A 113,784-nucleotide genomic window follows, 5' to 3' on the forward strand; every position below is an offset into this window, starting at 1 on the left:
AAGTCAATACTCTTACACAAGTTTTGTTCATAGATATATGTAATAGAAAGGGTATTCAATACTTCATTAAAAAAAAAAAACACACTTCATTGTAGCTTACGGTAGCTACAACCTATTTATTTGAGTAATTGCTAGAGCATGCAAATTATCTGAAACAATGCAGAGTGCTTTGGCCACGAAATACTCAGGCATCAAGGTTAATTTAACAGCAGTACTGGCCAGTATTCAGCAACTGAATGAAATGCAGTGAACACTCATTAATTTGTTAAAACAGACAAAGTTGTGTGCCAAACATTTACTTTAAAACACATGCAAGTTTTAATTGCAATTTAAATCTGTAAAGAAAAGCTGAAGGATTCCAAAGTGCAACACAAATGAAGAAAGGTAACTTAGGTTTACAAGTGTTGATCTGATGTTTATGTGGTTTATGATGTAGCCATTAATGTTTCTTTAGTAAAAACCATGTCAATGCCCTTCAAGAATAATGGACCAAATCCATGGGACTAGATTGGTATCTTCTATAGGAGAGGGGCAAAGAAAAGGGTTCGTGCCTTTTTCTGGCACGAACTTCTTTGGAGAGAGGCTTTCTGTGGGCAAAGGCAAGCATTTCAAAGGCAGCACACTCTTCTAACTCTGCCTATCTTGAAGGAGGATGAGAAAAGAAACCCATTCCCTGTGGCTCAAGGGCCATACTGCAGAGATAGCTACTGTTCCAATGGCCTGTCTCTCCTTGGGAATGCAGTTCCTGAACTGACAGTGGCCTAGAGCTGCTTAACATAAGCAGCAGAAAGGACATAGGACGAACCACTACAGCTTCAAGTTATATTATTTCTTGACCATCTTTTCACATGGAAATCCAGAAGCAGAGCCTGACCTCTGTTGCTCGACCCCACAACAAAATAGTGAAGCCCTGCAGGTGCTATTCATGGAAATTCACCAGATCAGAGAAAGGCACAGAATAGTGCCACAGAAGCAGCACTGCCCCACTGCCTCTTTCGCACACAGTGAACTCCAAAAAATTATCTAGGCCACTTTTTTAAAACTAAAACACGGAAGTCCAGACACTGCTTCCAATGAAGCCTGTGTGAATTTTTTCATTGACCTCAGTGGAATGAGGAGTGATAATTTCCTGGAAACATGAAAAGAGTATTAGTGAAGTAACGCAGAGATGTATGCTCCCGATTAATAAAGCGTACTACCTAATTATGCTTGAAATTTGAACTCTGAAGTAGTAAGGTCTATGGTAACCTGCCACCATTCGTGGTATCACAAAAAGAAAATGTCAATAGAATGTCTGAGTGGATGCGTAGACAATTGAGACAATTTACCAGGAAAAAAATAAGCAGATAAAACAGTATCTAGTTTATTACGTATAGAAAGATTTCCAGAATTTACAAACACCCACATTTTTCATTCCAGGAAGAGTTTTGATTTGAAGACTTCACCCATGGTTCTTTTTTTCCTTTTTTCTTCTAACAATATATACAATGGAAGACTTTGATTTCTTTTTTCTGCTTTTTATAAGTTTCTGTGCAATAGATGAGTTCAAGTTGACACTTGTAAATACCATCTACAGTAAGTTTATCTTCATTTGAGTTAATACAGCCTATTTTACAAGAGGAGTACAAAATTATTATTTTTTCTTTTGGAAAGAATTTAGCTCAACATCAGGGTTATCTTACAACTGATAGTATCAGTAAATATGACTGTACAATCAAGGCCCAGGGGCCAATGATTCATATTATATTATTTTCTGAATTACAATCTTAAAACAAGAATAGTACCCTACTCTATTCTTATTAGCCTTGTTTTAAGCAGGTTCCCCACTCTGTTTACAACAGAATATAGTATACCTCAGTTCCACATCAAAAAAGATGTGCTGTAGGAAAAGTTACATTTTAATTAAAAAAAAACGTACATGTATAAATCAAAACCTATGTTAAATATTTAATACTCTTCAACCAACATTAACAGTTTTGTATGTAATAATTTACAATGATGATTTGTCATACAGGTTTTCAGCAGCAAATGAAATGTAATGTATCATGTAAATGTGCTAGTACAATACCCATTCTCACCATGACATAGTGGTGGGCACATCAGTTCATAGTGTCCAGCTAAGTCCTTATGGTAGAGGATGAAGTAATAGAGACTCATTGTCCAGGTGTCACAGTGCTTTTGCTTGGCACAACATAGAATGTGCAGTTCAGTCAACTAACTCCTGAGGTTTGTGTAAAGTAAACAAACTGAACTGGATGCATCGTACCCATCTATGGACGAGGAGGAGGATGTGAGGTCCTAGTTGTGATTCATGTAACATTTATAGTCTGGATACCCATGAGTTAAAAGAAGGATTTGCTGAGGTTGTATAGGTCATCATTCTGAAATTGAAAGAGAAAGAAAATAACCATCTTAGGCTGGTAAACACACTGCTTATAATTACTGCTTTGAACAACAAAAATGACATGTGCCATTCAAACTTCAGTCTTTAGAACCTTAGAAAAGAACAACGTACATAAACTGTACTAAAACATGTAATAATTACTGAAGTATCAAAGATGTTGAAAACCAGGAATATATTTTAAACATATTTGAGAGATTCACATGTGGAAAAAAGAAAACAATTAAAAGTGTTTATATTGATTAGATTCCTTGACACCAATTTCTACATCAAAGAAAAAAGTCCAGACCATTATACTTCTGGGGTGTTTTGTACTCTCTGCAAGGAAGATTTTGGTTAGATTTCTGACCCTACTTTCCTGCCTACCTAGGTGCACAATTTCTTGTATAAGAAGGTGCCATGCATCACTCAACATGCCCACCACTGACCATTAGTAAGTTATGAAAAACTATAAAAATGCAAATTTTGAACATTCCCATGGAGCCAGAAGTCAGGACATATTGGTGATATCCACTGACATCTTTTTAAAAATATAGTTCATATCACTGACAGAAGACTGATGCCTCATCCACACGGTGTTATTCTGTACTAGTAGGGTATAAATTCTGGTATAACCCAGCATGTCACGCATCAACTAGCCCAAGTTGACCCTGGTGGCATGCACTAGAAGCTCCCTAGCGCACCAGGACTACTAGACTAGAATTTACATCCCACTGATGCAGACTAATGCATCATATAGACAATCTCTGACTCCTCACAGGATGTTGCAGCCATAATTCTGCTTCTGAGCCTACTCTCAGTAGGGAGGTTATCACATCATTAAAACTAAGACTTTGACAAAGTGACCCACACACCAGCGAAAAATATTCCATAACACCACTACTTTCTGCTTAGAATTTATAAGCTAAAGATTCAGATTTTATTAAATGTGTATATTTTTCATAACATATACTAACTATGTCCTAAAAAATAGAGTAACACTATATTTCCACCCTGCAAATAAAGACTTCCCATAGGGACGCTGAAGTAAAAACTGAAAAGGCCTCCTCTGTCCTATACTCTCTCATTTCCCAAGAAACAGAATTTACTTTGTGTGGTCCTTCAAATGAAAGGAAAATCTATCCTTGCAAATGATGCGTGGTATGCTGTGAAAACTCCCTGGAGAATTATCTCACAGATCTCTCATTTACTTTCAACTTTCTCCTGAACTCATATTGCAATCTACTGGAATGTTCCTACCAGAATATCTATATACAGCTTAACATAGCTTCACAGCTTTCAACTATGTTGGACCTAAAAATAGACAGTAATGCCATACTTTATTAAAGGACGAGTGACAAAGAAAGAAATTGCCTAATTTAAACTGAGAAGTAGTGAAATGTGCATGATTTGCTTTTCATTTCATATCATATCTGGCTCTAATCCAGCATAGCTGAATGAATTTAGTGCAAGAACAAACTGTACTCAGTAGTATGGTCACATGCTCCAACCTGCACAGTGGAAGAAACGGGGAGGGAAATGTATAGTTTTTCTACTTATGTCAAGCTTGTTGTTTTGAGATATTTTCAATAAATAAAAACAATTTACAGTGTCAAAGCAATATATCATATCTATTATCTAATGTTTCTGTAATCTACCTCAACTCCCAAATCTGTCATGCATTACTTATAAAAATCCTCTCTTGCTTCCCCCAACACAACCAATACCATCAAGACTCTTTTGTAAAGAAACCTGGTGCAATCTCTGGGTGTTACTCCCCAGTCTTCTGTACACAGAAACTAATACAAGAGAAAAAGCATTTACTGGAGACAGGGAAATATTATCTAGCGAAATCATTCAGAAACTTCAACAGTTCTGAAGAAAATAGTAATTATGGAAGACTAGGTGCATAAGCTACCAAACCCTTTGGGAAAGTGAAACAGGGTGAAGGCTGGAGTAGGTTGTATATCTAGGAATTTCTGTGACTCAGGATGACTGGCCAAAAATATATGGAGCAGTAACTGTAGTACACTTTCAAAGCATGTAAGCTGGCTCTCAGTAGTTCCTTAGAAAAGCACCATGAAAAGGATACTTATAGTAGTAACGTGGGTCAGTTTCAGATCTATTACCACACCTTCTACATCTGCAGGGTTACAACAGGATAGGATACTCTTGTAAAGATTTCCTGAAAATTATCTTGACACACTACTGTGAAGCCATATAAGCAACTTCAGTTTCCTTGTAAAATAGTTTGGAGCAAAGACACCACCATTTTAACTGGAGAATCTTTCAAGAATCTTTCAAGATCTCAGAACTCTGTCCATTTGAATTAAGCTTTTGAGTGTATCAGTTGTTTTTGAAACAGGAATGAAGAGATGCTCTATAACACATCCTTTGAAACACTTTTACATAGATCTATAAAAACAGTTATCCCCTATAAGTAAAGTGATTCTACTTCTGAAGAATTTGTATTGTTCATTTAGGCAAACAGCCCATATTATTTTGGTCTCAGTCTTCAAAATTTCTTTATAAAAACAAAAACAAAACAAACTATACAAGTTCCAAGGATTCTAAAAGTAGGTATCTGAAACCTGTTACACACGTCCTACATTACAAAAACATAACACACACAAAAGTGACAAAAAACATTTAGAAACATTTGATTCTCTGCTAAGGAAAGTTTCAGCCTAGAAAGTTGATTTTAAAATGACCTACTTATCAACTCCTTATCCCCTTCTGCCCCAAAAAGATGTATAAAAGACTGTATGAAAGATGTATGAAAGACTGATAACCCATACTATAACTGCATAACTGTGGTGTGTGGTCTGATTGATTCCACACACAACAACAAAAAAAGATAACATCCATACTGAAAGCAGACCTGCTTCCTCAAGGTCACTGTAATATCGCCATAACTATATAACATAAATAGGGCCTTAGATCTGTGGGGTCTCTCTCTCTCTCTGTGTGTGCGCGCACACACATAAATTAGAACGTATGAAGTGCTTCACCACTAGGACTTAAAAACTTTAGAGTATTTCTTGACTTCTGTGACACAGTAACTGAATTTATTGTGGGAATGATTCCCATCTTGTGAGGATGACCTTGTCTGAATTAAATGGACAATACTGGGTCTCATCAGAAAGAGCTCCCAACATCATAGACACCCCTGGTAAAAGGTAGTAGCTATTGAGAAGACTATTTTGATAGACAGGAAATATAACAATACTTCTCATAGGAGTTCAATCAAGTTAGCGCCATAAGAACCAGAATGCTGTTTGAGAATTGTGCTCTACAACCTTGTAGGGTGAAATCAGAGTAGCTTTCGTAGAGAGTCACTTAACATTGGGATGTGCAGAAAACCTCCTTTTACTTAACATAAGAACATAATGAAGCGAACAGACCGTTTAACTTGGACACTTGTGTGTCCCATTTAAAAGGTCCCCCTGGATGAACTACAGGCTTCCTCTAACCGACTTTAACATCACATTTAGCCCCTAGACTTTTCATTAGCAAGTAAAGTAAGTTCATTTTATAGACTTCTTTCTAGGGGCTATTACTGTTGATAACCTGTGTCAATTTTTGTTTATGTCACCTATTTCAAAACACAAGACTGTTAGGATGAGCTTGTCTGGCCCTGGATGGAGGACTAGCCCTTGGGATAGATCTCTGAGTCAGTGGCATCAGGAGATTACGTTAGGTTGATTTTTTTTTTTTTTTTTTTTTTAAATAGGATTTCCAGTGTTCCTCAGTTGAGGGAGCAAACAAAACCATGGGACCTTCACCTCAGCCAATAGAAATATTGACGGGATAAACAGGAATTAATGATCTCTCTCACATGAGTTCTTGTCAGGGAAGCTTATCTGTGCATGAAATTAGTATTCCCAATAGGCTTCAATAGGGACTGGACTTTTGTTAAGGCACAACTTGCTTTTTCGTCATGGGTGCCTTCATTTTTGTTTAACATTCCTCCAAGACAAGACTTTGTACCTTATATACCTAATATATCCTAAGATGCTTCAGAAACTATCATTCTGTATCTGATTTCTCTAAACACAGAGCCCTGATTAGCAGAACTGTCCATGCAGTGATATGAGATCATTTCCTGTTTCTTTATTCATTATTATGACTACCATGATCCTGGAGCACTTTGCCAGACCAAACACTAATGATCAGAGTGGAAAAAGCTGGCATCCATGTGCCAAGTAGGATTATTAGCTGTAAGATCATACAATGAGAATATGAAGACAAGTCTCCTTCTGGAAGACAGAAAAGCTCTCTGTAGATAGTTGTCAGGTAGACTTGAGAACATCCCATCTTGAACATAGGCTCCTGTAGACACTTATTCAAGATGCCCATTCTCTGTCCCCAATTCTCTCAGGCTAGAAATATAGTAGGATGAGGAACTGCCCCTGAGTTCCCTCTACCAGGGAATGGGTTGTATTACTCCAATCTGTAATAAATGATGGAGGGTTGCCTTCATGTCCTGCCATTTCCATAGTTGGCTTGAGACAAAACTGTGCATTTGATTCTTTCACAGCTCAGAATCCCCCCCCCCCCCCCCCAGATAATGTTTAGGAACTTAATTTTGACCAATGGTGAATACCTATTCGTTCCCAAATTTAAAGAGCCTGGCACCAATCGGGGGAGATGGGGAGTTACTTGGGGGTGGAGAGGTCTACTCAAGACACAGCTGGCAGAGAGTTATGAAGATTGCTCTGAAAATATCCATCATCACTTTAACTCCTTTCATCCAAACTTGTTCCAACCACCAATGCAAAATGGTATTTTCTCCTGTTGTACTTCAGGGGCTCCTTCAACTTGCCATATGTTCTGTATTCCTTTGCATTGTGTTTGGCAGGTGCCCGGATTATAACTTGACTTTTCTGATGACTCCATGACCACCTTGTCTCTTGCCTTCCATAACATTTTCCACTGATAACAAGAAAGGAGGAAGCCAATTTGTATAGGAATTCACTCTCAATGACCAAAGACACTCATGCTTACAAGAAACAGAGTTGTATCCCACTATTCTGAGTAAGAGATTTATGGCATACCTAATGTGAGCACAGAGAAAGTGGCTGTCAAAAGACATTTTCCAGAGAGAAGCTCTTAGGCTGTGAAATCTTTAGTTTTGAGAGGCACTACTACTATGCAGTACTATCGAATGTTAGCACTGCTCATGCAAGGCATATGGGGATTGCAGAGGTCCTTAGATTGTCAGACAATCCCACGTAAGTCCTCCTGAGTGAGAAGCCCACTCTTTCAGGTAAAAATAATCTTCAGCTGGAAATGCTGAGTCTTTAGCCACCAGGAAAGATAGCCTTGTCCATCTTCTGTAGTGTCACCAGGTAGGATTTAGACTGCTACATGCAAACAAACTGTATGCTTTAAAATGAAGGCAAGCGGACTGGAAAGAAGTAAATGGTGGGACAAGAGGCCTCTTGACATTTGTTGTTCTGCATCCTGGGCTACTCTCATCCTTCCACATGCAGCTTCGGGGGGAATGCGATGTAGAAGGTGGTGGGGTATGATGATTAAGGCTACGTTTTAGTCATGGGTATTTTTAGTAAAAGTCATGGACAGGTCATGGGCAGTAAACAAAGATTCACAGCCCATGACCTGTCCATGACTTTGTTATATACCCATAAGTAAAACGTAGGCCAGGGAGTTGCAGGGTGGTTGCCTCAGACCCCTGCTGTTGTTGGGGGGGCAGGAGGTGGTGGTGCGGCTTGGGACCCCCGCTGGTGTTGGGTGTGGGGACAGGGAGCGGCCTCTCAGGCTCCCTACTGGGCTCCGCACAGCTCCCTGGAAGTGGCCAGCATGTCCCTGCAGCTCTTAGGGGGAGGAAAGGCCAGATAGGCTCTGCGTGCTGTCCTGCCATGAGCTCCAGCTCCCATTGGCCAGGTATTGCAGCCAATGGGAGCTGCAGGCGGTGCCTCCGGGCAGGAGAGGCACACACAGCCCTCTGGCCCCTCCATCTCAGAGCTGCAGGGACATGCCAGCCGCTTCCGGAGAGGGTCCGCTCCCGCACCCCAACTGCCAGCCCTCAGGCTCCCTCAAACACCCGGACTGGCCCAGGGACTGCCTGATCTGCTCTGGCAGCCCCACAGCCAGCCGCACCAGAAGTCACAGAGGTCACAGAATCTGTGACTTCCGTGACAGACACGGAGCCTTAATGATGATCCACAATGGCAGCTGAGCATTACAGCCTGGTTGGAATGGCAGAGTGACTTGCAGCAGCAGCTAGGTACAATAGCCCAGATGGAGGACCATGGTGACACAGCAAAGGACATTAACCTCATATTTTCTTAGTCTTCGGGATGGTTAGAAAATCCTATTAGTTTCTTATGATATCTCCCCACAGAGCATGAGAAGGGATATAAATATTTATCTAGAGAGCCACAGATCTTGGCCACAGTATCAAAATTCTCTCTTTTGTTTTGTTTTATTATGGATTTTTTTGTTTTGTTATTTTTGATCCTCTCACTCTGATTCAGACAGTGATTCTTCCTCCCCGAGGAGGAATTTTTATTAATAAAATAATATTTCCTTCCCTTGTGGTGTTTAGTTCTGTGCTCCTGATTGAAAGGGTGAAGTGAAATTGGGCTCAGGGATTACCCTAGAAATATTTCAGGTGATTAGGACCCTCAAAGAAGTTGTGTTTATTGTCTACTCTGCGGCTTGTTTCAAGGCCTCTGGCATTATGACTCACAAAAAGATAGCGAAAGAGACACCTGTCACTGGAGTCAGCTTTATCAGTCCTGCTTGAAGTTTTTTTGCTAGGAGGTGACCCTGCCCAGATTGGAATGTGAGGGAGAAACTGCATTCTGTGCACAGAGAAAGCTAAATTGCCCCATAGGACACTTGAGCGAGGGCACTGTCTAAACATGAGATGCAGACCTTTCCTTGTGCCTCTGGCTTTCTGTATGAAACCTGCCACTTCAGAGCCTCGGTTGCAGAAGCAGAGTCATGGAGAAAGAGTCCCCAAAAGGCAAGTACAGCCAGGGGGCCGAATTGATATTAAGATGGCCAAATTATTGAGCCAAATTGTTACCCAGCAATTTGAAATAAAATTTTGGAGTTTTCCTCAGAAAATCTCTAACAGTGGATCCTAATCTGTGAAAGATGAAAATACAACCAAAACAGAATATAGTTAGGGACAGTTTATTACAAAATGATCTACAGATTATCCCAGCAGGCTGAACATTAAGAGGTTTTATTTGTACATTAAATTACTATAGTCCAGTCGTACTCAGTGTTGAAATACAAAAACTTAACAGCTATTTACTACCTTTTCTTGAACAGGCTGTTTATTATTCCCTAGTTTTCACTTTTGTCAAATAAAAATCCAGTCCTTCCTCAATTTTGGGACAAAAATTAAATTTTGACTTCATTGTTTTGTCCAGTAATTTAAACTGCAAAATAGATTTCTGAATAAACCTCTCAAGTTAATGAGTACCAGAGCATTAGGAATATATGATCTCACTAATGCGCCATACTGAGATTTAACACAATGCTTCAGGTTCAAATGCAGAAAACCAAAAAGGAGAGGGAATTTTTCATTAAAGTTATGATTTAGATACACAGTTCCATATTTAGTTGTGCCATGTATATCATTTTATACATATATATTTTACACGAGGTTCCTGAATTAAACCGTAAATTAAGTAATGCCCAATTATATTACCTATCCTAACAAAGATAAACCTGCTTCACTAATTTGCATGTGTTAGACTGTGCAACCCGGACTCACATTGGCGAACGTTACATGACAAGTAGTATGCTTTTCAATGGCAAAAGTTGTGGTGTCTCCTTCAAAATTATTCAATGGCAAATGCAGAAATTATTCTTTTATTATGGTGTTTTTGCATCATGTTCTAATTTTAGGTACTGAACTTGCTGTCCAGAGTTTATGCCACATATTTTATTTGAAATTTTCCACAACTGTGAAACAGCAGGGATAATACACTATAATTCTAGTAGCACATGTTCAACACCTGATTTACAGACCCGAAACAGCCTAAACAGAACATAACAAATTTTAGTTTGTAATCCATTGGTAGTATATTTAAAAATACATGTTTCATATTTTCTAAAATTCTACTAAATGAAAAAGGACTCAAAATGTTTCTTTTAAGTAAATATTTAAAGTTTTTCTCTCAAACAGTAAGAGCATTTTATTTGTCCTCTCCCCAATGTACTATTAAATTGTTTCAATGGGGAAAGCGCCTGATATAGATTTAAGTCATCATCTGGGTATCCTATTGTTTCTTATCAACAAGCATCAGTGTTTCCTTAACAACATACAAAACAGCACACACAAGACAAATGTTTTAATAGATGGTGCTAGGACTAGAGCGAGCTGAGGTAAGGATCATTAACATTACTGACATCATTGTTGGCAGCTTAACAAAAGGGAAAACCTGTGTTTAATCTATTTCCTACTCACCACAGGCTGTAGTGGAGTCCCCAGTAATATGGTTTGTGGTTAACTTTATGGAAGAAGTTGGTAATGCAAGAAAAATGCACTGAAACAAACAAGCATCTTTAAAAGTTACTACATGGTATGTTTGACAAGTGATCTCTGCTCATCATCTGTTAAAAGATACAGTTAACACTAATGTATGATCCAGTTGGCAGAACTTTCTTTTCACTGGGTTTTTAAGCCAGACTGGATACAAGACAGCTCAACTGTAGTTCCCAATACTATTAAAGCCTATTTTAAGATTTCATATTAGCAACATATGATTTACTTCTCCTGAAGAAAGCAACTGAAGACTTTCTGAAGTTCACTTATTTCCCTTTAGGGGTAAATAAAAAAAAAAGGGAGGGGCATTTAAGACTAACTATCCTAAAACAGTAAATAGTCTAGACAAAAAGAATTTTTTTTCCTGAAGTCAACTGAAACCTCATGCATACAAGGGAAGTGTGCTTAAAAAGTATTCAATTTATCAGCCTCATTCTTTCCTCCCCAAGCAATTCTTGTTGAAAAACACAAGACTAAAATATCTCCAAGCTATGAAAATGAAAAATAGGGCTGTTAAAGCAAAAGAAGCATTCCAGCCTCCCATTTAAATTTCTTATTCTGATTTATTGGGTGCCAACACTGTGTTTGGTGCTGTACCAGGCATATGTAAAACAGTCCCATGCAAACTACATGATTATCATGTTTAAAAGAAGAAATGCAAGTACACCTCTACCCCGATATAACGCTGTCCTCAGGAGCCAAAAAAAAAAAAAATCTTACTGCATTATAGGTGAAACTGCGTTATATCGAATTTGCTTTGATCCACCTGAGTGTGCAGCCCCGCCCCCCCCAGAGCACTGCTTTACCACATTAGATCCGAATTCGTGTTATATCAGGTCGTGTTATATCGGGGTAGAGGTGTATGCACTTTTCTTCACAATAATTTGACTCAGCTGAAATTGTTCTCAGTTCAGCAAATAGAGGCAACTAGTTTACTACTGCTTAACATGCCTGTCAAATAGGGCAAAATGCATCTCCAGTAATACTGGATCTACTTGGTATACTGTGACATTACATTGTAATTTCAACCGAATGTCAATACAATAAAAAAGCACAGACAGAAATGGGGGAACAACTAGAAGAGCACAGACAGAAATGGGGGACAACAGCTAGAAGGTGATTAAGGTAGGGATGTCTCTCCCCTCCTCCACAAAGGTAGCAACAGGGAAATTAAAAACAAACAAACAAAAAAAGTTTAACAACTGCTGTTTTTTGGGGGGGAGGGGAGGAGGAGAAAAGAGCAGGTCACCATACGTGAAAATATTCCTGGATAGACTGAAAAACTGTCAATTATGGGATGGTGATAGAATACTCAATACTGTAACAATATACTGGGCTACCATTCTATCTTCCTGTATTGTAGGCAGGAAAAAAAAAAAAACCCACACATACTTTGGATGAGCTTTAGTCTAAGCAAAATAGTGCCTGTCTAATGTACAGCCTGGATTTTTCAGACTGCTGTCAGTTTTTCGCTACCCCTAATTCAGAATCCTGCTCTGCAAGACTTGGACAGATGAATCTCTGCTGAACAGGGCAGTCTGCTCTGCAATTGCTAAGCTCTTGGTCAGGCAGCTACCTTGGAGGTTTGGGAAATGGAAAGCACTCAAGACCCCTATTCAATACAGATAGTGTTTATAATATAATATATGGAGATAAAACTATCTCATAGAACTGGAAGGGACTCTGAAAGATCACTGAGTCCAGCCCCCTGCCTTCACTAGCAGGACCAAGTACTGATTTTGCCCCAGATCCCTAAACGGCCCCCTCAAGGATTGAGCTCACAACCCTGGGTTTAGCAAGCCAATGCTCAAACCACTGAGCTATCACTCCCCCCCAAAAGTATGTGGAGATATACCTATCTCAGAGCTGGAAGGGACAACCTTGAAAGGTCATTGAGTCCAGCCCCCTGCCTTCACTAGCAGGACCAAATACTTATTTTGTCCCAGATCCCTAAGTGGCCCCCTCACGGACTGAACTCACAACCCTGGGTTTAACAAACCAATGCTCAAACCACTGAGCTATCAAACTGGGAACTATGTAAAGAGGTTCACTTTATTTCAAACCCCACATTTTTCCTTGTCCTCTCCCCATCCCTACAACAGATATGCAGAAATCAAGCTCTTCCCAACTTCAAAACTCTGTTTTCATTTGGTGGGAAGAATCTTTCTCCAGACTTTTACAGACAAGGCAGGACTAATTATGGGGGGAGAAGGAATTTAATTTTTTAAAATTTCTTCCCCATCCCTTGTTTTTCCTCTCTCTATTCTTCCTATCTCCCCTTGTGGGTCCGGAGACAGAATAGGCCCACTGCTCCTCCATGCATGTCATAAGAGGTGACTAAAAGGGGGCTGCCTGGAGAGGGATGGGCTCCGCCAGATTAGAAATTTGCCCAAGACACACCATATGATGAGCAAGTCAACCATGTCCATAACGGATTGGTTGCAGCCTGGGTTAATAATGACCGCACCATCCGTCTTCCACCAGGGCGGATGCAACGAGTACACTACTGGTGTAACCCCAACAAAGAGGATCCGTGAAACAGATAACATTACCATAGCCACATGGAATGTAAGGACATTGAGACAAATAGGGAGGTTAAAAGAACTCACGTACAAAATGAAACAATACACCTGGCACCTCCTAGTAATCTCTGAGGTCAAATGGAAGAATTTTGGAGAGGCACTAACAGAAGAAGGGTATGTACTCTATTACAGTGGAGAGGACAAACATGTAAACGACGTAGGATTTCTTGTGCATAAAGATGAAGAATTCAGTATTAGGATGCCGCCCAATGTCCAGCAGGCTTATTTCCCTCTGTCTAAAGGCAGTACAATTTAATATGACAGTGGTACAAGTCTAAGCTCCTACAACAAACTATGACGATGAGCAAATGGAAGATTTTTACAATCAGCTCCAAGACATCATCAATAAGGTACACAAGAAATATATCCTGATTGTAGAGGGAGATTGGAATGCTAAAGTGGGTACTGATGCACAGGCAGATTGTCGAGATTATTGTGGCCTGTTCTGCAACGCGGTAATGAATGAGAGAGGATTGAGACTTTTGGAGTTTGCTAGCCATAACAATCTGGTTTTTGCAAACACATTAGGAGCACATAGAGCATCCAGACGATCAACATGGCATACACCTGATGGTCTACATCACAGCCAGATCGACTACATCATGGTGCAAAACCAATTTCGTTCTGGGATTAACAGAGCTAAAACAAGGAGCTTTCTCCAATGTTGATATTGGAAGTGATCACGACCTTGTGACGTTAAACTTTTGGCTGTGGCTAAGGAAAATTGTTAGGCCAAAGTTCACCAGAACCAAGTTTGACTTAGAAAGACTCAGAGCGAAACGTTGCAGAGTCATTCCAAGCAATGATTGGCGGAAAATTTGCCCCACTGCTTGCTCTAAAGGAAGATGTAGAAACAATGACCAACAATTTCAACACTGTAATGAATGAGGCAGCAATGGACATCTTTGGGAAACATCGTAGGAAGACAAAACCATAGGTCACAAATGAAATACTACATGTGTGTGACATTAGAAGAGAATTTAAGAGAGATAACTGTAGTGAAGGAGCTGATAAATACAGAGTGATTAGCAGAAAGATCAAGAAAGGAATGAAGGTGGCCAAGGAGATATGGATTGAAAAACAATGCTCTAAAATTGAAGAGTGTATCAATAATAAAAATAGCAAATGAGCCTTCCAGGTTGTAAAAAGATCTGATGAAGGAAAGATGGACCAAAGCTAATCCAATTCAAGAAAAAGAAGGGAACAGTCTTACAGAAGAAAGGGATGTCATCAATAGGTGAACAAACTACTGCTCTGATCTATACAACCACCAGACAAATGGAGATCCTAGTGTCCTACACAGCCCAGATTCAACACAGGAGGATGACTTTGCATTACTGCACGAAGAAGTGGAGACAGTTGTGAAATCATTCAAGAATGGAAAGGCTACAGGTATTGACAACTTCCCAGCTGAACTGATGAAATTTGGAGGAGAAATAGTTACAGATGTACTCACCAAGATCTGCAACAAGATATAGTCAACCAGTGAGTGGCCCTCCACGTGGACACAGTCATTAATCATCACTCTGCCAAAGAAAGGCAACATGAAATTCTGTCAAAATTACCAGACCATAAGCTTAATTAGCCATCCCAGCAGTGATGTTGAAAGTCATATTGAACAGATTGAAGCCACAAGCAGAGAATATCATCACTACAGAACAGGCTGGCTTTTGTACTGGAAGAAGTACCACAGAACAGATTTTCAACCTTCCTGTTCTATGCGAGAAGAAGTACTTACAACATCAGCAGGACATCTACCACGTCTTTGTTGATTTCAAGAAAGCGTTTGACGGAGTATAACACGAAGCTCTCTGGGCAGTGAAGTATAATGTTGGTTATAAGCTTATTCTTACCATTAAACAACTGTATGCCAAGGCCAGCAGTGCAGTTCTCATCAATGGCACAACAGGAGAGTGGTTTCCCACCACTGTTGGAGTCTGGCAAGGCTGCCTTCTTTTGCACACACTGTTCAACATCTACTTGGAGTGCATAATGACTGATGCCCTAGAAGATCACATATGCAGAGTCAGCATTGGGGTGGGGGGGAGTGAACAATCTCAAATCTTCGGTACGCTGATGACATTCATGGCCTGGCAGGCAGCAAAGATGAACTTGCCAACCTTGTGAAACGATTGGATGAAACCTCCGCAGAATACGGCATGGAAATCAGTACAGAGAAAACCAAGCTGATGACAAACAAATGTGACAGGATCAGCTCACATATCACTGTCAATGGACAAGAGCTGGAGACAGTGAAACAGTTCAAGTATTTGGGGGCAACCATCATTGATGAAGGATCAACGGCAGAAATACTGGCAAGAACTGTGCAAACAGCAGCAGCAGCAGCGGCAAAGCTAAAGCCAATTGGAGAAATAAGAACATCTCCCTGGAATCCAAACAAACTGCTGCATGCATTGGTCATCTGCATTTTTCTGTATGCGTGAGAGACATGGATCCTTTGGCCGAATTTGAATGGAAAATACAGATAGAAGAGAGGAGATACTTCAGTAAAATCCTGGGCCTCTCCTACTTCGACCATGTCACTAATGAAGAGGTCCGCAACATCATCACCCAATGCGTGGGTCATATGAAGACCTCCCGATGACCGTGAAAAAGCGCAAACTGAAGTGGTACGGCCATGTAACAAGATCATCGGGTCTATCCAAGATCATCCTCCAAGGGACAGGGGAAGAGAAGAAGAGGTAGACAGAAGAAGAGATGGATTGGCAATATAAAAGAGTGAACAAGAATGGATTTTGCAGAGACTCAAGCACTGACACACAATCGTCAGGGGTGGATACAATTGGTTGATTGCTCATCAGTTATGTTGCCCCAGTGACCAATGCAGTTATGGGAGTGGTGATAGTGGTGATGATGACGACGATGACATATAGTATTCTTCCCCCTCCTACTATTTCACTCCTTTAGTGAAATTCCCCCATTTCACCTCACATGCAGTTTCTTCATTCTGCCAGTGGGAAATGCAGGACTCTCTCTACCCTATCTGCTGGAAGCCTGATCTTTACCTTCTGCACTAACAAATCAGAAGGTATTCTGCTGAGCAGTTTTCAAGTAGATGTTGCCTGGCAGACCTTGTCTTCAGAAGTTCAAAAAAGCTGTGTACTTAACTTGAGTTACTTAAAGACTATGACTTTACTTTGACCATGTGAGAGCTACAAGCTAGCTTGTCATCACTAAGATTTTTACCTCAAGTTTGCTAACTCGAGTTAAGAACAGACCTTTCTTCCTAGTGAAGACAGATGCAGAGAATGGTCTTACCGAAAATGAGAGCTATCGTTTTAGCCATTTCAGGAGAAGGGAAATGGTGCAGAAGACAAGATGAAAAGGGTTGTGGGGGAGGAGGGGGGAATTTAAGGAGTGCAAGATGTAGAACTGAAGGCAAAGGATGGGGTGTGAAATGGAGTAGCAGATGGCTACATGAAAGAGAAGATAAATGGGGGAGTGGGGCTTGTGACAGAGTGGAATATATCTGGATCCAACTGTGAACTCCTTTTTTTTTCTATGATCTCCATTTTGTATTATGTGCTGATCACGTCTCAACTTGCTCAAGAAAAACAAGGTGGGTAAGGCAACATTTTTTTTGGATCAACTTCTGTTGGTGAAAAAGACAAGACCTGAAAAAGAACTCCGCATAGCTCAAAAGCTTGTCTTTATCACCAACAGAAGTTGATCCAATAAATGGACCACCTCACCCACTTCGTTTCTCCAATACCCTAGGACCAACACAGCTAGGACACCACTGCAAACTTGTGCAAGTCAAGCCTATTAAGTTACATTACAGATAGCCATCCTGCCCATGAAAAGGGCTTGACATCCCACTGAAGGATCACCATCAATCAAGGCATCAGTGTGGTGCTATCAACTTTGAATGTCTCAATTACTGGCACAATCCTTTTTTTCTACACAGGTGAGGCAAGACTGACTGGGGAGGGGGCTGGAGCCTTGCAGTTGAGCACATACAGGGGCTGCTCTAGCTGTAAGCAAACTATGCAGTTGTTTATAGTGGTAGATTTAGCCCAGTCACCCTCCATGAGTGGCACTGCATCCCACGTACCAGGTCACAATGTCACTCCCCCACCTCCCATCATGTCAGAGGGCTGGCAGCTGGCTGCCACCCTAGGCTTATGGGGGTGGAGGGACCGTATATTGAAGTTTCAGCTAGGGCTGCAGATTGTCTTGTGCAGCTTCTGAGTGTATGGCATAAGGAGACAGACTTTACCTAAGAAGGGGAGCTGCTCTGAAGCAGGATGCCAACCATTGCCATATGTAAGCAGAACATGCAGGAGAGAGGGCAGGAGGGACTGCCAAGCATAAGTGCTGATTAACTTCAGCCTTACAGATGGGGTTGAGACCTAACATGGAAAGGGTGCATCTCAGGACTTTGGTTATTTTTCAAGTTTCAGAGTGGTAGCCATGTTAGTCTGTATCATCAAAAAGAACGGGGAGTACTTGTGGCACCTTAGAGACTAACAAATTTATTTGGGCATAAGTTTTTGTGGGCTAAAACCCACTTCATCAGATGCATGCAGTGGAAAATACAGTAGGAAGATTATATATCACACACACACACACACACCCCATGAAAAAATGGGTGTTGCCATACCAATTCTAACAAGACTAATCAATTAAGGTGGGCTATTATCAGCAGGAGAAAAAAAACCTTTTGTAGTGATAATCAGGATGGCCCATTTCAAAGAGTTGACAAGAAGGTGTGAGTAACAGTAGGGGAAAAATTAGCATGGGGAAATAGTTTTTACTTTGTATAATGACCCATCCACTCCCAGTGTTTATTCAAGCCTAATTTAATAGAGTCCAGTTTGCAAATAAATTCCAATTCTGCAATTTCTCATTGGAGTCTGGTTTTGAAGTTTTTTTTGTTGGAGAATTTTGACTTTTAGGTCTGTAATTGAGTGACCAGGGAGGTTGAAGTGTTCTCCGACTGTTTTTTGAATGTTATAATTCTTGACGTCTGATTTGTGTCCATTTATTCTTTTGCATAGAGACTGTCCGTTTTGGCCAATGTACATGGCAGAGGAGCATTGCTGGCACATGATGGTACATATCACATTGGTAGATGTGCAGGTGAATGAGCCTCTGATGGTGTGGCTGATGTGATTGGGTCCTATGATGGTGTCCCTTGAATAAATATGTGGACTAGAGGGATTTAACTAGAAGCCCAGAGTGCCCACAGCATTGATGAAATTCTGATGGAGTATAAGCAAATGGAGGGGCTCAGGGAGGTCTGAGGTACTGGTTCCAGGGCCAGAGCATTCAGACTGCAAAGTCCTACATCCCAAGGAGCAGACATCAGGTAAGAGATCTGAAGCCTAGGAGTCTGCCCTATAGACCCAGCCCTGATTACAGTTGAAATTCATGGGCAAAATGATTGGGTTCACTTACAAAAAAGACTGTTGACCATACAGAGTGATACCAGGCCAGGTTGTGACAGGGCTAATACCAAAACAAACAAACAAAATCCTCCCATTTTCACCTTCCCAAAAATTATATTCTGTGTCTCAGGAAAAATTATAAACAAGAGATGGGAACTAGCCCAAGTGATACGAGTCACCTTGCATTTATCAAGAATGGACTTTAAAAGATACACCAAAGCTGAGCAGGAGCTGGTCAATCACAAATGGATCCCCGTCCCATTCAGAACTCCAATGGAGGAAAGGGTGACAGCAGACTAGCCACGATTGCCACTGCCTGAGATCAGCATTGAATTAGGGATGGCATGACACGGCTGGGGCTGGGGTCACTCTGGCGCAGCCGGGATTGGGAGTGGGCAGCCTGACGCAGCCAGGGCTGCTCCAACCGGTATGGCTGGGGTCCCTCCAGCTGGCGCAGGGACTCCGGGGTTAATGGTTAAGGTTGGTTAATGGTAAGCCTAATGCTTACTGTTTAACCTTTTACATCCCTACATTGAATACAAGCCGCTCATCAGCGTCACCAAGCTCATCATCAGAAATAAGCTCCCAACAGACCAGGACCCACCAACTCAAAGTGGCACCAGATCCCTCTGTATCAACCAATTCAAAATCTGCAGACATATCTCCACTGTTACAAGGGTCAATACATCTCAGGACACACCTTTCAAGATCCATGGGTCTTACACATGCCTATCACAACATGTGGTATACCTCACTCTGAGCACTAAATGCCCCAACAACAACATGGGTGAAATGAGATAATCACGATGCTTCAAATGAGCTCACATAGAAAAATTATAAGAGACAACACCACCACAAAGACTGTTCACAAAACAATCACTCTGTTATCTGACCTCTAAGTTCTCACATTCAAAGGGAATCTACACAACAACATCTTCAAGAGACAAGCCTGGGAACTTACATTCATAACTTTGCTAGACAATAAAAATCCTGGTCTAAGGCTACGTCTATACTAGTAGAATTTATGTCGCTCAAGGACGTAAATAAACAACCCCCTTGAGCGACATAAAATTACACTGACAAAAGCACTGGTGTGGACAGAGCTTCTGCTGCTCACGGAGGTGGTTTTATTATGCTGATGGGAGAGCTCTCTCCCATTGGCATACAGCATCTTCACCAGATGGGCTGCATCAATGCAGCTGCAGCACTGTACATGTAGATATGTCCTTGATAAAGGCAGTGAATTTATTGCTTATTACAACTGTTTGTAACCCACTAACACCCCCTTTTTTGTCCTTTTCTATTGAGGTGTTAACAAGCCACTTCACCTTGAATAGTCTCTTATAGTACCTGTGAACTACTTACTCTAAACAATCTGTTCGACTTTATATTTAGCTATGACCTTTCCCATACCTAAAGAGCAGCTCTGTGTAGCTCAAAAGCTTGTCTTTCACCAACACAAGTTGGCCCACTAAAAAGGTATTACATCACCAACCTTGTCTCTAATATCATGGGACCAACATGGCTACAGCACTAGTGCAAAGGAACACTTAAGAATTAACCAGTTTTAGAGCCGGTCTACTCAGTGAAAAATCAGCATAAAATCCAAACCAATCAGTTCAGTCAACAAGAGAGGGCTAGGACAGGCTAGCGATAGGAAACTGAGGGGGCAACAGCCAGCAAACATCGATATAGGAGGGAGTGACAATTACAGGTCATATGTGTATGCGTCATCTATAAGGAGCAGAAAACATGTCAGTTTTCTGGGCTGTTGCAGAAAGATGTTAGAAAAAATGCAATTAATCAGGTTGTGAATGGAAAGAGATCCTGCAGGGAACACCTTCTTACTTTATTATGGAAGTTCAACAGACAGAAGATTGAACACAGCTGACTCAGCTCAAAAACTGCATTTCTAGTTTATCATTTTTACCTTTCCAATTTTGAAAAAGAAATTATTGTCCATCAATGGGTTGAGTAACAGGAAAGTGAGTTGCAGCCTGCAGATTGTGGGTTTCTTTTTCTTATAAAATGGCAAACACAGGAGAGACTGTATCCCTGTGGAAAAATGTTACATTTTTAGTGAAGTTCTTGTTGGCTTTTTGCCCCAGTTTAATAAAAACACAATGTGTTTTGGATCCCTTTGCCCTCTCTACAGGCTTTTTTAATAATAATCCAGGCTGAGCATTCAACTAAAGCACCTTTCCAACCAATATGAAGGGAATATTTTTTTTCCACCAGGAAGAAAAGACAAGTAATAAAGGTTCCCATAAAGTCAGAGAATTCAGACTCCGACTAAATTTGGTTCATCCAGCTCACCTAGAAACCTTTTATAATGCTGCTCTAATACTCCTGGCAACTTAGACTTCCTCTGGTGTTCCTTATATAAGAATAGTGATGGTACCCATCCTCTTTTCCTCTCCCCAAAAATCGTAACTTGCAGCATAGAATATAAATATCAGATACCAAATGTGTATCATCATGTTAATAGTTTCAATATTCATTGCACAAAGTGTTTGCTGCTGCTCTAAAACTCTCACAGAAATTGATCAAGTCAGCCAAAGCAGTAACTGGTTATTGTAGAAGTTGCTCTGTTTGCTGAAACTGAAGGACATGAGAGATGCCGGGCATCCTCAGTTCCCACAGAAGATCAAGATATCTACTCTCAAGTTGATAGAAGTTAAGGATGCTGAGTGCCTTCCAGGACTGGGCCCACAATCTAGAGACTCCAAAGTAGTAAACCTGCTAGTAACAATCCCTTTTTACTCTCTTCCTTTTAAACTGAATGTTGAATTTTAACGTTGAAGAGCAAAAATTGGATCAGTGTTTATTTTCATCATCCTACTCAATGTAAACTACTCCTCATCCCAGTCGCCTTTAATTTTTTTTTTTTTAAATTATGATACATTGGGTGGGATTTTCAAAAGCACCAATAAAAATGGTAAAATTGGTAAAAATTGCCATTGACGTAAATGAGAGCAGAGTTAGCCAGATGCTGAGCTTTTCTGAAAAATCCCATCTTTTATTTTTATGCCAAAGGTTTTTAAAAAGCTTAAATGCATTATAAAAATATTTATTTGGGGAACTACTATAAATCTGACCCTATTGTACATCTCCAAACATAGGGAACAAAAAAAATTGTATTGCATTTTTTTTAAAATACACTACCAACTCAACATATTTTGCATCCAGATTTTTTTAATGAAAAAGCCACAAGGATGTCAAAAGTCTTTTCTCAAAAAAAATCATTTTTGATCAATTTTAAAGCTACACAATCTGATGGTTAAAATACTGCAGTTAAGTTTTAAGTGGTCTGTCAAAACAAGTGCCATTTACAGCTGAGAGTGCAAGATTAATAATTGGAAGAAGTTATCTTGCATGGTTCTTCATGACGCAATTCATTTCTCAAAAGGAATTTCTTACAAAAGAATATTGCTTTATTTCTTTTAATGTAGTTAGGAGCAGAACAATCCCACCAATACTACTAACAATTGGAACTGCTACCTCTCCAGGGGGAAAAAGTAGGTAACCTACCTGCCTCTTGATATATTAACACAGCCTCAAAATTGTAGCTAGTTTGAACACACAATTAACCCTTACTGAACTTACAAAGATGCACCGAGGCTTCCTGTATATTGGTATGACCAACATAGCAAAGATAAAAGGTTTTCTAGCATCCAATAGGACTATCACAGAGCTCAATTTTCAATGGTCACTTGTGCCATCTTTCTGCAACCCTGCTAACAATTCATATGCTGTTTACAAAGTGAAGGCATTCTCTTCACTGGTTTAAACAAGAAGAGTGGGACCTATATATAAAACTGATGTCTCAGCACCAGTTTTATTAGTATGAAGCATCTCCAGGGCCAGCGTAAGGGAGAGGCAAAATTCACAGATATCAAAGACAACTTTTATTAAGTAATATTATTGTTTCCTAATATAAAATGAATGCTAGACAACTTAGGAGCAATTTTAAAGCACAAAAAATGTAGTTACGCTTAGCACGTCTTATTTGTCCAAGGATAAGTGAACTGGCAGGCAGTACAGTGAGACACAAATGTTTTCCTGACAGCACCTTAAAGAACTATGTGCCTACAGCCACATCTACAGAAGCCTTGTGGTGACCGTTCTGGATTTTTGTATGTATAACAGTTCATGTATGTCCACCATAAAGCTAAGCCTGCAAAATTCTGCTTAGCTGGGGCCATTTCTATTGATGAACATGTATGAAGAGTGCAGAACGTGACTGTGGTGGAGGGAGACTGGGTATGTCTACATAGCAAAGAAAAACCGACAGCTGGCCCACTGCCACCTGATTTGGGCTAGCACGGCTCAGGCTGCGGGGCTGTTTTATTGCCATTCAGACTTCCGGGATCAGGCTGGAGCCCAGGCTCTAGGACCCTGAGGGGTAGGAGGGTCCCAGGGCTCCAGTCTGAGCCTTGAAGTCTACACAGCAGTGAAACAGTCCCACTGACCAAACCTGAGTCAGCAGGCATGGGTCAGCCATGGGTTTCTCTGCTTTGTGAAAGGAAAATATACAGCAGTCTCTGAAGTGGGTAACCTGGCCACAGGACCACAGCACCATTCTTCCTGGTCCCCCTGATGTTTTGCCTGTCCAAATGAAGTGGTTAGCCTATACAGCACTACTTGAAGTGCTGAACGAACAAGTGCTTTACTGACTGTAGAAGGAACACTTTCTCTAGTGTCCAACAAGAGGACACTAAGGATCAACAATGATAATGAAGGAGCAACTGGGAGGCAGAACAGAAGAATGAACAGACATCCAGGAAAGCAGGGAAAAAAAAAAAAAAAAAAAAAAAAAAAATCGCACAAAATAGATTAGAACCAACCAGAAAAAACACAAAGTTGCCAAAAAATGGGGAGAGGGGGAGAAATTGGGACATGAGAAGTAGACAAAACATCCATTCAGCCAATTACCACATTACGCTGTATATCTAGTACAACACCTTACATTTCTGTTAAAAGAGCTCGCTGTGCCTTACAGCAAGTGGTTCTGCCCACCAGAAAAAATGTAATTCAAGTAAATACAGAATTAAAAGGAGAGAGTGAGAAGGACTGCGTGAAAAAACTGCAACAGAGAGATGAGGTACTAGCTCAGACTAGCCTATAAAAGAAAATAAAGCAGTCATTTGACCATAAGCCACAGTCCTCCTAACAGTGACTCCATTAAAGAGGCGAGTTTAGCTGATTGATTAAAAGATCTTGATGTCAAGAAAACACAGATCACGTGCAAATTATGTATTTGGAACACTTAAAATAAATCTTTGCCACTTAAACCCATAAAATTGTTTTTGATACGAATATTCTTGCTACATTCCTGACATATACTTCCAGTAATCTGCACTTAGTTTGCCCTTCCCTGAAGGCCTAGCAGGACTTAGTACTAGTAATTCTCATGTAGTCAATCATCAAGATCCACATACATTTTGCACAATTTGTACAATAAAAAAATTACAATTTTGCACATGAAAGAATATAGTAACTGATTTTTCACAGGTGATCATTTGTGTAGTCTCCATTTGACACCTGGGACCTGATTCTCAGGTCTGGGCACTCATAACTGCAACTAATCCAATGGAAGTTAGGGAAATTTTGATAAGGCAGTGTGGTCTGGAGGTATAAGCACAGTATTCAAAGTCAGGAGATCCTTAAATCTAATCTTGGGTCTTTTACTGATTGCTTGTTGGTCTTACACATGTCACTTATCCCTTCTGTCTCAGGTTGCCCATCTGTAAAATAGATATTATACTACTTCACATCTACCTTCCAAGGTTGTAGTGAGGTTTATTCAGTCAATGTCTGAACAGTGCTCTGAACATATGAAATATTATAAAAATGCTACATGTTCTGAAAAAAAATCAGGCTTTGGATGTTTCAAGTTAGGACAGTCACTACAGTACCTCTAATTAGCAGAAACTTTTGCAAGTTTTAGCTTTTATTTCCCTATGCCTCGGTTTCTTGCATGTAACAGGAGGACAATAGTCTGCTATCTCACAGGGGAGTTTGACTATAAATTCATTAATACTTGTGAGGTTCAGATACTACAGTGATGAGTGTCATGGAAATGTCTGTGTGGCCATTAATAATTCCATATTCAGTGCAGGCTTTGGATGGTGTGCAATAAGACAGAGGCATAAATTGACCCTTGAGGATAAAAGTGAAAAATTTAATAACTGCTTCATTCCCTGAACACCATCCATCTTGCACACCGGAGTAGGCAGGGATCCTGTGAAAAAATTATGTGACCATGCAGTTAGAGACTATCACAATGTATATGCAAAAAGGGGCAGAATTAAGGTTGTTCAGACAACCTTAAATCTGATTTTCCTAACTTTCGAGTGCTTGACTTTGCAACCTAAATAATGTTCTTTTAACAGTTTTTTTTTTTTTTTTAAGAGAAAATGTACACACACACACACCATCTTCCAAAACCTACTTTTTTAATTATAAAGCATATGGTGGCAGGAAGAGGTAATAACAAATTCCTGAAAAAAAGAATAAACAATTTTTACAGTGCTCTTCAGAGTATCTTTTTCTTAGTAGAGGGAAGTTACTTTGGTCTATACTTAAAACAGGATTTCTAATTAAAAAAAAAGTTCAACAAGTTGACAACAATTACAGCAAACTGAATCTTTACTATAAGTGCAAGAGCTTGGAAGGGCAGATATATGCCACCCCCAGATTTAACTATCAAGATATTTTGGACTTCAATCGGATTAACCTCAAAACAAGCACTGAGCAATTTAATCAGCTCTCAGTGCAAGGGCTAAATTAGCTGGTGAACCTGTTAGATACTGTAATACTTATCTGTATCTGGATTATGCTTTCAAAACAATTGTTGTCATTCTAGTTGTTCTGTGAAGAGGTGTAGTAGGAAAATAAGAGCTAGACAGTGATTGGGAAAAAGAAAAATAGTCAATGCTAGTCCAGAACAATAAGGCAAATAAAGAGTGTGACACTGCACCCCATATTCTTCATACTGATATTATATGATTATAGCATAATATATTTTATGCAAAATAAGTCATGTGAGGTATCATTTGAAAAGTTATAATTTGCTTAATATGATTATCCTATTTGTATGCATGTATCATTTTTGTATCTGAAGTTATTAATATTGACTGTATCTGTATTTCAAATGTAGTTACACCTGGGTAACGCCCACTAGACAAGATGCTTTCAGTCTAGATAGTGGGTGGGGAAAGGCCTATTCAGGGCAATAGGCCATTAGGAAAAACAATAGGCCTTAGGAGAAGCTTCCTGAGAGCCTTCCTGAGAACACTCCAAAGAGCCTGTAAGTAATGGCTGCTATGACTTTACAAGGACATGTGACCAGGCCACATGATTCTGGACTCCATCTTGTGATGTCAGTATTTTTCCACAAACCTGTCTGGGAACCAAGTTTTGAAACAAAGCGCTCCCGCCATATGTTAAAGCTATATAAGGCAGTGAGTGACACCATCTGTGGTTCTTCACTCCCCACACAAGATGACACATGGAAACACCTGAGGAACGAAGACTGAACTGGGGGAAGTGCTGGACCCAGGCTAAAGTGATTTTTAGCCTGTGTATGAAACACCCGAGGATTCCAAGCTGTAAAACAAGTGCAGCTTGGCCCTTAAGGATCAGCCTGCTTGTATCATTTCTCAGGGTGAGAATCTGCTAATTCATATCCAATCTATTTAGTATATTAAGCTTAGTTTGCATGTTTTTGTTTATTTGCTAGGTAATCTGCTTTGATCAGCTTGATATCACTTATAATCACTTAAAATCTATCTTTTGTAGTTAATAAACTTGTTTTTGTTTTAAATCGATATCAGTGAGCATTGACTGGATTGCTTACGGTAAATCTCTGCTTGGTTACCACAAGTGTGCATTGTTCTCTTCACATGCGGGAGAGGTGGACTGGGTATTAAACCCATATACTGGCCAGATTTGACCAGGGCAGGACGGTACTGTTCTGGGGTCCCAGACTGGAAAGCTGGTGGTTAGAGAGCCTGTGTGTAACGGCAGCTGCGTGTGTCCCTACTTGTATGAATGCTGGTGAAAGTGTAGGCTGGAGGGCTTTGCAGCTTGTCACAGCAATACAGTGTGAGAGGAAGCCCAGGGTGGTGGGTCAGGGGGCTCAGAGGTACTCCGATTCCAGGTGGCACCCCACGGGGAATGCTTCACACAGAGTTTGAATTAGGTCAGGAGTTCTCAAATTTCACTGCACCATGACCCCCTTCTGACAACAAAAATTACTACATGACCCAGAGCCGGGGGGGAGCGAGGGGAAAGAGGGTGAAGCCTCTGCACCACCACCCCGAAGCCCACAGGCTTCAGTCCCAGGAGGTGGGGGTCGGTCTTTGGCCGTGGGCCCCAGAAAGTCTAACGCCAGCTCTGGTGACCCCATGGAGTTGTGACCCTCTTTGGGGTCCCGACCCACAGTTTGAGAACCGCTATACTAAGTGGACACAGAAAGAAGCATCAAGCTGATTTGGATACAGCTATGAATAAAATTAAGACTAATTATGAAAGATAGATTAAATAAAAACAACCCTCTGTTTCTGCTTCTTTACAATTTCATTCAGTGAAAATCTGAAAGCCTGAAATACTGCTCTAATTAGGGCCCTACCGAATTCATGGTCCATTTTGGTCAATTTCACTGTTATAGGATTTTAAAAATAGTAAATTCCATGATTTCACCTATTTAAAGCTGAAGTTTCAGGGTGCTAATGGTAGGGGTCCTGACCCAAAAAGTGGGGAGGGGGGGCGGGGAGGGGAGGCGGGGGCGGTTGCAAGGATATGGTAGGGAGGGTTACAGTACTGCTACCCTTACTTCTGCTCTGCTGCTAGTTGGCTGCTGCCTTCAGAGCTGGGTGCCTGGCCAACAGTCGCGGCTCTCTGGCCGCCCAGCTCTGAAGGGAGCACAGAAGGGTGGCAATACCGTGACCCCCCCTAAAATAACCTTGCAACTCCCTTTTGGGTCAGGATCCCCAGTTTGAGAAACACTGGTCTCCCCCGTAAAATCTGCATAGTATAGGGTAAAAGTCGACTAAAGATTTCATGGGGGGAGACCAGATTTCACCGTCTGTGACAAGTTTTTCGTAGCCATGAATTTGGTAGGGCCCTAGCTATAATTTAAAGGCAATAACATAATAAATGGACTTATGTTCACTGAACTAATACTTAAAATCTTAGTTTTAATGCCTCTAACTGAAAAATTGTTGAACAGTTACATTAATAGCCTGTTATTTTAACAAATCTAATGATATGAGAATAATATTTTGTTTGCATAATTGCACCTAAAATAATTGAAGCTGATACTCAAACTGGATTTTGAGAATGAGTAAGATATTTTAATTCAGTAATTAAAATATTTTGTAATATTTATAACTTCTAGTAAGTTAAAGCCATTTGATACACAAAATGGAAATGGCTTACAATAACTTCACTAAATGTGTAACTAAATAACCAATATCATGTTGTAGTAGCCAATTATATAAGAGACTGATCTTTTTGGTCACACTTAACATTAAGGGTATATTAATAGTTTATAGAGGCTTAATAAATGGATTAGTAGAGGTTGTTACAGGCATGCTTATAAATAGGGCCCTACCAAATTCACGGCCATGAAAAACGCGTAACGGACCGTGAAACCTGGTCTTTTGTGTGCGTTTACCCTATACTATACAGATTTCACGGGGGAGACCAGCGTTTCTCAAATAGAGGGTCCTGACCCAAAAGGCAGTTTCAGGGGGATAAGGTTATTTTAAGGGGTCACAGTATTGCCATACTTACTTCTGCACTGCCTTCCCAGCCAGCAGCCACCGCTCTCCAGCTGCCCAGATCTGAAGGCAGCTCCACCGCCAGCAGCAGCGCAGAAGAAAAGGGTAACAGTACCGCAACCTCCTTACAATAACCTTGCGACCCCCCCACAACTCCTTTTTTGGGTCATGACCCCTACAATTACAACACTGTGAAGTTTCAAATTTAAATACCCAAAATAATAAAATTCACAATTTTTAAACCCCCATGACCATGAAATTGACCAAAATGGACCGTTAATTTATGGCCCTACTTATAAAGGTTTATAAGCACATCAGTAGCAAGTGTTACAGATGACTAAGTCATGAATATAAGCAACCCATTTTCTTGTTTGATTCTATACCAATTACACTAGAAGTTCCATAGTGCACTTTGACATACTACAGCAAGTCAGTGCAGTGTAGACGTATACCCTGGCTTGTTACGTACTAAGCAACTCTGTATACAAGCCCTCAGTGATTATAGATATCATTGATGCCATACCTAAGCCTCTCCAGAAAGCAATGCATTTACATTAGTCATTATCCTTGATATATAAATTAACTCAAAATTACTTAAAATAAACATTGTAGCAGAAACAAAGAACCTTTCTGCAATATTTACATTTTTCAATATTTACTTGACTAGCATAAGACTATCAACAGTTTCCCAAAGCAGGGTGACAAAATAATTGGATAAAACTACTAGTAACACACCAGTATTAAAAAAAATAAATACTATTTACAGTTATCACTATGTACTTATAAAAAATAAGGAGGGAGATTTATGGAATTGAGTAGCGTATTAGTTTTTTCCCCCAACTAGATAACAGGTTTTGCAACTCGGATTCACACTTATGAACTTACATGTTACTCATCACAGAAGATGTAGTTTCGTGGCAGCAGACACCAACACCAAGTCAAGATTTCAAGGTAACCACAGATTATTTAAATTCTTTAAAATTCCTTTTTACATAAGAATTTTACCTAGATGCAACAGGAGAGCAGTAGGGACCTGCAAATCATACTGAGGCAATGATGAGAAAGCTAAAATCCAGTCTGAAAAATGGCGAGACCCCAGACTGATTGAGCCAAGCCCCTGAAATCACATTATAAAAAAAAAAAAGGTCTAGATTGATGGGGTTTCATCTATAGTAGTGCACAAAGGGTCAGAGGGGAACACGCTACATTTTAAAACACACACTAATAAACATTTGCCAAAAAGAGCTGCATCAACGAACTGCATACATCTAATACAGAGGGCCAATGCTGACCACACTGAAATGAATGTCTGTACTTTCATTAACTTCAGTAGGAGCAGGATTTTAGTCCATAGAGCAGGGGTCGGCAAACTTTCAGAAGTGGTGTGCCGAGTCTTCATTTATTCACTCTAATTTAAGGTTTCGCGTGCCAGTAATACATTTTAACATTTTCAGAAGGTCTCTTTCTATAAGTCTATAATATATAACTAAACTATTGTAGTATGTAAAGTAAATAGGTTTTTAAAATGTTTAAGAAGCTTCATTTAAAATTAAATTAAAATGTAGCGCCCCCCCAGGCAGTGTGAGTGCCACTGAAAATCAGCTTGTGTGCCGCCTTCGGCACACGTGCCATAGGTTGCCTACCCCTGCCATAGAGTAAGTCAGTGAAGTTGCAGATTGGTTTCTAAATGGGACCATTACAAATTATTAACAGGGAAAAAATGCACTTCCTCACTCCCTCCAAGATGACAGCTTGTGCTCTAGAACAATCAGCCCTGACCTTCCATCTAGATATTTATACCAGGGATGAGCATGGAATCTCACCCTGTGAGAGCCAAGGATTTCTTAAGCCTTATTGTAATAATTAGTTTCATTTTGTTCTAGTCACACACAGCAGTGCAATACTGCATGACTGCTCTCAGAGATACAGCAAGAGACTACCAACTCATTTCTGCAGTTTTGTTGGTAATCCCTGGTTTCCCTATCAGCCATGGATGTGCACTGTTCTATAAGTGACTTCAGTGGAGCCAGGATTTCAATGAGACCATAATTTCACACAATAGAGCTAAATGGAAATTGCACCTATGTTGCATTTTACAACTTCAATACACTGTGTAGACATTAGCTAATTAATCCAAATTACAATCCCATGAAGTACATAGGCATTATCACTAGGCTACCTTCGGTGAAACTGTAGCAGAAATGTGCAGTGACCTGCCCAAAATGACACGTCATCGGCAAGACTGGGATTATAATTTAGGATTTTGTGATTGCCAACTCTACACTCATTCCTCCTTTGATTTCCAATTTTTGGTTGTGTCCCTCTCCCCACCCTAGACAGGTTGGGTGGTCCGCTGCAGTGAGTCAGTGGGTGAAGGTGGCACTCCTTCCCCAAGCCCTTCCAAACAGGACCGCTCGCCTCCCTGAACATTCCCCCACACGTACCCCCGATGAAGAGCTTGCGAACCCACACCCCAGTTCAAAAAACACTGCTCCAGACTATACAATACAATTAGTTCTTTCAAAACGTTTTCAGTCTGGGAGTCTCCTCTATCCTTTTAAAATAATGTTTAATGCAAATGTGTAGTCTTCTGTATATTCCACCTAATAAAAGGTCAATATAGCTCATGTTAATTCCAATCTAAGATACCTGTTCTAACTTTAAACAGAAGTCCATTGCTGTGTTCTGTACACTCTTGCTTCATTACTCTTCTTAATGACTTTCCTGGCATCCCCAAATCCCACCTAGCTCATTGCAGTACTAAGAACACAAAAGTGAGAATGATTTTCAGTACTTTGTGCTAAGATAATGAATTCCCCTACAAATTCCTCCAATGACTTCCTCTCACCAGCTACATTAAACTCAAGTTTCTCATCCTCCTTTTCAAGGCTCTTCACAAACTTTGCCCACACATGTTTCACACGTTTTTCTGTTCTTGCTTACCATAGTCCCTGCTTTACTCTACCTATGAGATGCTCACTCATCTCCAGGTTTCTTTCTCTGTTCCTTCCTTTTATGACGCAACATATGCCTGTGGCATCCTCTCTACCCTTATGTGTCAGGCATACAACGAATTGTTCTTTTAGACTCAGTTTTTCTGAAAGACTTACAAATGCAAACTCATCTTAAAATTCCTCTGTGAGTACATAGACTATGATTAAAGGACCCTAGCGTCAACAAGGCAAGCTGAATTAATATATTATAGCTGGTTGTATGGCTATAGCTAAGGGATCATCTCAACCAAGTAACACGTTAAAATACAACTTACCCTGTCTTTATTAGTATTTTAAAACATTTTAAAAACACAACAAAACAAAGAACTTTTTATCTTAGTCTGGACATACCCTACATTAGCACCATTCTCTGAATCTATCCATCTTGTGCATGTCTGCATTTCAATTATACACTCTTTGGGGCATGGTTTCCTTCATACCCAGGACAAAGCACACAGTTGGATTTTAACAAGCCAAAATACTCTTTAGTTCTCCAACAGCTATGTATGTGCAAACGGTGGGTGGGGGAATATGAGGAGGAGGATAAACACTATTATCTGTTTCTAATATTTAAGGAAACTTTTCTCAAGTCAAACTGTTATAAAATCTTGTTACCTTGTGCTTCAAGAAACCCACATATTATCTAACAATCAAACTTCTGTTTCAGATTTATTTTTTATCTACAATTTAACACCAGTATTAACATTTGTAATATATTTGAAGACTCAAAATTCCTGTTGGCTAATCTACCCCTGAGAGAGTTATTTTCAGAACACATCACTTCCCTCCCTCCCCCCCACCCCGTGTTTGTCAAATGGATTACCCAACTGGCAGCTGACAGTGTATTAGTCAACAGGCAAGGATGGCTGTTGGCACCACAGCAGAACTGCAGTACGCCAGCATTTTTATTTATTTTCTTTTAAAAAATTAGAGTTTATACAGAGCAGAAGGCGCATGGTAGACAAGGGGGAGAGAAGATACACACACTGCTGAATTCAGTAAATCTTAAAGAGTTTTTCACATAAATGATGAAAGTGATTTTTTCTTAATACTTCATACTAGTACTATGCTGCTACTATTACTACTGTGTTACTTCTTTACAAAATTATTAAATTAAATACTGGGTAACATTCTATGGCCTGTGTTATGCTGAAGGTCAGACTAGATGTTCACAATGGCCCATTCCAGACTTAAAAAAAAAAAAAATAAAAAAAAAATCTATGAATCTGTAATATACTTCAAAAGAATGCAAGGAACAAATGGTTCATTGTATGTTTGAGATTGGAGAAGTGGTAGGAGTTGGGGGAACCATGGGACAGATCAGCACCTGCAACGAAACACACAAATGGTGCAGTTTTATATCAGGTCAGCAGTGGCAACAACCAGTTAAACGAAGTGAACAACATTAATAAGACACCTGTGAATCAGCATGTCTCTCAATCCTATTTATTAGGCAGCTAGTTACAAAGCCAAGGCTGAGTTTTACACTCAATGAAATTTTAATGCAAGACATATCCCTTAAGTATCTGAGATTTGATTACATTAGGCCCTCTTCTCTTTATTATTACCCTAGAGCTGTTATTTCATTCTGACAGAAAAGTGGCAAGAACAAATATTTATGACTTTAGGAAAGGGAATAATAAGGAGATTTGGGTTCACCAAAGACTGAATAGAAAAACCAGCCACCACCAATGGTTATGAAACTCAAATAGAGGGCCTATTACACAAAGAAAAATACCATATTAAAAGGCATTTTAAAGTGAATTGAATTTCAAACTGTGTTGTATATTCAAAAAATGCACACACTACTGGGCACTGTCTGTAGGCTACATAATAAGATTCATCACACACACAAAAAAAATCAGAGACTACTTGTGTCATCCCAGCAAAAATCCTATACTTGCTGTCTCAACACCAAAGTCAAGTTTACTGGTTATCCCATAATCAACGAGAGGAACTGTACTACACTGCTGAAAGGCAATACATATTGTTTAAATAGTACTTTTAACTTCCAAAATGTATGTTCCAATTCATGTACCAATTTATGTTTTTTAAGGCCACCAGATTAGCCTTACATTACCTATTTATTATAAACCAACAGTGTCAAATGAACTGACTGCTTCCTGAGATTTTTTTTAATGTTGGTTTTTTTTCCAATGTATTGAATACTTTTCGTTGGTTTGCTCTCCACAGATGCATGCAGGGGGCAGTCCGTGTTCCTCTGGGCGCAGGCATTATGAATGTCCCCCCTAGTCGTTATGGTGGGAGAGGAGGAATGTGAAGGAGGATGGCAGAAAGTACCTTGCACCTCTCCTCCACCTGTACGCTCATGCACGGGGGCCAGGGACACACTGGCTCCAAGTGGCTTCACATAACAATACTGTACTGCTGTTAAGATAGAATCAGCACTTTCATTACAAACCTTCATTTTCTCAAGTTCTTGGAAAACCCCCTTCCCACCACAAAACAACATGCCAAACCCAAGTGTCTCTCAACCCATGTTACTTTGGGGGGAAGAGGGTAGGTTTTCCAAAAATAGGTTGGGATATTTATAAGTCATAAAGCAATGGGGAGTGTGGGGTTGAACATGTAGTTAAATGTGACTGTTTTAATGTGTGAGCATTAATATATTGGTGGGGAAGGGAAAGATCTTGAGATTCAACTATCATATTGAAAATATACATGCCCTCTAGAAAGTTGGGAATTTTTGTTCAGGATGGGCATTGCAGGAAAAGGGTGATAAATACAAGAATCTGCTACTTAGCTGTATAGTATAAATTACGTAAAACATAAGACTATAACAAACTAAAATTTACATACTGCAGAAGTATCCAAGTACCCTCAGATGAACTAATTATGGTAGTCAAAGTAAGCTGCAGTTGCTTGCAAGAGTGTGTCAGTGCTCTTACTACCAACAAACCAGATAGGTTATTCTTTAGTTCAGTTAAGTAACCACGCTACTTTCAGAAACAAAGATCCCCAGATTAATTTCTTATTAAAACAGATTTATCAAAAATATGAATAATCTTGTCATTCTAACTTATTAGGGTTACCAAACTGTACTCTATACATTCAGGTTTGAAAACTGTTAAGTGTTCTAGCATATTAACTGACTTTTTGGAAACACTGTTCCTAGTTTAATCTTTACACAATACTATTCACTATTTACCAGTTAGTAAGAGTGGTGGTTGTTCCTTGGAAAAACATGGTTAGTATCAAACACCATGATGAGGGAAAAAAATTTAAGATCTACAGATAACTCCACTGTGATAAAGAGTTAGAACTTTCTGAACTAATGACCAAGACCAAATTCTACTGCATATGCCCAAGTGACCATTTTCAGTGGTTTAGACCTCTAGCACACTTAGACAGATTTTCACAGGGACAATGTAAAGCAGTACTAAAGTTTGAGAGATCTTCCTGCCAAATTTCAAAGTCCTACTCAAAAACCTTTAAGATACTAGAAATGTTCAAAATATAGTTTGGACAAAAAAATGACATAGTTAAAACTACCCATTTTCCCATTGACCATATCCTTGAAAATGGCTGAATTCTTCTGGATCAAGCTTTCTAATAAACTTCAACATGAGGTAGACACCAAATCATGGAAAATTTCACCGGGCAGGTAAAAATCTGTCAAAGGGAGCCCCAAAATAAAAGGTATGAGGATGGAAGTTAATTAACTCTATAACATACAAAACCCTTCCACTTCTGTTTTCTCATTCAGTCTTAAATTGGCTTGTTGCTCTGATTTCAAAAACTGAAATCCTTGCAAGCACATTTTAATTTCTCTCTCTTTATGGCTGTATTTTGGCTTTCTAAATAAACAGTATATTATAAAATAATTCACACACTATAATAAGTAAACAAGTACCTTGTTACATTAGAGGCCACAGAAGGGCACAAGATTAAAAAGTAACAAAAAACAGCTGCACTTTCCTTTCCAATTGTTTACATTTCTAAGGCATCCACTCTTTAAAATATTCTCTATGCAGATCAAAATACACTGTGCCTGAACGAGAGCTAAACAATGACACTAGTTTTAAAACACAGCACAGTTTATGGTAACTTAAGCTAAATTTAAACTTATGCATACAACCGCTCGACACGGGTATATCTTAAGGATAAAGCAATAATTAAATATATTATCACTGTCTGCAGAAAATATAAAAACCATCATCTTAAAAAGAAATCATTCATGTCATTGGAATGTCCCACATATTCTATCTAGGAAGTAACGTGGGTTTTGTGATTGTAAAAATGACCAAAGAACATCCCACATTCCTATTCTACTGATACAGGTTAGCCTAAAGTACAGAGTTATTTTATTATTTCCTTCAAGTGGCACAAAGCCAATTCTTATTCATGTCAGAATTAACTATAGGGATGTTTGATAATGCACACATTTATTTGCAATCAGATAGAAACTATTACATTTAACTAAAAAAGAGAAACTCCCAAAGCTTAGGCTGACACCTGTCCTTAAAATATGTGTTTGTTTATTTTTGGCTTTAAAAAAAAAAAAAAAAAAAAGCCCAACTGTATCCACTTACAAAAAGAATAAACTGTAGTTTTCAACTTGAATTCTCTGTCTTTATCATATTAGACAAAATATTTTAACACTCAATATTTTTAACATTCTCATCTCTTTTCAAAAAACAAAACAAAACCAACCACACACACATATGATCAACTATAGAACATGTATTACAACAGTGTCCAAAGGATACTGCTTGTGGTCTATAACTAAGCAACAAATCGTTCCATGTGGGCAGACCTCTTTACACACATGCAGAGCCCCACATAGAAAAGTCAGGCTTGGAGCTTGAAACAACCTTTTAAATCCCAAGACACGTATACGATTTTAGCAACATTTATAGAAATGCTAGAAAGCATTGTTTCAGCCACTGAAATACTATCACAAATTTTAATACTGTGAGCAGTATCAACTACATAGAATGTAAATCTAGCAGTATCTATAGAGACTTTAGGGTGGATTTTTCAAAAGTGCCAAGTGCTGGGCTAACTCTGCTCCCATTGCACCCTAAAATGTATGAGTGTATACAACCACAAAATCACAGTTATGCTATTTTGTTACAGGAGAAGTGTTGCTAATGATAGTAGTGCTAGCATTACATTTGTAATAAAATACTTTCTTAGCACACTTCTCTTGATCCCAAATGATTCTTGGGTATTTTTCATTTATTTTCAGTTTGTAGCAAACCGAAGTTTATACAAAAGCTTAATTTGGGGGTGGGGGAGAACTGTAACTAGAATTTTAGTTATTTCATTTTAAACATTACCTGGGAACAAAGTGATTTGTCCTATTTATGAGAGTACCTGTTGCACAACGTTAAAAAGCACTAAGGCACGTTTTATCAAAAAAACATTTATCCTCTTACAGTCATTTTCAAATGTCTTTGATAATTGGTGCCTGTTAGGATTAGCGAATAATTTTAGGAAGTATTTTTGCTACATGGAAGGAGTGGAGTTGGGAGAAGATGGAGGCCACTTAGGAAAAAAAACTACTTTTTTATTCTTTCAAGTACAAGGTATGTTTAAAATAAATTCTAATTCTATTTTCCTCACAGAAAGCTGTTATGCAGGATCTTACTCAAGTTCAGTAAAAAACAAAAAAAATATGACAAATATCCAAGAATCATTTGAGGGCAATAAAACTACTATGGAAGCATTTATTACAAAAGCAAACCTAATATTGCTAGCTGTTAGTGATACCATATCTCAAAATTTTACACATGCTCAATTCCAACACTGTTTATAGAAGTCTCCTTCCTTGAGTATGATGAACTGCAAAGAACATGGTGGAAATGCAGTTAACAGGCTGGGCACGTTTGCTTCAGAACTCTATCCAATGATCCTCCATAGAATAAAATATACTCATATGTATAACAAAGCTTAACATGCTAGGTAAAATAAAAATTAGTGCAAGTGACTTAGTGAAATTTATTTTCTTTAGAACAACTATGTTAGTCCTTCCCCTTTTGTACCTCTCACACCATTTACACCTAAAAAGGAAGCCATAAACATCACATAAGCCATTTATAACTTGGTATAACATTTGTGTATCAGGAGAAACTCGTTACTTGCTTTGACTTTGAAAAGAATTTATCTGTTCCTTGGATAAAGTTACACTGAAGAGGCCCAGCCAGAACCTCCTCATGTTCTGTTGATTTGGCCCCTTGCCAACTTGGGAAACTGATTTACTACACTCCCAACTCCATAACATACAGCACTGCATAATACAACTACTTTATTTTTAAACTGGTGTGTTGGGTGGTGAAAGCCAGAAATATTGAAATGGATTACTGTACAAATTTTTAATTATACTTTAGAATTTGACACTTAATACTGAACAGCAACAGCACAGATTTCTTTAATAGCTACAAAACGTAAAAGCTGCTATAAGCTACAGTACTTGCAGCACATGCAAGTTTTTTTGAGATTTTGAAAGATTCCTTATGTTATCTTTTAACCCGAATACTTTAAAAAAAAAAAAAAAAAAAAAAAAAAAAAGAGCTTTGTAATATATCCAAGAAGATTATACACATTTACGAACATTTAGATATAAGCACTGACATATCAGTCCAAACTACTACCGGTAGGCTTTATACACCATCTGGTAAGTAAAAAGCACAGTGGAATACGGTCTTATCTTTTCAGTATAACCAAGAGTATACTGTCCCTCCTCTGTGCACAATGTCAAAAAACAGTTCCACTATAGGAAACTTGAACATTACTGGAAACAGGAATCAAAGTGTTATTTAATAACAGATAAGGTATCGTTCAATCCGATTTTGACTTAGTTGTCATCAATGGCTCTGCAACACAGGCACAGGTACCATATTCTACATAATGTTACACGATGACTAAGAAAACAAAACCACTGTGCTTGAATTTGACGATTAAGAGGCTCAATGAAAAAAATCCCAATACCTAAACTACATTGTACAACCATTATAGAGATTCATACTACTCTTGAAACTACTTAAATTATTGGTTCTTGCAGCATATTGCCCCCCCCCCAAAAAAGAGAGAGAGAGAAGAAAGCTATATTTTATGCTTGAAATGTATTTTGATGAAGAGAATACAAGCAAATACTTAAAAACAAGGCATTACAAGAAAAGTGACTATAGTATTTCTTCCTTTCTGGGTTTGGTTTTTGTTTTGTTCCTACCTTTTTGTAGGGGGGGGAAATATTGTTAATATGGATCACAAGTACTAAGTCTGAAGTTACAAGTTACACACACACACACACACACACACACACACCTTTTAGCAGTTTGTTAATGGCATCTGAAACATCTACATCTCCTGTATTACTATATAATTTGGTATGCAAGTTCACTGACGATTGTATAAACAGACAACAATTAAGCCAGATTCTTACATGTCTTTCAAAGATATGTAAGAGATTATTAAATGAATAGAAAAATAAGAACACAGAACAATTTTTTTCCAATGTAGTGCACACAACCAATCAGAACTATTTTCTATCACTAAAGGAGAGAGAGAGAGGGTTATAAGTTTGTTTGGAAAACATTTACAGTAACAGGAATACCATAAAAATGGTTACTAATCTTCCGTAACTGTTGTTCGAGATGTGTTGCCACGTCCATTCAAATGTAGGTGTTTTGTCCCAAACACAGTCACTGGAAAGCTTCTCTCAGTGGTATTCATCGGGTTGGCTCTGGTGCCCCCTGGAGTTGCACTCTCATAGCACCAATATAAAGGATCCTGCTGACCTGCCACCCTCTCAGTTCCTTCTAGACTGCTAACTCCGACAGAAGGGTAGGAGGGTGGGTTTTGGGATGGACATGAGCAACGTATCTCAAAGAATAACAGTTACGGAAGGTTAGTAACCATTTTTTCTTAGGCGACTCCCAAGCAGATGTATGCAGAGGGTTCGGAGTTCACTGACAAGACGACTGTAGCACCGCTCTGCCAAACCCAGCATTGTCTATGGCCTGCTGAATTACGGCATAGTGAGATGCAAAAGTGTTGACTGAAGACCACATTGCTGCTCTACAGATGTCCTGAATAGAGACCTGAGCCACGAATTCAGCTGAAGATGCCTGTGCCCAGACAGGTGGAATATGCCGTCAGGGTCAGAGCAGGGACCTTCACCAGGTTGTAGCAAGTGCAGATACAGGAGGTGATCCATAATGAAATTCTCTGGGTTGACTGGAGAACCTTTCATCCTAATCGCAATTGCTACAAACAGTTTGGTAGTTTTCTGAAACGATTTAGTCCTTTCTATGTAGAAAGCCAGAGCATGAGCTAATTCAGTTCAAACTAAATGGAAGAATAAACAAAAATAGATCTGTGACTAGGGTTTTTGATTTCAAAAGGGCTAACTTTAAAATATTAAAGAAATTAGTTAGGGAAATGGATTGGACTGAAGAACTTGTGGATCTAAAGGCAGGAGGAGGCCTGGATTTACTTCAAGTCAAGGTTGCAGAAACTATCAGAAGCCTGCATCCCAAGAAAGGGGAAAAACTCATAGACCAAGCTGGATGAGCAGGCATCAGAGAGGTGATTAAGAAAAAGCAGAAAGCCTACAAGGAGTGGAAGATGGGAGGGATCAGCAAGGAAAGCTACCTTATTGAGGTTAGAACATGTAGGGATAAAGTGAGAAAGGCCGTAAGCCATGTAGAGCTGGACCTTGCAAAGGAAATTAAAACTAATAGTAAAAGGTTCTATAGCCATATAAATAAAAAAAAAAGAAGAAAGAAGAAGTGGGACCGCTAAACACTGAGGCTGGAGTGGAGGTTCTTCACCCCAGGCACTGGCCAGATCCTGCAGTGCAGTCTCCTGGTACACGGCACCAGCCTCAGTACCAGAGCCTGGGTCATGTTCTGGATGTAGTCTGGGTTCCGAAGCTACCGAATATGACCTCCTGGAGTGGGACCCCGGTCGGACTGGAAATGCCCATGGGTTCCAGAAAGGCCACTGCATGTGGAACTGCCACTGCCTGGGTAGCCACGCCACCGATGGCACACCATGGCTCGGGCCTATAGCGGGATAGTGCCTAGACTGGCTCCTCCTTGAGACATAAGACTCTGCCTCAGAGGATCCCTCCGGAGACCAGGGTGGAGCAGTGCCAACCGACGTTGGTGAGCAGCACCGGGAGAGAGGGAGAGGACCAGGACTGTGCCATCATGGCCAGTTTCCCTTTCCAATCTATCTGCGACCTCGAGCCTGCAGCGGTCTTTCCCGTCGGTGCCGCCCTTGACAGTTCCCATACAGCCTGGGATGTCTGCACCGGTAGCGCTAGTAGTCCTTCACTGCCACAAAGGCCTCCATTGTCGACAACACCAGTAGATTTGTGGGGTTCCAGAGCCTCTCTCGCGGCAGAGAGTCTGTCAGCGCCAGACTCAATGGTGCAGCATAGGTTGTCAGTGCCACAGGGTGGCCTGAACTAGGTCACATCCTGGCAGTATCCACTTGTCCTGCCGATCTCAGTGTTGGGGATCAGTTTCTCTTGATCTTAATTTGTTTCTTCCTAGGCACCAGAGATGGTGAACGGTGCTTAGTGTCTCTTGCCAGCATATCTTTCTTTGGCATTGGATCTGATTGACGGTGCCAGCATTCCTTAGAAGAAGCTGAAGCGTCTCGACTCGGTGCTGGAGTCAGGGAACAGCACCAGGGGTCTCAAAGCAAGGCCGGGGACTCCTTACAAAGGCCAAAGTACTCCGTGCTAAGTCTGGGTGGCCCAGTTCCAATGGAGGTCGGAGCGCTGCCTCCATGAGGCTAGAGCGAACTCTAGCATCTCTATCCTTCTTAGTGTGGGGCTTCAATTCCCTACAGATCTTGCACTGCTTCCACAGAGGAGCTTCCTCCAGACACTTAAGGAAGCTGGAATGGGGGTCACTCATAGGCATAGGCTTGTGACAAGATTCACAAGGCTTAAAACCCAGAGACTCAGGCATGCCCCAGTGCTGGAACAGGGTGTGTGTTAAACCACTTAGCGGGCTTGCTAACTGATTAAGCAGCTAATAACTGAAACTTGCTGCTAAACACAAATTATCTGAAACAAGAGTAGAGAAAGTCCATTGAGGAGTACTTGCAGGAGCAAGAATATAACGGGCAGTAAGAAGGAAATGAGTGGGTGGCGGATCAGCAAGACCTTTTATACTTGCGCTAGGAGAGCGCGACTCCAGGGAGCACCAGAGCCAACCCGACGGATACCACTGAGGGAAAAAACTTCCCCGTGGCGGTACTCGGGGCAAGCACACACCTACGTTGGAATGGACACGAGCAAGCACTCGAAGAAGAAAAAGCAAGTATATAAAAGAGTACCATGTGACACTAAAACATGAGAGCATTATTTTATAGTTTTTAGATACTACAAAAATACTGGAACATCTGCATAGACAGAGTTTACAGTACTGCAAAGAACAAACAAAATGATTTAATGTTATTAAGTAGTAATGCATCAAATTAACACTATTTTTATCTGATGAAAATTTGATACCCAGGTCTCAATTTTCTAGATAAACATTACAAATACTTTTTAAGGAAGACTGCTTCTAAATGTGACCCCATGCAGTATAACTTTATTAAATAAAAACAATTACCATTCAAGTTTTATATAATTCACAAATTTCAATTAAACTTTCATTTTATGTTGATTTCACACTGTTCATGAGTTTTAAAATATTCATTAACACTACATTATTTCTATTACAACAGCACAGATGTGTATATCAGGATTGGGGCCCCAACTGCACTGGCTACTGTAAATACACAGGAAGATACAAGGAATGTTTAAGTGTCAATAAAAAAGATCATAGTTAACAATTGTTATGACATCCTACTTACATTTCACAAATAGTTATAGCCATTTAAGAAAAAAGATTCAACATAGGTTTAATAAACAAAGCCTGCATGTGTAACTTGTTTTCAAAAAGACATTCCAGATGGATAGGAATAACGTCAGAGACAGAAAACTTCAACAAGCTTCTGTAAGAGTACAAGTACAGCTGGTTCAGATTTTATTCAGCACATATATATACACTAAACAAAGAATTAATCGCTAAAATGAAAGAAGTCAACAGAATTTCAGAAAATGTACCAGATTAATAAAATTTTCATTGGACAGTGTTTTAAACCAAGTGTTAACAGCAAGACTACCACTGACTTCAGCAAGCCCAAGACTAAAAACTGCTGTTAAATATGAACTCTGTAGTATAACAATCAACTTTAGAAATAAATCAAATACTCATTATCCAGTATCAGTCATTTAAATTGCTTTTAAAAAGTCAAAACCAAGTAACGATGTAGAAAGTTCTCTTTTACAGTTATAAAAAGATCAGTACTCAATATGCATATGTTGAGGAAAATCTTTTAAAGTCATCATAGTGCAACACAATACTGTTATACTACACTTCACCATACAGTTGTAGCTCTGCTGAAATGGACACGTGTAAGAGTTGCTGAGGTTTCCCTCAGTGCTTCAATGAAAACCAATACGTCTAGGTTTCACTGGCTGTTTATGTGAAACTAAAGTTAGAAGCCAAACTGAGCATCAAGAAAAATCAAGACAAATGTGTAAGTATGTACGAATATACTTAGGGAGCTCAATCGTGTGTTAAGTCAGGAAAGATTTCCACTGACGTAAACAGGAGTTCTGCCTGAGTAACGACAACAGGACTGGACCTATAATTTTATGTGGCAAAAAATATCTTCTGAAAATAAAATGACATGCATGTTTATTAGTAATAAACAATGGAATGAAAATAGAAACTTTTTCTGCATTTGCTTGAAAATTTTCTCTCTTCCAGTAAAAGATTCACACATCCTTTACAACTGGACTTTTCACTGCTCCCAGTTTGAGAGGCAGACATATGCTGGTCAGTGACAAGGAAGGTGTCATCCAGTCCCTGAAGACCCAGCCAGTTTGAGGTAGCTTCTAAAAATAAAGTATTTCTATGGCAGCAGCTAACTTTGAAACGAATAACAATGACTTCAGTACTCTTATAATACAGTATGTTACAGCAGAACATCTACTGCAGCCAGGAAGGAATAACCATATACACCAAACTAGCATCTGATCCATGTGACAGCTTGGAGCAAAGACTGAAAAAGTTTCCACATCTAGTTTGTATAACTGTGGTAAAAAGTATGAACAGAAGACCAAGGTTTACATATTTCTTCATCTGAAACAAAGGATCTTTCTGTCCATTTAGTTGCCATTACACTTAAGGAACTAGCTCTAGGGTGAAATCATGGCCCCAGTGAAGTCAACAGCAAGACTACCATTGACTTCAGCAAGCCCAAGATTTCACCCCTAACATGTAAAGGGGGAACAAGTCTCCCAGATTTGTAGGCTACTGCACTTTGTCTACCTACACATATGCGGATAAATATTTGGGGCAGTCCAGGCTATTGCTGATAGACAGGAGAGAGTAAAGGAATCAAGAGTGTCTGAAAGCCTCTGAACAGCCTATGCAGATTTTAAATGCTCTTCTAATTCATAGTGCCCACCACAGATTTCATAATGGGTGCTTGGGATATCACTTGTGATCTGTGGAGCACAGTATTCAATTTGGAAATAAAGGCAAAGTTTGTCCACAGTATTACATTCTCCTTACGAAAAGTACAATAGATTATGCACAGAGTTCAGACAACTCTGATGCTGAAGTTGTAGCAATAAGAAAGGCCTGGAAACAAGAGGCTGAACACAGCAAGCCAGGTGGCTATCAAAGTCTACACTTCTATGTGCACTGACACTGTTTGCTAAAGGAACTCCAGGATATTCTTAGTTTTGGCCTTGACCAGTATGGTGGTGTTGCTGCACCAAAGAGAGTCTTAACCCTGTTTTGGAATATGAGTTATTGGACAACCTTTGGTTGTATGAGCTTAGAATATTTTCCCCCTTCTTTAATTAGTTTATTTAAAATACCATACAGCTAAGCTAACCTTGTCTGGTTCTTGGTGGGATATAGTAGTCTGCATCAGCAGCAGCAGGGAATGGTAACCCTGTTAGCTTTTTCCAGTTGGCTTGGAGCTACATGTCTTCTGCTGGCTTTCCTAGACCTGTGGGGATCCAGCTGCCTGCGAGGCTTTCCCAGATATACTGTAAAGGGAGCTGCTATGGTCAGTTACCTCTTTATTAGGTGTTTCCAGAAACCCATCTTCCAAGATCCCAAAGCTAAATAATAACCCAGTAAAGCTTAGAATCCAACAGTCAAATAATAGGAATTTTTAAAAATCCCTTTTAGGGATTTCAGTTTGGGTTCAATTTCTGCTTTGCAGCAAGGAGGGCCTGAAAAAGCTTGCCTGCAACAGAGGAAGTGGACTAGGTCATTAGGTATTGAACAGTTCTAGTTCTTCCTCCTGAGCTGGGAACAGGCTGAAGATCCATTATACAGAATCTATGGGCCCCCTTGTGCAGAAGAGTTTTATGTAAGCTTTGCAGTAACACAAACCATCGGAAAGGGTTTTGGGTATACTGAATTCATGTGACCTGGTGCAAAGTTTCAGATTTTAAGACGTACTTTCTCAGCAGCAGACTCCAGGCATCATTTTTATGTGCCTGTTTGCTCCTCCTCCCCTAAAATCTCAAATAAAACCAAAATAGTTATACAAAGAAAAATAAAGGTCATGCTTATTATTTATATTTTAAGATTTATTTTTCCATCTCTTTGCTTACTAGAGAGTGAACTTCACACACATGTGGATGGCTATCCCATTATGGTTACATGTTTGTATGGGAACATGGGAGATTACAAGGAAAGCAATTACGCAATGGCACACCTCCTACTGCTACAGAAGATGCCTCCATGTCAGCTCCAAACAAACCAACAAGAGGGAAGCCATGAATCAGGCACGGTGCAAGGCCAAGAGGTCTTTTACACAGAAAAAGTTGTACTAATATGCTACTCAAACAGGAGAGAGGGACTGCAACCACTAATCCAGATCACAGGCTAGAGTAGCAGCTACGGGGGGGACTGCGCTGTACTCTCCTGTTAGGAGACCAGATTTGGGAAAGAATTTATCTCCCAACCTTCCACCCACATAAAGCTGAATTGGTTCACCTGTATAAAGCCTGAATAAATTTCACTCAATAAATGGTCTCCTGATCTGCTACAAGAGTCATCTATTTCCAAAATCAGCCATAAGGGCTTTACCTAGATTAAATTTACCAGTGGGTCACTGCTAAACACCACACTGTCTCTAGTTCTACTACAAAAAAGCTTAGAAAACACTGCAGTATAAACACTTGTGGGAAATCTACACTAGCATTATCACCATTGCTAGTGCCACAGTGGGAGATTTCCCTAAAATTGCCATTGCAGATGTTACTAGAAGGCAGGGTAAGGTAATGCCTATTTTCTTCTTTAGTAAGTGTGTTTTCCACATACTTTACCTCCAGTCACAGGAATCTTACGAGCAGAAATTCTAGGAACATGTGTTTCTAAACCCAGGTTTCCCATGTTACAATGTATTACTCTACCTGTAGTGCATATTTTCCAATAGCTGCCTATAAAGGTATCATTTAATATAATCAGAAAAAGGCTAATTAGAATTTCATGTCTAAATTCTAGGATCTAAATTTAAATTTATTTTAGGTCAAACAAATCAATTGTTTTAATCCCTTTTGTATGTGTTGTTAATTGGTATTTAATAAAAACAAACTCTCTGAAAGATAAGTAATCTTTAGTTGTCTCCTATAGGGAGTGGTTGCTGCTGATAGTGTCAGTCTGATCATTTGCTGACTACAAATCCCGGCCAGGAATCATCACAATTTTCATGCAAGGTGGCAAGTTAACAAAGCATGGCAGAGTGCGGTATAGAAAAACACAGTACTGGTGCTCATTGTCCATATGTTGCCTCAAAGCTTCCCTGATTCTAATAGCCCCCCACTATGCCTCTCTAACAATCCTGGTATGTGGCTGATCAAATTCAGCAGCCAGGTGATCTGCCTGCACACTCCACCCTGGGGGAAACTTCACCATTAGCCTCACAACTATTATGGAGCATGCAACAGGCTGCTAAAATCAGAGGCTTAGTTTTCCTCATGTAGGTCAAACCTACCATAAAGGCAGCACTAGCACGCTTTTAATCTGCCAAAGGCACATTCTACAGTCATTTTACACCTGCTCGGCCTGTTGTTGAAGAACTCCTTGGTACTGTCCAGGTTTCCCATGTAAGGCTTTATGAGCCATGGGAGTAAGGGGTACGCTGGGTCTCCCAGGATCACTATGGGTATTTCAGCATTCCCCACTGGAATCGTCTGGTCTGGAAAGAAAATCCCTGCTTGCAACTTTCTGTATAGGCCAGTGTTCCTGAAGATGAGTGCGTCATGCACCTTCCCGGACCACCCCACATTGATGTTAGTGAAACATCCATGGTGATCCACAAGCACCTTCACTGCCATAGAGAAGAACCCTTTCTATTGATGGGCAAAGAGTCCTGTGGCACCTTATAGACTAACAGACGTATTGGAGCATGAGTTTTCGTGGGTGAATACCCACTTCGTCAGATGCATGTAGTGGAAATTTCCAGAGGCAGGTATAAATATGCAAGCAAGAGTGAGTCAGGCTAGAGATAACGAGGTTAGTTCAAATCAGGGAGGATGAGGCCCTCTTCTAGTAGTTGAGGTATGAACACCAAGGGAGGAGAAACTGCTTTTGTAGTTGGCTAGCCATTCACAGTCTTTGTTTAATCCTGAGCTGATGGTGTCAAATTTGCAGATGAACTGAAGCTCGGCAGTTTCTCTTTGAAGTCTGGTCCTGAAGTTTTTTTGCTGCAGGATGGCTACCTTTAAATCTGCTAGCGTGTGTCAAGGGAGACTGAAGTGTTCTCCTACAGGTTTTTGTATATTGCCATTCCTAATATCTGATTTGTGTCCATTTACCCTTTTACGTAGGGACAGTCCAGTTTGGCCGATGTACATAGCAGAGGGACATTGCTGGCATATGATGGCATATATTACATTGGTGGACATGCAGGTGAATGACGGTGTGGCTGATCTGGTTAGGTTTCTATTGATGTACTCTGTCGCAAGATGGTCTGGGCCAAAATTGGAATATGCGCGCCATCTATTGCCCTGCCGCGGCTAGGGAATCCCATTGCTGCAAAACCATCCACTATTTTATGCACATTGCCAAGAATGAGATTAATAGTCCTACGCATTTGCGTTACTGCAGCCCCAACAGTTGACTTCCCAACTCCAAACTGATTCGCAATCAACCAGTAGCAGTCTGGAGTCACCAGCTTCCACACAGTGATCGCCATGTGCTTCTCCACTGAGAGGGCAGCTCTCATTTTGGTGTCCTTGAGCCACAGTGCTGGGGCAAACCCCACATAGTTCACGGAAGGAGGCTTTTCGAAAGTTCTGCAGCTGCTGCTCGTCATCCCAGACCTGCATAACGATGCAATCCCACCACTCAGTGCTTGTTTCCCAAGCCAGTCCACTGTGTTCAGCTGCTCCGTGAATGCCAAAAGTAATCTGGTGTTATTTCTTTCTATGGCACACAGTAGATCAGGCAACTCTGATTCTTGTTTAGACTTGGAGCTCATGATTAAAGGCTGCGATTTAGTCACGAAGGTCGTGGAAGCTGTGACTTCCAAAGACCTCCGTGACTTCAGCCAACACTGGCTGGGAGCTGTGGGGGGGAGCCCCGCAGCTCCCAGCCACCACAGATGGCAGGGGTGATCCGCTGCTCCCAACCACCAGGGAGGGACCTGGCAGTGGGGGGAATCTATGGCTCTTGCTGAGGTATCCAATATAAACAGGGTAACCAATCCCACAGGCCTTCTTTGTTCTGAATTAATAATTCCACGTCTAATAGACATCTGTCCATACCAGAACTATTCAGTGAAGCAGGTACAAAGGTAAAGTTAGTCTTCTGAACTGCAAGTTTATCGTCTCTAAAGTAGACACCTCATTCTCTGTTAAATAAATTGCTGTGATTTCCTCCACACGTCTCTCATCACATAGTAGGATTTGTTTTTAAAAAGCTCCTGCCAGATCTCTGTACTGAGGTATACAGGAAGCATTAAATGTTTATCCCCTAGTAGTTGACCACGACACAATGTCCTCCTAAGACTGTCCCTTCTATTTGCACTCAAGAATTGTTTTCTTGGTTCTCTCCTCTCCCTCCAATTTAGCAGCAGCACTTTTCTGAGGGAGCTGATAATTGGTTCTGCATTTCCCAGACAGAGGAAAGGACACTCCATGCTCTGAGGAAAGTGAGAGAGACTCCCAGGACAGGATAATTAGGTTGAGAGAATTTGTACAAAAAGCTTAAGTTAAGTAATGAAGTGGTTACCTTCCTAAGAATAGTATAAGATAGCTCCTGTCATGCACTGGGAGCTTGGAAGCAGAGCACTTTGGAGCAGGAAGTCAGTAGGTGGTTCTTTCATCCCAGTACCATAGAATGACAGCTCTAGCTTCCTCCAATCACAGTCATGGAGGAACCTCAACCTAGACCAGATCAACAGACAGTACTTTGAGAGACCTTCAATATAGCCTCTCAAAGTTACTTCTGACCTTGTGACTGGAAACAAAGGATATACTGTTTGTCTCTTAAAAGTAGCTAAAGGTAATTTTTTTTTCAAAATTACACACCCACACTTAACTACAACTTTATAACACTTTTTCTAATAAAACAAGAAAGGTTTGTTTTATCATTTTTAACAAAATCTTTAACGATTAATGATGTAAATGGTTGATCTGTTAGAAAAGCTATTTCCAAATGTTATTCCTTTCATCACAAGAATCCTTTCCAGCCTTGTCCAATTCCAGATGTACTGTTTACTTCGATCACAGAAAACATAAGGCAACCTTAAAACCAACTTCATAAACATTTGAAGAAAACATTAAAATTCCACTACTTGCGTTATATGCTCTCAGCTTTGGTCTTTGTCTTGTGGACACTGAAAGTCTTAAGTGACACTTCATTAGCTGTGTGACCTTTTAGCATGTCTTGTTAAGTTCAGCTCTTGGGAGATTTATATCCTTACACAGGTCTAGTGTTTTTAAAATAGATTCTGTCCACATTCCCCAATGCATATATACAAAGAAAACCTGCTAAATATAGTAAAAAAGTATACAGTTGTGATATTTTATTAGATCTAAACCTGAACTACAAAAAATAAAATTTGATTATTAATATATGTTTTATGCCATAGGTTTGTTTTATCTAATATAGCAAGAGAAAAAAAAGCAACGCCAATAAACAGGAGCAAGGCGTATCAAATTTATCATGGCCGCCATGCATACCTACTTATTTCCTATACTAAAAAGAAATCCAGCCTGCCCAAAAATAAGTCCATAAATAACACCATCTTAAAATCTAATAATGACAGGCAATGACTACATGTCAAATATTACAGCTGAAATTTCCTCTATTTCTCTAATCCTTTCATTAGGTCTACACTTCTGAATGAACTTACCACAGGAAAAAAAAGACAAAAATGCGATATTACCTGTGAGCAAACATGTGACAAAACAATCACTCCATACCTGACCTCTCAGTTCTTGTCCTCAAAGGAAACCTTCAGAACACCTTCGAAAGATGAGCCTGGGAGCTTAAATTCCTAACTTTGTTAGACTTTAAAAATTCATGGATTTATTAAAAACACCGAATTTATGGCTCATTATAACAATCTATACTCACTAGGACTGCAGAGGTGTTAACTGCCACTTCACCTTGAATCATCTCTTGCAACATATTAATTCCAGTCTATTCCACCTTGTATTTAGCTGTGAGTACCTTTCCCAGACCTGAAGAAGAGCTCTTTGTAAGCTTAAAAACTAGTCTCTTTCAACCTCAGAAGTTGGTCCAATAAAAGATATTTCCTCACCCACCTTGTCTCTCTGAATCATAAGTTTATTCCAAAAAAAGTAGTTTAAAAGTCATAGTATTTTGCAGAAGAAAACTTGTAAGGTTACAAGTGAAAACACTTTTAATAAAGTAAAGTATCTTTCAACTGCACATATGATAATCTTGACACTTGCTTTATACCCCATTGCAAGAGTGGAGATTTGCTGGAGGATGAAAGGCATTCTGTTACTTCTAGGGGTATGAACTCTGATGCAAGTGGCAGGGATATATCATTTGAAATTCCCTTCCTCTGGTGGCCAGATTGAGTCGGAGATGCAGCGTAAGACAAAATGCCCCCGTTTATTAACTGCAGTTGACTACTTTTATTTAGGCATATTTTGATTCATGTTTATTCTATTGTGCTTGTTTTAATTATGAATATGAATTGTTTTTGACTAACATTTGGTATATTAAGGTACAGTATTAAATTATTAACACAGACAGTAATGATAGTGGCAGTTTAGCAAACGGAGGATGATTTAGCCAATAAGTTTTTTAAATCTTTTCAAATTGATCTGCCATGTTGATCAACACTATATAGATTGCTAAACGAGAGCAATGGCACCCAACAATTGTCAGCAAGGTCAAAACATACTGCTATGCTTAGCTGCAGTAATAACTGCTTACGATATAAATAGTGATGTTGCTTGTAACTGAAAAAAATATTAGTAAATTCTGGTCAGAAGACAAAAACAAATACCTAAAAAGTTATCTCAGGAAACCTGAAACAAAATTCTTATATTAAAATACTTGAACAGTTGCAATATAAATACAGAACGAGGATGTCTGGCAAACATGCTGAAAGGTGCTTCTGTAACTGAAATAGCACCAAACCTTAGCATACAAGGATGAGTGGCATAACTAGGATGAAAAATTCAAGTGCACAGTGGCATAGATCCTGCAATGAGCTCTGAGTTTCCGCAACTGCCCTGCCCTCTCTGACTCTGACCAACCTAATCGCTTGCTATAGTAAAAATTGTCATGTGACTCATGCAGAAGGAACCTAACAAGAGTTGCTGGTCTAAGGAAAGTAGTATTGAGTAGCAAGACTCAGATGGTGTAGAAAGTTTAATGGCAGCTAGAAAAAGCTTGAGGAAAAAATAAGAAGATACAATTTGAAATAAGTTAAATTATTGGTCATATTACAGAAGAACGTTTGGCATATTTTGCAAAAGAAATACAAATTTTACATTTCACACACTTTTTAAAGAAAAGTTTTTAAAGTGCTTTAAGCATTGAAAGTCCTTGTAAAATGTTCTGTGTTTACTTTTTGGAGAATAAAACCTCTATTTATACAGAAATCAGGTTCTCAATGAACTGAAGTTGAGAAAGTTCCTCCATACTTGCCACAAAAGTTCTTTCTGGAGCCTTCTGAGCTCGCTGATAAGACTACCAAAGTTGCCAGGTGTAGCGGCAGCTTGAAAAGTATGGATATTTGTCTCTTATGGAGGAATTCAAATGCTACTATCATGCACCTTGGTAATTAATAAAACATAGGGCTAGCTCATGCCATGCTATGGCTCTATGTGGGCACTCTTGGGAGTAGGAAAAATAAGGACTCTGGGGAATGCAGGGGTTACATCTGGAACACTCCTCCACCTCAGGTGGGGAGTAAGCATAGCTATGGTTCCAAGGGTGCATGTGCCAGCCAGCTCAGGGAAACAGGTCATTTCCAGTCCCTAAATTAGTGGAATAAAAAAAACCAACACCACCACCACGAATCCCAACATTTTCTGTTTTAGACTTTTCAAGGGTATCAGAGTTAAGGAACCAACTTGTAACAATGCACAAACAGGATGAAATGAAGAGGAAAAAAAAACCTCTATATTCCTTATGTCAAAAGGATAAAACAAAAAGGAACCAGGTGTGAGAGATTTCCTCTCTCTTTTCCCCTATTTCTTTTCTACCTTCTACACAGATACAGGGCAAAAGGCTTTCCTTTTCAATGCAGGTGTTTTGGGCTTGCAAAGGCAGCCAAAGCCTATAATTACTCTCCTATCCACTCCTTACCGCCCTACACTCTTTCAATACCCTCTTCCTTCCACCTAAACAGTGCATGAGGGAGAGATCTTTAACCAGTTCCCAAATGAATATTACCCAGACCCTTTTCTAGTGCAGAAGTTGGGCTATGAAAAGAAAAGTTTTCTCTTTGAAGTCTCATTTTTGCCATTTCTACTGTTTGTTTTACATAGCTCTCCTTCATGCACTCCTGTAGAGAGCATGCTGTGCATTTTCTGGCCTTTGACTCTATAATGCAGATCGCCTGGTGCTGCCTCTGAACGAAGAACCTCCCAATCTGTTTGGTTCATCATTTCTGGGATCATGACAGATTAAAGTTTAGCGGAACTGTGAGTAAAATCAGTCAGATGACCTTTCTATGGCTCAGAAAAGAACATAAAGAGGCATAACGAACTGGAGCTTCCTATGGAGGTTGAGGCTTATTCTTCAGTCCAAATTTGGTTCTGCCAGCTGCCTGCACTGAGAAGGTAGCACATTTATATCAGACATAAAACCACAAGAGAATATTTAATATGTTAAACAATCTGACTCTAAGATGTTGACAACTTGGGGTGTCTCTTGACAATGTCCAGCATGCTGCACACATTACTGTGCTAAGTAACAGGTAATAGGCACCATTATTTGTATTGTAGTATCCCAGTCACCAACTAGAACCTCACAGTGGTAGGCCCTGTACAAACACAGAACCAAAACAAAGCTTACAAGTTAAGTACAAGACAAGACAAGAGGTTACAGACAGGCAGACGGGGGAGCATAAGGAAGCAATGCAACAGTATGCAGTGCTCATCATCATCTCCTATAGGTCTCTGCATGGGGGGCTGGGGAGGAAGAGCTATTGATCTCTATTTGGTGAATGTACAGCCATGTCCACATAATTATTCAAAACCATTTTACAACAATATTAGAGAATATATATGTTCCAAAACAGTGAACTTTCTTGTCCTTAAGGCTGCTAAATATAATTCAAGAGAACACATACCATTACAATACAGAGACTGAAGAAATCACTCACCCACTTTTCCAGGTGAGTACCATCAGCCTCTGCAGAAAAACTTTCCTTTCAAAATATTAAATTTTGAACCTTTGTGATTATGAATACAACCTTCCAAACAGGAACCCAGTGTAAACAATGCAACTATTGGCTGCAGAGACACAGCCACCTCTGTTATGCCAAGATCGTGGCCACAAGACACATCCCTCCCCCGAAAGAGCCTCCACTAGGGTGGTAGGAGTGTCCCTACTCCCTACCCAGAAAACCAACAGCTGAGATGGCAGTAGAACTGTTTGGAAGACAAAATTTTTCTCGCAGAGAATTTTGTGGGGAAAATCCTCTTTTGAAAATTTTCAACCAAAAACATTTGTTTTCAAGAATGTTTGCTTCACATAAAAATGATAAAATTCAAACAAAATGAAAATTAAGTGACATTTTGAAATAAAACTTTCATTTCAAAATGATAAAACAAAATTGTTCTTATTTAGACTTTAAATGTTTCATTCTGTTTTTTAGAAGCCAAAAAATTCCTGTCTTCTGATTTTTGTGGTTTTCCCTTCTACTCCATCTTTTAAAGAAAAGGGGGGGGGGGGGGGGAGAAAGGTTATATAGTGTGTGAAAGCCAGCTGGGGGGAGGAGGAGAGGCTTACTTCTCTATGGTGAGATATTTAATTCCAAAATCCAAGTGAAATTTAAAAATAAACTAAACATAATACATTTTTTGCTCACTTCCTCCAAGCCAATGAGTGACTAAAGGCCCAAACCAAAATATTTATTTACAGTTCCCATTATGAATCAAAAATTAAAGCTTAAACATTCAATTTTGGCTTAACAGGAAAAGGAGGTCTTCTTGCACTTAGCAGTAAAGAGTAAATTACTAATCTACACTTCTACTCTACAGTTCTATACAACGGATCAACCTAAACCTCCCCTCTCCCCAATCAAGATTATCTTTATGGTAGCCATTGAGGCATTCAAACTTTGAATTTTGCATTTTCCATATACTGTAGGCCTGTCAGTAACGCACCAATAATAGAGGAGAACTGTTCGTCCAAGCTCCTCAAACATGAAATCTGATTCACCAGCTAGTTGCTGAAGAAAATTTTGTATCTGAAGATTTTTCAGATTAAGAGGTCTTCCAGCCTAAGCTTTTCCAGCCCCTTTACAGTCAAGAAAGCCAACCAACCAACTAACCTCCTTTAAAAACAGACACACGATAAAATTTAGCTCAGTGGAGTTTCACCAACTTAAATAGGTTTAAGTTTGTCATAATATTTCCACACTGAGCTGGAGATATGAATAACATGCCTTGGTTAATGCTCCTTACATCAAAGTTGGGTGTCGCAGTTGTCACAGTAAATTCTTCAAAGACTTCTTCATGGGATTCATTTCTCGACCAAAACAGTGAAGGACAACGGCTAAATATTCTGTGAACCAGAGGCCCAATTCTGCACTGCCTCACACCTTGTGCAGTTATTTACACCTGAAACCTATGTTAAGCAAACAACAAAGTAAATTAACCAACTCTAGTTAAACTGTTTACAATTGGTGTAATGTTAGGGAATGTTTGTGTCTCCCTTCAAAGATTTAGTTTCATAAAGGTTTGTTTAATCCTGTGGTCTGTCAAATGCAACCCTCAGTTTGATGCCTGGTTTACATATAAACTTGTACTAAAATAACTAAACTGGTTTTAAATCACATCTTTTATTATTGTGGTGCAAGTTTGTACGTACATTAGTCCTTAATTTCATTACAAAATTTCCCCCATACTTAATCAAAGCCTCATGTTTGAAAACACTGACCCATGACCAGGTTACTTTCCAGCCAAAATTAGATTTACAGTTAAGATAAAATTAGGATACCATATATTCAGCAAACAAAAAACTAGCAGAATCTGGGAATTCATGATTGGTATGTTTCAATGAGATTTCTGAATATAGAATAACAGTTTGCTATTTCAAATTAGTGAGTCCCCCTTCTCCAGAAAATATAATCATAGAAATGTAGGGCTGGAAGGAACCTCAAGAGGTTATCTAGTCCAGCCTTCTGTGAAGAGGCAGGGACAAGTAAACCCCTAGACCATCACTGACAGGTGTCTAAGCTGTTCTTAAAAACCTCCAATAACAGGAATTCCATAACCTCCCTTGATAAGTTATTAGAGTCCTTAACTGTACTTAGTGTTAGAACATTTCTCATAATAATTTAACTTAAAATCTCTACCTTCAGTGGACATGTAAATAAGATTGTGACCAATGATTCTCCAACATCCCGTAACATATTTGAGGACTATTATCTGATCAACACTCAGTTTTCTTTTCTCAAGACTAAACACACCCAGTTCTTTTAATCTTTCAGCTCAGGTTCTCTTTTATCATTTTGGGTGCTCTCTTTTGGACTCTCTCAAATTTGTCCACTTTTTTCCTAAAGTGGAGTGCCTGGAACTGGACACAGTACTCCAGCCTTTTTTGCACTGCAGTACATTGTTGACTCATATTTAATTCACAATTTACTATAGCTCCCAGATCCTTTTCAGTAGTACTACCACCTAGGCAGTTATTCCCCATTTTGTAGTTGTGCATTAATTTTTTCATTCCTAAGTGAAGTATTTTGCACATACCTTTATTGAATTTCATCTTGTTGATTTCAGACCAATATTTCCTATTTGTCATTTGAATTCTATTCCTGTCCTTCTAAGTTCTAGCAACTCACCCAGTTTGTCCGTATCTGCAAATTTGATAAGCACACTCTCCTCTCCATCATCCAAGTAATTAATGAAAATGTTGAACAGTACCAGACCCAAGACAGACCACTGACTGATTCCACTAGATACGTTCTCCCAGCCTGACAGAAAGTCGTTTCAACTAATTTTTCCATGCACTTTATAGTAATTTCATCCAGTTGATAAGAGAATTGCTAGTTAAAAAATAAAGCAGTCTGAACTTTAACAGGGGAACAATGCTATCATTTTTTCCAACAAAAAAGAAGTTATGCAGAAGGATTAGTTAACAGACAAAATGCAAACAACTTTTCTTAACATACACAATGGAAAAAGAGAACTTGAAATCAGAAAAAAAAATAATCAAACTACAAATTCGTAGTGGTTCCCAGAGCATCTTGATTCCCCCTAGATTGACTCAAGCCACCACTGGAGTTCCTGAACATTTTCAGAGTGAAGCTGTCTTTTAAAGATGACTTCTGGAATTTGGCCACAGTTTCTTCTACACTAAAATTTAATCCTTGTTCTTCCATTTACATACCACTTGTGTAATTTGCCTTGCGCATTTACACCACCAGATGAGGGTCAATATTCCATAGAATGTAATCTTAATACAAAAACATGTTCAAAGTTTATCTATCACCAACTGATATCTGATCTATCACTATCTTGCCAAGCTGAAAGAAACATGTCTGAGGGATGGAGAGATTGAGTAGCTGAATCAGCTTTGAGATTTTCCATGGTCACTAAGGCCTGGTCTACACTAACCCCCCAATTCGAACTAAGGTACGCAACTTCAGCTACGTGAATAACGTAGCTGAAGTTGACGTACCTTAGTTCGAACTTACCGCGGTCCAGACGCGGCAGGCTCCCCCATCGACTCCACGTACTCCTCGCGGAGAGCAGGATTACCGGAGTCGACGGGGAGCACTTCTGGGTTCGATTTATCACGTCCAGACTAGACGTGATAAATCGAATCCAGAAGTTCGATTTCCAGCCACCGAACCAGCGCGTAAGTATAGACAAGCCCTAAGTCTGACTCAGAAATGGGAATTGGTAGATAGGGGTGCTTTTATTTTTGACCTCACTTCTTAGGTATCTATATGTGGAGATGTAGAAGACACTGTCTAGTCCATTAGATTTGTGCTGTTTTGTATGTGAAAAGGATTTTACAGGCAAAATGTCCGACTTCAAGGATTCTCACAAATGTGAGTTCTGCTCTCCACTAGAAAAGTTACACCAATAAAGTACACCCTCACTATAACTAACCCATTGGGATCCAAGCCATTTGGCAGTTATAGCGAAATAGCCAATCACTGCGGTGGGGCTGGAGATGGGATCCAAGGACCAGATTCATTACAGCCAAAGATTCGTCATTATGAAGGGTGTTATAGCAAGGGTTTACTGTATAACTACAGTAGTTAGGCTAAATAAATAAAAAAATTAAAAAGTACTAGTGTGGATGCAGTTATAAAAGTACAAAGAGGCCTTATACCAGTTTAGCTTATTTTGCTATCTAGAGCAGAATAAATTAAGTCTATACTGGATATTTTGCCACTAAGCACTCTTTTGCCAGTATAAGCTGCATTTACGTTATGAGGGTTGCCAGTATAGCTATACCAACAAACCTTTCCTAGCGTAGAGAGGGCTTAAACTATACTGGTATAAGCACTTTGTACCAGTAGAACTGCGCTCTCACTTGGGGGGGGGGGAGCAGCAAGAGACAGCTGGAAGGTTGTTGCTTTAGCACCACCAGTATAGTTAAAGTGGCAAAATTTCCTAGTGTACACAAGCCCTTAGTAAAGCAAGGAGTTAAGAACTACTAGTTGGAGGGAAAGAGGGAAATCAGCTCTTCAGAGGTACTCTCAGATTGAGGAAACACAGTGCAGATTGAGTTGTGGCCCTAACGATCTGTCTACAAGTGAGTCAAGGGTACCTCTAGCAAAAGGTAAACTCTCCTGGAAACGGAACAGTCAGCTTGATGCTGGGGTGTCTCTGGCGTTGGCAAAAAGAGGCACCCAGATCAGAAGATGAAAGTAATAGTAAGTGGCAGAAAACGTTCCACCTGATCTCAAAGAAGGTATAGTACAAGACGTTCCTTCTTTTAAAGAGTGGTACTTAAATGTTCAGTAAGATACTGACTTAGGAAAACAAACCCATTCAGGACAGCACTTAAATATGTGCTTAAATGTAGGAATTACTCAGTGAAGTTCTACAGCCTATGTTATGCAGAAAATCATAATCCCTTCTGGCCTTAAAATCTATGACATAGCATCCTGAAATGAGATAAATATGCTTAAAATATTTTCCTGAACCAGGATCTGAGACAGCAGTCAGTTACACAAAATTAAACTAAATGATAGAAGTTTCTACCATCCGTAGATTTAAAATAAGATCTATAGACCTGGAAATAGACTCCAGAGCATAAACTCTTCTACTAATGAGCTTGTAAAGGCTTTTTTGGGGGGGAAAAGTCAATGAATCATCAAAAAGAAAAATCTCTGATTGAAAAGCTATTCAAAGCAAAATTATGAGTTCAACACAAAAGCGATTATTTAATTAGTGTTTTAACAGTTACTGCTAAACAATAAGTGTACAGCAATACTACTAATAATCATGTTTTGCTCTTGATTTTTTAAACCTAAATGCAAATGCTAAGATATGACCTGAATCAGTAAAAGGCAATTAGCATCACAAGATCTATCTGCTAGTACTGGAGAATAAAAACCTGATGTGTTACTGTAGCAAGCACAGAAGTAAACAAACTTGCATCAAAACAAAGCAAATATCTTGTCAATCTTCAAGAAAACAGTTTTTTGAAAATATAAAATACCCAAGACTATGAGATAAATTTAACACGGAATCAGATCATTTTGTAACATTAATGATATAGTTGCAATTAAATTCAACTGGGACTTAATATTAATTCAAACAGAATACTTTAGTAATGGCTCACTGAAAGCACATGATGGAAAAACTAAGTTTAAAGGGCCAGATCCTGGGTGGTGAAAGTTGTCCTAGCTCCACTGACTTCAGTTGGACTATGATGAGTCACACAAGTTCAACATCTGGCCCAAGATGAGCTTTTTTTTTTTTTTTTTAATAGCACTAAGTGGCCTATACAGAGAGGAAACTGTTTATGGCTCTCTCCAAAGAAATATTTTCTCAGAAAGGGTAAGATTTAAGGACCACCGGCATTTCTGATTGCGTAACTGCAGTACAGTTTTCTTCTTTAACCATTCTTTACACATTAATTCCTTTCACTACTCTATTTCCTAAAATAATATCTCCACGTACTCCATTTATTTCTACTTTTAATGTTTAATCTAATGTTATGTTTAATCTAAACCATTAATACAATTTGCATCCACTGAAAATAGAAGCTCCTAGGCCCCAAATTCCTCTGCTAACTCCCTGCTTGGATTCCTCTTAACCTGGCTTCTGTCCTTCCCACTCCTGACAAACTGCTCTCACAGTGGTTTCTAACGACCTCTGCCTGGGCAAGTCACGGGGCCCTCTTCTCTATTCTCACCTTTCAGTTTGCCAGCAGCCTTCAACAAGAGCTGATCACTCCTCCTGTACACCATCCTCCCTTGGCTTTCTCAGTCCTGTCCAGTCTTGGTTCCTCTATATTCCCTTCCAACCATTTTTGGAATTTCTCATAGTGGCACCTTCTCATTCCCATTTTCTTTTGCCACTTGGGCCTGTTCTACATTCGGGGGGGAGGGAGGGAGTCGATGTAAGATACACAACTTCCGCTACGGGAATAGCATAGCTGAAGTCAACGTAACTTATTTCAACTTATCTCCCGTCCTCATGGCGCGGGATCGACAGCCGCGGCTCCCCCGTCTACTCCGCTACTGCCGCTTGCCCTGGTGGAGTTCCGGAGTCGATGGGAGCGCATTTGGGGATCGATCTATCGATCTCCGATAGATCGATCGCTACCCGCCGATTCGGCAGGTAGTCTGGATGTACCCTTGGTTTCCATAGAGCTAAGTATTTGACCTGTACCTTTTCACTTTCTTACCTTATCCCTAGATGACTGCATCTAGTTCACATGGATTCAACTATCATCTCTCTGCCAGTGATTCCCAAATCTACTTCTCCATACCTAGCCTGCCCCCTTCAACTCAGCCCACCTTGTACAGAGGATCAGACATATCTGAGATGGACTATGGCCATCTCAAGCTAAGCAGGGACAAAAGACAGTTTCAAATTTTTCCTTTTAAACCTCATCCTCCTCTGGAAGTGACAAACTAACAGAGAAAAGGACTCTTATTCCAGAATAAGAGTGTCTATGCAGGGAGTTATATAGTTATATTGCTATAGCTATACATATTTGGAGAAATTTCTCCATATAGACAAACCCTTAGTTCTGAAGGATTTTTCCTAATAAATAGATCAACTAAAATCCATTTATTGCTGTACCTTAGCTTATAGGGCCCTTAAATGCATGTAATTTCTGAACATCACCAACCAATTAAGTGAGATTGGGTGGCTCAATGTTTTATTGTTGTGTCCTTGATAATACAAAGCTCTAGCCAAAATCTTGCTTATGCAAAACAGGCTTTGAAGGCACAATAACATGCCTCATGATTTTCAAGCCCTGAGGCTAAAGGCAGCAAACAACCATTCATTCTTCCATCTTGAAACATGTTCCTAACTTAGTTCAAAGGCCTGAAAAACAACATGCCCTAGCTACTTGTCTGCACACCTTCTGAAAGGCTTTTCCCTTGTAACAACTTGCTAGGTGATCAAGTTGCATGTTGAAAAATATTTAAGGTGTTTGGAGGTTCTTGGGTTTGTGTAGCTTTTAAAAAAAACAAACAACAAAAAACAGAACTATTAAACTGCTTCAAATTATAATCAAAATGAAATATTATGAATAACTCCAACAGCAATGTTTACCCATTTAAGATTGAAATATTTAAATTATTTACATGTCTAAGTCACAACTTAGTACCGCATATGCTGATTATTACAGAGGATGTGTTCTTAACTTTTGTTCATTAAATCGGGGGGCGGGGAGGATAGGAGGAGCAGCTGTATGAGGAGAACAGAAGGGCTGGCGTATATTTTCATCTCTTCCTCCTCAGTTTTCATTTCATACAAAGTTAATAATTTATTAATTGTCCATTACTTATTTACAAACTTAAACAATGAAAGTTAAAAAAAATACTATTTTTCATAAATATTGACCAATGTTGGAACAAATAGAAACTTTAAAATGTTGCGCATTAAAGTTTTTAACCAGTTGCTTGCTAACGAAGTAGTTTTTTGTATAGCCTTATTCAATTTGCTTTTCTGCTAAGTTTGAATATTGTTGTTAAGTCAGGAAAAAACCCACAAATTTATGAAAAAGAAAATAAGCCTACTCAAAATAACTTTGCAGTTATAAAACAAGACTGCTTAAGACACTTGACTACTAGAGGTGGTAAAAAGTGCTTACTGCTTTTGAGGTTCTTGAACTGTAATAACAGAAGTGATAAAATTTCTATTTGTTAGGAGTCTAGGGGATTTTTAATCTCATTTTTTTCCACAATATGTGCTTTTAAAAGTTGGAAAGTGTCCCCTTACCTATATTTAAATCTTTTTATTGCTTTGATGTATACATATGCTAGCAATTAAATACACACACATCCTATTATTTCTAAGAAGAAAAGCAGATATTCATCAGCCCAGTTTAATTAATAGTGGTAGAATTATAACTCAGCCTTGTTAATTATTCACATCATGAAACAATAAATGGAGCATTCGATAAAATATGTAATAGAGCATACAGGAATACAAGGGAAAGAATTCAACTCTGCCCACACTTCGTAGGGGAAAAGTGAACAAGGCAGAGAGAAAAAGTTCTATTTATATATATCAGAGAAAGAAGATAAAATCCTCATTTCAACAAAGCAGTTCCTAAGCAAAATGAAAATCAAGATACAGAGAATGAAAGTACAAGTGAGTTGTGCCTTTACCAGATGGTTCCATTTCAGAATCTGTGGCTAGGTCTTCACTACAAAAGAAGAGGTGTATTTTTACGTTGTTAGCGATCTTGGTGCAAAAATCTTAGTGGAGACAAGGTTCAGGCAGCGAACCCACTTCCCTCCCCTCCCCTCCCCCCACCCCATCTCAAAGAAAACAAAAACAAAAAACACTCAACTGTAAGATTTTTTTTCTTCTAATGACAAACTGAAGAACACATCTATGCTATTCAACTACTGAAGCAGCTGGGCCAATCACTCTTGGCTACTTCCATAAATTCTGACCACAGCATGAAAGGAAACCCTCAGAGTTAAAATCCAAAACTAAAAACAAATAAAGGATGAAAGAATCAATTTTAGGGTGCTCTGCACTGGTAGAAGCTATAATAGAAAAAGGTTCAGATAAGAAAAGACTTCATTTTTCCTTAAAATGTCACCCTATGAGTCCAAAGGACGTTGCGGTGAAGTAGCAAACAAGTAATCCATACTTTAAAGACTAGACAGACACGTACATGGGAAGGAGAGAATTAAGACAGTACCAAATTATTCCAACCTTGTTTTCATTTTCATTTTTTTTTCAAAACCCTATAATATTCTATAGACATTGCAGCTTGTAATGCAAAAGCCTACATTGAAAGGCATAAATGGACTAGGAGAATGGCCTCTATTTAAGGGGATGGTTGAGGTTTCCCAGACGTGTTGTGTTTATCTTGGAGCAGGGCGAGTTGAATGAAAAGAGTTGCTAAACTATTTCTGCATACCTGAATGGGTAATTTCCAGGACCCACTAACTGGACATCACCTGTGCCTACACATGAATTACTTTTCTTGGCCTCCCTCCGATTGTGCAGCTCTGCACATGCACCTTCTGACATTCAGGCACCTCCTTAAAACCTAAGGAGCTCCCTGTGGCTTATTTCCTGTTGTCTAGAGATGAAAGGAACTAAAATCAGTTGAAGATTATTCTCTCATTGGGCAGGTTTTGATTCCTTTTGCGAGGACAGTAGGCCGGAGACTCGTTGAACAGGCTTCCCTTAGAGCAGGCTCTGGTTTGAGTCATTTAAATAAATAGAATTGATAAGGCTCTTCTCCATAAAGTAGCCTCTTTTAAAGGAAAGGCAACTAAAAAAAAAGCTATAAGATTGGTCTGTTGTATATTGTTTTAGCCATAAGAATCCCCTCTCTGACAAAAATGAGGCACGGCTCTGGATGTAATTTGTATTATTCTAAATGTAGCATCAGAGATGAACAAAAGAGTACACTCCATAAAACAGACCACTGCAGATGGGTCGCAGCCCTCATTCTTGGCTTCTGAAGATCATTTACATTTCTGTAGACACCTACACACAGCACAAGAGGCATGAGTGGAATAAACTGAAGCTTGAACCAACACTCAAATCTCTTCAGGAATGCCTCAACTTCCCTACTGAGAAGTCTTTTTGGTTCTTCCTCCCCTTCTACAAGGATGTTTGTCCTTTCTGCAATTCCTGAGATGGTGCCATCCAGCCTTGAATGCTTCATGACTGTCTCTAGTTCAATAGCTTGTGAAGGAACGTGGGAACCTCGTTAAAAAAAATAATAAATAAATAAACAAACAAACCAACGATTCTGTGAAAAAAGGCCAGAAAAAATTATAATCATCTAATCGGATCTTACATATAAAACAGTCCATGATGTGCGCTGTGTGTTAAAGCGATAGTCTCTCTCCTCCCCCCCCCAACACTGAATTATTTTAATCTATTATAAAAATGTAGTTAGAAAATATATATTTAAACACAAAACAAATTGAAATGTTAATAGGATACCTTAATTTTAAACAAAGTGGATAAAAATCCATCCTTAAATAAAAATCAGATTTTTCTTTTTAAAAATAAAAAAGGTTGAAAAATTAATTTGAAATTGACAATCTACCTTCAAGCCTAACCTTATCATAATCTGTTACAGCCATTAAATAAAACATATTCAAGCAGTGTGTGTTTGCTATCAATATTAGACCAGTAAACTGGTTGAAGTCACTGGCTACACATCTGGATCCAGAGTTTTTTAACTCTGGTTTAAGTCCTAAACCAGCTTTAGACTCTCCCTCCTGCAGGTGCAGAGAGTATTTTCTTTCTTTCACTCTATTCAGCAAGTTCAATTCAATCACCAGTTCATTCAAATATTTGAGAAACTGATTGAGAGCTAAAAAAGCAGGAAAGCTTGTTTTCTGCTTCCAAGCTATGAATAAAAATAAGGAGTTTGAGGATGAGATCTACTAGTACTAAAATCTTGAAAGACATGATAACCAGAAACAATCAGTTCCATTCATTAATTACAAACAATACTTTATTTGTTTAAGGAATCAGTTTTAAAGACAAGCGTGTTTTGATAAATTTACTGTTTATAAGTTCATCCACTATATTTCAGACAAGGTGGGTGAAAAGTAGTTTCATTTACTGGACCAGCTTCTTTTGGTTAGAGAAAGCTTTTGAGCCACAAAGAGCTTCTGCTTCTATTCAGAGACACTGGATTCATGGCTTATTACAACTACCTGTAAGCCACTAACACCCTCTTTTTGTCCTATGACTGCTGAGATGCTATCAGGCCACTCTGCCTTAAATGGTCCTATGCAATATGTGCTAACTACTTACGCTAAGCCATCTGTTCTGCCTTGCATTTTGGTGTGACACTGGAAGTACCTTTCCCAGACGTAAGAAAGAACTCTCTGTCACCAGGGTGGATAAAACTTAATGTTTAAAATAAAATAAAATAAATAAAAATAAAAATGGATTTTTTTTAGTTTAAATTGATTTTTTTTTTTATAAATCTAAAGATAGTTTTAATTAAGATATCTCATCATGGAATAGGGATTATAAAGTCTAATTCGATAGTATGAGACAATATATTCATATAACGTTTAAGAAAAGTTTTGTAAATGAGTTCCAATAGTTCATGGATTAGGGACCCAATCTTATGGGGTTCCAGGGGCTTCTGTATAGATTACCTAGCTTAATCTTTCTATCTACCCAATGGGATTCAGTGCTCAGTCTAGAAGATACCATCAGAGATGCTTAGTTTTGCAGTTCTCAAACTGTGGATTTGTGTCTCCAAAGATAACATGCTTGTTAACAGCAAAAATGTTTTTAAATAAATAATAGAGAGAGGTGAGAAATAACAGACCTCAACCCTATTGTCCCTCTGCACATTTGTGTACACAGTCAATCCCTTACTTCTCTCTAAAAGTGCAAAGTTTCAGAAAGTTAAATGAATAGAAGATTGTTGGGGGTGGAATAGATCTGGACAAGGAGAAGTCTGGAGATAAATGTGAGAAGGAAGGGACAGGCAGTAGAAACAAAAGTGAAACTGTTTGAGCAGCATATTTCAGAAGTCTTGAGGTCTTTCTGAGTGTAGCCTTCATTGATTTGAGATCTATTATACCATTCTCTCACTAGAAAGGAAAACCTATAATTGCAGTAGGCCATAAAAGAGACCCAGTTTGGGAATAAGAACCATTCAAGAAATACATGTTTACTGATGATGTTTTAAAGAAAGTCACACCAGTGAACTGGTGGAAGTCACTTAAGCACTTGGATTCAGAGACTGTTGAAGTGATAATCTCACTTTTAACAGCAGTAGCTTCTTCTGGCAGTGTGGAAAGAATGTTTTCTTCCTTTGGACTAATTCATTCAAAATTGAGAAATCATTTGAGACCTGAAAATGCAGGAAAGCTTGTTTTTCTTTTCCAGATTATGAACAAACAGGAAAATGAAGGGGAAGACGAATGAGTTAGCTGCAGAAGCCAATATTTTACGTTTCTCATATCGACCTGGCTGACATAGTCGATTTAATTTTTGTACTTTTAAAGAAAATATTTCATGTAACTATTTTAGTTTAAAACAATTTTAACAAAAACAAACCTGTTTTTAAAAAACTTGAATGTTTAACTAAATTCAAAAATTCATACGCTTGTTTTGTTAAAATATTATATGTTTGCTGTTGAAGAAAAAAAAAAAAAACACAGAATGCATAATGTTGTTTTAGTTAAATAAAACCATTTAAATGTCTGTCTGATGATGTTCTCCTCCTAATACAGCATGGCAAGAATATCCTCCAAATATTAATGATTAACCTGTTGAATTGGAGATATTTATGAAATCATTGGGAGGTGAACTATCTGTTTCAATTACCTTTGGTAAATGAAATAACTAGACAATCATTCATCTTCTGATATAGCTGCAAAACTAATATGAAAAGTTTTCAAAATAAATCACTTTAAAAATGTATAGTGTGTACCTTCTAAATATGAAACCCACATCTCTGAGTTGTGAAGAATATGTATTAAGGTTATAATAACCAACAAGAATGCACTATTACGTAGAAATCCATGATTAAAGCAAGTCTTCCTGACTAGTGATTTAAATCAAATCCACCCTGTCTGTCGCTAAAAAAGCTTGTGTCTCTCACCAACAGAAGTTTGTCCAATAAAAGATATTACCTCACCCACCTTGTCTCTCTAATACCCTGGGACCGACACAGCTACAACTACCCTGCATCCAGAACATTTAACATTGTTTACTTGTTAAATAAGGTTATTTAAAAATGCTATTTTAGTGCATTTTTAACAATTAAAATTTCCCTCCAAATGCAGCTTGACACAAATCGAAAGTAAAAAGTTATTGTAGTAAGAAATCCATCAGTCACCATTTCTAACATAATAAAAAGGTAAGTCACAAATCTGAATACATAATTTTTAAGCTATATAACTGCTTTAGTGCATATAGATACTGCGTAACCCCCTGGTGAGCAAGTAGTACCAAAATTGGTGCAGAGGTAAATGCTTAGTTGCAAATCATATGTTTTTAATGGTTACCAACCAATGAGAAATCAACCGCCCTTACGGAATATGACAAATACAAATGCAAAACTGATTATTTAAATCAAGGTTCCCTACTTGCTGATTTAAAAAAAAGTGATCAATTCATCCTGATTCTACCACAGTACAAAATCCATCATTTTCTCATATTCTCTAGAGAGAGCTTGACTTGAGAATTATTACTGATGAGTCACCTACTGTACTGTACCCCTTTGAAACAAACAAATCCTAGGTAAGTATTAGGAATACTTAGCCACAACCACTGAGACACTCCCCTATCAGATTTCATTTCTAAGGGGACAGAGGCAGGAGAGAGGGAGAGTACATGCAAAAATCTTTTTCCAAGTGACACCAACTGTCATTAAGGGCACAATCTAGCGTCCATTGACTTCAGTGGAAAGACTCCAAGAGACTTCAGAGCAAGTCAGGTCAGGCCCTAGCAGAACTACAAAAGATAAGGAACCTTTTTACTGAAGAAGGGAAAAAAAAAAAAACAAAAAAAAAACCCAACACCAACTCACCACCACACAGGGTAGAGGGCTATTTCATTCCCTGAATAGAGAAGGTTGTGGAGGTTAAGTTTGCATTGAAACAGACTATGGATCTTAAAAAAAAAAAAAAAAAAAATGTTCAATAGCATGCAGGACTCCTTTTTATTATTGATTAAAAAAGGAGACTCTCCTAAAACGCATGCCATAGATGCTAAAACTGCTGATCTGCAAAGCTGTTTCTAGACATGTCTCTTACAGAGCTAGAAACAAAATACCGTATATATACTTGTTCATATATTTTTGGTAAAAAAGTGACGCATCAAAGAGCGGGGGTTGGCTGATAAACAGGTCTACACCAAAATTTGATGATTTTAAACTCTATGGCATCATTTAATTGAATATCTAATACACTGTCATTTTGTTTACACACTATATATCTGCAAGCACGGAGCCCCTCAGTGCCCTGTGGCCATGGTTCACAGCCAATGGGAGCTGAAGGAAGTGGCGCTCCACTTCCCGCAGCTCCCATTGGCTGGGAACAGCAAACCGTGGACATTGGGAGCCGAGGGGCTCCGTGCCTGTGAACACTCCAGATAAACAAAACGTCCAGGCCCGCTAGAGGCTTACCCTAACGGGCCAGGAGCCAAAGTTTGCCAACCCCTGAAATATAGGGTCGGCTTATGAAAGGGTCATACAGGTTTTGCTATTTTTACCTAACCATCTTGGGGGGTCGGCTTATAAATGAACAGGCTAATGAACAAGTATATACGGTAAGTCTGTCAATAGGATTTTTTTTTTTTTTTAAATCTAAGTTAATAAGAGTATTTCTGATGATGCAGGTGTCTCTCTCAATTCCGTTCCCCATTGCTTTGGGAGAATGGATTGTTAGAACTTCTAATTCCTATCTCATTTTTGGTTCATTTTTTCCCCCTCCCATGCTGCAAGAAGCAGTTGAGTTAAACAAAGCAGCTCTCTTATTGAGTATGTGTGATCAGGCTTCTAACTGGAGTCCAAGAAGATGTCTGAAGTTGAGGGGTAGCTACCTTTTTTCCCTTATTTTCTTGAAATTCATGGTTTCAAAGAAACTGTTGGTGATGCGGATTGCATATTTCAGAATTCCTATGACTTAGAAACATCCACCCACATAGCAATTGAGAAAAAAAAAAAATCTAGATAAAAGCAAACAAGACATAAATCAAATTGGGGGTGCGGTCTTAAGAGCTCACAGATTGCATCTTTCCAGCTTCTGACCTGCGCAGACATTCATGAGGAATAAATTTCTGAAACCAATAGAAATATTTGGAATTTGGTTGCAAAGACAGACATTTCTACAATACTTCTGCAAATGAGATTTGTTTCCATTCTTGTATTAAGCAGATCAATTTTTGCATGCAGAGTTTATGTACTTAATTTCTGAATGAGGGATATTATCTCACCCCCTTGCCTCTCTAATATCCTGGAACCGACACAGCTACAACTACACTGCATACAACAATAGAATTTTAAAGGTAGCTGACAGAATATATACGGGCAAACCTATTATGCATTACTAGCAAGAAGATTTAATCAATTTTACAATTCAGATACTAAAAATATTAGGTTTTTAGTCAATCATATTATGATTAACAGTTCCATATACACACACACACGAACTTTTCACTGTCCTCCCAACCCTGTAGTGTATTATTGTGAAGAATACAGCACTTTCCAATTACTCTAGTTTAAATCTCTAATGACAGTCTTCAAAGAATGTGACCTAGATATATCAAGCATAATCAGAGAGAATACATATCAAGTCATCTTTTAGTTAAGAGTGCCAGGCTTATTTAAATCTCCTTTATCTATTCACACCTCTGTTTTTGTTCAGTTTCCCACCATATTTAAATAGATCAAAAGAGGTATTACACAAGACTCTCCTCTTCACCACTGCTATTTTGTAACATTCAAACTGCTATAATTGTTTATAATCAAAATCATTCATTTACCAAAACATGGAACAATTAAAAACAGAATTAACCCTATTCAGTTTAGTGAAGATGTACACTTTCAGACTATATTTCAGAGACAAAGTTCCAGTTTTCAGCATTCTGACAACCTGGAATTGTAGCCATAGTTATTTGTATTTCAACTCTTGCCATAAAATGTAAGAGACGATTTATTCTAATAGTAAGTCACAATCATTTTGCAATTTGAGCTTTTCTTTTTATGAGCTACCCTTTAAATTAAATAAAATAGTTTAGAGGTGATTTAATTATAAATGCAGGATATGAATAATTAAATTAGCATGTATCAAGATTTTTCATCTAGCAGGTTTATTATAGTAGTCCCAGTAGTAGCACAGTGTAAAGAAAAAAAAAGCTAAAAAGAAAAACTGGAAGAAGAAAAAAAAGAGCAATTTAAAAATCAGTGTGAATATCATTCTCTTTTTACTATGAGAATGTTTACATGACAACAAGATCCTTATTGCTTAAGGAGTTATTCATTCATGCTTATTCTGTACTTAAAGTCCGATGTTAACAAACAGGATTCTGTGTATTATATAATCACAGCATTCAACTGCAATGACAAAGAGCACAGGACAAAAGAGCAAGTGGAAAAATCCTGCTCCCCTCACTCAGGACAATAGGATGCACAACAATGTGAATGGATTCTGTGATAAGTAGGCAGCAGGAACTCTAAGGAAGAGAGCCTATTTTCCAAAATAAGCTATCCTAAGTAATGAAGGAGGAGGAAAGAAAAATATAAATGAATGAATTTACAAAAGTGTAATGATTTCTACTGTGACCATTTTTCAAAATTATCTACGGCATCTAAAGCTTACAGACTGCCAGCTTTTCTATTTTGAGCTCTACTTGATTTTCAAATTCAAATACAAAGATCTGTTCTAGGATGAAACTTGGTACACAACATCTAAGTCCAAAAGCTAATTAGTTTTGGAGAAAAAAATTTTTTTCACCTGAATGTCATGAAAAACAGAACTTTGAATTCAAGACTGTTTCCTTGCGACTTTATTTTTAAAAATAGTTTCTACAATCAATACTGAATTTAGTCTGTTTTCAAAAGTAAAAAATAATTCCCTTCCTTTACATGTGCGCGCGCACATACACACACACACACACACACACACACACACACACACACACACAAAGTCACAGCAACTTTATCAAAAGGATATTCAAACGTGAATTTAATTAGCCTCAGTGCTGGTATTCAAATTTTTGCAAAACCATTATAAACTGTATGTTCCTAATTGAAAATTTCAAATTGAGCTGTTCACCAGGCTACATCCCTTAAGTTATACAAGTAACAGAATACAATGAAGATCTTGGTCAGATTACATTCCAACTCCACAGGTGTTGGTCGCATATGTTCTTTAGGGTTCTACATCCCAGCTGTTAAATGTATAAAACCGATCCAGAATAAATATTTTTACAATCATCAGCTAAAAAAGGAGTGTCATCCTTAACTTTGAATTTCATGTTTGTTTTTCTAATTTAAACATGATCCTAAATATGATTTTAATACTAACTGAATACAAAACCTGTGTATCACAGGATGCTATTTTATTGCCTACTTGATCTCTGATTACATAGCCCCAATTTATAGGGCTCTATAAACCAGAGGAAAAAAATCTTGAAAGCAATTTTCCTAAACTGCCATGTAAGTCAGAAGTCCAGGCTAACAGTTACATGTATCTACAGTATCTACATTAAAGGAATAGGTCTGCAGTTTGAATAATGAAAAAAATATGTAAAGAGTGCAGAATATACTAATAATTTAACAAACTGCAAGCACACAGTGACACACAGGCTAGGTTTTAGCAGATGATTAGTTGAGGGGGGAACAATGTGCACATACACTATGAAACACCCTATTTAGTCTATAATAATACTGCTGTAGCATGTATAACTTGCATATCTTGCTGATGTTCAAGTTACTGCTGCCCCAGAGCTACAGAGGCTTCTGAACCTTTTGTCTTTGGAAGTGCTTCAGTTTTTTTAATTGCATGTAGATAAATGTGTTACATTTTTAAAGTAACTCCTTAAGTCCACAAACTTTTTTAAATTATGAATTAAACTTAGAAGAAAGCTATAAAACTATTTTTAACTGCAAGTTAGAGAAAAAGAGGTATTTGAAATTTTTTCTCAATATATTACACAAGAATTTCAAGATGTACTGAGTCACAAAACATTTGAAGTATGAAGCCATCAACTATCAATTGCTCATCTTCGTACTGTTGCCAACTGTGAGAGGCTCCTCAATACCACACCAGAAGCACAGGAAGAAGTAGTTGCATCAGCTAATTCTGCACAGAGAAATCCCAGGAGAAGACAAGTGAAACTTACAAGTATCTTATCAGTTTCACTATACTAGAGTTTACAGCTACCAGAAGAGGCAGGACACAGAAAAGAGAAAAACTAAGAGTGGTACATACACAAGTAGATTATTGTTCCTTACTAAGAGCACAGAGAGAAAGAGCGAGGAAGAGAAGAGGAAAGACTGGCGGGGGGGGGGGAGGGAATGCAGTTGTCTGGCACAGGTCTTAAAAATTATGTGTCAGCTCACCAAGGTTGCTAGTAAGTGCAACCACACAGCTACAGGCTCCTTCTCTAGAAAGAGGGGGGGTGCGGGGGAGTAGCCAGAGCACTAGAAGTTCTTTCTGAGGAAGGAAGGATTAGAGCAGCTGGAACCACTGTAAAGGAACTCAAAGAACAGGGTGGCATTTAAACTGCTGATCCTTTAACAGGCTGGGAGAGGAGCAAGAAGCAGAGGACCCTGGTATTGAGAAACAGCTAAAAGTTTGAGCCCCCTGTAAACTCAGGAAAGCAGCAGGGCTTGGGACAGCAGCAGCAAAGAGGTATGGGGACAAGAATATGGATGGAGGCAAGGAGGACAGAGAAACAGAACAGATTTGGAAACAAGTGATTTGTTCAGGGGGAAATCTATTAGAGTGGACATAACTGATTTTTGAGGGAGATGCACAATGGAAGATGTTTCAATATAGTTAAATGTGTATAACATGCATGGCTTGGGGGGGGGAGAAAGGGAGGGAGGTTGTGGCAAGGTGGCAAATGTTTATTCACCTGCTAATGAGAAGCTGGAAAATGCTCAGAGTACTGATCTGACAACTTGGGACAACAAAATATTTTGGTCTAGATAAATAAAATCTAGACAAGTAATTTAAACCTTTTGGGGATGATAGCTGTCCTATGAAATATAAATATATATTTTATATAATGCAATCATGTGTATAACTCCTTGCCAATTTTTGGGCTTAAAGAGTTCATCATAATGCATATGAACAAGGGAGCCAAAAAAAGGTTGCATAAGATTGTCTCTACCCTTCTCTGCTCCTACTCACCTCTATCCCCTGCCCTGACTCCTGCCCCTTTCCTCCTCCCTGAGTCACACCCAGGTCATATCTCCTCCAGTCTAGCCCCCACACCTCTTCTCACCCATCTGATCCTCTCTCTGCATTCTGATCAGGTTGCTTCCTCCTTCTCCTTCACAGTGTCTGGGGTACCAGCAAAGAGAGCAATGAAAGCACAGGAGAGAGAGTCTCCCTGCCCTCAATTCTTTTTAGTGCCAGATCAGTGCAGCCCTAGCAGCCTGAAGAAGGAATTTCAGGGGAAGTCCAGCTCAGTTCTAGGATGGAGCATGCTCCCTTGGCTCTGTGGAAATGGTGCATGCACAACCAGATCACCCACAGAATCTGTGTGGGAATGGAGTATGTGCCATGCAGATGGAATCTGCAGAGAAGTCATTTAACTGTCAGCCTCTACAACTCTACTACGTGTGTAGTAAACAGATTTTTCAGGAACCTACAACATAGTCAATGTTGAGCAGATTTTTTCAGGGAAAGCAAAAGGCACACACCCCTTGCCACTGCGGTAATACCCTGGCCAAATTTTAAGTCCTGCCCAAAGGCACGACTAGTCTACATATACTGATGAGATAAAATAAGACTATCTTAATAATAGATTTGCAATTATTACTTATTTGAACAATGTTAAAGTAACAACTATGGGAAAGGGTGTATTGTTTTTCTTCCAGGTATTTGCAATTCACATTTCTACACTAGGCTCACCAGTTCAGGTAAAAGGAAAATCCTACATATGATTGTTAAATGTTCTATCACATCCACTCCGAGTGGTGTTAGTACTTACACCAAGCAAAGCAGCAATAAAAATATTCACTAAGTACAGTTACAGTCAAATAAATAGTATGAATTTGTCCAATTATGTTGTAAATGTTCACTGTACGGTGATTGCTAGGAGTTAAATACATGAAAAACTGCAGAGATCAGGAAGGGTGGTTAACATTTAGATTGGAGTTGTCTATTCATAATAGAGACCTTGGAGCACAACTCAGTTGTATAAAATATCAATATTATACAGCAATACATACTTAGTGGAGAAACTGTTTTATTTAAAAAAAAAAAACACAACACTTTGTATTTCTTCAGTGTATACTCCGTATTCAGTTTCTATTTGGCAGATCCATCACATTGGTTGCAAAAGTATTCCTTGTCCTAGGCACACCTTGTAATGACAGTCTTAATACAACAGGCTGACAAATTTTGCCTAGACTATTTTTAATTTGTTCATTTTTAAACATTTTAAGCTTATAATCACAGAGTCCATTCTACACCATTTGCTTCTTCCGCAGTTTGCAGATACTTATAAAATTGTCCTTTGCTAAATTATATTTAGTATCAATATCAGTCTAAACACAATTTTTTTTTAAAGCACTTTGCAAACATTACCTAATTAACCTCACAGCAACCCTGTGAGGTAGATACACACATTTTACACATGGGCAAAATGAGTTAGAAAGATTAATTCGTTTGCCTGTGGATACAGGAGTCAGAACTGGCCACAACTAAGCTTAGAATTTAGGAGCTTCTGAATCTGATCCCCACTCCCATGTTCAACATAGACCACACCTCTTTCTTTTACATCCTCTCCCCCACACCCTCTCCCTCCACTCACTAGGTCTTTTATTATGTATTCTTAAAGATTAAAAGAGTGAGGTAAAAGTGCAACTAAAAAGCACTTTAGTCTCAGCAACAATATTTAAGCAGATTTCACAGAGTGAACCACGTCACCATAACTGTTCACAAAACAGGACACCCCTGCCCCCGTTGCTTGGACAAGCTTAGTGTGTCAAGTCTGAAAAGCATCCATGACTCAAGAAGGCAGTGTCAAATGATAATTTTGCTTCTGGAAGCAATAGCATATTTAAAATCAAAATGAACCAAAACATTCATTTAACACTTCTGAGATTTAATGTGGCTGTAATATTTTCCAAAACACTTCCCACGTGGAAAAAATATTTTCAGTTCTAAGAACATACCATCTAGCTTACAAAAATCACCACACCAATCTAATTACAGAAACCTCCTCTATAAGAAATAAGCTTCAACGGTTTAATCACCGTTCCAGACTTTATCCAACCTATTTTTGTTATAAGTTAAGTAGGGACCATGCTTAGGTCTATTTTTGGTTTATTTTTCCACCAGACCCTTAATTGTGCAATATTTGAAACGGCAGCTATCAAAAGATTAACTCAGTGAGTGAACCTGGATCTTCTTCCCACGCCTCAACAAGCACTCCACACACTTTAAGGGCTCTATTTGAGAATAGGATGTGAACGTGCAAAGAAACAAGAGAAAAACGCCGTTCCAAGAAAACAAGAGAACAGTACAGACCGCACCTTAAGCTATCCCATTAGGACACAGTTCAGTGGTCTGAACAACCTCCAACACCTAGGTGCCTGATTTTTGCTGGCCTTTTGGGCTCAGTTCTAAGTGGGCGTTTCTACTCGTTTAAACGCCTTTTCCCCCTCCCCCCTTCCTGTGCACTCACCTTCTCTCTGGCTCTGGCTCTTGCCCAGCTATTAGACGTCCTCCCGCCTCTGGAAGCTGATGCTGGCATATGCACTCAAATCGTCGCTAGAGTGGCTACTCCCACAAGGCTGATTAGGGGCTTTGGGCGGCGGCGGCTGCCTCCCCCCCAGCACAGAGGTGCCCTCCTGGGGGTGGTGGGGGTGTTGGCGACGCTGATTAAAATCCTTCACTAAGTCCAGGTCGATGTAGTTGAGTCCGTTCTCAAAGCCACCCCCGGCCCCGAGGGGCGGCTGCTCCCTCCTGGCGGCCGCCCCCAGCTCCCCGGAGGCAGGCCGGAGCCAGACGTTCTCGAAGGAGGCCGAGCTGTGGCGTTTCACCTCCTCGGCGCCCCCCGCCCCGTAGAGCAAGGGCGCGTTGAGGCCGCCGCTGCCCGCCGTGCCGCGGGCGTTGCTGGGGGTGGAGGAGAAGGTCTCGGAGCTGTGCCGCCGGCGGCCCCCCTGCGGGTCGGCGCGGATCACTTTGGCGCTCTGATTGCGGCCGGGGCTGGGGCTGAGGCTGACGCGGGTGAAGGCGCTGTTCACCCCCGGGCCTCCCATCAGGGAGGAGGAGCGCGGTGGCGCCGCTGCCAGCTCGGCCGGCGGCTGCGCCTGGGCGGAGGCAGGGGCAGCAGGGGGGTTCTCCGGGACGGCACGGCCCGTCCGCATGTCGGCGTAGTTGAGCAAGAGCGCGGGGGACGGGGGGTCGGCGCAGCCCGGGCAGGGCCCCCCGACACCGCCCCCCTGTTCCATAGTCACATAGTCCCGGCTGCTGAGGGCAGCAGCTCCTCGGCCTGGCCGGGCCGCAGCTGCCGCCCGGACGGCTGCGAAGCCGGCTTGGCAGGCAGCCCGCGGCGGCCCCAGCTCCATGTTCATGTACTCGGAGCCTTCGTCCCCTCGGGGCCGCGCGGCCGACGGGAAAGCCGGCTTGTCACTGGCCACGAACTCAATGTTCACGTACTCGCCGGGGCTCTTGGGCTCCGGCGGCAGCAGCAGCGGGGGCTGCTCCCGCGCCCGCGGCAGAGTGCTGGCCTTGGGGCCGTCCAGGGACAAGCGGGTGGGTCTGGTCAGGCGGCTCCTGCTCTGCGCGGCCGCCTGACGGGTAGGCTGCTGCGGCGGGGGCTGCGCCTGGTAGGGACCACCGGCGCCCTCTTGGCCCCCGCCTCCCCCGAGGCTGTCGCTGCTGGTGGAAGAAGACGAGTCCTCCGCGGCGTAGAGCAAGCGGCCGGAGCTGAGGGAGATGCGCAGCTGGGGGCCGCTCTCCTCGGCTGCCCGGCGCTGCACGTGTTTGAAGGAGCGCGGCAGGGAGAAGTAGGAGTAGATGGGCTTGTGTGGGGGCTCGGTCGGGCCCTGCGCCGAGGCCTCCTCCGGGCCCGGCGGCTCCGAGGTGGCGAAGTAGCAGTCCGGGGGGGTGCTGGTGGCGGAGCCGCTGGCTGGGGACATGTTGATGTAGTCACTGCCGCTGCAGGGGAGCTTCCCTTCGCTGCTCTCTACCGAGAGCTTTGGGTGGTGGCCAGCCCCATTAGTCCACATTTTGCCGTAGCCGGCAGGACCACCGTCAGGCGAACAGCTGCCGCTAGGGGACATCATCATGTACCCATTGGAGTCCACCATGGCTTGGGCGTGGCGACCCCCCCTGCCAGGGTTGATGATCTGCTGTGGGGCTGACACGCTCTTGGGGCTCATGGGCATATAGTCACCACCTTTGGGTGTGCCACCACTGCTGGGCACAGGGGCCACCCCAGGCGACATTGGCATGTAGCCGTCATCAGTGTGTGGGGTGGAGTTGGTCCGGTGGTGGCTGCCCTCCAAGTGGTGCATCTCCAAATGCTCCTCAGGATAGGAGTGAGTGGGCACAAAGGCAGAGTGCCGGTAGGAGGGCAGCCGGTTGCCACCACAAGGATAGGAAGGCAGCATTTCCGTGTACTCCTCAATAGAGGCCACTGAAGACTGTGAGGGTGTCTTCTGGTGGGAGATGGTGGGTGAGGTGCCTGCAGAGTGAGTCCGCTTCCTGAAGCCCTTCTCCAGGTCAGTTACCTCCTCTCCACCACTCCGGGGGCAGCATGGGGTGCCAGGATAGCGGCACTGCTGATGCTGTGGGTGGCAACTGCGAGGGATGAAGTGGCCATTGGGAGCTGCCAAGCTGCAGGACGAGGCAGCCTTGCCCCCCATACAAATGTAGTTGTTGAGCTCCTCATCCCCCCGTGCTGGCGGGGTGTGACCCAGAGAGTCTGGAGTCACACTGCGAAAAGAGCTGCGGAAATCACAGGGGCTAGAGCCATATTCGTCGGAGGAGATGAAACCACCATCACTGGGGGAGCCTGATACCGAAGCACTGGACCTGCGTGGGAAGAGGCAGTCTGAGGTGGAGCCATGGCCACTGGTGCTGCTAGATGACAGGCTGACTGGACTGGTGGCTGAAGGGGAACAGCGTGAAGAAGGCATTGGGATGGAGCGACTGTGGTTGAGTGGAGGGTGAAGCCTGGAGTTGCCACGGTGCCGATGTGAGTGGGTCCGGTTGGCACTGGGACTTACTGGGCTGCCATCCACAGAGGCAGGCCTGGACATAGTTCCTTCCCCATCACTAGAGGCTCGGACTCGGAAAGAGCTGGGTTTGCCCCCTGTTCCTCCTCCACCACCACCACCCCCAGCAGGGGAGGTAGCAGTCACACTCTCAGTCCTGGACCTGCGACTGAGCCCCACCTGGCTGGGTGGGGGGTTGTTGACATGGTGTCTGCTGCGGAGGGGCACAGAGATGGGATTGGAGCAGTTGGAAGAGGACTGGCTCTTGCTGCGGGGCCGGAATTCCTCACTCATGGCCCGCATGGCTTCCAAGATGGTCTCATGCATGTTCTGTGCCACCACTGAATCATCCACCTGCATCCAGAACTCACCAGGCCCAGTCACCGCTGAACGCCCAACCTCTATGAAAAAGAAGTTCTCTGAGTGGCCACAGCGGCGGATGTTGAGCAGCTGCAGTACCACAGCAGCTGCATCTGAGTTCAGCTTCACAAAGCTGATGGTTTTGTTGGTCAGGCACAGGCGGTAGATGCCGATCAAGTTCTTGGTCTGGCCCAGACCTTTAGGTTTCAGGATCACTTGCCAAACCTCCTTGAAAGCTGGACCAGGCACCACCTCGCCATAGCTATCGTCACCTGTCTCCCCCAGCCCTGCACTGCCACCCCCAAAGGAGACATCACTGTGGTGGTGGTGGTGACGATGATGATGGAGGTGGTGGTGGCCCTTGGCCCGATTGTGCAACTGCAGCAAGGCTTGGTACCAGCTCTCCTGCTCAGGCTCGCTGTCAGCTGCAATGGCAAAGTGCTCGTCCTTGGTATAGAGGGCCACCAGGTGCTTGTTCTTGGAGTCTGCCCGTTTGTTGATGTTGAAGCAGCTCTCCAGTGGGATGGAACGCTTGGGGGCTCCTGACTTATGTCTCCATTTCTTCTCATTCTCATAGTACTCCAGCCGGGCAGGTCCTGACTCGCTGGCTGCCCTCAGCACGAAGAAGCGTTTATGCATGCTCTTGGGTTTGCGCAAGTAACCCACCTTCCTGACATCTGAGAAGAAGCCCTCATTATTATCCGTGGGGCTAGCCATAGTGGAAGGAGAGGTGGTGGTGTTTTTACTGCAGCTATCAGCCCACAGGCCCCCAAAACTGCCAAACAAGGCAGAAAAAAAAACCCACCTCTTAAAATACAATTCATGCAACAACAATCATAATAAAAAAGCAAACTAGCTCGGAATCCCCTCTCCAAAACGGGATGGGGGGAGGGGATACTGGCAGGGTGAGAGCAGCTGTTCAGTGGCAGAGGCAGCTTCCAGCACCACAGCAGCGTTTATATTGCTGTTTATGCCCAAATCACCCTCAGGAGGGTCAATATATCCTTAAAGAGTCCAGTCTCAGTCAGTCCAGATGAAAGTCTAGCTCTCCCAGCAGCCGCCGCCGGGGAGGAAAAGAAACGCATCTTTCAGTCGTATGGGTCGGATTCCTCTGTAGAGAGGAGCAGGAAGGGGGGTCCCCCTTGCTTTGCTCCAAAACACCCTCCCCTTCACAACTTCGCCTCAGCGAGCGCAATCTCTGTAACAGATTAAAGATCCTCTGGGTAGCGGTTTGTTTTGCAAAGTCCGGGGCTTACACCCCAAAACACACGCCTCTTCTCCCCCCCTAAAAACACAGCCCAGCCCAAAAATCAGCGCCGAGGCTGCTGCTTCTGCTTATGCGTGAGGAGGCTGGCGACCCCATTCAGTCCCATCTCGTTAGGAAGAGAAAGTGCCATTTCAACACAAAATGCAACCAGGCAGCAGCAGCAGGGGAAGCAGCCCAAGTGGGGAAGGAACATCCTCTCTTCCTCCTCCTCCTCATTCCAGTCGGGAAAGGCGCCGAGGCCAACAGCAAAGCCCCCTCCCCTGCCCCAGGCTGAAGGCGGGTCTGGGGCTGCCTGGCTGACTTCTCCTCCTCCGGCTGCTTCTCGGAGTTTCGGAGCGCCCCAAACCCAAACAAGCGGCGGTGTCTGTGTTTATGAGTCCGGCCCCCTCCAGCCGCCACCGAGACTCAGTCTCACTCCAAGGAGAGAAACACGTGACGGCGCCAGTGCGTGGACCATCCCAGCAGCAGCCGAGGGAGGCTCCAACCTAGCCTGGTGCCGCGGCATTCCAATCCGCCCCCTCCTCCCCGCCCGCCGCTCCTTTCATTCAGTGCCGCTGCGGCTGCAATTACCTTCGGGCCCTGAGCAGCTCTGCGCCCTGGGGGGCCGCCTGCCTATTGGCAGCGCGGCCTGTCCCTCAACTCCTCCACGGGGGGAGGTGCCCAGGCTAGGTTGAGGAGTGGAGCGTAGTAAAAAGGCGTAGACGCCATTCACTGGCGTGTTATTTATAAACTAGGGGCTTGTGAGTGAATCTCTGCAGTGTGGCAACTTTGATCGAGGCGCTGCTGCTGCGTTGTAACCACGAGGCTCCCTCCTCCCCCCACCTTCACATTCAAGCTGCGTCTAAACTCCAGTGCTGCCTGATCTGCAATATAGACATAAGGGTGCTGAAAATCATCCCCCCCCTGCATCCATCCCAGCTCTCCACCATATTAGTGCAATTGAGACTTCCCTTTCAAAGCGGGTAAAGATCGAAAGAAGTTAATGCAACCGCTGAATTCAAAACAGAAAAGTCCCCCTCTCCCGAACCCCCTCCCTTTCCCCAAACCCTTCCCACTCAAACAAATAAAATCCATCCGCAAACCGTTCACGAATGTCTGTGGCATTGGAGATTTCTGTAACATAATACAGAGTGACCCTCCTGTGCCGAAGTAAGATTGTTGTCCTCTGGGCGGCTCAGAACATTGAGCTGAGACTATCCCCGTGAGCAAAAAATTAAAATAAATAATGCAACTTTATGTTGCATAATGTTTTCCATATAAATCGGATCCCAAAGTTCGGTACCGTTTTAAATAATATAAACTCAAAGAAGACCATAATAGAAAAGGGGTATGAGAAATCAAAAGAAGAGACACGGTTGGGGCTGGGAATTGAAAACAGGATGCATAGTTTTGAGACCGATTTTGACTGCAACATTGACAATATAAGATTTTTGTGTGGTTTTCATTTTTGGGGATGTTTACAGTTCAAACTCAGCAGTGAGTGATTTTATTATTTTTGTTTCCTATTAGCATGGAGCCACAAATCACAGATTTTATCTTTTGTCGACGCAGTTGGGCCCTGAATAAAGACTTTTATTGATGAGTGGAGATTTATCATTGCTGGAAATGCAAAGCTATGCTATCATTGTATTTTACAGAAGAATTGTGTAGTAGAGATTCCCTGTAGAATTTCTCCAATGTGGTGTCAAGCAGTTAAATATATTTCCCGAAATCATTATATGCTAAATTAAACTGAATATTCAACATGATTTGCCGTTTACAGTACTGAAATGTGCTGTATGCGTAACTTTTATTTCACTGTAAGGTGAAAGACGATACGAGAAGTGTTGCAATCCAATTCTAAAAAAATAAATTACTCAATGCTGCCATCTCCAGGACAGTTCATTAAAACATCTTTGAACATCTTTTCTCTTTTCCACTCCAAATATAGAGTGCATATTTATAGGTTCCAGATTGGTTTGGGTTTTTTTAATGGTCTCTATACATTTATTGGAACATGAATTAATCTACATATTCTATACAGTTTAACAGTTCTTTAATATGCATGTTGTTGGCAATATATTTAATGAACAGACTGTTATTGATATGATACGTTTAGTTTGATAATTTATATGAAAAAATGCAATAACAACGTTCGTAACTACTTTCAATATTGAATTACAATGCAGAATTTTAATTTTATTTGCATTTATGTGGGGCCAAACATGGAATAACTAATACAAAATCATTAGGTAATGTTCATCTATTGCAAGGAATATTATCAAATGATCATTAGTTGTAAAATAATTTTAAATATGAATAATCTAAACAAAAAATGAAATGTTCTCATTGAAATATTTGCAGCAAAATTTGAAGAGCTTAGAGATGACAAGACGCATCATTGCAGCCTTAATGTCTATTCCTCTTAGAGTTATTAATCTAGATAAAATGCCAGTTACATAACTATTATATTATTATTTGTATTGTGCAATACATAGGAACAGAGTCAAATTGTTAAGAAGTGGTCAGGAATGCACCTATATGGCTTTCTCTTTCCCATTGTCAGTGCCCTAAATACTCACCCTTTGCAAAATAGTTAAGCAAAGAAACAAGGAGTTATACCAAAAATAAATCAGCTTCATGTACACTGGATTTCAGCACATTATGGACCAAATCTTACCTTATGGTGTGTATGGACAGGGTCGGGAGCTTCCTCACCCCCATCCCCAAACTTCATTGAGCTGCTGCTCGGCAGAATTTCAGCCTTAAATGTCTGTTGAGAACAGTGATTAGCTACCACGCCAGCCAGTCAATGAAGAATTCCAAGGGGTATGGCTTGTTGACCATAGGGCAAGGCCAGACCCCAAAGCCAGCTAGTGTACATCCTGCATACCACAGTCTGTGCTAGTGGGTGGTGCACACTGCTGCTTTTCAAATTGGTGCAGCTGTCTGTGACAGCATGACTTTTGTACCCCTTCTCCCTGCTCCCAGAGGCACATGCATCTGTGTAGACATCCAACGTAGATTTGGCTATTGTTGAATGGATAAGTTTTGAAGATGTGTTATGTTTCTGGTAATAAATAACAATGTATTAAATTTACTGTATACAGTGCTTTTCCTTCCAAATGATCCCAATGTATTTCATAAATAATATTGGGAAATACAACACTGAAATACAGTCACTTTTAGGTGGACAGACATCTGGCATGCAGCATGCTGCACAAGAATGATGGAGAAGAGATTTGGAACAAGAATAATGGAGTAAACTTTTACACTCTAAAAAAAGAGTCATGAGATCATTCATGTCCACATTCAGCAGATAGGATTGTCCACTCATTTATCACCAACAACAAACTTACTTTGCAGATATCAAGATTTTGTATTCTATTTCTGATTTTCAAATTGAGTGTTTCCGTAACTGTCCTCAAACATTTTTATACAGATTTGAGCCCTTCATTTGATACATTATAAAAGGGAACATCTTATACCTTTATCAGACTTTCAAAGCTACAACTTTAGTGGACAGTTTACATCCCAGCAGACACCATCTTGGAGGAGTTTCCTAGCTGTTTTAACTTGGGACTATAGCATATTAAACTCTGAAATATTCAATTTTTTTTATAATCTAACAATATTCAGGTTTGCAGGACAGCACACCAAACAAGCAGGATGTGTCTCTGCCTGTATCCTTTCTATCCTCTTTCTGTGGGGCTAGGTCTGTTTTAGCACACATAGATGATACACAATTCCATTTTGGTGGTTGTGGCAGGATCCTTAAACCAACACAATTATATTTCTCAAACACCTTCACCCTGCACAGAGGTTACACATATTTAAATATGCCAGAACTAACTATTGTTATAGAGACAATAAATTTATTCATTATGGAGAAATGAAGGAAATATAATAATGTACCAGATTCTGGCCCATGCTAAAGTTTCATTGTATCATTCTGTGAGCACAAAGGGTCTACAAAGCTGCCCTAAATAGGTAGCTGAGGATTAATGTGGCATGGGGTGATCTATGCCATCAACTCCTACCATATCCCCACCAAACCCAATATAGTGGGTATGCTGAGGAGAGGGTCATGGGCCAGAGGAACCTAGTGTGTTGGTGGTCCTGGGCTAAAAGAACAACCTATAAGAGGGCCATTGCAAGCCAGCAGAATTTAAAGAAGCTGTAGTGTAAATTACTGTGGGGACTAGTGTGGCCTAAAGCCACCTTTGTGTACACACACACACACACACACACAGTGGTTTGAGCATTGGCCTGCTAAACCCAGGGTTGTGAGTTCAATCCTTGAGGGGGCCACTTAGGGATCTGACACACACACACACACACACACACACACAGCATCAAGCAGAGATCTGACATACATGACTTTCTAGCCTAATATGTTTAATTTTTCCATTTGAAATATTGACAGGTCAGTCAACAATTCAAAGTCTACATATACCCTCAGTGCAGTGAGAGCCCATTACATATTTATCTTTATTTATTTATATTTATTCAGGTGAATTTCAGTCCCTATGTTCCCCGGCTTTCACAAGTTTCTTTTGCTCTCTCTTTTCTCAACTCCCTTTCACTCCCTTGACATTTCTTCTTAAGACTTTGCTCTCTTTTCTACTGACCTTTCCTAAGTGACTGTTCCCTGTTCTCTCCTTGTAAAAAGGGATCCTGCTCCTGTCAATTTTCTAGGGCTGATTCAGACTCACTTACAGGGGCATAAATCAGGAGTAACTTCACTGAAATCAACAGAGTTACACAGTTGTAAACTAGTTTGAGATAAGAATCAGGTCTTCCCTCATCAGCTATCCCAATTCTAAATATAGCAGGATCTTCTGGTCCCAACTGCTATTCACAATTGCAAAGAGACCTTCGGATCCCAACTGTCATGGTAGCTTCTAATTTCACCTGCTATTCCTAACTTTTTCAGGACTGTCCTATACCAGCTGCTTCTCCCAACTCTCTGTCCTGTTTCTCCTGTTGAAGAGACTTACAAAATTCTAGCCCTAAATGACACCACTGGGAAAAAAAAATGTAGATCAGGAAAGCCACGTTTTCTAGGCATTTTTTTCACCTCATGTCCTAATGGCTTGATCCAACCTCCATTGATCATATGATCATATGAACACTGCTACCAATCAGTTCACAAAGTGAGTCATAGCAAATCTGATGGCAAGGGCTGTACAAACTATGAAGTTTCCCATTTAAATAATATTTAACCATGCATTTCTTTTCTTCTTCAGACTTTTCATAATAAACATGGTTTTAAAACTGGAAGCCATAATGTGTTTGCCACTGACATCCCACTTTTTTGGCACAGACTCCAGCTGCATTCTGTGACATTTTAATTCTCGGATGAAGATGTATTTTGCGGAGCATATTTAAGTTGTTTTCCTATTATTATTTTCTAAAAATTAAATTTAAAAAAATATTTTGACAAAATAGTTAAATTTTCAAAAGTACCCAAGTCCAGTTGAAAGTCAATGTTCTTATGCACCTGAACCACTTAAATGTTTTTGAAAATTTTAAAAATGTTATGTACAGTTTTATACTAAGCAGGTTTTACTCTCTTACATTTGTTGTTGGTTTGTGGTGGTAGCACCTTTCACATGGGCACTTTCCCTGGTGTCCTTCAGTTTTCCTCAGTATAAGGCTGTTTAGGAACCCTTTTTCCAATATACCATTCTGGAGCTGGCCTTTCACGTTTGGCAGGGCTAAGCACTGACCATTTTTGATCTGATTGCTGCATCTTCCTCTTTTGCAACTTGTAAGTATTCTTAGCTCCTTTATATTTTCCCCCTAATTTTCCCTTTCTTATTCCTGAGAATTGCAGAGGCTCACACTTACACAGTGTTTGTAAAACAATTTGACCATAAAACCACTACCTGCTAAATATTATTTGATGGCATATGTACCCATTATTATAGTCCTTGTTTCAAAGTTGATTTGATTACATCTTTTATTTGTTCTAAGTTGACTGATAGTATTGACTTTTCCGTGTCCTACAGCATAGATTATACTTGCCTAGCTCCTTCTCCAAGATCAGAATGGTTGCATTCTTGAAGTAGCTTTATTCTACATGATAAATTAGTAATTACTTCTTTAAGCAAACAGGTTGTTTTTCTTATCAGAGGAATGCTACAAATGCAATGTTTATAGCACAAATACAAAACACAGAAAAATTATGCTGGATCCTGCATTCCTTGTACACCCACAACTTCCACTGACATCTCTGAGGCAGAAACATATTGTATAGGAGGAACATGTAGAATGAGTAATGAGACTCTTCAGATCTATTACATCCAAAACAGTAAGCTTTAATGCTTTATCCAGTTGTTAGCAGTTATAGTTCACAGAATCATAGAAATTAGAATTGCAAGAGTCCTAGTAAATTATCTTGTCCATGCCCCTGTTTATTCAGATGGTTTCTCCTGTATATTCTCTTGTGTTTTGTCCAGTTAATTTGTAAAACGATTATGTAACAGTAATCAGTTAATCCATCTTGTCTCTTCAGAACTGTGTGTTAATAACATTGCATAGTTATAGTAATTTTTGTATTTTTCCCATCTCACTCCTACCTCCCTAACTAAAGAGAGAGAGAGAGATGGAGCCCTGCTCCCACTTCTTCCTAGTAAGTAACAAGGAATTTCCAATGATGCACTATGAACCTAAGAGCAAATTAAAGAATATGATGGGATAATTCCCAAATTAGACTGTTCAACCTGGAATCCCTTTAGATTTCTCTGTAATAAGTTAAAAAAAGGCCTCCACACTTCATAGAAACTTTTTCACTTTTAATTCTTGGTGTTTTTTTTCCCCTCTACAAACAATATTCCCAGGAACACTGATTTCCAAAGTGAGATACTGATGGTGCAGTTTTTAATCCAGTTTATAAGTATTTTTATTTCTGTGTTACAAAACGTGACAGTCTTGAGCCGTCCTTGATTGAGGAAGGAATCACATATTTTACAATAAAAGTATGGTGAAATCAATAGGGACATGAAAATCAAAGCAATGCAGATGGTCTTGCCCCAGGGTGGTAGAATATGGGGAAGATATCTTGTCATAGAGTAGGCACCCATAAGGAGGATGGCGTGGACTGCACTCTCAGCAAGTTGCAGATGACACTAAACTGGGAGGAGTGGTAGATACGCTGGAGGGTAAGGATAGGATACAGAGGGACCTAGACAGATTAGAGGATTGGGCCAAAAGAAACCTGATGAGGTTCAACAAGGACAAGTTCAGAGTCCTGCACTTAGGACAGAAGAATCCCATTTACTGTTACAGACTAGGGACCAAATGGCTAGGCAGCAGTTCTGCAGAAAAGGACCTACGGTTTACAGTGGATGAGAAGCTGGATATGAGTCAACAGTGTGCTCTTGTTGTCAAGAAGGCTAACTGCATTTTGGGCTGTATAAGTAGGGGCATTGCCAGCAGATCGAGGGATGTGATCATTCCCCTCTATTCAATATTGGTGAGGCCTCATCTGGAGTACTGTGTCCAGTTTTGGCCCTACACTACAAGAAGGATGTGGAAAAATTGGAAAGAGTCCAGCGGAGGGCAACAAAAATGATTAGGGGGCTGGAGCACATGACTTATGGGGAGAGGCTGAGGGAACTGGGATTGTTTAGTCTGCAGAAGAGAAGAATGAGGGGGGATTTGATAGCTGCTTTCAACTATCTGAAAGGGGTTCCAAAGAGGATGGATCTAGACTGTTCTCAGTGGTACCAGATGACAGAACAAGGAATAATGGTCTCAAGTTGCAGTGGGGAAGGTTTAGGTTGGATATTAGGAAAAACTTTTTCACTAGGAGGGTGGTGAAGCACTGGAATGGGTTATCTAGGGAGGTGGTGGAATCTCCTTCCTTAGAGGTTTTTAAGGTCAGGCTTGATAAAGCCCTGGCTGGGATGATTTAGTTGGGAATTGGTCCTGCTTTGAGCAGGGGGTTGGACAGGATGACCTCTTGAGGTCCCTTCCAACCCTGATACTCTATGATAAGAACCTGAAGGGTATTAATGCCATAAAGAAGAGTATCAGAGGGGTAGCCGTGTTAGTCTGGATCTGTAAAAAGCAACAGAGAGTCCTGTGGCACCTTTAAGGCTAACAGATGTATTGGAGCATAAGCTTTCGTGGGTGAATGCCCACTTCATCGGATGCATCCGACGAAGTGGGCATTCACCCACGAAAGCTTATGCTCCAATACATCTGTTAGCCTTAAAGGTGCCACAGGACTCTCTGTTGCTTTTTACAGATCCAGACTAACACGGCTACCNAACCAGGGCACTGCTACCATAAATCTCTGGCTACGAGCGCAGGGGCGCAATGACACCTAAAGTGGAGCACCCACAGGGGGATACATCTTGAAGAACCTCTGTTATTGCACAAGGTGAGTCACTTTCTCTTTATTTTACCCTATTACTCCTAGCTACATCCCTTTGAACAATACTTAACAACTCCACTCTTCTTTATGAGAGTCCTGTGGCACCTTTAAGTCTAACAGATGTATTGGAGCATAAGCTTTCGTGGGTGAATGCCCACTTCGTCGGATGCATCCGACGAAGTGGGCATTCACCCACGAAAGCTTATGCTCCAATACATCTGTTAGACTTAAAGGTGCCACAGGACTCTCATAAAGAAGAGTGGAGTTGTTAAGTATTGTTCAAAGGGATGTAGCTAGGAGTAATAGGGTAAAATAAAGAGAAAGTGACTCACCTTGTGCAATAACAGAGGTTCTTCAAGATGTATCCCCCTGTGGGTGCTCCACTTTAGGTGTCATTGCGCCCCTGCGCTCGTAGCCAGAGATTTATGGTAGCAGTGCCCTGGTTGGGCCTCACATGCACAGTCTCCATCTTGCGCCACTTCAGGCGGTTAACCAGTGCTGTGCGACCAACTCCCCCATACCCCCCATTCCTTCTCTACTGCAAAGTCTGTATTTGATAGAACTCCAAAGCACAGGGGAGTAGGGAGGGTAGTGGAGCACCCACAGGGGGACACATCTCGAAGAACCTCCATTACTGCACAAGGTGAGTAACTTTCTCTTCTTCAAGTGGTGTCCCTGTGGGTGTTCCACTTTAGGTGACTGCAGAGCAGGTGGAAGGAGGGGGATTTGGAGTTGAAGTCATAGCAGATAAAAGCACCGTGTTACCAAACAGGGCATCAGAAGATGCATGTTGTTGCAACACATATTGTTGTGTAAAAGTGTGCAGTGAGGTCCAGGTTGCGGTCTTACAGATTTCCGCAATAAGGATGTTGTTGAGAAATGCTATGGAGGTTGAGAGACTCCTAGTAGAAGCGTACGGATCCCCATAGGGGGTTGTCGTTCAGGCTGGAGATAACAGGGTTTGATTCAGTCTGATATCCATTTGGATAGGTGTTGTTTGGAAATGGCAGAAAGATTTTGTTCTATCGATAAAAAAAGTGAGAGCCTTGCGGATGTCCCAGGAGTGTAGTCTGGATTGTCTACTATCTATATGTGGTTTCGGAAAAAATGTAGGTAAGTATATAGGTTGGTTAAGGTGGAACGATGAAGCCACCTTAGGCAAAAACTTAGGATGGGGTCTGAGAGATACTTTATCTTTAAAAAAGATCGTATAGGGTGGGTTCATCATGAGAGCAGCTAGTTCTCCCACCCACCTGGCAGATGTAATGGCCACTAGAAATGCAACCTTCATAGCGAAGTGTAGTAATGAGCTTGTAGCTATGGGCTTGAAAGGGGGCCTGGTGAGGGCATGGAGGAGTAGGTTGAGGTCCCATGGTGGGGTGGGATTTCTCACTTCCAGATAGGAGTTGGAGAGACCCTTTAGGAAGCATTTAGTAATGGGATGTGTGGAAACAGAGAATCCGTCAACTTTATGATGAAATGTTGTGATGGCCAACAGGTGTACGTGGATGGAACTCATGGAAAGTACCGTTTGTTTAGGTTCCAGTAGATAGTCTAAAATAAGAGGTAAGGAGGCTGACACAGGTGCAATCTGTTTGGTTGGCACCATGATTCAAATTGTTTCCACTTATGTCCATATGTGTGTCGGATAGTTGCCCTATGGCTGTTTAATAATATGTTCTGAACTTCTGTGGAACATGTCATTTCAGATCCTGAGAGCCATGTAGTAACCAGGCTTTGAGATGAAGTTTTTTGGGATCTGGATGGAGGATGCGCCCTGCATCCTGAGATAGAAGCCAAGGCAGAAGCAGGAACATGCGTGGGGGACAGACCGACGTGTGGAGAAGGTAAGAGTACCACATTTGTCATGTCCATGTGGGGGCTATTAGAATCACTCTGGATCCATCTTGCTTTATCTTGTGGAGTACATGGGCAAGGAGGAGGGTGGAAAGAAGACGTACAGGAGGAGGGTGCTCCAACTTGATGAGGAACGTGTTGCCCAGAGAGTGTCGACCAAGTCCTGCTCAGGAGCAGAACTGGGAGCATTTGGAGTTTTTTGTGGTTGCAAAGAGGTCTATTGTTGAGAACCCCCACATCTGGAAAATGTCTTGGATGACCCATGTGTTCAGCTCCCATTCGTGGTCTTGATAAAACTTTCTGCTCAGGGCATCCATTGTGTTGTTCTGGCGGCCAGGTAGGTACGAAGCTATAACATGGACATTGTGTTTGATGCACCATTGCCAAAGACGCATGGCTTCCGTACATAGGGAGTGTGACCGCTTCGAGGGAGTTGAGGTCCACTCCAATAAATTCCAGGTGTTGGACAGGTGTTAGGGTGGACTTTTGTAAGTTTATTTGAAGTCCTAAGGAGGTAAGGATGTGAATCGTACATTGGGTGGGAATCTATGGCTGCTTGCAGTGTTTGTGCTTTCGGCAGGCAGTTGTCCAAGTACAGGAATATTATTATTCCCTCTCTGCGTAGGTAGGCTGCTAATACGGTGAGTACTTTGGAAAATACCCGTGGTGCAGTGAAAAGGCTGAAGGGTAGAACTTTGTACTGAAAGTGGTCCTGTGCTATTGTGAACCGGAGAAATTTCTGATGCGAGGGATGGATAGATATATGAAAATATGAGTCCTGTAGGTCGAGGGCTGAGAACCAGTCCCCCCCTTCTAATGCTGGGATTATGGTGCCTAGTGTGACCATTTTGAATCTTTGTGTTTTTACAAACTTGTTGAGTTGCCATAGATCAAGAATAGGTCTCCAAACTCCTGTTTTTTTCTGTGTGAGAAAGTAGTGGGAATAGAACCCCTTCCCTCTTACCCGGTCATTACAGGTTCTACTGCTCCCAGGGATATGAGATGGTTCACCTCTTCTAGCAGTAGATGTTCGTGAAAGCGGTCCCTGAAGAGGGATGGGTAAGGGGAGTGGGTAGGGTGTTTGCAGGTAAGGGGGATGGAGTAACCAGTTTTGACGATTTCTAATACCCATCTGTCCGTGGTGAGGGACTGCCAGATGGGGTAGAATGGAAGTAGGCAATCTCCAAAAATGTCGCCAGTGACAGATGGGGCCAGCATTGATAGAGATGGGATTCTCAAGCCCTCGACCAAGGCTTCAAATCTGTTGTCCAGAGGTTGATGGCTAAGAGGTAGTAGTTGAGGAAACGGATTACCTTTTCCTGAAAGTTTTCTGTTTCCGCCCCTGTTAGTCGTAATACCTATTTCCTTGAGTATACGGAGGGGGTTGGAACCATTGAGGAGTTTATTATTGTGATTGTACTTTGCCAGTAGGGCCTCATAGTTGGCAAGTCTCAATTGTAAGGTCACAGCCGAGTATGCTTTACGACCAAATAGGTCGAGCCATTTCCAGTCTTTATCACATGGGGTGTTTCTACAGTATTCTTGTTTATCCCGTTCGTTCACCATGTCGAAATCCAGTGAATTTGGTGTTGGATGAGAAAAGGAATTCAGTACCCTGGGCTGCAATGCAATACTTCTTATCAGATCTTTTACATGTAGGTGGAATCGTTGCTGGGGTTTGCCAAAGCAACTTCATGGGGTCCATAATCGCATCATTCATGGGAAGGGCAATTTTGGATGAAGTGGACGTGTGTAGCTTGTGGTGAGATTCCTGGACCTCTTCCAGAAAGATGTCTAGGGAAGCGGCCACTCTCTTGTAGAGATCCTGAAACTGCTTGAAATTGTTGGCTGTGGTGGGAGTTGGAGGCATTATTATATCATCCGGTGTGGAAGATGAAAATTGAATGTCAGCTGGTTTGTCTGGGTCTGAGAATTGCTCCTGTTCTTCTGCCCCTTGTTCGGAAATGGCAGAAGGTGCCTTTGATGGCAATATGGGTGTTTGAGGTGCCCCAGTTGCAGGCAGAGCAGTGGGTACTCCCTGTTGTTGCTGTTGTGGGTATGGAGCCCATGGCTGCCAGAATGGCCATTGCAGTTGGAAGGGCATTGTGGGCATCCGGGGTTGGCCATACCAGGGTTGGTTTGTAAACTTTACAGGGAAGCCCATTCTTGGTGGGGGCTGTGTGGCAGGAGTAGCCACAGGAGAGGAAAGCTGTGGCGAGTGTCCTTTATCCTCCTCTCAATTGTCCTTCCCACTACAGAATTATGTTGAAAGCTGTGGAGAACTGGACTGGCTAAGTATCGTGTGTATCGTCAGTGCTGAGGAGAGGAGACTATGGTACCGATGAGACAAATAGGTGTGTGTGACATAGGAACTGCCGTGACGTGCCTGGTCTTGGTACCGGTGGGATGGTGGAGCTCAGTATCATGTGCTGGAGTGAGCTTATCAGCGCAGGTGTGTGGCTGGCATGCATAGTACCAGCAGTAGGTGGTAGCATTAGTGCTGGGATGCTCGGTACCGATGGCTTGCTTGTTGTTGTCAGTGCTGCGACATGTGGTTTCACTTTCTCCTTAATGCCTGTGGCAGAGCTCGATTGCTTAGGAGCTCTGGATTTCTTAGTCCTATCGGTACCGGAGGGACCTGGTCTGTCAGCCGTTGATATGGTCTGTGTGGTCAGTACCGGTAGCATTTGGCCATTATCTCAGTGCCTTTTCTTGGCCAACTCCGGAGTTGGGGATTTGGTACCCTGTTTCTTTGCTGTCTTCTTAGCAAGTTGTTCAGGATCTTTTCCCCTGAAAGAGGGGCCTTTGTCCGAGGCAGCAGTCACTGATTTCTGGCCATGAGGGGTTTGTACCTCAGGCTCAGATGCCTGGTGAAGAGATTTCTCCATGAGGAGAAGCTTTAGCTGTAAATCTCTTGCCTTTCTCGTGTGGGCTTTCAAGTTGTGACAGTGCGAGCACTTTTGCGGTATATGTTCTTCACCAAGACTGCGGACACACTGAGAGTGTCCATCTGAGAGGGGTATTGAAAGCCGGCAGGTAGTGCAGCATTGGAAGCCTGGGAAGCCAGGCATGCCCCCAGAGAGCATATTCTCTCAGTGATGTAGAGAGATAGAAGACTATAGTGCCGCTGCGATCAGGGAGACAAACTTACGGTCCTAGGAGGAAATTTATATTTTAAAGGATGGGGATAAGGAAGGAAGGGAAATAATCTATTGTATTCTAAGGGTATGTCTACACTACGAAATTAGGTCGATTTTATAGAAGTCGATTTTTAGAAATCGATTTTATACAGTTGATTGCGTATGTCCACTCTAAGCGCATTAAGTCGGCAGAGTGCATCCTCACTACCGTGGCTAGCATCGACTTACGGAGTGGTGCACTGTGAGTAACTATCCCACAGTTCCCGCAGTCTCCGCTGCCCTTTGGAATTCTGGGTTGAGCTCCCAATGCTTGATGGGGCAAAAACATTGTCGCGGGTGGTTTTGGGTACATGTCGTCAGTCGCCCCTCCCTCTGTGAAAGCAATGGCAGACAATCGTTCCACGCCAGATAGCAGGGCGATTAGAAGAGCACAGGAAGGCGCGCTGTGCAACAAAGAGGCTTTGAAAACCAGTTTCATGACTGGCCAGGCTTCGGTGTGACAGTTGTGTGTGTTTCTCCTTGATGCAAACCCGCACCCTTTGTTGATTTTAATTCCCTGTAAGCCAGCCACCCTCCTCCCTTCGAAATAAAGTAACTATTGTTTTGAAACCATGCATTCTTTCTTTATTAATTAAAAAAAATGAGATAACGGACAAGGTAGCCCGGGTGAGGTGGGGAGGAGGGAAGGACAAGGACACATTGCTTATTGTAGCCACACTAAAAATCAAACTGTTTGAATGACAGCCTTCTGTTGCTTGGGCCATCCTCTGGAATGGAGTGACTGGGTGAGAAAGCTATGGAATGTGGGGAGGAGGGTAGGCGGTTATATAGTGGATGCAGCGGGGGAGGGTCTGTGCTTTTGTTGGCTTTCCTGCACCTTTAACAGATGCTTCATCATGTCCGTTTGCTCCTCCATTAGATCTCAGCATTGCGTCCTGCCTCCGCTCTTTGCGCTCACTTAATTCTTTCCTGGCCTCTGCCACTGAATGCCTCCATGCATTAAGCTGTGCCCTATCAGTGCGGGAGGACTGCATGAGCTTGGAAAACATGTCACTGCGAGTGCGTTTTTTTTCGCCTTCTAATCTGCGATAACCTCAGGGACAGAGATGATAGGGGGAGCATAGAAACATTCTACACTCTACGATTCTGTGGGGACTGCATGGTCACCTGTGCTGCTGAGTTCGCCATGCTGACCAAACAGGAAATAAAATTCAAAAGTTCCCAGGGCTTTTCCTGTGTACCTGGCTAGTACATCGGAGTTCAAAGTGCTGTCCATAGCGGTCACAATGGAGCACTCTGGGATAGGCTCCCAGAGGCCAATACCTTCGATTTGTGTCCGCACTACCCCAAATTCGACCCAGCAAAGTCGATTTTAGCGCTACTCCCCTCGCTGGGGAGGAGTACAAAAGTCAATTTTAAGAACCCTTTAGGTTGACGGAACGGGGTTGGTTGTGTGGACGCATTCATTTTTAAATCAACCTAAGGTGGCTACATTCAACCTAACCCCATAGTGTAGACCAGGCCTAAGAACTACGAACTACTGCTAAAGGGACAGGAAAAAGGATTATTTCTAGCTGCTGAGTTTTCCAACTCGAGCCAACGGCGGTAGAGAAGGAACTGGGGCGGGGGGGTTGGTCGCACAGCGCCAGTTAACCTCCTGAAGCAGCGCAAGATGGGGACTGCGCATGTGCGGCCCAACCAGGGCACTGCTACCATAAATCTCCGGCTACGAGCACAGGAGCACAATGACACCTAAAGTGGAGCACCCACAGGGACACCACTCGAAGAAGTAAAGGATAATTTAATATGAATATCAGGGGATAATTTCTTAACAATGAGATGAACGGAAGACATACCAGTTGAGACAGTTAAAACTAGACTGGACAAAATATATATATAAAAAAATCCTGCATTGGCAGAGGGGTGGGCAGGATGATTTGGACAGATCCTTTCCACCTCAAATTTTTATGGTCTGAGTTCTAATTATCAATTGACCTATTTCTGTTTCTACTGATATAGTTGTAAGACACCTTTCTTAATTTCAGAAAGGCTTTCTCATAGCCAACAACAGCTTTATTTGGGCTGGTTTATGATCATAAACAGTTCCAAAATGCATCCTCAAAGTCCAAGTATTTTAAGGTCTATATAGTCATATTTCCCCACTCTTTGTCAAGCCACTCCCAAGCCTTCCTACCTGGTATTCCCTGCCTTGACAGGTCACTTTTCACCCAACCTAGCTAGCATCTTTTCTCCCCTAGTGTTTCAGGCTCTCCCGCCCGCCACCTTCTAATACTCTACAGTCCTCTTATTCCCACTTCTATGCCTTCCCACCTTGAATCTTTCCACAGGCCTCTTCCTTATCTACCTGTCAAGTATCACAGGTCCCAAACCTAGGCCTATAGGGTTGCTAAGCAAGAGCCTTACCTGCTGCACCATAACACTGCGAGGGCATCTGAGGGAACTGCAGCTAATACCCCGCACCAGAGGTTGGGTCTGGTGGCTAGCAGCAGACTGCTGACTGGGCATAAAGCTTCCTAATCCTATCCCAACCCTTGCCTGAGAAACTAATTGCTAGGTCTGCTGCTGACCAGACTCCTTGAGACCAAGTTCTGGTGCTCCTTGCTCTTGTTACCACACCTTGATCCTTGTTCCTAGTTCCTGCCTCTTTACGTGGTTTCTGCTCATTGCTCCTGTTACTTGCTTCCTTGCCCTAATTCCAGTGATTGTTTCCGGCTTGACTTCTAACTCTGATTCTGGCTTAAGCCTAGGTGTGGCTACTGACTCCAACTCTGGTACTGACCCTTGGTGTGTCCCCTGATTCTGGATTATTCATTGAACTTTGACTTTGATCCTTGGTGTGACTTCTGACTGTGACCCTGACAGTGCCCCCTGGCTCTGACCACTAGGTCAGACTGCCCTGTTACAAGCCCAGGCGCAGGGCCGGCTCCAGGCACCAGCAAAGGAAGCAGGTGCTTGGGGCAGCCAATGCAAAGGGGCAGCACGTCCGGGTCTTCAGCGGCAATTCGGCAGCAGGTCCCTCGATCCCTCTCAGGGCGAAGGACCCGCTGCCGAAGAATGAAGCAGCGCGGTACAACTGCCGCCGAACTGCTGCCGATCATGGCTTTATCTCCCCCCCGACTTCTCCACTTGGGGCAACAAAAAAGCTGGAGCCGGCCCTGCCCAGGCGCTACCCCAGAGGCCTAACTGGGTCCTGTGACCCATTGGTCAAATGACCTTCATTTCCCCCCTCTCCTCTTCAGGGGAGAATTTGCAGTGTCACAGATGGGTCTGAGATCTCCCTCTCATTAAAGGGACCGTCACCCTAGCATTGCATCATTCTGCTTTTTATTTTTCCACTTATCTTTTTCTGTTAATTCCTGCTAGATTTCCTCTTCTTGAATTCCAATATGTGTTCTCACTGTATCGGTCTTCGTTTTTACCTATTGTTCATCACCACTTTATCTGAATGCCTCCCATTGATGCTGTCTGGTTATTCAGGCTTAGTGAAGCACCAAACAGGATCCTGAGGCTCTGCACCATTTGGACAAATGGGGGCAGAATACAGCTTCTTGGTCAGTATCTTGGTCAATACTTTCTTTCTTCCAACATCATTTCCATCTTGCTTGGGTTCAGCATAAGCCAGCTGCTGTTCATTCAAGAGCTGATTTCTTGTATGTATTCTGACATCTTAGTAGTGCTGGTGATTGTATCATTTGTGAATGAGATATACAATTGAGTGTTATCTTCATACTGGTGTCTCACTATCCCTCACAGTTGTCTCCTGTGGATATCGAAGAGGAAGAATAGTATGGATCCCTGTGGAAACTCACAGGTCTTTGGAGAGGAGGAGCAGTTATCCATCGCTACTCTCTGAGTTTTGCGGGAGAGGAATGATTAGAGCCATTGTAGTGCTGTGCTATCTATTCCTGATATGTCATTTATGTGGATTAGTAGTACCTGGAGGTCTACTGTGCCAGAAAGAGATGCAGCAGTATAAACATAGAGATCTTCTCTGTGTCCATGGCTATAAGGAAGCTGTTTTTCAGTGCCACTAGGGTTTGTGCTGAGCATCTCAACCCTGATTGTGCTGACTCCAAGGTGATGGGTGATGAGGAATGCTGTTGGAGCTTGGTGGTTACTACTTTCTCAATTATTTTGCCTAGGAATGGGAAGCTGGAGATAGGATGGTATTTAGAGAGGGCATCAGGCTTGAGTGATGGCTCCTTGAGGAGAGGATGGACTGTTGCATTTTTCAAGTTTGGCAGGTGTGCTTCTCTAAAGCAGGCATGGACTATTTCCATTAGTGGTGGGTATGGCTGTTCTTCAGTGACTCTTATCAGCCAGGAGGAGCACTGACCCATTTCACAGGTTGTGGCTCTAATACACTGCAGGGCTTCTTGTGCTTCAGAATGTGTGATGGGGACAAAATCAATCATGGGTGGCAGGATGGATAGTAGTACAGTCTGGCCAAGAATCAAGTTTTATTTCCAAGTTAGTTCCATATGTATTTGGTTGATCTTATCAACAAAGTACACCGACAACCTTTCACAATGGTCAATGCTTGGGTCCAACATCTGGGTTATGCAGCCTTGGTTGATTAGCCAGTTTACTAGGTGGAATAGCTCTGCCAGTTGTGTTTCTGCTGCCTTGCATGTAGAGGAGTAGAAGGCTTTTTACATTCTTTTACTGCAGTGGTATAGTCTTGTAAGAATTGTTTCTACTGTTGTCTAAACCTGGTGGGGCACATTTTGGGGCTTGAGCATCTAGGGGCAAGATTGGGGTGGTTACAGATGGCCAGGTTTGGGGGATCAGATTTCAGGGGCAAGAGGGAGTGGGGGCAGGTTTGGAGAGGCTGAGGGGCAGGATTGGAGGTAGATTTGGGGGAAGAGGGATTAACTGGGGGGGGCGGATTGGGGGAGTCATTTGCACCCACAATTATTTGCATCAGCTAACTTATGCCCTCAGTTGATTGAGAGTGCAAAATTGAAGGTTGGGTTAAGGTCCCTTTTAAAAATTCAGACAGATATGTAGCTAAATGAAATTCTTATTTACTGGATATTAAATAAGGATTAGTAAACTAAGTGTGTTGTATTCTTTTTAATTACATCATGCCAAACACCTCAGCTTCTGATCACTGGAAAGGACAATCTATTAGCCTTTAGGTTCTAGTCAATATGGACCATAATAAACATGCCAACTTAATACTGAAAATGTAGCAGCTTTAAAATAGTTAATTACAATGTTAAATCATGTGTGACAGCCTATTAATTTTTTGAAATCACATAATCATCTAGATGTGTTTCCTTTGTCTTTGCATTTGGAACTCACATTTTGTTTATTTCATATATTGTTTTATGTATTCTGCTTATTGATTTTACATGTTATAAGATATGCTAATTAGAATCCAACTCAGAAGATTTTGACAAACTAAAGAAAAGTTAAGATTGCAAAATGCAAACTCAGCAATATTGCAGTAATCCTCTAGACACCCTGTAGCATGGCATAAGGCAAGTAGAATCAAATCCAGTCTCTGTAAGCACAGTCTCCAGGGATAAAAGCATAACTAATGATGAAAGAAGTGCAGATGAGGACATCTCCCCCAGTCTTTTAGCAGTTACTGCATGGTTATACACCTAACGCAACCGAACAGAAATGAAAAACAGTTTTCTAGATTCAAGGGAACTCAGACATACATTTAGTAAACAGTAGTATTAATCCCATACAGTTCAAACAGAAAACATGGACAAAGCTGCCAAGAACTTTTTTTTAAATGTCAATGCACTAAAGAATCCAATAAATGCCTTCTAAAAAGAGCCACTGAAAGGGAAATACTTCAAAGCACTAGTTAAGTAATCCATTTAGAGTCCCATACCTCTCCTAAACCCTACTCTCTGAGCAGTTTCTGAGGTGAGGCAGAGTCCTAGAAAATATATTCGCGTTTATTAAGAGGCTGTAGTTTAAGTGTGATCCAGGCAGTATTGGTGTAGCAATTTCACTTCTTTAGAAAAACACCGTTCATGCCAACAAAATCCTCTCTCTTTGTATAATTAATTTCAGTGCAAGAAAATAAAACTTTGCTACTTTCCAACAGTAGACTACCTTTCTGGGATATTCTTAAAATTCATTTGCAGTCATCTTGATTTGACAAAGTAGTTATTAGAATACATCCATTACCTCTATCCACATCTAGGTTCCTGGTAAGCACTTTGAACTCTACTTCTAGGGTCAAGTAGTTCAGCAATAAATTTTCCAATGAAAGCGATGTTCTCAGAAGTTTCTTTTCCCCTGGGTATCCTAAGTGCACAGGTATTCCTGTTCTCCAGTTGATTCTCAAATAGCTGATCATTATCTAGGGGTTGTTTCAGTGAAAATGCTTTTCAAAAATTTTATAACAAGGATATGGTATAACCATGGTTTATCATACTTATTATTGTGTTTAGTCCTCATTTTAGTTCTGTCCATCTGCCAATAAAGGCGACTTAGATGTTTTTGCTAAGGATTTACATTTATCTTCTAGCATTGACAGCTGTTATTGGAATATGCCTGGTTTTGAGTGTAGCACTTCTGTAAATTCATATGGTTTATCATATCTGGAAAGGTAGTGATAGCTACTGGTGTTAAGCTTAAATTTTAACTCCCCTTTTAGCCCCATGCTTCACAACTTTCTCAAGTGCTTTTTGGGCTCAAATTCCATGACTCATCTCAGACAAGAAGCTGGCAAATTATTTTGGGAATGTATAAGCAAAACCTGTGCAACCTGTTCGAGTTCCACATGTGTGAAAAAATAAATGTACACCCCTTTTCATTGGTACCAATGCACAAACTTTTCCCTTCCTTGACTGTTTTGAAGCATCCGACTCACAATCTAGCAGCTTTCCTCCACTCCCCAGTCTACTGTAAAGCTTTAGAATGAAAGATTCTAGATACATTTAAAATCTTACTACAGTAGGTGCTACTTAAATGGGACATACTAAATTGGGACAGTCACTTTACTGGGCACTTCCCCAGAAACTGATTTTTAGCTAAATAATAGTGAATTACAATGACTGCTACTTAACTGGGACAATGTTAACAAAAAATTGTTGTGATAGGGTCAGTTTTAATTAATGCCAAGTAGTTAATACTGACTCTTTCAAAAGTGTCTACCAATCCTGGATGCCTCAAATTTTGTGTATACCACTAGAAAAACTTGGGTGTCTCAAACTGACCTGCCAAATTTAGGAATTTTGACCAAAGTGGTGTTCAACCAGTTGTTAAACTGGTGTGAAATTCTAAACTCTGGTTTTAGTGTTTGAACTACAGAAATGACAAATAAAGGTTAAGGGTTACATTTTCCTGCTTGCCCAGGAGGCCTCAATCAAAGGAGGCTGAGTTCTGTTGGCCTTGGTAAAGGGTAGTTGGGTTCAGGACTTATTCAGTCAAAAAATTCCAAAAAATGTAATTCAGAGGGTCTAATGGCAATTTTTATTCATTAAAAAACTAGCACTAATGCAAACATTTAGTTGAGGAATCCAAGACTCAAAAGTCAAGTAATGCAGAATTAATGTTGAAAGCCCAGCCTTAGGGTACATCTATACTTACCTCCGGGTTCGACGGTAAGCAATTGATCCCGGAAGTGCTCGCCGTCGACGCCGGTACTCCTGCTCTGCGAGAGGAGTACGCCAAGTCGACGGGGGAGCCTGCCTGCCGCATGTGGACCAGCGGTAAGTACCTTGTAGTTCCAACTAAGGTACTTCGACTTCAGCTACGTTATTCACGTAGCTGAAGTTGTGTATCTTAGTTTGAACTGGGGGTTAGTGTGGACCAGCCCTTAGTATAGCCTCCCTTAATATGATCGCCATTTATTTGTGTAGTGCTAGCAGTGTGATAGATGCTTTACAAACAAGAAAGAAAATTAGATGTTTGCTTTTAGAAGCCTAAAATCTCATTATATCTTATAAACAGGACTTCTGTTTTTCAGGGTTTATTAATTTAATTTTTGGGGGGTTATTTTTAGCAAATTTTTATTTTTATATAGATATCCAAAAACTGGAGGGGGGGGAGGGGACTTCTCTTTGTATATACTGTAATGAGTAATCTCTTTATAATGTTCTCTAATGTGTATTAACGTACTAATGTTTCAAACAGTACTATGTGAAAGCACACTATGGAAGCTTTAGTGCAATCCAGTAGGGTCTCTCTGGACCAATTAATGCCCAACACATTAGTGCACTTTAGAAATCAAACCTCCACAGTTCGCATTACTGCTCCATGTAGACAGAGCTTTAGATTGCAAGTAACCATTTCCAGAGTTTATTGGAGAAACATTGATTTCTTTTTTTCTTTTGTATCAGGGTATTTTATCAGTTAAAACCTAAAATCAAAAGCCCTACTTATAAATTATCAGTTAGCTGACAATTCATAAAGGTATTCTGGAATTTCTTAAAATCTTACTACAGGAAGTTACCATAATATACAAAGTCTTCAGACTTTTATCTTTAAATCTCCAGAAGACCGACAAAACAAGCCAAGTTTGAAGAAAATTATTCAGTAATATTAATGTTATGGACATCTAAATTTGAATGTTCCAGAGTTTGAGACACTACTAATTCTGAGGTGATTTCAGACTACCTTCCATCTGAGATAGCACAGAGATTAGCAAGACTCTGAATTTTATGATTTGTGAGTAGGATGATCACCTTTGTTGGATGGAAAAAAGGGACAATCAACTGAAAAATAAGGGACAGTGATTTATTTTAAGGAACATTTTAGGGAAACACCATTTTTCTTAGCATATCATAGATTTTTCTCAGGTATACATTTTGACTGCCCTAAAGTATATAATGCAATTATTATAAGCTTCAGTTTATTGTTCAAACAATACTTAATATCAGTTTTAATACATTTCAATGCACTCTGTTTGTGAGTAATGCCATCAACCTAATTTTATGCCAATAAACTATTTATACTAGGGCTATCAAGTGATTAAAAAAATTAATCATGATGAATCGCATGATGAATCGCACTGTTAAACAATAATAGAATACCGTTTATTTAAATATTTTTGGATGTTTTCCACATTTTCAAATATATTGATTTTAATTATAATACAGAATACAAAGTGAATAGTGCTCACTTTATATTTATTTTTTATTACAAATGTTTGCACTGTACAAAACAATTCACCTAATACAAATACTGTGGTGCAATCTCATTTTCCTGAAAGTTGAACTTACAAATGTAGAATTATGTACAAAAAAATAACTGCATTCAAAAACAAAACAATGTAAAACTTTAGAGCCTACAAATCCACTCAGTCCTATTTCTTGTTCAGCCAATCCCTCAGACAAACAAGTTTATTGACATTTGCAGGAGATAATGCTGCCCACTTCTTGTTCACAATGTCACCGGAAAGTGAGAACAGGTGTTTGCATGGCATTGTTCTAGCCAGCATCGCAAGATATTTACATGCCAGATGCACTAAAGATTCATATATCCCTTCATGCTTCAACCACCATTCCAGAAGACATGCTGCTGATGACGGGTTCTGATTGATTAACAATCCAAAGCAGTGCAGACCAACACATGTTCATTTTCATCATCTGAGTCAAATGCCACCAGCAGAAGGCTGATTTTCTTTTTTGGTGTTTCAGGTTCTGTAGTTTCTACATCGGAGTGTTGCTCTTTTAAGACATCTGAAAGCATACTCTGTACCTCATCCCTCTCAGATTTTGGAAGGCACTTCAGATTCTTAAACTTTGGGTTGAGTGCTATAGCTATCTTTAGAAATCTCACATTTGTACCCTCTTTGTGTTTTGTCAAATCTGCAGTGAAAGTGTTCTTAAAATGAACATGTGGTGAGTCATCATCCGAGACTGCTATAACATGAAATATATGGCAGAATGCGGCTAAAACAGAGCCGGAGACATACAATTCTCCCCTAAGGAGTTCAGTCACAAATTTAATTAATGCAATATTTTTTTAATGTGCGTCATCAGCATGGAAGCATGTCCTCTGAAATAAAGGCCGAAGCATGAAGAGGCATATGAATGTTTAGCATATCTGGCACGTAGGTACCTTGCAATCCCAGCTACAAAAGTCCCATGTGAATGTCTGTTCTCACTTTCTGGTGACATTGTAAATAAGAAGTGGACAGCATTACCTCCCGTAAATGTAAACAAATTTGTTTGTCTTAGCGATTGGCTTACCAAGAAGTAGGACTGAGTGGACTTATAGGGTCTAAAGTTTTACATTGTTTTGTTTTGAATCTACATTTGTAAGTTGCACTTTCACGATAAAGAGATTGCACTACAGTACTTGAATGAGATGAATTGAAAAATACTATTTCTTTTATCATTTTTACAGAGCAAATATTTGTAATCAAAAATAATAATTTAAAGTAAGCATTGTATACTTTGTATTCTGTGTTGTAATTGAAATCAATATATTTGAAAATGTAGAAAAACAGCCAAAATATTTAATAAATTTCAATTGGTATTATATTGTTTAACAGTGCAATTAAAACTGCGATTAATCACAATTAATTTTTTAAATCATGATCAATTTTTTTTTAGTTAATTGCGTGAGTTAACTGCGATTAACTGATAGCCCTAAGCAGTTTATACCAGATCATACCAAAGCTCTCCTGAGATACATAGACACAAATGCTCACGGTGAGCCTTCCAGCCCCAGTGAGGATGTGAATGGTGTGGAGATGCTTGATCTTCCAGTTAGTCAGAGTGCAGGTGATCTGGCAGCTACTGCAGCATCCATATCTCCATCTCAAATGGATGTAACCACACATTCCTGAAGAAAAGTGTAGATCAGAGAAGAATGTGGTGGAGGCACAAGAAACAGCTGCTGCTGAGTTTAGTTCCTTAAATCTAGATGATCCAGGACTGTGGACCCACTGAGGGACTTCCTTGTACTGCATGGGCCACAGCAAATGAAAAACTTCATGTTCCCCAAAGACAATGAAAATAGAAGTTTCCATCCAACACATTACTGGCGTGAAATTCCCAATGGTGACAAAGTGAAGAGGCCATGGCTTATGTACTCAAAAACCCAGAATGCTGCATACTGTTTTTGTTGCAAACTCTTCCAATCTAATGTTCCAGCCACATTGGGTTCTACAGGAACAAAGGGCTGGAAAAATCAGACTAGAAATCTGGCATGCCTTGAGAAGGCAGCAAATCACCAAAGAGCATTCCATAGGTGGAAAGAGCTTGAGATGAGACTAAGGTTAAAGGCCACCATAGATGATCAGCATCAAGAGAAGATTGCATCAGAGTCTCTTTACTGGCAAAATGTTCTGAAAAGGCTCATTGCCATTGCGAGAATGCTTGCTACCTAAAACCTAGCACAGCGTGGCACTTCAGATCCGCTGTATGTGCCAAACCATGGAAACTCCTTAAAATTGTGGAGCTGATGGCTGAGTTTGATGCTGTACTCCAGGAGCATCTAAGAAGGGTCTGTGACGTTGTGCAGTCTATATGGTTTTATAAAAACTTATTATCAAGTCAATATAATGTAACTGGGATAGTTTTAGAGAAAATACGGTAATAAGTGAATGTAACGTAACTGGGATATGCTTCATGCAAAAGGTCTCTTGTAAGGTATCATTACAAAGCTTATAATCTACTGAGTATGATCATCTGATTTGTATAAATGTACCACTCTTGTATCTAAAACTAGAAATATAAAATGTAACTCTGAGGGCCTATTGTAATTGTGTAAAGTGTGAACCATTAATGATGGTTTGGAATCTTGATGACTCCCATTGTCTGCAGATGGCTGTATTTACCTGTGAGTCTTCCTGTATGTGTGTGTGCTGGCAAGTGAGTAATGAAGTCTAGCAGTGACATGTGATCATGTCACCTGAACTGGAATCCATCTTTAACCTAGTGCTTTTCCAGTGAGGGGGGGGGTGGAAACCCAGAGAGACAAAGAGTTCCCGCCTTATGCAAAAGATATATAAAGGGGGGGGAAGAGAACAGAGAGGGAGAGGAGAAGCCATCATGAAGAATCCCCTAGCTATCACCTGAGCTGCAACAAGAGCTGCACCAGGGGAAAGAATTGTGCCCAGGCCTGGAAGGTGTCCAGTCTGAGAAAAACTTACTGAAGCATCTCTGAGGGTGAGATTATCTGTATTTAGTTTGATTAGGCATAGATCTGCGCATTTTATTTTATTTTGCTTGGTGACTTACTTTGTTCTGTCTGTTACTACTTTGAACCACTTAAATCCTACTGTCTGTATTTAATAAAATCACTTTCTATTTAGTAATTCACTCAGAGTATGTATTAATACCTGGGGGAGCAAACAACTGTGCATATCTCTCTATCAGTGTTATAGAGGGCGAACAATTTATGAGTTTGCCCTGCATAAACTTTATGCAGGGTAAAACGGATTTATCTGGGTTTAGACCCCATTGGGAGTTGGGCATCTGAGTGCTAAAGACAAGCACACTACTGCGAGCTGTTTTCAGGTAAACTTGCAGCTTTGGGACAAGTGATTCAGACCCTGGATCTGTGTCTGGAGCCAAACGGGAGTGTCTGGCTCAGCAAGACAGGGTGCTGGAGTCCTGAGCTGGCAGGGAAAACAGAAGCAGGGGTAGTCTTTGCACATCTGGTGGCAGCTCCCAAGGGGGTTTCTGTGATCCAACCCATCACAGAGTCAATACCCAAGAAATGTACACACACCACTACCTTGGAAAAACAATTCAAAATGAGATCATACAACTACTGGCAACAAAAGTCAAACAGAAGATTGTGGCAGATCTGAAGTCAGCAAGATATTACTCTGTTATTCTGGACTGCACTAACATCAGCTATACAGAACAAATAACTTTAAAGGTGCGTTTTTTAACAAATGTTGTCAGTAACTACCGGTGTGGTGCTCTGCTCTTGTTTGATGATGATAACAGTCGGCTGCGTGCATGTTCCCTCGTGTGCTGCCCCAGCTCTGTGCAGATAGCTGACACAGCAGACCCCGAGAGAACCCCCAAAGACCACAGACTCTAGTAAGGTACAAAGGAATCCGAGCCAGGTTTATTGTCAAACGAAGCACAGTAATAGTTTCCCGTAGACATACTACGAATTTGTGCCCCCTGGCAATGGACCGGCTCAGTCAGTGGTGGGACTTTCCACTGCCCCCTAGGCCAGACAAAGATGCGCACTCCGGGACCTACTTTTATACAGTTACAGGACAGATTACTCATCCCTACTGACATACTGAAGTACAGCCCCTTGACTCATTGGGGGCTGTCTCCCTCTTTGATCATGTCTGTTCAAACAAACAGATCTATCCATCATGCTGTCCTTTTGACCCTGTCTTTAAGATGCACCTGCCTGTTCCTTGTTATGTCTGTGGAGTGTTCTGATGTCATCTTGGCACAAGTTCCTCTAATTAGCACCAATGTGTGGATGCACCTGCTTCTAGCAACCCTCTTCTCGCCAACTTCTGTGAGTGGGGCCTGCTTCTCGCTCACAGCCCAGCTTTTGCTTAGCAATGCCTGGAAGTACTTTGGTTCAGGCTTCAGGCCTCAGACTGGGCCTCTGACAGAAGAGTTTATGTTTCAGGGCCTCATCTTACTACAACAACAACAGAACGTAGTGAAAATGTCCCTGCAATGGTGACTGTCAGAGAGCATTTTCTAGAATTTAGTGACATTGATGATAATATAGGAGCTGGTATGACAAATATGCTTCTTAAAAAGCTGGAAGATACGGGAATTGCGATAGCTGACATGAGAGGTCAGGGCTACGATAATGATGCCAACATGAAAGGAAAGAACAGAGGAGTGCAGACCCTCAAGCTTTTTTTGTCCCATGCAGTTCTCATTCATTGAACTTGGTGGTCAGTGATGCAGCATCAGCTTCTAGTGAGGCTGCTGAATTTTTTAATGTAATTCAAAGCATCTATGTATTTTTCTCTGCATCAACTCATCAATGGCAAATTTTGAAGCAACATCTGGGAACATCCTCTCTGACACTGAAACCACTAAGTGCCACACAATGGGAAAGTCGAGTGGAGGCGATAAAGCCTATCAAACACCAAATTGGAAAGATAGATGATGCCATAGTTGCCATTGTGGAGGATAATGCTATGACAGAAACTGTTTGTGGGAGAACAGTGGCAGAGGGAAATGGAACCACCAGAAACATACATAGCTTCAAATTTCTGTGTGGCTTAGTGTTGTGGTATGACATACTATTTGAAATAAATGTTGTAAGCAAGAGACTCCAAGGTGTTGACCTTGATATATCTGGAGCAATGGAACAACTGGACAAAGCAAAGTCATACCTACAGTCTTACCGGTCAGATGAGGGATTTCAAAACATTCTGAAGAGTACACAGAGGTTGGCAAAGGAACTTCACACTGAAGCTATTTTCCCACCCATCCAAGAATACAAGAGTCACCGAAGAAGAAGACACTTTGATTATGAGGCACGGGATAATCCCATAAGAGACCCCCAAACAACAATTCAAAGTTGAATTCTTTAACCAGGTGCTAGATTGTGCAATACAGTCAGTTGAAGAACATTTCATGCAGCTCAAGGAACACAGCAGTATATTTGGGATGTTGTATGATATTCCAAAACTCCTCACTGTATCTGAAGAAGACCTACACCAGCAATGCAGGGCACTAGAGACGGTGTTGACACATGATTACATGCACGATATTGATGCGAGTGATTTAAGTGATGAACCGAAAGCCCTTTCAAGATACATTTCAGCAGGATCAACTCCAAAGGCTGTTCTGGAATACAGGTGCACAAATAAGATGACCACCCTCTTTCCAAATGCTTTTGTTGCTCTGCACATACTTCTAACACTTCCTGTAACAGTTGCCAGTGGAGAACGCAGCTTTTTCAAGCTGAAGTTAATAAAAACACATCTACGCTCCACAATGACACAGGAGAGGCTGGTCAGCCTTGCAACCATCTCAATAGAGCATGAGCTGGCCCAGACTGTGGACCTTCAGGAAGCAGTTCAAATCTTTGCAACCAAGAAGGCATGGGCATGGGGGCATCATTTGAGCTCCATGCCTCAGGTGCGAAAATGTTATGGGCCGCGCCCTGCAGCTAGGAAAGTGCTGATAAAATGCTTTTTTTTTAAATAGGATTTTCCTTTTTTGTGAGAAAGATAAACACTCTTTGGTATACATTATTGACTGCTTTGGCTGTATCTCATAATATTAAATACTATTAATAATTATATATTTTAAGTGCTTATCTCAGTAATATCTGGGCATTCTACAGAAACTTTTCATGAATAAGGAATGCCCCCAATAGGAATATAGCTCTCCAATCTTTTCTCCTCCTTACTTCAACTGGAGGTAGAGCAACTCCACCTAGCCTTTAATTCAGTTTCTCTCCAAGTTCCAGATACTGAGTTTATATCAAGTAGAAGCTATTTGAATAATTTTGTATTTATTGGTAGTTCAGTTGGTGCAAGCATGAATTTACTGTTGATGTTACACAATAAAACAGAATTTGGTTTGATCCAATGCGTTTTTGTACTCTAAAAATTGTGATGCAGTGACTGTGTCAGCAAATGCAGCAGCTATCTCCAAAAGGCCTGGTAATATATCCATTTGCAGTTTCTATGCTCAGTCTGCACAGAGATGACATATTAAGGATAAAATTACTTTCTGACTTGAATACTTTTACTAAAAATAAACCTGAACATCCCTCTAAGAAAATTCAGATTTATGCAGATGAATGCAATTGCTTCTCTTCCTTTCTCTCTCATAGGATTAAACGATAAACATGAATATAGCTGCTAGAAGTAATGTATCTGCTTACTCTATTACTCTGTTACTTTTAAAAATTGCACCAGATACATATGAACTAATGAATTCTGAATTTAATTTCCTCCACTCTTTTAAAATCCTTTTATAGAGAGTTTTTATTACTCGTGCAAGGTGCTAGACTGCTAGCCCAGTAATCTGAAACACTCAATTTATTCATAGTGTTAACAGGGTCCCATATATTCCAATATTCCATGGCTATGGAGTTTGTCATTGAATTAATCCCTTCCTGAAGAGCTATGCTCAAGAATCTCAGCTTTCATTTAAAAAAAAAAAAGTTTCTAGCCCTCGTCATCATAGAGGTCACCTTCAAAACATGAACTGAGTGTAAACCAATGCAGTGATGTCTTTCTGAGTCTGCAGACAGTATATCAGAGGGGTATGACCATTCATCTCAATAGGTTGACAAGTCTGGAACCTAAAGATAAGTTTAAATGTCAATATTAGTGACTATTTCACTGCTGATCATTTTAGCAGAAACATCCAGCTAATGTTCTTAAACTATAGTCTAAAGCTGGCAATCTGGTGGATAATTTTTTAACAAAATAAACATTCGGGGATAACACCCTGATTGTATCATTCTTTTTCATATTTAAAAAACTGAAAGTTGTAATTAGTCTACAGCAGCTTTGTTTAAATTATTCAGTCTCTTCTGCCGTCTCGGAGTGCTACAGAATCCAGGGACTTGCTGGAGAATTTAGGTTCACCTTGCCAAACTGTACATGGGGCCTTCATTATAGATGCAGCAGTAATGCAAGCTTCCATGTATTGCAACATCAATGCACCCTGTTCTTGAAGGATGACCTGGAGTAAAAAGGTACAATCTAATCATTCGGTGTCCATTCATTCCTTGACCTCTGTTGAAATGGTCAATTATGATGTAGACACCTGGCAATTAGGAACTAGAATGCAATCACCAGTTTATTTTATAAGTTTTCTCCATATGGGAGCTGCATTGTTGCAATCTGCACTAGTGTATTTGAACTGATGAATTTTGCAATGTCCACAACACAAGCCATCCTGTTTCAGATTCACACAGTGCAATCTGCACAAATACCACAGCAATTCATCCTGGATACCTAACCCGTAGTTTCCAGCACAGTTCCCCATCCAAATCTCTGTCCTGTTTTCTAGTAATAAAAGTAAATTATTATATTTTATATCTATAATGTTCATATGAATATTCTGCACACATACACCGCTACCTTGATATAATGCGACCCGATATAACATGGATTCGGATATAACGCAGTAAAACAGTGCTCTGGGGGGCCGGGCTTCGCACTCCGGTGAATCAAAGCAACTTCAATACAACGCGGTTTCAGCTATAACGTGGTAAGATTTTTTGGCTCCCGAGGACAGCGTTATATCGAGGTAGAGGTGTATAAAAGTTAAACAAATTATACATGTAACATTTAAGAGGTTATAATTTACAGGTGAAACATATCTGGTTGGAGGTACAAAGCATTGACCAAAGCAGTCAGAAGAAGCAGCTCAGGGTAATTGTTGGAATGTGTTAGGATGCCTGTTACACTGATGCAGCTGAAATGCTAATGTTTTCTGACCACATTGGTATGGCAAGGGTGCAAAGAGATCCAATACAGGATGAAATTATATGATAAAGTATGCATTGTATGTGCTTGATAATATTTATGTAAACAGCAATTCATATTATGAGATACCTAGTCTTATGTATGAAAAATATTCTTCCCTAACTTTTGTTAATTTCATGTAGTACATTATTTTTATATTTATGGTAATTTTAATATAACACTGTGATGTATCAAAGCATTTTACCTAGACAATAAAGACATGGTCCATACCCCAAGGAGTTTACAGTCTAATTAGATACTATGTAACATGACACACAGAGAGCTCAAATAATGCAAAGAGGAGGAGATTTTTGAAAATTAGGTTTTTCAAATGTACTGTGTTTGCTTTTACACAGAACATATGTCCATGGGAGTGTCAGTCATTGTTGGAGATATTGTAGAAAGAAGTGAGATATAAGGAGGGATGTGAAGAAGATGGTGTCGTGTGCGAGATCATGGACAAATGTTCAATGTACAAAGCCTATAAGTTCTCATCAAATAAATGACAAAGAGCTGACTTCTGAATGGCATCCCTGGAAACAAACCTTAAATTTCAAGCACCTAAATTATCTTGAATTCAGCTGAGAGAAATTATTAATGGTAGATATTAAAGTAGATTCCATATAAAAAGCTATAAAAAGGCTGCAAAGTTAATCACTCAAAAGGCAACAATGTCAAAGGTAAGATTGCTTATAAAACCTCAACTCTGCCATACTGTGTGCTTCCAGAGATTGTCATAATTATCCATTGATATCCCCAATAAACTTTCTCTTGAGCCAGTGGCCCTCACAAACTGCCACTGGTATCCAATGCTCATCTTTGAGATAGGTAATCAAGAAAGCAGCTAAAAGTCATCATTGAAGGCATCTATCCACTGTCAATAGACCCCTCACAGTTAGGTTTCAGATCTGACCCTGGAAGCTGGTGGCACTGACAGATGACTTCCTACTGACAATAGATGCAAGAGGATGTTAATATCATATGCTTGAATCTGTCTACCGCATTTGATATTGTTGACCATGGTGTACTACTTTATTTCTGCAGACCCTAGCATGGGTCAATGGAAAAATGCTGAAACAGTTACAATTCTTTCTTTCAGGACATGAAATAAAATGCTGATGAATAACATGGTGATGAGTTCTCTCACCCCTAGGACGCTTAACTGTAATGTTCTGCAAGACTCAGTTCTCCCGCATCCTTTTTAACAATGACATGCTGTTAGAATAGTATGAAGAGGGAGATACTCTTAAGAACTCGCTAGCACAGTGTTTCTCAAACTGGGGTCACCGCTTGTGTAGGGAAAGCCCCTGGTGGGCCGGGCCGGTTTGTTTACCTGCCCCGTCCGCAGGTCCGGCCGATCGTGGCTCCCACTGGCCGCGGTTCGCTGCTGCAGGCCAATGGGGGCTTCTGGAAGTGGCGACCTGTAAGTCCCTCAGCCCACGCCGCTTCCAGCAGCTCCCATTGGCCTGGAGCAGCAAACCGCAGCCAGTGGGAGCCGCGATTGGCCGGACCTGCGGACGGGGCAGGTAAACAAACCGGCCTGGCCCACCAGAGGCTTTCCCTACACAAGTGGCGGCCCCAGTTTGAGAACCACTGCGCTAGCATCACATCACCCTCTACTGAGGATGTCTGCCCATCCCACATCTTCAAATTAATCTGCAGCCTTTGGATTTTCCCCTATTCCTTGTTACTGCTGGAGTCTAACATAGCTAGAACTGTGAAAAATGACTCATATCTAAGTTCAGGTAAAAGACCATCCGTTCTAGTGGAATGATAATTTGACCAGAGTGATACATGCCTTTGTGACCTTTTTGTAACTTGTTCCACCTAGGCATGATCAAAATAGACCTTTTAAAAACATTTTGATTAGTTCAGAAAGCAGCAGCCTATCTTCTCAACACCAAGAGCACATCACTGTAGTGCTCTGTATAGCACAATGGCTAACAATATAATAGTGAGTCATTTCAAAATCTCAATTCTAATTTTTAAGGCCCTCCATGGAATTGTTCCAGTGTAGCTAAAAGAGACCCTCTCTGTCTATGATGACAATCTCCCTTGGCAGCTATGTTCCTTAGGAATGATGAAGCTGTCAATCCCCAGAATGAAGCTTATGCAAGCAGGAGATATTAAGGTCAAGGCTTTGGAACTCACCCAGCCCAAGATGGGGAAGCTAATGATCCAACCAGCGGACCAAATTCAGTGATGAATCTTGGTCACGTGCCACCTGAGGCACATTGCACATATGGAGGAGATTAGAATGACCACAAGTTTCACTGCCTTCAGACCTAGGTGTAAAAATATTTTTTTCAACTGAGCTTCCCACAGCTACGTGAATAACAACAAAGAAGGAAGAGAGAAAGAGAAAGAGGAAAATGAAAGAGGTAAATCAATAATGAGGAGAAAAAAGTAGTATGAGTGGTGAGAAAACAGAGAAGAAGAAAATACTCAACAAACAAAAAATACCATGTATACACTTATATAGCCCTGACTGCCTTGGCGGAAGTAGGGACAAAACCAGATCATTGGGCTTTTTTGGTTTGTGTTTTACAATTCTCTGTGATGTATTGAAACACTGTGATAATGGGCATGACTATAAAAACCTGGGTGGGTTGGCAGGTCGCATATAGACAGACAGAATATAGCCTTTCATTATAGGCATGGTCCAACTCCCATTAAAGTCACTGGAGAGACTTCCATTTACTTCAGTGGAAGGTGGATCAGGCCCTATACAATCACAAAATACTGTTTCTGTCGCACCTCTACCTCATGTACTCAATGATTGAGGCAGGGGCCATAAGGATCCCTGACATGTTCTTATACATCCTCTGTTCTCATTTACAACATTGTAAAATCAGAGTATCTGCAGTGATGTCAGAAGAGTCACTCTGAATTTACATTGGTGCGACTTGGAGCAAAATGTATCTCTCAGTTCATGGGTTGGTGGTGCACAATAAATGAGGTAGGGCTGGTTGCCAGTCACTAGTTATCCTGCAATTTGCAGATTAAACAATGTGCAGTGAATAAATCAGAAGCACATTCATTGAACAAAGATTATAACAATAAATTATTAAAATACATAATTTAATTTCCAAAAAGTAAGTATTTTAAAATTTGATAAACACACAGATATTGTACTGTGAGAAGCCTTCTTCTTCACTTCTGTTTTAATATTGGGATTCAATGGAAATAATGGTATGTGATCAAGTAATTAAAGACTATATAGTAATTCAAAAGAACAAAGAGTGAGATTTATGGCTTTGTGTGTAATCTTAACTTTGGCATTTCCTGACTTTTGGGTAGTTAACTTGCAACCTTAATGTTCTCTTTACAGAGGTCCCAACCCTTCAAACACGTATGTACATGCTTAGTTTTAGTCCCTTGAGTAGTCTCACAGCCTTTGTTCCTGATTTTTTAAAAAAGT

The 113,784-nt window shown here is 40.8% G+C and overlaps 1 protein-coding gene across 5 annotated transcripts; it reads right to left on the reverse strand.

The window, feature by feature from the left end:
- Positions 1–1,339: 1,339 nt before the first annotated feature.
- Positions 1,340–80,116, reverse strand: IRS1 (insulin receptor substrate 1). Of its 5 annotated transcripts, none has more exons than XR_004647086.1 (3): positions 75,453–80,116; positions 14,949–15,018; positions 1,340–2,381 (listed from the first exon to the last, which is right to left on the reverse strand). XR_004647086.1 is itself a non-coding variant. In XM_034781321.1 (2 exons), the coding sequence occupies exon 1, from the start codon at positions 79,066–79,068 to the stop codon at positions 75,484–75,486; it is 3,585 nt and encodes a 1,194-aa protein (XP_034637212.1). In that variant the 5' UTR covers positions 79,069–80,116; the 3' UTR covers positions 1,340–2,381; positions 75,453–75,483. The 5 variants fall into 5 exon arrangements, 3 of the variants coding, with proteins under 3 accessions (XP_034637212.1, XP_034637215.1, XP_034637214.1); XR_004647085.1 differs by lacking the exon at positions 14,949–15,018 and adding an exon at positions 20,834–20,958; XM_034781321.1 differs by lacking the exon at positions 14,949–15,018.
- Positions 80,117–113,784: the final 33,668 nt, after the last annotated feature.

The sequence above is a fragment of the Trachemys scripta genome, chromosome 9, assembly GCF_013100865.1.
Source record: "Trachemys scripta elegans isolate TJP31775 chromosome 9, CAS_Tse_1.0, whole genome shotgun sequence".
NCBI lineage: Eukaryota > Metazoa > Chordata > Testudines > Emydidae > Trachemys > Trachemys scripta.

Coding starts and splice junctions, on each gene's coding strand:
- IRS1 (XM_034781321.1), bottom strand. CDS start 79,068: ATGGCTAGCCCCACGGATAATAATGAGGGCTTCTTCTCAGATGTCAGG.